Here is a 144,179-nt window from a genome sequence, read left to right as displayed (position 1 = left end):
AGCACCTGTCTGAACATTTCATGGCAAAACATATTTAAAATTCGTGTCCTCGCTGCAGTACTTGGTCGTCTCTAGACTGCGAATGGAATCTGAAGTGGCCAAAGTGTGTTATTTTGTAATTCAAATGTGTGTTCAGGACGACATTCCCATACCGGAAAGTGGTTTCTGCAGTGCATCCTTGAAACGGATAATCTACCAGGACATCAAACATTTAGAATATTCCACCATGTACAAATTAATTTTGATGAATTTAGCAGTGCTCTCAAAACTTTCAGCAAAATAATGTTCCTCCAAGGCTAACTAAGCGATCTCACCGAAACTATTAAGCACAGGTTTGGCATTTTTGTTGCTCAATGATGCTTTTACAAAGAGCCTTTAAATTAAGTTTGTTGGCAGATTTTATTATCTGTGGATGCACTCCATCGTGTACCTTTTTAACAGCAGGGAACTTGGTCACAAGCAATTGTATACTTTCTGAAATTGTTTCAAACTGTGGGTACTTTATTTTCTCATCAGTATCTTTCTTACTGATTCAGTTGTTTGTGACGCATTTTAATATGTGAACAGAACATAAAACACAAAGAGGGGTTTTGTGTCATCACAGGGGTGTTTGTAAAAATTTGACAGTTGAGGAGGGGAATGATGTGGCACATGTGTTAATTGAAATCTTATCACTAACAACACAGGCTAATTAAAACAAATTATGCCTATGAAATATTTTCTTAAGTAGAGTGTTCATCAACTGGAGGTATAAAAACCTGAGTACTAGTCGCCACAATTTTAGAACTGAATCCAGTCTCCAAAATGTTACCTCCTGTGTACTCCAAATAAAGTTTCAAGTGCGTTTTGTCAACCATTAGTGAAACAACATAATCTGATTCACAAAGGAACTGTATCTTCTGTTTTGTACAACAGAAAATTGCCACCTAGCTACTCACCTGTTTGGTGTGTTTCAAAATATGGACTAATCTTATGCAGTGTATTAGGACAGGGTAGCACAAGACACTCGTGATACTGAAAATAAAATACTACAAAATATAATAAAATCTAGCTAATATCTGTAATGTTTCTTTTGTTCACCCATTACATTCACTTCCTCACATAAGAAATTAATGTTTCTACTTTCAGTTTCTTCAAAAAAATTTTCCGTATTTTCAAATATGGCTATGAATAGTGAGTGAGTGGTCTGTTGTGAACAATCATCATTGTTTCTGGTGAAATTTCCCAAGTTATCAATACAGTCAATCAAGTCCTTTAAATGGTTTACAGTTACTGGGAAACTCCTTGTACCAAGTTTTGTGGTTTCACTTTTACCAACTGCATATCCTGGTCAGTATTTATTATAATAAAGATCTCACTAATTTAAGTGATTAATATTGAAATAAGAGCTAATTTTGTTAATATTAAATTTTAGATTAATGTACTTACTTCTCCAGTAGTCTATCTATTGAAGGTATCGGTTTTCCTGACTGTATTTCGTTCTAAAAGGAAGTAATTGGTAAAGGCTGATAGTCGCTAGTTTGTTTACGTTTTTTAGCCGTAAATATGGCATGAGTGTAGATTTTCGTTTCTGACTAGAGTTATTCCTTCAAATCCTAACTAATTCGTTTCCCTCATACAGTGTTTGTGTAGATAAAACTTTCGGAAATAAGTTTAAAAGTTTGTATACATTAGTGTTTATTTACGGATTAGTACAGGTCTTGTGCCAACTTATTGTCTGCTATTGTGTTAAGTTTGTCTATCAATCCATATGTGAGAAATGTGCTGTTTGCATAGGAATTTGAAAGAGGGGGTGCGCTGTGTGGACTGTAAGTTATGGTTTCGTGGAGGGAAGAAAATGAGGCTCTTCGATGGCAGTGTAGGTTATGTAGAAAGGACAGAAAAAATCGATGAACATGAGGCAAAAAGTTGTGCCCTTAAGGCTGAACTAGAAAACGCAGACTAGGAATTATGTAATTTAAGGAGGGAAAAAGAGACTGAGAACTTGGAAAAAGTAGAAAGCAAAGGGTGAAAAAGGGAAACACTTGAAAAGACTCCAGAAATTCAAATACTAAATCAGTTTGGGTTGCTATCTGAAGTGGAGGAAGGGCGTCATCCAGATGTAGTTGAAAGTAGGTTGAAGCAGAATATTAGCTTAAAGAAGAAAGACAGGTCAGGATCAAACTGGAATAGGAAAAGAAGAAGTCTGCTTATAGGGAGCTGTCATGGGAGGAGTGCGAGAAATTAGGTTCGGGGTACCAGGAAACAAGTTTTGTGAAACAAAGTGCTAGCCTTAGGCAGGTGACAGAAAAATCAGCTATGCAATGACTTTGAGAAGGAAGATCAGGTAATTATAGTTGTGGGAGCAGGAAACACCCTGGCTATGAATCTAAGATGTGACCTGGATGAAACAGGAGCAGAAACTGGGCACACAAATGTGGCGTCTGTGGAGGTAAACACTGCTTTAAGGCATGTTAACAGTGAGTTGAATGTGCTGCTCCAGACACCGACAAAATCTCACGTAAGTGTTGTTCAAGTTAATGCTATTGGTACGTTGGGATACACAACATACAGCCTGCACCTGATTAGGAAGGGGAAAAATAAATTGGCTTCTCTATTAGCACAAATCGTAAGGAGGGAGGGGGGGGGGGGGGGGCGGACAGTCACACAAGAGGTGATACCCGTGGTGAATGGGTCCGGGCAGACAGGTTTTTTAGCTTAAAGTCAAAGTCCAGACAGACAACAATCAAAATAAATATAATAAAAGAAACTTCATGTACAGTAAATAGGGGCAAAGCTAAGGGCAGTATCAACTTACTTCATCAAAATTTCAGGGGAATAAAAAATAAAGTAGATGAGCTATTAGCATGTTTAGATGGTCTCAGAAATAAGAATGTGGTTGATATACTCTGTCTGTCTGAACACCATGTAACTGTAGGGATGGATAGTGTCATTATAAATGGGTATAATTTAGCATTTTAGACTTGTAGATGTAGGATGGATAAAGGAGGAGTTGCCATTTTTATAAAACAAGGGTATAAATACAAAATGCTGGCCGGAGTGGCCAAGATGTTCTACCCATTATAGTCTGGAACCGCGCGACCGCTACAGTTGCAGGTACAAATCCTGCCTTGGCATGGATGTGTATGATGTCCTTATGTTAGTTAGATTTAAGTAGTTCTCAGAGCTAAGGGACACATGACCTCAGAAGTTAAGTCCCATAGTGCTCAGAGCCATTTGAAACATTAAATACAAAACTATAGAAGTAAGCAAATTCTGTGTTGATCAGCACTTTGAGATTTCTGCATGTGAACTTCACCTAGATAATGTAGTACTGATATTAGCAACAGTGTACAGGTCCCCATTAGGAGACTGGGAGCTATTCATTATAAAGTTTGACTCACTATTTTGCTGTCAAAAAGGAGAATTTATTAATATGTGGTGATTTCAGTCCAAACTTTCTGAGTAATTCTGATAGGAAAACTGAACTAGAAGTGTTATTAACAACATATAACTTAGAATCAGTGGTCAATTTCCCTACACGTATAGCACTCTAATACATAATGTATTTGTACAGAAAGAAGATGTAAAACAAACACATGCTTTCCCTGTGGTAAATGGATTGTCAGACCATGACGCACAATTGATTAACTTACAAAACCTAACAGCGTGTCCAGTTGAGAAGCCATTAAGTAAAAGTGTTAGGTTGCTCAACATGGTATCTATAGATCACTACAGAGAAAGTTTAAGAAATGTTAATTGTGGAGATGTATATAATGAACCAAATGGTAATGATTAATGCAACATATTTCTTGATAAATTTTATCCATTTTTGAACATTGTTTCACAAAGAAAATTACTAAATGTAACATCACAAACTTTTCAAAGAACTTTGGATTATTACAGGTATTACAATGTCTTCAGAAAGAAAAAGAAAACCGTATGAGACAGCAAGAACTAGTAAATATTCAGGAGTAGTTTTACACTATAACAATTATTGTAATACTCTGAGAAAAGTTGTAAGGAAATCAAGAAATATGTATGTTAGAGAAGAAATTAACAACTCTGGCAATAAAATCAAATCAATGTGGAATATTGTTAGAAGGGAGACAGGAAAAGTAACCACTGGGGGAAGTAATATTACTATTAAAGTACATAGAAGAGTCAGTTTTGAAAAATTTTAGTCAGATTGAGTTTCACCTAACAACCTCTTGTGAAATGAGTAAAGTTATTAAATCTTTCACAAATAACTGTTCTGTTGGAGTAAATGACATCTCAAATAAGATATTAAAACAATGTGGAGCAATTATAACTGATGTCCTGAGTCGCATATGTAATGCATTACTAACTCAAGGTATTTTCCCAGACAGGTGAAAATATATACTTTTCAGGCCTCTCTGCAGAAAGGGGGACACCACAGATGTCAATAATTATTGGCCAGTATCCTTGCTTACAGCATTTTCAAAAATCTAAGAAGAAGTAATGTACTCAAGAGTGGTTAACCATCTCAACAGTAATGAGATACGAGTAAATCACAGTTCGGATTTCGAAAATGCTGTTCCACCGAGACAGCAATATACAAATTCACTGTCCACATAATAGAGTCTTTAAATAGTAAAATGTCACCAGTAGGAATTTCTGTGACTTGTCCAAAGCATCTTATTGTGTGAACCATGACATTATGTTACAGAAAGTACAATACTATGGTGTAAATGGAATAGCATAAGAGTGGTTTAAGTGATACCTACAGAACAGCAAACAAAAAGTTTCTTTGTATGGGTCAAGTGATTTATGGAAGTTTCCCACTTCATCTAACTGGGGTAAAATTACATTAGGTGTTCCACTGGGTTCAATCATGGGGCACCTTTTGTTCTGATATATGTGAACGACCTTCTTTCTTATCTGAAACAAGAAGCTGAACAGACACTCTTTGTTGATGATACAAGCACCATTATTACTCCGGTAAAAGAATATACATTTCAAAATGATAGAAATAAAGTCTCTGGAAAAGACATTAATTGGTTTCCTTCAAATGGGCTTACTTTAAACTTTGAAAAAACCCAGTACACCTAGTTTTCTTCTGTAAAAATTACAGTTACTTCAATACATATAACTCACCAACAGAAGTCAGTAGACAGGGTAGAGCATACTAAATTTCTGGGTGTACGTACAAATCACAATCTTAATTGGAAAGTATTTTAGATCTTCTAAGGCGACTAGGTTCCGCAACTTTTGCAGTCAGAATAATTGCCTATATTGAGGATACAGAAATCGGTAAGCTATTATAGTTTACATACTGTCACTCTCTGATATCATAGGGAGTAGTCATTAGGGGTAAGGTCAGCAATAATTTTAACTGTCAGGGCGGGAACAGTCTCAGTGTTAAGAGACTATACAGGAATTCGATATATTTATGTCTGACTGTGCGGAAAGGGAGTCGCAGACTTCGACAGTAGGATTGCAGTCAGATGTTTCGGCAGAAGCCGATGGAGGTTTCCGTCCTGATTTCGCGTTTTTACTCAGATTTGACGCAGCAGACATACCGTGACCATGAGTGTCCGAAATTCCGTTCCCATTTCTAACAAAATTTTAACCCGGAGTTGTTTTGGGGGCACCCTTTTTTTTGTTACAAGCCATCTTAGTTGTTCCGTTATCCAATCCTGACGAACTGTAAACTAGTGAGCTGGGGTGACATGTAGTGACGATGGCTCCGGACCTCTGGCAGGCTGCTCGGACAGTGGAGCCAACTGCAGTCGATATTGGCTACTTGTGTGTCCCGTCATAGCATGATACTCAAGTGTGTCGGTCCCATACCAGATAGCACCGACAGCAGCTACTGAACGTCTACGGAGAAGGGCAGCACAAATAATCACAGGTGTGGTTGACCCACGTGAGAGTGCCACGCAAGTGTTGAAACAACACAATCGGCAGACACTTGAAGAGGGCGCAAGTTACCCCACGAGAGGCCGCTTACGATATTTCGCAGGCGACTGTTAAGTGAGGAGTCTTCTGTTTTTGTTTTGAACGGCCAGTGTCGGTTGGTCACAGCCAGTGTGCTCCCTGCCGCCGTTGGACAAGCAGCTGCCAGCATAAAGTCGTATACTCCTAGCTCACTCATTTGTTACATAGTTTAATTCTTAATTTCTTTGCGTGTTTTTGGTACTTACGTTGTTTAAATTAATAAATTTCGGGCGTGTTATAGTATTTGAGAGTTGTAGCATCGCGTTTTAGTACCTGAATAGTGTAAAATCACGTAGTCTCAATCCGCCGCCAAGCAGTGAGTCAGCAGTGCGCAAGTAGCAGCATTACTGCATTTACTAGGCAATCTTGTATTTTAATAACCGTTTAAATTTTGTATTGATTTGTTTGTGCTCTCTGTAGATTAGTTCAGACGTTCTTTGCATAACAGTTTTTAGCATGGATAGGGACTGCAACTGCTGTGTTCGGATGCAGGCTGAGTTGGCATCCCTTCGCTCCCAGCTTCAGGTAGTGTTGGCTTCGGTCACACAGCTTGAGGCTGTTGCCAATGGGCATCACTGTGGGGGTCTGGATGGGGGTTTGTCGGGGACGGCCAGCTCGTCCCACGCATCCCCCGATCGGACTACGACTGTGGCTGCCCAGGATACTACCCACATCGAGGCTGATCCCTCACCTGTGGTAGAGTGGGAGGTCATCTCGAGGTGTGGCAGGGGGCGAAAGACATTCCGGAGGGCTGAACGGAAGGCCTCTCCAGTTTGTCTGACGAACCGGTTTCAGGCTCTGTCTCCGGCTGATACTGATGTTCGGCCGCAGATGGCTGCTTGTCCTGTTCCAAAGGTTGCCCCTCAGTCTGCAAGATACGGGCAGTCGCAGAGGTTGGGCTTACTGGTAGTTGGGAGCTCCAATGTCAGTCGCGTAATGGGGCCCCTTAGGGATATGGCAGGAAGAGAGGGGAAGAAAACCAATGTGCACTCCATGTGCATACCGGGGGCAGTCATTCCAGATGTGGAAAGGGTCCTTCCGGATGCCATGAAGGGTACAGGGTGCACCCATCTGCAGGTGGTCGCTCATGTCGGCAACAATGATGTGTGTCGCTAAGGATCGGAGGAAGTCCTCTCTGGCTTCCGGCGGCTATCTGATTTGGTGAAGACTGCCAGTCTCGCTAGCGGGATGAAAGCAGAGCTCACCATCTGCAGCGTCGTCGACAGGACTGACTGCAGACCTTTGGTACAGAGCCGAGTGGAGCGTCTGAATCAGAGGCTGATACGGTTCTGCGACCGTGTGGGCTGCAGATTCCTCGACTTGCGCCATAGGGTGGTCGGGTTTCGGGTTCTGCTGGATAGATCAGGAGTCCACTACACGCAGCAAGCCGCTACACGGGTAGCAGGAATTGTGTGGCGTGGACTGGGCCGTTTTTTAGGTTAGATGGCCTCGGGCAAGTACAGAAAGGGCAACAGCCTCAAAGGGCAAAGTCAGGACATGCGGGGACCAAGCAGCAATCGGTATTGTAATTGTAAACTGTCGAAGCTGCATTGGTAAAGTACCGGAAATTCAAGCGCTGATAGAAAGCACCGAAGCTGAAATCGTTATAGGTACAGAAAGCTGGCTGAAGACAGAGATAAATTCAGCCGAAATTTTTACAAAAGCACAGACGGTGTTTAGAAAGGATAGATTGCATGCAACCGGTGGTGGCGTGTTTGTCGCTGTTAGTAGTAGTTTATCCTGTAGTGTAATAGAAGTGGATAGTTCCTGTGAAATATTATGGGTGGAGGTTACACTCAACAACCGAGCTAGGTTAGTAATTGGCTCCTTTTACCGACCTCCCGACTCAGCAGCATTAGTTGCAGAACAACTGAGAGAAAATTTGGAATACATTGCACATAAATTTTCTCAGCATATTATAGTCTTAGGTGGAGATTTCAATTTACCAGATATAGACTGGGACACTCAGATGTTTAGGACGGGTGGTAGGGACAGAGCATCGAGTGACATTATACTGAGTGCACTATCCGAAAATTACCTCGAGCAATTAAACAGAGAACCGACTCGTGGAGATAACATCTTGGACCTGCTGATAACAAACAGACCCGAACTTTTCGACTCTGTAAGTGCAGAACAGGGAATCAGTGATCATAAGGCCATTGCAGCATCCCTGAATATGGAAGTTAATAGGAATATAAAAAAAGGGAGGAAGTTTTATCTGTTTAGCAAGAGTAATAGAAGGCAAATTTCAGACTACCTAACAGATCAAAACGAAAATTTCTGTTCCGACACTGACAATGTTGAGTGTTTATGGAAAAAGTTTAAGACAATTTTAAAATGCGTTTTAGACGGGTACATGCCGAGTAAAACTGTAAGGGACGGTAAAAGCCCATCGTGGTTCAACAACAAAGTTAGGAAACTACTGCGAAAGCAAAGAGAGCTTCACTCCAAGTTTAAACTTAGCCGAAACCTCTCAGACAAACATAACCTAAACGATGTCAAAGTTAGCATAAAGAGGGCTATGCGTGAAGCGTTCAGTGAATTCGAAAGTAAAATTCTACGTACCGACTTAACAGAAAATCCTAGGAAGTTCTGGTCTTACGTTAAATCAGTAAGTGGCTCGAAACAGCATATCCAGAAACTCCGAGATGATGATGGCATTGAAACAGAGCATGACATGCGTAAAGCTGACATACTAAACACCTTTTTCCAAAGCTGTTTCACAGAGGAAGACCGCACTGCACTTCCTTCTCTAAATCCTCGCACAAACCAAAAAATGGCTGACATCGAAATAAGTGTCCAAGGAATAGAAAAGCAACTGGAATCACTCAACAGAGGAAAGTCCACTGGACCTGACGGGATACCAATTCGTTTCTACACAGAGTACGCGAAAGAACTTGCTCCCCTTCTGACAGCCGTGTACCGCAAGTCTCTGGAGGAACGGAAGGTTCCAAATGATTGGAAAAGAGCACAGATAGTCCCAGTCTTCAAGAAGGGTCGTCGAGCAGAGACGCAAAACTATAGACCTATATCTCTGACGTCGATCTGTTGTAGAATTTTAGAACATGTTTTTTGCTCGAGTATCATGTCGTTTTTGGAAACCCAGTATCTACTCTGTAGGAATCAACATGGATTCCGGAAACAGCAATCGTGTGAGACCCAACTCGTTTTATGTGTTCATGAGACCCAGAAAATATTAGATACAGGCTGCCAGGTAGATGCTATTTTCCTTGACTTCCGGAAGGCGTTCGATACAGTTCTGCACTGTCGCCTGTTAAACAAAGTAAGAGCCTACGGAATATCAGACCAGCTGTGTGGCTGGATTGAAGAGTTTTTAGCAAACAGAACACAGCATGTTGTTATCAATGGAGAGACGTCTACAGACGTTAAAGTAGCCTCTGGCGTGCCACAGGGGAGTGTTATGGGACCATTGCTTTTCACAATATATATAAATGATCTAGTAGATAGTGTCGGAAGTTCCATGCGGCTTTTCGCGGATGATGCTGTAGTATACAGAGAAGTTGCAGAATTAGAAAATTGTAGCGAAATGCAGGAAGATCTACAGCGGATAGGCACTTGGTGCAGGGAATGGCAACTGACCCTTAACATAGACAAATGTGATGTATTGCGAATACATAGAAAGAAGGATCCTTTAGTGTATGATTATATGATAGCGGAACAAACACTGGTAGCAGTTACTTCTGTAAAATATCTGGGAGTATGCGTGCGGAACGATTTGTAGTGGAATGATGATATAAAATTAATTGTTGGTAAGGCGGGTACCGGGTTGAGATTCATTGGGAGAGTCCTTAAGAAAATGTAGTCCATCAACAAAGGAAGTGGCTTACAAAACACTCATTCGACCTATTCTTGAGTATTGCTCAACAGTGTGGGATCCGTACCAGATTGGGTTGACAGTGGAGATAGAGAAGATCCAAAGAAGATCGGCGCGTTTCGTCACAGGGTTATTTGGTAACCGTGATAGCGTTACGGTGATGTTTAGGAAACTCAAGTGGCAGACTCTGCAAGAGAGGCGCTCTGCATCGTGGTGTAGCTTGCTCGCTAGGTTTCAAGAGGGTGCATTTCTGGAAGAGGTATCGAATATATTGCTTCCCCCTACTTATACCTCCCGAGGAGATCACGAATGTAAAATTAGAGAGATTCGAGCGCGCACGGAGGCTTTCAGACAGTCGTTCTTCCCGCGAACCATACGCGACTGGAACAGAAAAGGGAGGTAATGACAGTGGCACGTAAAGTGCCCTCCGCCACACACCGTTGGGTGGCTTGCGGAGTATAAATGTAGATGTAGATGTAGAGTCCAGAGGCGCTCTCCAGCCACTACGCGTCGCTGCTGTAAAGAGGCTGAAGGCAGAGGCAGGCCAGCCACAACACCGAGTCGTCTCAGCACTCGCCCTTAACGCAATCTGTACGCGAAAGGAACGGGAAAAAATGTCGAAACTTGTTACCATGCCAAGTATTCTGCCATGTACCTCACAGTGGTTTTCAGTGTAGTACGGGAATGTAGATGTGACGGTGAATTTGGTGCTTGTAAATACGTCACGTAAGTGGGCGATTTAATGGCACAATTGTGAACAATCGCGTGAGACATGCAGCCATCAAAGGAAATATACGGCACACTTCCAAAGTTCACTATTACGTCTCCCTATGCGTTTTAGAATCTGGACGACGTTGACGTATTCTTACGATCGGGTGTGATGTAATCGCTTGCCGATTCATAGAGAAAAATGTGAATATTAAGAAACTGAACATATAAATATTTTTGGATGGGGTCCGCATTTAGCAAAACACTATTTTGTTTCATATCCGAAACGTGTTTCACTACAATTGCAGCATCATCAGTGGACTTTTATTTCATGGCTGTTTCATAAAGAATGTTCTTTGCTATTTGCAATATTACGTTTTTTTGAAGAACACATAAAGTTATATATTCATACTTTTTGGTGAGAGATTATTTTTTTATAGTGCCTACTTTCTTTCACAGATATAGATCCCACACTGAAGAGCAGTACTCAAGTATTGGTCAAACGACTGTCTTGTACACTACTGCTTTGTTGATGGATTACATTTCCTGAGGATTCTTCCAATGAATCTCAGTCTGGCATCTGCCTTGTTTCCTTTCTACAAGTAGTTTATCTTTCTAGATCGCTGGAGCAACGAACGGTATGTAGTGTTGGAGAAAAGCACAGGTCATTGCAGTTCCAAGAAGGGTCTTACGAAAGATGCACACAATTATAGACTTATGTTGTTGATGTCAATCTGTTATGGGAGATATTCTGCATGCACGTATTAATATGTTTTTGCGTAACGAAAATATCTTCTGTAAAAATGCACACCGATTCCAAAAACAGGGACTTTGCGAAATTCAGCTCGCTCTGTTCCTCCACTAAACATTAGCGCCCAGGTCCATGCCATGGAGAGAGGGAGGTATACAGCAATAGAGTTGCAGCAACAGGGGTGGGGTGGGGGGGGGAATGGAGAGGAAGGAGATAACCAGGGGGTGGGGGGATCAAGCCTGTGGGCAGTTTAAAGGATGTGAAGATGTTGGGGGAATAAGAAGAGGTGGGGGAAGGTGATGAGGCCATACAGGAGTCTCGTAGGGGAAGGAAGGCAGATACGGAAGGAAAGGCATGGCATTGTAGCATCTGGGGAGCCTTATAGAAGTGGGGGAGAGGGTGGAGATCCAAGCACTACTAGCATGGCAGAGGATAGTATGCATGAGGGATTTGTAGGTGTGGAGGATGGTGTAAGTTTGCAATCCCAATGTCCAACCAGACAGGTGTTTCAGGAGGCAGAGGTGGGAATGGGCTTTCTGCTGGATGGTCAGGAGATGAGGGGTCCAGGTGAGGTGATGGTCGAGGGTGAGGGCAAAGTATCTCAGGGTGGGGGTGATCTGGATGGGATGACCATAAATGGTGAGGTAGAAATGAAAACAGTGTGTTTGGAGAGTGTGCTAGGACCATTAAAGGGTAGGATAGAGAGGCAGGAACGTGGTGACATCAGCGTATTGGAGGAGGTGGACAGGAGGAGGTGATTTGGGCATATTGGCAGTGTGCAGGAGACAGAGGAGTATGTAGAGGATGGAGGTCGGGGGGACGCCAGCAGTGGGATAAAAGAGATAGGATTTGGTGGCTTGGAGAGTGAAATAAGAAGGACAGCATGAGAGGAAGAAACCGGCCAGACAGACAAAATTGATTGGCAGGGCGTAGGCTTGGCGTTTGAAGAGTAGATCGGGACGCTACATGTCGTCGTAGGCATTTTGGAGGACGAGGGAAACAAAAAAGGCCCGGCGATAGGAGTTAAGCTGGAGGGAGAGAAGGTGGACGAGGTTAAGGAGTTGGATGGGAGTTAATTTGGAGGCAGAGAAGGTGGATAAGGTTAAGGAGTTGGTCTTCGGTGGAGAATGAGGGTCGGAAACCTCACTGGGTACGGGGGAGGTGGTGGTGTTGATGGAGGTGGATATGGATACGACAGGAGAGGATGGATTCAAAGACCTTACTGAAAACGGAGTTGCGGCAGATGGGGTGATAGGAAGAGGTGACAGATGGGGGTTTGTTGGGTTTGAGGAATAAAAGGATGTGGGAAGTTGTCGACAGGTTGGGGCAGAAGCCAGCAGAGGTGATGACTTTGTATAGAACCTTTACATATGTTAACTACCTTTTAAATACAGTTCATGTAACTTCTGGCTGAAGTGCGGTTTTAATCTGCTATCAGTGCGCCCACTTTGAGAGGAGTTGAAATCACATTAAAGAAGGAGACTTTTTTTATTTAGGGCTTTATCACAGTCTAACATAACAGCCGCTACACTCACTGGTGTAAAACTTATTACCGTTTGACAAGTGGAGCGACACTAGCACTCAAAGCGGCGAGGAAGCAGAACTTAAGATGCCTCGTAAGCATAATCTTCTTTTGTATCCCTTTGCTATGTGATTTAAGAAATATTTGAATAATTTTTTTTTCCTCCAAGAGTTTGTGTAACATCAGAAGACATATATGTTTCTAAAAATGATCAGTGGCGTAGCGTGGTTGTAAAGGTTGGGGAGACTCTACAGTTATAGGGAGACAAAAGAGTACAATAAACAATAATTTAAGCAAATGAAACAAAAGGCATCAAATTAAACAACAACTACTACTACTAGTACTACTACTATTACCACTACCACTACCACCACTACCACTACTACCGCCAGTAATAATAATAGCAGTAATAATAATAATAATAATAATAATAATAATAATAATAACACATTTACTATACATGGATGATCTAAAACTACTGGCAGCAACAAATCAACAACTCAACCAATTACTAAAGATAACAGAAGTTTTCAGCAATGATATAAATATGGCTTTTGGAACAGACAAATGTAAGAAAAATAGCATAGTCAAGGGCAAACACACTAAACAAGAAGATTACATATTGGATAACCACAGCGACTGCATAGAAGCGATGGAAAAAGCGGATGCCTATAAATATCTAGGATACAGACAAAAAATAGGAATAGATAATAAAAATATTAAAGAAGAACTAAAAGAAAAATATAGACAAAGACTAACAAAAATACTGAAAACAGAATTGACAGCAAGAAACAAGACAAAAGCTATAAATACTTATGCCATACCAATATTGACCTACTCATTTGGAGTAGTGAAATGGAGTGACACAGACCTAGAAGCACTCAATACACTTACACGATCACAATGCCACAAATATAGAATACATCACATACATTCAGCAACAGAAAGATTCACATTAAGCAGAAAGGAAGGTGGAAGGGGATTTATACATATAAAAAACCTACATTATGGACAGGTAGACAAATTAATCACTCATATAAATACATCAGCTACACCATTGCAATTTCATAACCACTTCTACAACCCTTTAGATCACATAACATCAACAGATACAAAGAAAGTAAATTGGAAAAAGAAAACACTACACGGCAAGCACCTGTATCATCTAACACAGCCACACATAGATCAAGACGCATCCAACACATGGCTAAGAAACGGCAATATATACAGTGAGACGGAAGGATTCATGATCGCAATACAGGATCAAACAATAAACACCAGATATTACAGCAAGCATATTATTAAAGATCCCAATACCACAACAGATAAATGCAGACTTTGCAAACAACAAATAGAAACAGTAGATCACATCACAAGCGGATGTACAATACTAGCAAATACAGAATACCCCAGAAGACATGACAATGTAGCAAAAATAATACATCAACAACTTGCCATAAAACATAAACTAATAAAACAACACGTTCCCACATACAAGTACACACCACAAAATGTACTGGAGAATGATGAATACAAATTATACTGGAACAGAACGATTATAACAGATAAAACAACACCACATAACAAGCCTGACATCATACTCACCAATAAAAAGAAGAAATTAACACAACTAATTGAAATATCCATACCCAACACAACAAATATACAGAAGAAAACAGGAGAAAAAATTGAAAAATACATCCAACTGGCTGAGGAAGTCAAGGACATGTGGCATCAGGATAAAGTCGACATTATCCCAATTATACTATCAACTACAGGAGTCATACCTCACAATATCCACCAGTACATCAATGCAATACAGCTACATCCAAACATATATATACAACTACAAAAATCTGTAATTATTGATACATGTTCAATTACCCGAAAGTTCCTAAATGCAATATAACATATACCATACAGTTACAAGGAAGTCACGCTTGACCGAGGTCCGCGTCACGTTCCATTTTTAACCAGACTTAAGTCTGAGAAAAAAAAAGATAATAATAATAATAATAACTTGTTGAAGAAACGATGACAAACTCCAAGTAGTGTCTTTTCTATTGCTAACGTGCTCAAACACGAGAGCCGGGTGTTGGACATTGAATTCCTTAAATAATTCTTCACTCGTTTAAGAGTATTTATGCTTCGTTCACCTGCTTGCTGTCGTTGCCCGTAGGGTCAAAACCAAACGCAGAAACTTCGTTGTTTCTTCATAAACAGAGTCTAAATCATTGTTGACAATGTACTTTAAAAGGATTCTTGTAGATAAGTGTTTTTCACATCAGCGTATATATTACTCAATTCATTTTCGAGTTTTTCTTGTTTGAAAAAAGGGCACTGTTCTAATAACTGAAGCAGTATCAACTTTGAGAATTCTTTTTGATAGGTCTGGAAACACTTTTCGTTCAAAAATTCAACAACTGAATTTGGGGAATGTCTTGAAATCTTCTTTACATCTGAACAATTTGCAAATTCAGTATCTCGTAAGCTAGTGCCCTGAGAGATGTCTTTTGACTATCACAGAATGATAAGTTGCCATTCAAAAACAAGCTGCATTTAATGCATTCATCAACGAATGCTTCCCTGTTTAGCTGTCGGAAGTTTCTCAAAACAGTTCTTATTTCGTCGTGGCAAGCAGTTATACTCACAGATTTTTACTGAAGAACATTAAAGAGATGATCAACATAAACAAAGCACCCTTGGTAGAAGCAAAGCAAGTAGACAAACGTAGTATCATCCATCCGTTGTTTCATTCCCACAGCGCAACTGAAAGATTCTGGGTCCCACTGAGAGTCTGCATCATCAATTATATAATTAAAAACACTATATAGCTCTGAGAAATTACTAGATATTGTTGAAACTGCCTTGAAACGAAAGTTCCAGCGAGTGTTGCTTGCATATGGCAGTTTAAATCCTTTCTCAGTTAGCAATACAGTTCTTTTCGATGATTTGCTGAAAAACGAATGGATTGCAGTAAGATCACTTACAAACATGTGTACTTGTCGTATGATTTAGGAGACATGTAACAGTACCAAATTCAGATGGTGTGCGTAACAATGAATAAACAGCGCATAGGGCCAGAACTGCTTCGATGATTTGCTGAAAAACGAATGGATTGCAGTAAGATCACTTACAAACATGTGTACTTGTCGTATGATTTAGGAGACATGTAACAGTACCAAATTCAGATGGTGTGCGTAACAATGAATAAACAGCGCATAGGGCCAGAACTGCTTCACCAATTGTTGTAGTCCTCTTTCTCTGCCCATCATTACTGAAGCGTCATCATATGTTTGACTAACCACTTTTCCTTCCACATTCCATTCTTTGGATACTGCATGAATAATGCTTGACAAACCTTTAGCGCTTTTATCTCCAGCAACATCGTAAAATCCTTCGAATCTTTCCTCAATTTTGTCTGCAATACAGTACCTGAATATTATACTCATTCGACTCTTGCATAACACATCTAATGTTTCATCAGCCTGAATCGAACTGAAATTGCAGTTCTGAATTTTAGATTTTACTTTCTCATTAACTGCCAGAGTTATCATTTCTATTGCATCATTCTGTATATCTGGAGAAGTTCCTTTAAAGGTTGAAGATGATGATAGATGGTCTCGGATTAACTGCTCTCCCTGAGCTAGTAAACCCAACAATGCCAGGTAGCTTCCTTTGTTGCTGGAGGATTCGTCTTCTCGATGGCCGCGAAAGGCTAGTTCTCGTTTACAGAGAAATACAATTGCCTGACTAAGACGAGCCAAAACTCTCCTGTTGGATGCAACTTGTTCGTTGTATTTTATTGCTCAGAGGAGCGGTTTCAGAAAGGGCGTGCTCAATTCTACTTTTGCCCAATAACTGAAATGATTCTTTGTTCTGCAGGTGACGTTTTGATATCTGATGCTTTTGTGCTTTCCTGTCAAAGTTCTTTATTATACAAATGCCCTCATTGCACCATTCCTTTCACCACCAAACAGAGGACATATATAAAATATAATCTGTTATTAACTGCATTCGCAGTCAGTCAAGTATACTTTTCGTACCAGGCTGTCTGAAAAGTGCGTTTTTGTATGGCTTCACTTAAAACTAAACTGACTATAGGAGTAGGTCGTCGCACTTTTTTTCGTACGTTAATGTAGAAAAAGGCGTCTTTAATAAAAAATTCTATAAGGTATTCAGTTGCTGGCTCACTCATTTGGCGACACAACGAAAATATGCACGAAAATCGCACAGGACTGTCTATGAATACAAACAGCGCGACTGTTCACTTCCGTGTTAAAAGCCAACATAGAAGCAGCAGAGACTAGTCTCGATACCTGCTAGCAAGTGTAGCGCACCGGACTTCGGGGAAGAGGGGAACTGGAGGGGAGCCGAGAATGCCACTAACACAGCCAGGTAAGGGAAGGGAGGCAGAGACTGAGAGCAGTCGAGTCTCAAGCTGGCAAATACACCAATACTCAGGGTGCGGCGCGGGGTACAAAACTGTTGTCTTCACACATTTAGAGCTCTTAGTAGAAAGTGGTTTATATTTTTGTTATAAATTAATATTGCATCTTTTTTAAGCACGAATACAGGGGACACTAAGTCTCAAAGTCTCCCCTCACTCTACGCCACTGAAAATGATTCTAAAACAAGTGCAAGTAGGGATAAAACTCATGAATCCAGTGGCAAGCTACAGCACACTCTTGAAGAAACGCTTTTGACCTTGCATAGAACTGCAGCTTACCGCCTTTATATTCACGGAATATAAACACATAGATTCACACTTACGAAGCACAGACGCGTACCTCTACATGCAAAAGGGACCGACGCCCAATTTGTCATTCCGTAGGTCTACTGTGTCTTAGTCATTGTCGTCTGTTGCCACTAGTACGAACTTCATCTTTATATTATTCTAAGTGGGGCAATTAACTGCCAAATAGTGTAAACTCCAAGCCCTGAAAGCCAAAAACACTGTCAGAAGTGCTACCATACATTAAATTTGCCTTTAAAGACTTTTCATCCAATGACATACGCACTAGTTTATCAGTGTCGGAGAAATGCTGTACCTTCTGCTTTAAAAGGTGGAACATATTGTCACTTATCCCACATTTTATTTGTGTGCCTTTCATATACCTCTGTAATGTGCACACTGATGGAAACATAAAACATTCTGACAAAGCCTGTATGCCTGAGTGCTGTAATATAATAAATTTAGAGCGAACAGCTTAGTTTTGTCTTTCCATGTTGCACATGGCATGCTAATCTGGTTTTACAACAAGCCAATGGCATCTAGTTTTAAACATTGGGATTCTACAGCCTTCAAAATTGGTTTCCCCCTTCACTTGATCCTTTTTATACAGTTTCTGTGACTGTCTGCACTTAATATGATAGGCACTGTCCTTGTACCATAAAAGTTTTTCGCCAAGTCTAGCTATCTGTACAATCTCATTCTCCAAACACATTTTATAAACACGAATAACTGCACTTAATTTCACCATTTCATCGTCAACGCAGATCTGTGTTGTTGATTCAGATGAATCTGGCACTGTCATATGGAGAGTTGAACCGATTGCTCTTGTGCCATAGGAGAATTTCACAGCTTTAGACGGATTGTCGAACATTTGTGGCAGTCTCCTCTTCATAATCAGTTGAGATGGCGTATTTGGAATGTCAAACAGTGTGGTTAACTGCATTCCACAAGAGTTTTTTATTCATGAATTTGTTTTTTTCCACTTGCAGTGGACAAAACTCAACATTATTATAAATGTAATTACGGTCTTTCTTCATAGGCACTTCTTGTCTGCTATTCACTAGCCATTTACTACTCCTAAAACTAAACTTGTTTTTTCTTTATTGTCACTTCGCTCCCCAGAATGGGGCAGGCTGACAGCGGCACAATATGCCTCTCTTCAGCCAAGAGAGTTACAGAAAAAACATAGTCAAATGAGAAAATAACACATAACATAGAATGGTATAAAGTGATGAATAAACATGAACAAAAATAGATGAGTATAAACGGTAGATTTAGAAACAAAATAGATGAGAGCCACACACACATACAGAGAATCAACACTGTGTCAACACAAAAACAAAGAAACACCATACTGTGGGAACACAAATGAATGATGCTGGCGACACTGTTGGTGCTGGTGGGGCATAGCACTGCACACGGCACTGGAGTAACACTGACACCACAACGAAAATGTTAAAAATCATGGTACTGAAGGGGACCTACCACTGGGTGAAGGGAGGATGGGGGAAGAAAAGGGGGAGAGACGCTAGGGGGGTAGGAGGCGGGTAGGAGGGGCAGTGGAGGGGAGAAGGAAAGGAGCTGGAAGCCTGGGGGGGGGGTGAAAAGGAAAAAGAAGGTGTTTGGCTGGGGAAAAGGAGAAAGAAGGGACGGGGGAGAGGGAGGGAGAGAGGGAGCCCTGAGTGGGGGGAATAAGGAGGGTTTAGATCTGGTAGGAGGGATAGATGGAAGGCACAAGGACATCATTTGGGAGGGGGAGTTGGTGGAAGCCACCTTGGGCGAGGGTATGGAGCATGTGGAGATGGAGACCAGGCAAGACACTGTGGTACAGGCAGGGCAGTGGGCTAGGGTGGGAGAGGATGTGTGAAACCAAAGGTTGGGGGAATCCAGTTTGCAGGAGACATATAGGATATGTATTTGTTCTAGGAACAGGAGGTGATGGGGGAAGGGAATCAGATCATAAAGTATCCATGTGGGGGCAGGAGACAGATGCAGTAAGTGAGGTGCAGAGCACAGTGCTCAAGGACTTGGAGGGATTTCCAGTAGATTGGGGGGGGGGGCAGAGATCCAAGTTGGGTGGGCATAGCATAGGATGGGGCAGATGAGGGACTTATAGGTATGTGGGATAGTGGAAGGGTCTAATTCGCATGTTCGACCAGGGAGGAGTTTGAGGAGACAAAGGCGGTTACATGCCTTAGCCTGGACTGTGAGGAGATGGGGGGTCCAGGAAAGGCAGCGGTCGAGGATGATGCCAAGGTACTTGAGGGTGGGAGTGAGGGCAATGGAGCAGCCATAGATGGTAAGGTAGAAATACAGAAGGCGGAAGGAGGGGGTGGTATGGCCTATGATGATTGCCTCAGTCTTTGAGGGATTAATCTTAAGGAGCCATTGGTTGCACAAGGTGGTGAAAAGGTCAAGGTGTGACTGGAGGAGGCGCTGGGAATGTAGGAGGGAGGGCGCAAGAACAAGGAAGGTGGTGTCACTGGCATATTGCAGAGGATGGTGGTGGGGACTGCAGCATGTCTGCCTCGTATAAGAGGTAGAGGAGAGGGGAAAGGACAGAGCCTTGGGTCACACCTGCCGAGGGGTAGAAGGTAAAAGTGGTGGAGTTGTAGATGCTAACGTAGGAGGGGCAGTGAGAGGGGAAGGACGCTACGTTCAAGGGACACAAAGATGGCGGAGCAACAGGAATTGAGGTCAGTGGGAAGGAAGTGTGTCAGGTGGAGGAGGAGATCATCGGCAGAGAAGGAAGGTCAAAAGCCACATGGGGTCAATGGAAGGAGACAGTGCTGGTGGAGGGGTGGTGGATGCGGCGGGTAAGGATGGATTCCAGGACTTTGCTGAAGACTGATGTGAAACTCATAGAGTGGTAGGACGAGGTGTTGGAAGGGGGTTTGGCAGGTTTGGGAAACATAAGGATCTCGGAAGTCTTCCACAGGTCGGGGTAGAAGTTGGTGGAGAGGACAACATTAAAGACGGTGGCTAGTACTGTATCGAAGGAGAGGGGGATTCTTTGAGGTTGTGGTATGTAATACGATCGTGACCGGGAGCTGTGTTACATTTGGTGTGTAATGTGGTGACGATTGGGGTATTGAGATCGGTTGGTGGTGTGGCCCGCAAGTACTGGAAGCTAGGAGCAAGTGGGGGGAGAAAAGTGTCAGTGTGGTCCTGGATGTCATGGAAGAGGGAATAATCAAATCACGGATCATCAGGGTTGGAAAGGTCGTCAGACAGGTAGGATGCAAAATGATTGGCCTTACTGGTATTGTCCAGGAAGAAGGTTTTGTGTCAGTAGGGCGGTGGACGGTTGACTAGTACTTCGAGGAATTAATATGCAGTGAAGCATTAAGACTGGTGCATGTCTGTCACCAGGCCTGGCGTTTTTTGGCCATGAGCATGTTTCTAATATGGTGTTGGAGTTGCCAGAGGTGGAGGAGTGTGTCCCAGTTCCAGGTATGGAAGAAGGAGCGGTAAAAGCGATGGGATTCGTGGAGGAGGAGTATGGCCTGTGGTGGTAAGGTAGGACGGTGAGGGTGGTTAGTTTTGGTGGGGATGTGCACCTTAATGGCCTCTGACAAAGTCCAGTGGAGAAAGGAAGCGGCATGGATGATGTCATCAGGGTGCTGGTAGGTGAGAGGGTGGCGTCCGAACTGGGTATTTAAGGTATCCCAGTAGGCATCCCAGTCAGCACGGGAGTCATCATGGACGAGACTCGGGGGCGGGTCTGGGTCGTGGGCTGAGTAAGGGCGAGGTCTGCCTGGTAGAGTGAGCAGTATCGGAAGGTGATTGCTACCTATAGGGTCAAGGATGTCTGTAGTAATTCCCCCAAGGAGGTTTCGAGGGGCACAGACTACATCGGGAGTGGTATTGGATTCTGGGCAAGTATGTTGAAGGAGACGGGGGAGGTCACCTTGGAGGGTGGCAATGAACCAATGCCACCGCCATAACTGTGTGCATGTGCGGCTGTGGATGTTGAGGTCGGCGGCAATCATGTAGGAGGAGAAGCTGCGGTCTATGTGGGCGAGGAAATCATATGGGATCGGGGTATTAGGGCGGATATAAATGGTGGCACAGGTGACGGTAAGGCCAGGGAAGAAGAGACAGAGAATCAGGTGTACAGTAGGGTCATTAAAGAGAGGTTCAGGTCGAACAGGGAGATGGCAGAGGTGGCCAATGACAACTACACCACGCAGAACAGGAAGGGGATTGTTGGTGCGGTGAAAGGTATACAGAGAGGTGTTAATTGTGTGAGTAGGCTGAAGAAATGTTTCATTGAGGATGAAGGCATCCACGTGGTGGTGGGGGAGGGTGTGGAGTAGGAGATGTTTGTTGGTGGGGAGGGAGCGGATATTGTTGAACAGAATACGGTGCTGCCGTCGCACCTTAGCAGGGAGCCTAGACTACGTAAGACTAATTTTTTTTTCTTTATTGTTATTTTAACACCTTACATAAAAAGGTGGGCCAGCAGTGGCAATAATACGCCGCTCTTCGGCCACAGACAGTACAAACAGAATCAAGGAAGATATAGAAACATAAAACATAATGGTGGACAAAAACAGTAGACACAGGAGCAAAAAAAAACACGAAGCTGTTCACAGGTGTAGAAAAATAAAAAACTGTCAGCACTGATGGTTGAGATGACCTACGTGAATGATGGAGCGTGGGCGGTAAAAACACTGAAGCACTAACACATGATGGCACACACACAGAACTGATGGCGATGATCCCCAGTGCACGAATGTTCACTTGACGTGTGCGAGTCTGGGGACTTGCCAAAAGGGGAAGGTGGAGGAGCAGGGAGAGGGGAGAGTGTAGATGGCATGGGCAGAAGAGAAGGGGGGGAAGAAAGATGCTACAGGGGTCTACGTGAAGCCTGGGAGTAGGAGGGGGAGGAAGGGAGGAGGGAGAGAATGGAGAGAGGGTGCCCTAGGGAAAAAACACAGGAAGTGGAAGAGGAGGATCAAAGTTGATAGGAGGGGGAGATGGAGAGGATGAGAGCATCATCAGGGAGGGGAAGCTGGTGCAAGCCACCTACGGAGAGGGTATGGAGAGTGGAGAGATGGAGAGCAGATGGGACGTGGGAATACAGGTGCGGCAGTGGACAGGGGTGGGAGAGGATGGGAGAGACAAGCGGGTGAGGGGGATCAAGTTAAAGGGTGGTGTAGAGGATCCATATCCGTTTGAGGAAAAGGAGAAGGTGTGGGAACAGAATAAGGTCATTGAGGATCTACGTGGGGGAGGGGAGACGGATGCAATAGGTGAGTTGGAGAGCATGTTGTTCTTGGATTTGAACGGATTTGTGAAAGGTAGGAGGGGCGGAGCTCCAGGCAGAGTGGGCATAGCAGAGGATAGTGTGGATGACGGATTTATAGGTATGGAGGATGGTGGCGGGATCCAGACCTCATGTGCGGCCAGAAAGGAGCTTGAGGAGACGTAGTTGAGAGCGTTCTTTGGCTTGGATTGTCCAGAGATGGAGGGTCCAGGAGAGGCGAAAGTCAAGTGTGACGCCAAGGTACTTGAGGGTGCGGGTGAGGGCGATAGGACGGCCATAAATGGTGAGACATAAATCAAGGAGATGGAAGGAAGGGGTGGTTTTGCCTACAATGATCGCCTGGGTTTCACAAGGATTGACCTTGAGCAACCACTGGTTACACCAAGTGATGAAGCGGTCGAGATGGGATTGGAGAAAGTGTTGGGAGCGTTGCAGGGTGGGGGCGAGGGCGAGGAAGGTTGTGTCATCGGTGTACTGGAGAAGGTGGACAGGGGGTGTAGGCAGTGGCGTGTCTTGTACAGAAGGTAGAGAAGTAGGGAGAGGACGGAGCTTTGGGGCACACCAGCAGAGGGGTAGAATATGTAGGAATCCATGTTACGAATGGTGCAAAAGTAAACATAAATGGTCAATATAAATGTAATTTGCAAGCAAATCCTGAAGACGCAGTTTTGTAACATGATGGTATATACCTCTCAGGGTCCTTAGGAAACCTAAAAAAAGGCAGATGTGTTATCTTCTTCTTGTTGTTGCTGCAATTTACGCTACCGCTCCCATTTGTAAAAACTATTGTACAAACTAAAATAAACAACTACTGTTCGCTCTCGCTTTCTCCGTCGCGCTGAACTCAACCGTTAACTTACTGGCCCTTGGCGCGCTTCTGGCGTAGTAGGCGACAAAACCGAGGCAAAGTGTCGCATCTGTTATGTTAGACTGTGGCTTTATGCCGAATAGCTCGGACCTGCTCTCTGTCGGTGTCAGTCCGTACTACGTGGTGCCGGCTGCGAGCATCTGCCACCAGCTGCTATTCTCTGACGTCAGTATCTTGCACCACGTGGAGCCGCCCTTGTGCAGACTCCCCGCCTTTACACGACCTGCAGTCTTTTGCTGCCCTGTTCCTTCACAGCTGAACGCTATGGTCAGACAGACTGCAACCTTTTTTTCTCGTTTATGATCATTACACTACTGGATCGAAGAAAGACTGATCCCGAATCAGTTGGTACGAAAATAGGAGTTCGTAGCCGATACCATAGCAAGTTTCATTGGATAAGACGCAACATGTCAAATAATTCTGTGTGTAGCAGCTCTCTTTGACGGTATGGTGCTGTTTGCGGCTGGTGCACGGAAAACACCGGAAATTTGGGTAACAACCTAAGATATTACTATTCTTGAAATTCAATTACAAGACTATGAAAAAAGTATGCACAGGCAAATAATTGATAAAATTCGTAGAAACTAAGCGTGAGTTTTTATCTCCACGGCAGGGGTTCCCAACAAAATTATCTCGAGGACCCCCTCATCGAGAATGATTGGTACCTTGTCATATCACAGTATCAAGTACCTAAAAAGCCAAATTAAGAGTCTTTTTATATGTTTCCTATTTTTGTAACTTAGAAAAAACACTGACATATTCATTATTGAAATAATATTGAGCTTAAAACTTTTTCAATTTAACCATCATTGCTATTGTTAAATTTTTGATTATTGCTCAAAATCTTTGTCTTCAGATCTTGGTGTTTAGTATAACAAACTCCTTAAAAAATAAAAAATTGAGTATGAACTGAAAATGTCAGGAAAAATTTAAAACTGAATGTATTGGTCTTTCAAGTGTACTACTCTTGACATTGCATTGAGGAGACATGTGTGAAAAATAAGGAAACACTAATTTCATACAAGGTATTATTTATGTGAAAAAAAACGGTTGCAACAGAGTACTCCATCCGTAAACAGCTAGTTTTAATTTTCAGTTCTTAGTGAGATCAGTTCAATCTGACCTTTGGGTCCATTATTTCTGAAATATTAGGTTCCAGACTTGAAACTTTCACTCTGAGATCCGACCACATGTCGAACCAATTCCTATATGTGTTTTTCATGAAACACATGGGGGAAAATGCTTACCTTTACCGATACGTGGTTGCAAATGGATGGTTCTTTTTCACTCCTTATCTTCAAGTTTCTTGTGGTCCTTGCGTGCTGATGCCCAGAAGTCTGTAATTCAACACCGATGAAAATGTTTATTATTGTACCACAGCTGGCCAAATCCACAAGCCTCGGATTTTGTTTAATTCTTCACAGCTGAAGGGATTTCGAATCCATCTGTCGTCAGGGTCAGGTTCAGGGAAATACTCTTTAAAAGCGGTGGCTAGGCTGCGTAGATTCTCGGATACATTGATCTTGATCTGGTCAGGCAAACTCTCCTGTGATGACTCCAAGAATTGTTTTAAAGTAGAAAAGTTAGGAAGTGACTCGTTTTCTCTCCTTGACGCCCAGATCTGACACTCTTTGACCATAGCACTAACCTTATCCTCAACTTTGATCATATCTACATTTTTTCCTTGTGAAGTTTAACATATTCAAGTGTTCAAACGCTTCAGCTAAGGACGCAACTGAGCAAAGCCAAGAGAAGTTAATGAGAAAATCCGCGTACTTTGTGTCAAGAAGGAAGACACGAAACTTCGTCTCTAAGTTAAAAAAATCTTGACGAGATCCTACCTAGAGAAAGCCGTCTTACTTCCGTATGAATAAGAAATTGCTCATGCTCACTGCCGATCTTTTTACACAACAAAGAAAATAATCTGGATTGCAGATGTCGAGTTTTAATGTAGTTGATAACTTGAAGTACTTCATTAAATATCTTTTGCAATCTTTTTCCTACTAAGGCTTCACGATGAATACAGCAGTCAGTCCATTTCACCTCAGGGGCTACTGCTTTGATACGAGCTAGAAGTCCTGTTTTTTTGCCAGCCATTGACTTTGCTCCATCTGTCGACATGCCCACACATTTTTTGCAGGTGACATCGTGTTCATTGAGATAAGTATTCAATACAGTAAAAATATCGTCTGCTCTTGTACGCAGTTGTTCGCATGAAAAAAGAAAAGTTTCAAACACTTGGTCCTCCCAGAAGAATCGTGCGAAAACGAACATTATAACTTTTTTTTAATGTGTCTGTGCTTTCATCCAATTGTAGAGCGTACATGTCACTCATGCAAAGTCTAGCCAGCAATGTTTCTTCGATATTAACTGCCATATCAGTAATTCGTCATCGAACAGTATTATTTGAGAGCGGGACAGTTCCTATTACCTTAGCAGCTGCATCACCTAACATTCTTTTGCAAAGTATTATTGCTTATGGCAGTATAAGTTCCTCAGCAATTGTTTGGTTTTTCCCACATTTAGCAACAAGCTGAGCCACCTCATAAGACGCAAGGGTTGCATTTTCAATTTGCACCAGTGTTTGGCAATTGTTTTACGCGATGTTTTCAACTCTCCTAATTTATTTGTCAAAAAATTTAATGACTTACATTTATACTGCGGGTGAGTTTTTTAAAATGGCGCCGGAGTTTTGCTGGTTTCATATATTTCTTAGAAAGGCTTTCACAGCAAATTATACATTGAGGTTCAAGCTGTAGCTCGGTCCAGTAAACGTAAAATCGATTTCCAAGTAATCAGAGTTGTATTTTCTAATTTTTCCAATAAGCTTAACACTGATCTTGGAAGGGTTAGGTTCAAGGGACGCCGACGATTTAGGTTCAATGGACACTGACAACTTCGGTTCGAGAGTCACTGACTTACTTGCTTCAACATCAAATGCATTATCTTCCTCTTCATGTTTTAATGAAACACTTTTTAACCAACGGTCGATTTTTAACTGTAGCTTCCGCGAAAACATCGCTTTACAAACACAATTGTTTTAATACAGATTATTGAATATATAAGCAACATGGTCTGTGAAAGCACTGGCAATAAATTTATCAATGGGCTATTGTCGTCTGAAAAGCGAGTTTCTGTGCAGAGTGACTGGCAGTTGTCAGCTGCAAAGAGGCAGCACGCGCAGTCAATCGGCACACAGAAGAACTATATGCCTCTATCTAATTCTAGTTTTGCGCTAGAGTGTGCTAGTGTCAGTTGGCTCTAGGGAGACGCCAGAAGTAGAAGTTAGCGTTCGCTAAAACTCTGCTCATGCAGGAAGCGGTCAAAACAAAAACTCTGTTATCATACGAAATATATTTAATATATCTTTTATCCTAATAGCATCTTGCAGACCCCCTCTGGCATAGCTCGCGGACCCCTGGGGGTCTGCGGACCACCTGTTGTGAACCACTGGTCCACGGTAACTGAAGATGATGATGAATAGATGGGCAGGGAAAGGAGTAAACTCTTATGACCTCGAAAACTAAGTGTCTCATTTGTTCAAAAGGGGATGTTTAGAAATACTTCAAGTAGCAATTTTGTTGGTTTTTAACAAAGAGATATGATGATGGACATTAAACACAAGTATTTATCAAAGAGCTGAGTGTTGTAGTGAGAGCAATGTGAAGATGCATGATGGCAGGGGGAGAAAGGAAACCACAGAAATGGGCCAGAAACCACACAACTGGGCCAGAAACCACATTGCTGAAGTTGACGAAAATGCAGCTAAGAAGGAAATAATGAATTAGAAAAAAAATGGCGTTTGCAGCGACGCGAATTCGTGATAGGAACAGGTTCCTCACTGCCTTTCTACCAACCCGAAATAAAGATATACATAAACACGCAAATTGGTGACGTGTACAGACACGAACACTTGTACCATTCTTACAATACATTCTTTGGCGCGAATCTAGTGATTCACACCGCTTCAAATATTCGTTACAGAACAGTAGCGGTCAGTTGCCTATTGTCTCAAGATCTTTTTGTTTTTCCTTTATTGTATTTCAATGCCCCCATCTGGGGCAGGCTGGCAGCAGCATATGCGCTGCACTTCAGCCGAAAGACAAGAATTATTCAAAAGAAGACACTTAAAATAATAGAAAGGAGAAAATATGGTGTACATAGATATAAAAAAGGGGGAAAAGTACGGAAGAGAAGAGACAAGAAGGGGGCAACTGTAAAAATGAGATAAAAACCGTAATAAAAGTAGCGCACACAAAACAAAATCACACACAGGATTATAAGAGTAACGACGTAATACATAACAATCACTGACAGTAACGCTATGTATAAGTCCAGCACACAATTAAAATCACAGCTCTTGACACACAGGAGAACAGCACCAAACACAACACTGACGTAGCACACTGATGACGATGAGCAAACAGCGGATCTGCCAGGGGCATGGAGATGAGGGACAAGGGAAGATGGGAATGAGGGGTGGAGAGGGGAGGAGATGGGCGGGGGCGTGCCGAAGAGGGCTGGGGAGGAAAGAAGTGGGAGGTTCAATATGGCTCTGAGCACTATGCGACTTAACATCTGAGGTCATCAGTCGCCTAGAACTTAGAACTAATTAAACCTAACTAACCTAAGGACATCACACACATCCATCCCCGAGGCAGGATTCGAACCTACGACCATAGCGGTCGCTCGGTTCCAGACTGTAGTGCCTAGAACCGCACGGCCACTCCGGCCGGCAGACGTGGGAGGGAAACAGTCGAGGAGGGGGTGCAGGGACTCAGGGGGGAAGGAGAAAAATCCATTCTGGGAGGAGGAGGGGAGAGGAATAGGGGGCCTGGGGAGTGGGGGGAACAAGGCCAGCCTACAGTTGCAAGGAACGGTAGATGTCATGCCGCAGTTCAATGTCAATGAGGGGTGTTGCTGGAAATTGGCCTTATAAACGAAATGGGGGGTGTGGAGGTGGAGAGAGGGAGGAATACAGCAATATAGGCACAGCAACAGGCAGGGGGTGGAAAGGAAGGAGGAAACCAGGAGGTGGGGTGGATCAGCCTGCAGTGTAAGGGATGTGGAGATGTTGGAGGAAAAGGAAGAGGTGGGGGAAGGGGGTGAGGTCATATAGGAGACACATGGGGGAAGGGAGGCAGATATAGAAGGCAAGTTGGAGGAGATGGCGTTCTAGGATTTCAGGACCTTATAGAAGTGGAAGGGAGCGGAGGATAGGACCAATGAGGGATTTCTAGGTGTGGAGGATGGTGGAAGGATGCAATCCCCATGTCCAGCCAGACAGGAGTTTCAGGAGACAGAGGTGGAAATGGGCTTTCTGCTGGTCATGAGATGAGGAATCCAGGTGAGTTGATGGTCGACAGTGAGGTCAATGTATCTGAGGGTGGTGGTAAGGTTGATGGGGCAACCATAAATGGTGAGGTGGAAATTGTGGAGACAGAAAGAGTGGGTGGTGTGGCCTATGATGATTGTTTGGGTTTTACAGGGTGTACATGAAGGAACCACACATTACACCAAGTGGTGAACTGGTCAAGGTGCGTTTGGAGGGCGCATTGGGATCGTTGAAAGGTAGGATAGAGAGCTAGAAATGTGATGTCATCAGCGTATTGGAAGGTGGCTGGGCATATTAGTGGTGTACAGGAGATAGAGGAGAGGGGAGAGGTGAGAACCCTGGGGGATGCCAGTAGTGGGATAAAAGATATGGGATTTGGTATCATGGAGGGTGACATAGGAAGGATGGCGTGAGGGGAAGGATGTGACCAGCTGGACAGAATTGATAGGCAGGGTGGAGGTTTGGCATTTAAAGAGGAGACTGAGATAGCATACATGGTCGTAGGCGTTTTGGAGGTTCAAATGGTACAAATGGCTCAGAGCACCATGGGACTTAACATCTGAGGTCATCAGTCCCCTAGAACTTAGAGCTACAAAACCTAACTGCCGGCCGAAGGGGCCGTGCGGTTCTAGGCGCTGCAGTCTGGAACTGCGAGGCCGCTGCGGTCGCAGGTTCGAATCCTGCCTCGGGCATGGATGTGTGTGATGTCCTTAGGTTAGTTAGGTTTAACTAGTTCTAAGTTCTATGGGACTGATGACCTCAGAAGTTGAGTCCCATAGTGCTCAGAGCCATTTGAACCATTTGAAACCTAACTAACCTAAGGACATCACACACATCCATGCCTGTAGCAGGATTCGAACCTGCGATTGTAGCGGTCGTGCGGTTCCAGACTGAAATGCCTAGAACCGCTTGGCCACTCCAGCCAGCTTTTGGGAGGTCGACGGAAATGAAAACAGCAGAGTGACGGGAGTTAAGCTGGAGGGAGAGAAGGTGGACGAGGTTAAGGAGTTGGCCTTTGGCAGAGAAGGTGGGTCAGAAACCACACTGGGTAAGGGGGAGGAGTTGGTGTTGATTAAGGTGCTGATGGATGTGATGGGAGAGGATGGATTTGAAGACCTTACTGAAGATGGAGGTCAGGCAGATGGAAGAGGTGACGGAAGGTGGTTTATTGAGTTTGAGGAGTAAGAGGATGCAGGAGGACGGTGGAGAGGATGACATTGTATAAATTGGCAAGGAGAGTCAGAAAGGAGAAGGGGTGTTCTGTAAGGTGGTGGTAGGTGACACAGTGTTGACAGGGCCCATGTTACGTTTGGACTGGAGGATAAGTTTAATTTCGTTTGCTGTGATTGGAGTGTTGACATTGGAGAGGGGAAAGTGCCACAAGTACTGGAGACTTGGAGCAAGTGGAACGAACGAGGTATCTGTGTGGGGAAAAGACAATAATCAAAGTGTGGATCATGAGGGATGGAGAAGACGTCAGAAAGGTGGGAAGCGAAGTGGTTGGCCTTACTGAGATTATTGGGAAGGAGTGGTCGTTATAGAGAAGGAAGTAGTGGGGTGCATAATGGGAGCCAGTGAGATGGACCAGTACTTTGAGGAGTTGGTAGGGAGGGTGTTATTGAGTGGCCTGTCCTGGCGTTTTTTTGCTGCAATAAGGTTCTGTAGGTGTCACTGTATTTGTTGGTGCTTTTGGAGTGTATCCCTGTCACGAGTGTGCATGAAGGAGCAATAGATGCGGCTGGATTCACAGAGGAGGAGGACAGCCTGTGGAGGGAGAGTGTGATGGTCTGAGCGGATGGTTTTCGTTGGAAAATGGGCCTCCATGGCATCAGTAATGGCCTTCTGAAGGAAGGACGTGGTGTGGATGATGTCGTTAGGATTGTGATAGGTAAGATGGTGGTCTTCAACATGGGTGGCGATGGATTCCCAGGAGGCATCCCAGTTGGCGCAATGGTAGTCATGAACTACCTTGAGAGGGGGTGATGGGCAATGAGGCAGAGGGGAGTGGTGAGTAGATGTTATGGTGAGAAGGATGGAGAGGTGGTCACTACCTGTGGGGTCAAGGATGTCGATGGCGACACGCTAAAGGAGGTTGGCAGAGGCAATGACAACGTTGGAGGGTCGTGTTGCTTTCGGGCAGGTGTGCCAGAGAAAGGTAAAAACGTCTCCTTGGATCTTGAGGAAGAACTGATGCCACCACCAAAGTGCGGCAGGGGAGCAGCTATGGATGTTGATACTGGTGGCAGTCATATAGGTGGAGAACATGGGGTCAATGTGTGAGATAAAGTCATAGGGAATAGGAGCAGTGGGGAGAACATAGGTGGTGGTGCAGCTAATGGTGCAGGAGGGAAGGAGACGTTGCGGATAAGGTGTTTGGTGGGCTCATTGGGGAGGGACTGTAACCAGACGAGGAAGTGCAGATAGTATGGGGGGGCTGGAGAAAGGTTTCATTCAGGAGGAAGGTGTCGATCCAGTATTGAAAGAGGGTGTTCATCAGTAAGTATTTGTTGGTGTTTAAGAAGTGGATTTTCTGGAATAGGGTGCGACACTCGTGCCATGCCATGATGGGAAGATACGGGGGTGAGGAGAGAGGAGGTAAGAGGCTTAAACTAGGGTGTCAAGGCGAGTGAAGGTGAAGTGGGCTTGGTTGTGGGAGTAAGTGGCGAAGGTGTTCAGGTGAAAGAAGGAGCAGACAGTGAGGGAGATATGTTGGTGGGTGTGGGGGCGTTAGAAAGGGAGAATATTTTGGAGGACTATGGTGAGGAACTGGATGATGTCTTCAGCAGTGGGGGGTGGACAAAGGGAATTGTTGAGGTGGATCAGAGGGATCAATGGGATGGACAAGGACAGTAAACTTGGGGATGGCAGGAGGCAGTTTAGTTTTACACTTGTGGGAGTAGGTGGTATGGTGGCCATTGCATCTGTTATAGAAAGGAGTGGTGGCAGGGTTGGGGCTGTTTTTAAGAAAGTAGGAGACCCTGCAATGCGGACAGGTGGGATGGGTGGTTTGCATTTGGGGATCAGGTGATCACTGTGCATGAGGCTGTACTAGCAGTTGTAGGATTGGGGAAGGGATTTTGAGGATTCAGCAGGGTGGCAGCGATGGAAAATCAGCACACCCTGGGTGAAGAGGTGGTCAGTGGAGGGGGCGGACTGCAAAAAGACAAGCATGAGATAAGTGGGACCAGAAGCATTTTGGATATGGCGGCCAGAGCGAATTTCTAGATCCCGGTGTGAGTTCAGTTCTGCCAATCCCTTATCCTCCATGAACACCAGGTTGTCTTGGTGGAGGAGGGGTGGTGTCCATGGAGATGATGGCAGGAGTGGGAGGAAGCAGTGACTTTTTGTGTGAAGTGGGGGTGAATCGGCAATGTTGCACTGATGGTTTTTTTTGGTGATTGTAGGCCAGGAGAAGAAGAGAGGGCTGGGGAAGAGAGGGAGGTGGCAGGTGGCAGATCCTGTAGTCATGGTAGAGGTGCCAGGAGATGCAGCTGGTTCAATTGTGGTGATTGTAGTGCAGCGTGATACAATGCATGTGGGGGCACAGATGATGAAGTGATGGGGGTGAGAGAGGTGAAGCCAACCACCTGAAGGGTGGCAGGAGAGGGGGCAGTGGAGGTGTAATTGAGGGCAGGGGCAGGAGTGGGAGCTGTCGTGGTTGTGGAGGCAGGGGGAAGGGTGAAGATGTTAGGGTAAACAGCAGGGGAGGAGATGGAGGAATGGGTGAGTGGGGGGAGGGGAGGCGAAGTATAAAGAGGGAGGCTGGGTGCCACACTCCATGACGTGACAGTGGAAGAGGGAGAGGGGGAGGTTTAGATGACAGTTGAGGCAGGAAGGCTCATGACAGATGGATGGCGAGATGGATGGCGGTGAATGGATGGATAGACAGTGACAATAGGTGGCAATGGATGGATGGACAGTGACTGACCGACAGCAGGCAGGCAGATGATGGACGGTGGTGGGTGGACAGCAGGCGGTATGACGATGAACGGTGGTGGGCGGACAGATGGATCGCAACAGACAGACAGCATGCGGAGGTGAGCACCAGGCAGCGGTGAGCCCTGGACGGCAGCTAACAGGCAGGCAGGCAGCCATTCAGACAGAAATACGGCTACAGCAACAGCAACACGTGCTTCGAAACTGCAGATTACCCCTGAGGGTAGTCCAGGCTGTGTAATCCAGAGACTTCAAAGGACGTTTCTGAGGTTTTTTTTCCTTTATTGTAATTTTAATACCTGTACGTCAGGTAGGCTGGCAGCAGCATTCTACGCTGCTCTTCAGCCTTCTAGTCCACAAAGATAATACAGAAAGAAGACACATAATAGACATATTGACGGGCAAAAAACAGTAGACATAGAACACAAAAACACGGAGCCATTCACACTCGACGAAAAATGCAATGAAACACGTTGGCACAGCGCACAAACACCGATGATTTCGACGGCACAGGTGAACGTTGTGAGCGTGATGGCGAACAGAAAACACAAACACGATGGCACACACACGAGAAATGGATGGCAATGATCTCCAGAGCGCGAATGTCCATGTAACATGCGAGTCCAGGGACCTGCCTAGTGGGGAAGAAGGGGGAGGGTTAGGGAGAGGGGAGAGCAAAGACGTCAATGGCAGAGGAGATGGGAGGAGGAATGGAGGGATGGGGTTAGGGGAAGCCCGGGGGAGGAGTGGGGAGAAAGGGAGGAGGGAGGGAAGGGGGAGAGAATTGGAGAGGGGGAGCCCAAAGGAGCAAACACAGGAAGAGGGAGGATCAAAGTTGGTAGGAGGGGTAGATGGAGGGGAGGAGGGAATCATCAGGGAGGGGGACCTGGCAGAAGCCTCCTTGGGAGAGGGTGTAGAGAGTGGAGAGATGGCGAGCAGATGGGACGTGGAAATACAGGTGCGACAGCGGGCGGGGGTGGGAGAGGATGGGCGAGACAAGCGGGTGAGGAGGAGGATCGAGTTTACAGGAGGTGTAGAGGATCCGTATCCATTTGAGGAAAAGGAAGAGGTGGGGGAAGGGAATAAGATTGTACAGGATCCGTGTGGGGGAGGGGAGACGGATGCAATATGCGAGGCGAAAAGCATGGTGTTCTAGCATCTGAAGGGATTTGTAAAAGGTAGAGGGAGTGGAGATCCAGGCAGGGTAGGTGTAGCAAAGGATAGGGTGAATGAGGGATTTATAGGTATGGAGGATGGAGGAGGGGTCCAGACCCCATGTATGGCCGGAAAGGAGCTTGAGGAGACAGAGTTGGGAGCATGCCTTGGCTTGGATCGCCCAGAGGTGGGGGGTCCAGGCAGGTGACGGTCGATGGTGACACAAAGGTACTGAAGGGTGGGGGTGAGGGCGATAGGACAGCCATAGATGGTGATGTAAAAATCGAGGAGACGGAAGGAAGGAGTGGTTTTGCCTACAATAATCGACTGGGTTTTGGAAGGATTGACCTTAAGCAACCACTGGTTAGACCAAGCGGTGAACCAGTCAAGATGGGATGGAGAAGGTGTTGGGAGTGCTGCAGGGTGGGGGCAAGGGCAAGGAAGGCGGTGTCATCAGCGTACTGGAAAAGATGGATGGGGGTGAAGGCAGTAGCATGTCCGCCATATACAAGAGGTACAGAAGAGGGGAGGGGACGGAACCCTGGGGCACACCGGCGGAGGGGAAAAAGGTGTAGGAATCCATGTTGTGTATGGTGACGTAGGAAGGACGTTGGGAAAGAAAGGACATAGTTAATAGGAAGGGCAAAGGTTTGGAACTTGAATAGGAGACTGGAATGCCACACGCGGTCATAGGCTCGTTTAAAGACAAGGGAGAGGTAGATACCGGAGCGACGGGAATTAAGTGAGGTGCAGGTGACGGGTATTAAGTGAGGTGAAGGTGAAGGTCATCAGAAGAGAAGGACGGATTGAAAGCCACACTGGGTAACGGGAAGGAGGCGGTGCTGGTGGAGATGTTGGTGGATGCGTCAGGTGAGGATGGGTTCCAGGACCTTGCTGAAGACCAAAGTAAGGCTGATGGGACGGTAGGAGGAGACAGCGGATGGCTGTTTACCGAGTTTAAGGAACATCAGGATACGGGAGGTTTTCCACAGGTCAAGATAGTAGCCGGTGGACAGGACTACATTGTAGAGCCTGGCCAGGGTGGAGACGAAAGGGACAGGAGCTTCACGGTGGTGGCGGTAGGTGACACGATCGTTACCAGGAGCGGTGTTGTGTTTTGTGCGGAGTGTAGCAATGAGGTCCTGTGTAGTGATAGGGGCATTGAGTTCTGTGTGTGCCATGTTGTCCAAGTACTGGAAACCAGGTGCGACGGGGGGGGACAGAGGTGTCAGTTCGATCGCGGACATCCGGGAAAAGGGAGTAATCGAACTGGGGATCGTCAGCGATGGTAAAGACATCAGAGAGGTAGGAGGCAAAGTGATTGGCCTTACTAATGTTGTCGGGGAAGGGTTGGTTGTCGTGAAGGAGATGATGGTAGGGGGGGGTGTTAGATCTGGTAAGGAGGCGGAATGCTGACCAGTACTTGGACGAGTTGATACGAAGGGTAACGTTTAAACGGGTGCATGTCTGTCGCCAGTTTCTGCGTTTGTTAGCTGCGAGCAAGTTACGGAAGTGCCTCTGCAGTTGCCGGTGGTGTCGTAGTGTGTCTGGGTCACACATGTCGAGGAAGGCACAGTAGAGACGGCGAGATTCACGGAGGAGGAGGACAGCCTGTGTGGGTAAGGTAGGATGGTGGGGGACGATGGCGACAGAAGGGACGTGGGCCTCCACGGCCTCAGATAAGTTCTGCTGGAGAAAGGAGGCGACATGGGTAATATCATCAGGGTGGCGGTAGGTGAAGGGGTGACCATCGACCTGGGTGGATAGGGTATGCTGGTAGGCATTCCAGTCGGCACAGGAATAATCATGGATGTACTGCAAGGGGGATTCACGTTGAGGGTTGGGGTGGGGGCGACGACTGAAACAGTGTGGAGGACAGGCAGATGGTCACTACCAATGGGGTCCAGGACATCCACCATTATGCGGCCAAGGAGGTTAAGAGAGGAGAGGACGACATCAGGAGTGGAGTTGAATTCAGGGCAGGTGTGCTGGGGTTTGGGGATGAGGTTGCCTTGAAGGGAGGAGGGGAGCCGTACCACCGCCGTAACTGGGTGGCGGAACGACTATGGATGTTGAGGTCGGCGGCGATCACGTAGGAGGAGAAGGTACGGTCTATGTGGTAGAGGAAGTCAAAAGGAATACGGGCGTTAGGGCGGACATGGTGGCGCTGATGATGGTAAGGCCAGGGAAGAAGAGAATAAGGATCAGGTGTTCTGAGGGGTCGGGAAGGAGGTGTTGGAGCCGAATTGGGGTCTGGCTGTGGTAACCAATGGCGACTCCGCCACGCACTATCAGGAAGGGGTCATCAGAGTGGTGAAGGAGGTAGGGCGAGGTATGAATGGTGTGGTGGGGCCGAAGAAAGGTTTAATTGAGGAGGAAGGCATCCACGCGGTGGGTGGCGAGGGTGTGCATGAAGAGGTTCTTGTTGGCGGGAAGGGAACGGGTGTTGTTGAACAGGATACGGTGCTGTCTCGCCATGACAGGGATTTAGACGAGGGAGTCGAGACGGGAGAAGGTGAAATAGGCCTGGTTGTGGGAGTAGGTGGCACACAGTTTTAGGTGGAAGATGGAATGGGCGGCAAGGGATATCTGCTGGACGGTGTGAGGGCGCTGGAAAAGCTGGACATTCTGTAGAACAATGGTGAGGAACCTGATGATGTCCTCAGCGGTGGGGGGACGAAGTGAATTATCAGGAGGGGTGGGGGTGTCCAGAGGGCAGACAGGGACGGTGAGTTCAGGAGTCGTTGGAGGGGTCGGGCTTTACATGTTTGGGAGTATGTGGGATATGGGAGATTACAGGTATTACAGGAGGGAGGGGACTGAAGGTTAGGGCACTGCTGGAGGGGTGAGTGGTGACATGCGGAACAGGAGCAACTGCGAGGTGGCAGGAAGTGGCAGGTCCCGGCGTGGACGCAGGAGCCAGCGCTGGGGATGGTGATGATGAGGGCGAAGGCGACGGCGACGGCGATGATGGAGATGACGGTGACGGCGAAGGCGAGGGGGACAGCTGGGCATGAGCAATGGCCTGTCAGGCCACCACCCTAGTTGGAGCTGCAGTGACAGGCTGGGGGAGTTGGGGGAATGGATCAGAGGTGGAGGTGCAGGAGGAAGAAGATGGGGAGGGGGTGACGAAGAGCGCGAGCAAAGAGAGAGTGAGAAGAGGAGGGATGGAAAGAGGGGTGGGCGACTGAGCACACCATGTAATGGTGGTTGTGGCGGCGGAGGGGCAAGTATAAACTATTGCGGTGGTGGTGGTAGTGGTAGTAGTGGTGGTGGTGGGGGGAGGCTGACATGATGACAGGTAGGAACTAAGACAGTACAGGACGAAAACAATCGAGGAAATCCGGGGACGGACGAAGACGGACGAATACGGACGACAACTGGGGCAAAAGTCCCACGCTGCTGGCGCTGGCGACTGCTGGCAGCAACGCTGGCTGGTAGGAATGCCGCAGCTGGTGCTGCCGCGGACGCTGCTGCTGCTGCTGGATGGCTGGCTGGCACCTGCAAACCTAACACTTCGATTAGTGACAGAAATCACGAATCGCAGGGCGGTACTCGTTACAAGGTACCACTGGACAGGTTTCTGTTTTTTTTTTTTCTTTATTGTTATTTTGAAACCTGTAGTACAGGCAGGCCTGCAGCAGCATACGACGCCGCTCATTGGCCGCAGAGAAACACAAATATACAAATGAAGACAATTAGAGAAAAAACATGGTGGACATATAAACGGAGACAAACACTTTTTAAAATACAAGGTGCCGTTCACGGGCGTAGAGTCCAAGATAAAATTGTTCAGACACTTGGACACAGACAGAGACGAAAATTGGCACACATGAACGTAGGTGCACAAAACGAATAACACTGAATCACTTAAGCACAACAACGGCACACACAGAACACGAGGCGTTGATCTCCTGCGCGTGAATGTTCACTAACCGTGTACGAGTCCGGGGACCTGCCAAGAGAGGAGGAGGGGGGGCGGGAGAGGGAGAGGGGAGAGCAGATGCCATGGGCAGGGGAGATAGGGGGAAAGGAGGAAGGGGGAGGGGAAGCCCGGGTGAGGGAAGGAGGGTGGGGATGGGGGAAAAGGAAAGAGAAGGGAGGGGGGTGCCTAAAGGAAAGGACACAGGAAGTGGGGGGGAGGATCAAAGTTGATAGGAGCGATAGATGGAGGGGAGGAGGACATCATCAGGGAGGGGGAGCTGACAGAAACCACCTTGGGTGAAGGTGAGGAGGGTGGAGAGATGGAGACCGGGTGGGACGTGGGAATACAGGCGCAGCAGCGGGCGGGTGGAAGAGGATGGGTGAGACAAGCGGATGAGGAGGATCGAGATTGGGGGAGGTGTACAGGATCCGTAGCCTTTCAAGGAAAGGAGGAGGTGGGGGAAGGCGATGAGATCATACAGGATCCGCGTGGGGGAAGGGAGACGGATGCGATAGGCAAGGCAGAGAGCATGGCGTTCAAGGATTTGTAGGGATTTATAATAGGCAGGGGGGGGTGGAGATCCAGGCTGGATGGGCGTAACAAAGGATAGGGCGGTTGAGGGATTTATAGATGTGGAGGATGGTGGAGGGGTCCAGACCCCACGTACGGTCGGAAAGGAACTTGAGGAGACAGAGTCGGGAGTGTGCCTTGGCTTGGATTGTCCGGAGATGGGGAGTCCAGGAGAGGTGATGGTCGAGGGTGACGCCAAGGTACTTAAGGGTGGGGGTGAGGGCGATAGGACGGCCATAGATGGTGAGGAGGCGGAAGGAAGGGATGGTTTTGCCTACAATGATCGCCTGGGTTTTGGAGGGATTGACCTTGAGCAACCACTGGTTGCATCAAGCAGTGAACCGGTCAAGATGGGATCGGAGAAGGTGTTCGGAGCACTGCAGGGTGGGGGCAAGGGCAAGGAAAGTGGTGCCATCGGCAAACTGGAGGAGGTGGACGGGGGTGACGGCGGCGGCATGTCCGCCGTATACAAAAGATACAGAAGGGGGGAGAGGACGGAGCATTGGCGCACACCGGCGGAGGGGATAAAGATGTAGGAGTCGATGTTCTGGATGGTGATGTAGGAAGGACGGTGGGAGAGACAGGAGCCGATCAGACGGACGTAGTTAATGGGAAGGGCGAAAGTTTGGAGCTTGAAGAGGAGACCGGAAGGCCATACGCGGTCATAAGCTCGTTCGAGGTTCAGGGAGAGAAAGAGTGCGGAGCGATGGGAATTAAGCTGGTTGGAAAGGAGATGAGTGAGGTGAAGGAGAAGATCGTCGGAGGAGAAGGACGGCCGAAAGCCACACTGGGTAATGGGAAGGAGGCGGTGGTGGCGGAGATGCTGGTGGATGCATCGGGTGAGGATAGATTCCAGGACTTTACTGAAGACCGAGGTAAGGCTGATGGGACGGTAGGAGGAGACAGCAGACAGCGGTATGCCAGGCTAAAGGAACATCAGGATACGGAAGGTTTTCCACAGGTTGGGGTAGTAACCGGTGGACAGGACTACATTGTAGAGCCTGGCCAGTGTGGAGAGGAAAGAGACAGGAGCTTCACGAAGGTGGCGGTAGGTGACACGATCATGACCAGGAGTGGTGTTGTTTTTAGTGCGGAGTGTGGCAATGAGATCCTGTGTAGTGATAGGGGCATTGAGTTCCGTGTGTGCAATGTTGTCCAAGTACTGGAAACCAGGTGCGAGGGAAGGGACAGAGGTGTCTGTTCGATCGCGGACATCTGGGAAGAGGGAGTAATCGAACAGGGGATCATCGGGGTTGGAAAAGACATCGGAGAGGTAAGAGGCAAAGTGATTGGCCTTACTAAGGGTGTCAGGGAAGGGGTGATTAGCATGGAGAAGAGGATAGTAGGGGGAGGGTTTAGTTCCGGTAAGGCGATGGAAGGCTGACCAGAACTTGGACGAGTTTATAGGTAGGGTAGCATTTAAACTGGTGCATGTCTGTCGCCAGTCCCGGCGTTTCTTAGCCGCGAGCAAATTTCGAACGTGTCGCTGGAGTTGCCGGTGGCATCGTAGTGTGTCCAGGTCACACGTGTGGAGGAAGGCACGGTAGAGACGGCGGGATTCATGGAGGAGGAGGAATGCCTGTGGGGGTAAGGTAGGATGGTGGGGATGGATGGCGACAGTAGGGACGTGGGCCTCCATGGCCTCAGACAAGGTGTGCTGGAGAAAGGAGGTGGCATGGGTAACATCGTTAGGGTGGTGGTAGGTGAAGGGGTGGCTATCGAACTGTGTGGAGAGGGTATCCCGGTAGGCATTCCAGTTGGCACGGGAATAGTCATGGACGTACTTTGGGGGAGGGTCATTACGAGGGTCAGGGCGGGGCCGACGACCGTCTGAAATGGTGAGGAGGACAGGGAGATGGTCGCTACCAACAAGCTCCAGGACATCCACCATTATGTGGCCAAGGAGGTTAGGGGAGGAAAGGAAAACATCGGCAGGGGAGTTGGATTCGGGACGGGTGTGCTGGGGAATGGAGATGAGATCGCTTTGAAGGGAGGAGAGGAACCGATGCCACTGCCATAACTGGGCGGCGGAACGACTATGGATGTTAAGGTTGGTGGCGATCACGTAGGAGGAGAAGGTATGGTTAATGTGGGAGAGGAAGTCGATGGGAATAGGGGCGTTTATGCGGACATAGATGGTGGTGCAGGTGACACTAAGGCCGGGGAAGAAGAGACTAAGGATCAGGTGTTAGGTGGTGTTGGGAAGGAGAGGTTGGTGCCGAACTGGGATCTGGCGGTGGTGACCTATGGCAGGGGGGGTCGGGCATTACATTTCTGGGAGTAAGTAGGATGAGGGAGGTTACAGGTATTACAGGAGGGAGGACTGGAGGTTGGGACACTGCTGTAAGAAGCGGGCTTGCTTACAGTTCGGGCAGGTGGGGTCCTCGCAGTACTCAGATTTCGGGTGTGCATTATACTGCAAGCACCTCTGGCAGCGGAGGGATTGAGGAGGGGAACGGGAAGGGTCAACTTGGTAGCGTTGGTGAAAGAGAAGGGCACCCTCCTTCAGGAGACGGTCTATGGAAGGGGCGTGTTCAGTAAAGACCCGCATAAGGCGGGTGGGGCCAGCGGAGTTGTGTATACGGTGAACTGCGTGCACCTCCAGATGGGGATGCGCCTTGAGCTCCACCAACACCTCCTCCTCCGTGATCGTCGGACTAAGCCGAGTGATCACGGCGGTGAGGGTTGGCAGGCGATGCGGGGGTTGGGGTTGGCAGGAGGGTGGTGGGGAAGGGGCAGGTTTGAGGGAGTCATTAGGGCCAAAGCGGGTGGCAGGGATGCGGGAAAGGAGATCTGTGTGAATGGTAGGTCTGGTGGAGGAGATGAGGACCGAATCACGGCGAGGAGTGAGGAGGGAGATGGGGGCACCAGGAAGATGCTGGCAAATGAAGAGGGCAAGGTTCCGGGCCTCAAGAAGGGAGGGATCAGGACGGGAGAGAAGGTACGGTAGGAGGAGGTGGAGGAGGAGGGGAAGGGGCAGGGACGGGTGGGGAGACATCCATAGCATCATGGGCTGGGGAAGGGGGACGAGGTGGAGAATTTTTAGGAGTAGAGGAGGCAGGGGTGCCACTGGGGCGTTTGACGGCGGCGGAGGAGGTGTGGGGGATGGGAGCGACTGGAATGTGGCAGGGAGTGGCAGATCCCGGTGCTAGAGTCGGCGCCGGAGATGGTGAGGGCGATGGCGAAGGCGATGGTGAAGATGAAGGCGAAGGGGAGAGTTGAGCATGAGCCGTGGCCCTCCAGGCGACCACCCTAGCGGGGGCTGCGGAAACGGAAGGAGCAGAGGGAGGGAGTGGAGGGAAGGGATCAGAGGATGCGAGGGAGGGGGGAGCCGGGGATGGGGTGGCAAATAGTGAGGGAAATAGGAGAGTGAGGAGTGGGGGGATGGCCACATTGGTCAACCATTACTGATTGTATACAGCATTCGTCAGAGAATGCATCAACGATTGTGATATATTCTTGTCATAAATCGCTCAAGCGCAAGATGATTCATAGGAAGGTAATCAAATAATTAAAAATATATACCTATTGGCCTGAGCTTTAATTCAACTATTCTCCCTTGAAACGTTAAACTGCGGAAAAAACTCGACTGCCACAATAGGCTATTATCGAACGGTGGAACGGCCACGGCACTTTTGCTTGGCGCCACCAACAGATGGCAGCGCGGTAGCTGCTCTTGCAGTTACTCCAGTGTTTGTTCGTGGGAGTGAAGTTTTTAACGTTAGTTTAAAAGGAAAAAAAAGCGAGCTGAATGTGTGAATTAGGGTCTTCAACGTGTCCGATAGGTAAAGATGACAGACTAGCGTCGTATGTATTAAGGCCAGTTCCCAGCAACGACAGCGGCAACCATTTTTTGTGGTGACGCGTCTTCTGGAGCAATTGCATTCCCACCTGGAAGTGGCAGACGCTAGCGGCAGCCAATGGCTACTTTGCTTGTGACATATCCTTCCATGTGTTTCATGATTCATGTTCACTTGTTTCACCGTACAGAGACTGGATGAAATATAGCTCATGATTGGTCCCTGTTTCATTATGTAGTCGATAACATTTAGAAAACTAATGGCCACTTGCTGTGACTCCTATAACAACTTTTAGTATTGACAGATGCAGTACCTAAATACAATTTACGAGAATTATAATGCTTTATGCAGCAGACATTTACCACACATTCGAGGGTTGCATCCCCTCAAAAGCCACCCACTTGCCCCGACCTTTCCCCAGACGAACTACACGACGAATACGATGTCCTGATAGCTGTTGCCGCTTTCCGCAACCATCCACCTCTGTCTGCCCCCTGACGCCCATGGCAGCGGATCCTACGACGGAAATGTGGCCGGTGAGCCCCTGTATTGGACGGAATTTTCAATGAACATCATTGCCGCCTTCCGCATACACCTCTCATCTTGTTCACGAAGATTTTAAATGGTTGTCTCACGTCTGGCTTTTCCCCCTTCAGTGGAAGCATGCCCAGCTGATTGCGATACCCAAGTGGTTCAAGGACCCTGTTGTCCTCACTAACAAAAGGCCCGTCAGCCTCTTAAATACCAGGGCGAAGGTCCATCAATCTGTGATCCCCCATCGACTTTCCCAATCCCTGGCGGTGTTTGGGACGATTCGACCTGAACAGTTCGAATTTACTTCGCACCTCTCTGCCGAACTTCAGGTCCTACGAATCACTGAACAAGTCACCAAAGGTTTCAACACCATCAAGTCGACAGCTGCCATTTTTATCGACATGAAGAACTCCTACAACAAGTTCTGGCATGACAATTTTCGTTGATTTGGGGGAAGAGACCAAGCAGTGAGGTCATCGGTCTCGTCGGATTAGGGAAGGATGGGGAAGGAAGTTGGCCTTACCCTGTGAAAGGAACCATCCCAGCATTTGCCTGAAGCGATTTAGGGAAATCACAGAAAACCTGAATCTGGATGGCAGGACGTGGGAATCAACTGTCATCCTCCCAAATGAGAGTCCAGTGTGCTAACCCCTGCGCCACCTCGCTCAATGGTATGACAACCTAGTGCACAAGATGCTGATGCAGACCCCTACACCGGATATCTATGTCAAGATTGTAGATGACTTCCTCTGCAGTAGGTCTTCCCTAGTGGCTCAACAGGGAATGTGTTCCAGCATTCACCAATTGTCGGTAGGCACTCCACAAGGATGAGTGCTGTCTCCCATTCTTTCTAATATCCATGTGAATAATATGCCAGTCACCCTTGAGTGCCACCTGGCACAATATGCTCACGACATAGCACCATATGCCACTGGCCATATCATTGATGCCATCATCGCCCGCCTCCAGTGACAGATAGATGCCACCATCATCTGGTGCCGGAAAAACAGAATAGATCTTAATGTCGCCAAAACTATGGCTGTCTATTACATGAAACACCGCCCAGTCCTCCACTTCAATCTTTTGGTTGCAGGCGGGCAGGTGAACTGGTCCCTATCTAGGGGTCTGGATAGACCAAAAGTTACTATTCCGCTGACATGTGGTGTATGTAACCAACAAGGGGCAAAATTTGACCAGGGCTTTGTACCCCGTCTTTCGCATTAGGGAACTTAACTTGCATACCAAACTCCGCATCTACTGAGCAGTTATCCTGCCTGCCCACACGTATGGCTCCGCTGTATAGGCCACAGTTAGTGTCACTAGGGTGCGGGCGTTGCAACACTTGTAGAACAAGGTTCTCAGGTGCAGCCTGCATGCCCCACCACTCAAGAGAATAGTGACTCTCCATGAGGAAGCAGATATTGTCCCTCTCAAGACAACCACATGCAACAATGCACAGTGACTCTATGAGAAAGTGAATGCCCTGCAGTACGCTGTCCATGGGCTACGCCATGTTCGGACCACACTTATACACCGCTGGCATCGATATCTCGTTCCTCTAACCATCCTTGAGGAATCGGATACTGATCTTGGTTAATGATAGACCTGGCACACCCCATCCATCCATCCTCATTCCTTTGGTGGTACAAGCCCCAATTCTAAACCCAATGCTTTCCCACCCTACCCACCAATGTCGGGCTATGTTTTTCTGCCTGACTGATGTAGTACTGTCACCATTGGAGGGTGGTACAGTAAGTCCCACCATCACACCTCCAAAGTGTATTGCAGTGATGCAGCATCACTGCCGTGTGGATAAATTTACTGCCTCACAAACACAGTTAGACCTCGAAAGACCAATGATGCAGTATCACATATGAAAAAACATCCTCTACTGGATATGAGGGTTGGATACCCTCAGTTGCAAAGAGTAGAATTACGCTGTTTGGGCTACAGTCAGGGCCTAATCGTCGCTTTGGAAGAGCCCCTGCCATTGCCGTCTGTCTGCTGGCCACTGCCATCTGTCGGTTTGCTCACCATCGCTGCTACCCATCACCTGCCACCTGACGCTTGCCGCCGCTCTGTGCTCGCCACCATTGGCCCCTGTATTAGTTCTTTTCCCACTTTGGCGACTCCTGTCGCCAGTGGACACTGCCTTCAATCATGGACACCCCCACTACCGTCATAATCTACACCTCCCCTTCGCCTGTACCCACTGTAACCTTGTGGGCCAAACCCTTCTACTCCAGCTCCCCTCTTCAGTCTCCTCCCCTTCTATGTCCCCCTCATTCCTATAAAACCATCAGTATGTTGCTCCTGCTCCTGCTCCTGCTCCTGCCCCCCCCCCCTCCCACTGCTATCGCCAACCGAAATGACTCCCCCCCCCACCTGCCCTGCTACAACTACTCATGCTTCCCCTACCTGAGTCACCACCTGCGGCACCACAGTCGCCACCACATAGTGCCCCACCTCCATTCCCAGTGCTGTCACCTCACAAGAGGGGCCTGCCTCCCACCACCCCATCCATCCAGTCCCTCACCTCACCTTCCAGGCCACACCTGGCAAAAAACCTCCCAAGCACCCAAGTAGTGACCTCATCTCCTCCCCTCCTCCAAAAAACCACTGCCCGCCCCACTTTCCTCTGATCCCTTCATGGATTCCACCCCTCCTCCTGCCTCCCGAGCCTCCACCCTGTATACCTTCATCCTTGCCAACTGAGATCTGAAATCCATAGATGCCCGCAGCCCCACCCTTGAAATCTGAAAATACATCCCCAGTGCCCCTATTACTCAACTTATCCCACACGGAGACTCTGTTCTCATCCAATCCTCCTCTTTGTCTTTCCATACTGATCTCCTCTGGCACCTTCCCCGTATCACCTTTGCCCCCATACATCCCTCACCCCCTTCCTTATATCCTCCTCTCCTCAGCACCCCCAACCCCCTTGTCATCTGCCAACCCTCACCACTGTGATCACAAAACTCAGTCCTGTGATCACCGAGGTGGAGGTGTTGGCAGAACTGAAGACCCATCTCACCCTGGAAATCCGCTCAGCCTGTCGTATTAACAACTTCTCTGACACTACCTTCCATAGGCATATCTGTACTGAGTCCGTCTCCTCCATCAACCACCTCCTCACACTGGGAGCCCTGAATTTCATCACTACTACCCCATTGACCTGTCCCGTTTCCCTCCTCAATCCTACCACTGCCAATGCTGTCTCCTGTACAATGACCACCTCACCAAAAACTGCAAGAACCCCCACCCCCACCTGTCCCCATTGTAAGGCCTGCCACTTCCTTAAACAGTATCCCAGCCTCGCCTCTCCTCCTTATTGCAACACCTGTGAGCTGCAGTAAAATTTGCTGCTTTGAAGAGCACGCCACAGCGCGTAGTGTGAAGCAGTTGTCCTCCATTTCTGGCGGTGGCGCCGCTGTGGCAATTGCAGCTTTGGTGTCTCCCTCTGGTGCGAAAGGTTGCCTGTTCACGTGCATTTAAGGGGTCCTATGAGCTCAGCAGTCGGTCAGTCTGTCAGTCTCAGGAGTCTGGAGTTGGTCAGCTGGGTCAGTGTGGGGCAGTCAGTGTCTGTCTGCCGTCAGAGTGCTAGTATGACTGTAGTTTGGATCAAACTTTAAAGCCAGAAAATGAGAGTCTTGACACTCCGTCAGTAACAGAACTCAGCTAGGGGTCACCCGGTCGGGGCTGCGTTCCTGCATCTGAGTCTGCGTGTTAGGCCGCCAGTCTGCTAGAGTTGCTTGGGGAACAGTTATTGGTGGTTGGATCAGTCGATTGGTTGGTCACACACTGAGACACAAGATGACTAGTCCGCCTTGAGTGCCGGTGCATGTGAGGTCCCCACGTGAGTCCAGTGGGCCGCGCCATATAGAAAGGGGTAGTGGCTTCGTGGTCGACACGAGAGCAACAAGACTCAAACCATGACATGGGGATGGCTGGGGCGAGCTGCAACGCCATGAGACGGGAGATCAGTGCGCCTTCCTGCGTCCGTTGAAGCGGCTGGCAGCGGACGATTCGGGAGAGTGTTGGGGGTGCTGCGCCAGGTCTTCGACAGAAATCACAGTTTATTAGAAGTTAAGTGAGTGGAGATATGTTGTTTCATTTTCTTGTTAAATTCTTCCTGTTTTCTCGGTGAGCTCACCAGCCGCTTTGTTTTGGGGTTGTCCCACCATTCTTCTCCCTTTGCCCACCTGCAGGAAGGTGGTTATTTATGAATTTGGTGGTCCGTTTTCCCTTGCGGAGTTGCGGCAGGTTAGAACAAGCTGCAGTTCGGGTTGTTCAGTAATCCCCCTGTCAATCTGCCATACGTTAATAGCTGCCTCTGTCATGTTTGTCAGATTCGATGTTAACGAATTTATAGAATTAAAATGTAAAGGCAAAATTCCTGAAATATGTTTTTATCTTGCCTATCATCTTGTGAGGTGGTATATGTGTAATGTAGAGCATGTTGGTACATTTTATGTAAAACTGCATTTCATTGATTTTATTTAAGTGGTCATTTTAGTATATAAAGTTGCCACCCTTCCACCGTAAGAGTTCTTTTAAAAACAAGTTGCACTTTCGGTGGCAAATAATTTTTATTAGTGTTTTGTACCATTTCCATCCCTCTTATGTGTTTGTGTGAGTTGTTAAAATTTTTTGTTTAAAGTAATCTGGTGTGTTGCAGATTTGCACCAGTGTAGTCTCAAAGGTTGTTGTGAGCGGTCGTGACTACAGCTGTGTTAAAAGGGAGCGGCAAGGTTCTCAGCCCAGAAGCTCATACTATAAAAAAAAATGTTATTTCTGCCTCTGAATAAATTGTAACTTGATATTTACAGGGTGCTTTCTGATTATAATTTTAAATCTGTTTGAAAAAAAAAAAAAGGCTTTTAGGAATAAAATTTCCATTGATTAAAAAAAAAAAAATTGTGTCTTCAGTTACCATTGGCAACTACTTCCACACTCACATAGTGTGTTAATGTTCTTGATGAATCGCTAGTAAATAAAGTAAATTCTTAAGAAAAGGTTTTGAAAGTAAATTCACGGTTCAACCTGCAATGAACTCCCACCCCACCTACTCCACCAAATGGAAAGCCAAACCCACTACCACCAACCCTGAGCTCACTATCCCCGTTTGCCCCATTGACCAGCCCACCCTCCCCAACAATTCCGAACGCCCTCCCCCTATGCCTGAAGACATAATCCAGTTCCTGACCATCATCCTGCAGAGCATCCACCACTTCCAATGCCCCCACACCCTTCCGCAGATTTCCCTTTCCGTCTGTTCTGTCTTCCATCTGAATACCTACGCCACCTACTCCCACAACCGGGCCCGCTTTACCTTCAATTGCCTAGACACCCTCGTTTAAGTCCCTCTCTCCTCCCCCCTCCCACATCCTGTTGCATCAACACTATCATCTCCTCTATGTCAAAATTCGCTCCCTCCCTGTCAACAAATACCTCTATCCCAGCACCAGGTCGACTCCTTCATCATTAATGAAACCTTCCCCCAACCTCACAATGTTGTCTGCACCTCTTCCTATCCTCTTCACCACACTGACAATTCTCACCTGAGGTAGAGTTACTGTTGGCCACCTTAAGCATCTCCCTGTCCAGCCAGCCACAACCCCCACTCAGTGACCCAACTGAAAACCTTCTTCCCCAGCATCTTTCTTCCCTCCCTCCCCATCACCTGTGCCACCATCTATATCCGGAGCGCCCCCCCCCTCCCTTACGACTTCATTTCCCAGATTGATTATACCTTCTCCAACTATGTGATTGCTGCCAACGTCAACATCCACAGCTGTGACCATGCCACCCTTTGGCAGTGGCATCAGTTCCTTGGCACTCTCCATGGTGACCTTGCTCCATCCATACAACACACCTGTCCTGAAAGTAACTCCACCCCAGATGTTCTCGACCCCATTGGTAGTGACCACCTCCCTGTCCTTCTCACTGTCTCCTCTGCCCATGATCCCCCCTCACAGCCCACTGCTAAGTTGCCCCTCCAGAGTCCATCCACAAGTACAGCCACACTGCCTGGGATGCCTACTGCGAATCCATTGCCTCACTGGTTGACAGCAACCCCTTCACCTTTCCCCATCCTGCTGATATCATACACGCCTCTTTCTTCCTTCCGAAGACCATCACTGATGCTGTGGAGGCCCACGTTCCTACCAAACTCGTCCACCCTCACCGTCCTGCACTTCCTCCACAAGCTGTCCTCCTTCTTCATGAATCCTGCAGGCTCTACTGCTCCTTCCTCCACACTGATGACCAGGATACACTTATCTACCACCGGCAATTACAGCGACACATCTGGAATCTCCTTACAGCAAAGAATCGCCAGGACTGGCGCCAGACATGCACGTACCTCCATCCTCCCTGTCATGTCCTCAAGAACTGGTCAGCCTTCCACCACCTTACTGGTAGCCATCCCACCCTACATTACCCTATTCTCCATGATAATCACCCCTACCCTGACAACCTCAGTAAGACTAACCATTTTGATTCCCACCTATCTGAGGTCTTCCCACTGTCCTTGACACAACTGATATCTCTCTCCCACCACTTGCCCCTAGTTTCAAGTACTTCATTTACTTAATGGAGCAGAAACTTTAAATTTAAATAGAAAGAGGGATATTGACGAAATTCAAAAGAAAGAAAGAAAGATAGATAGATTAATAGGAAAATATTAGGCCCACAGTTACTGATGGAGAAACTTATAGGCTGAGAAGTAATAAGGAAATACATGACTATACGAGAAAACAAAGACTTAAATTTTATGGGCACATTAAAAGAATAGTACACACTAGGTTGACAAAAAACAAATTGCAGAATTCTATGAAAACAGAAGTAAGGCCAAATCTGAGCCAATTAAATGGATCACAGTAATTAAGGATCTTAAAGAAGCCGGTATAATTCAGGCAGATGTTAAAGATAGAAAAACATTCAGACAAAAGATATTTGATTGGAAAGCTGGTCCGAGGGAAATTAGAAAACAGACTGGAACACCATGGTCTGATGAAAGAAAGCGACATCACTCTGAAAGGATCAAACGAATTTAGACATAAAGGAAGGCCAACCATAAAAAGTGCCAGAGATGGATTGTACCTCACATAGTCTTATTGGGCCTGTATGTGAATAATAATAATAATAATAATAATTAAGCGTGGAATATACCAAGGAGACTCATTAAGTCCTTTCTGGTTCTGCCTTGCTCTGAACCCAGTATCCAACATGCTAAATAATACAAATTATGGATACAATATTACTGGAACATACCCACACAAAATCACACATTTGCTATACATGGATGATCTAAAACTACTGGCAGCAACAAATCAACAACTCAACCAATTACTAAAGATAACAGAAGTATTCAGCAATGATATAAATATGGCTTTTGGAACAGACAAATGTAAGAAAAATAGCATAGTCAAGGGAAAACACACTAAACAGGAAGATTACATATTGAATAACCACAGCAACTGCATAGAAGCGATGGAAAAAACGGATGCCTATAAATATCTAGGATACAGACAAAAAATAGGAATAGATAATACAAATATTAAAGAGCAACTAAAAGAAAAACATAGACAAAGACTAACAAAAATACTGATAACAGAATTGACTTTAAGAAACAAGACAAAAGCTATAAATACTTATGCTATACCAATATTTACCTATTAATTTGGAGTAGTGAAATGGAGTAACACAGATCTAGAAGTACTCAATACACTTACACAATCACAATGCCACAAATATAGAATACATCACATACATTCAGCAACTGAAAGATTCACATTAAGCAGAAAGGAAGGAGGAAGGGGATTTATCGACACAAAAAACCTACATTATGGACACGTAGACAATTTAAGAAAATTCTTTCTAGAATGAGCAGGAACTAGCAAAATACACAAAGCAATCACTCACGTAAATACACTCCTGGAAATGGAAAAAAGAACACATTGACACCGGTGTGTCAGACCAACCATACTTGCTCCGGACACTGCAAGAGGGCAGTACAAGCAATGATCACACGCACGGCACAGCGGACACACCAGGAACCGCGGTGTTGGCTGTCGAATGGCGCTAGCTGCGCAGCATTTGTGCACCGCCGCCGTCAGTGTCAGCCAGTTTGCCGTGGCATACGGAGCTCCATCGCAGTCTTTAACACTGGTAGCATGCCGCGACAGCGTGGACGTGAACCGTATGTGCAGTTGACGGACTTTGAGCGAGGGCGTATAGTGGGCATGCGGGAGGCCGGGTGGACGTACCGCCGAATTGCTCAACACGTGGGGCGTGAGGTCTCCACAGTACATCGATGTTGTCATCAGTGGTCGGCGGAAGGTGCACGTGCCCGTCGACCTGGGACCGGACCGCAGCGACGCACGGATGCACGCCAAGACCCTAGGATCCTATGCAGTGCCGTAGGGGACCGCACCGCCACTTCCCAGCAAATTAGGGACACTGTTGCTCCTGGGGTATCGGCAAGGACCATTCGCAACCGTCTCCATGAAGCTGGGCTACGGTCCCGCACACCGTTAGGCCGTCTTCCGCTCACGCCCCAACATTGTGCAGCCCGCCTCCAGTGGTGTCGCGACAGGCGTGAATGGAGGGACGGATGGAGACGTGTCGTCTTCAGCGATGAGAGTCGCTTCTGCCATGGTGCCAATGATGGTCGTATGCGTGTTTGGCGCCGTGCAGGTGAGTGCCACAATCAGGACTGCATACGACCGAGGCACACAGGGCCAACACCCGGCATCATGGTGTGGGGGAGCGATCTCCTACACTGGCCGTACACCACTGGTGATCGTCGAGGGGGACACTGAATAGTGCACGGTACATCCAAACCGTCATCGAACCCATCGTTCTACCATTCCTAGACCGGCAAGGGAACTTGCTGTTCCAACAGGACAATGCACGTCCGCATGTATCCCGTGCCACCCAACGTGTTCTAGAAGGTGTAAGTCAACTACCCTGGCCAGCAAGATCTCCGGATCTGTCCCCCATTGAGCATGTTTGGGACTGGATGAAGCGTTGTCTCACGCGGTCTGCACGTCCAGCACGAACGCTGGTCCAACTGAGGTGCGAGGTGGAAATGGCATGGCAAGCCATTCCACAGGACTACATCCAGCATCTCTACGATCGTCTCCATGGGAGAATAGCAGCCTGCATTGCTGCGAAATGTGGATATACACTGTACTAGTGCCGACATTGTGCATGTTCTGTTGCCTGTGTCTATGTGCCTGTGGTTCTGTCAGTGTGATCATGTGATGTATCTGACCCCAGGAATGTGTCAATAAAGTTTCCCCTTCCTGGGACAATGAATTCACGGTGTTCTTATTTCAATTTCCAGGAGTGTACATCGGCTACACCACTGCAATTTCATGACCACTTCTACAACCCTTTAGATCACATAACATCAACAGATACGAAGAAAGTAAATTGGAAAAAGAAAACACTACTTGGCAAGCACCCGTATCATCTAACACAGCCACACATCGATCAAGACGCATCCAACACATGGCTAAGAAAAGGCAATATATACAGTGAGATGGAAGGATTCATAATTGCAATACAGCATCAAACAATAAACACCAGATATTGCAGTAAGCATATTATTAAAGATCCCAATACCACAACAGATAAATGCAGTCTTTGCAAACAACAAATAGAAACAGTAGGTCACATCACAAGCGGATGTACAAAACTAGCAAATACAGAATACCCCAGAAGACATGACAATGTAGTAAAAACAATATATCAACAGCTTGCCTTACAACATAAACTCATAAAACAACACGTTCCCACATAGAAATATGCACCACAAAATGTACTGGAGAATGATGAATACAAATTATACTGGAACAGAACCATTATAACAGATAAAACAACACCACATAACAAACCTGACATCATACTCACCAATAAAAAGAAGAAATTAACACAACTAATCGAAATATCCATATCCAATACAACAAATATACAAAAGAAAACAGGAGAAAAAATTGAAAAATACATCCAACTGGCTGAGGAAGTCAAGGACATGTGGCATCAGGATAAAGTTGACATTATACCAATTATACTATCAACTACAGGAGTCATACCACACAATATCCACCAGTACATCAATGCAATACAGCTACATCAAAACTTATATATACAACTACAGAAATCCGTAATTATTGATAACATGTTCAATTACCTGAAAGTTCCTAAATGCAATATAACATATACCGTACAGTTAAAAGGAAGTCACGCACGATCAAGGTCCGCATCACTTTCCATTTTTGACCAGACATAACGTCTGAGAAAAGAAAGAAATAATAATAATAATAAATAATAATAACAATAATACAGTAAGTATAAAATTCATTGCTTGTTCTGCATGTTTGGCATAAATTTGGGGTGATAACTGTTTGTTGGCTGAATTATATGCCTGAAATTGATAACAGTGTTTGAAACAATTTTGTATGTATGTCCAAATAACTTGATGTGATAATTTTTAATTTTAATATCTAAAGTCTGTACTGTTAACAATGGAGTAATTGTTCAAAAGCAACTGTGAGAGTGTGAGTTAGTTCACTAGACAGCACTGTTAATCAGAGGATCTGTAACAGACTACCTGTGCCACTTTGAGCAATGAAAATGTAATGAAAAGCATAAAGGGACATCTGTAACTTAATCCAAATAGCACACTAAACGAACTTTAGAGCTGAATCCAGTTCTTGTGAAGAATTCCAGGATAATGAGTAAGAAAACAAGATAAGTATCCTAGTTACATCTGCCATACAGGCTGTTCACATTTCATCAAGTTTAAAATTGCAGCAAGCTCATATCTTTTTTTTTTGTCAAGATGAAAATACATTTAGTTCAGAGAAAGAAAGAAGTTACTGCACTGAACCATGAAAATGCTGCTATGCCCCTTGCACTAGCTCCAGGCCATAAACAAACAAGTATGCCCGTTGCATGTCTTCATATCCTAATCTCAGTATGCCTGGAAAAACTGTGTCAGCACCCCCGATGATGAAAGAGAAGTTGAGTTCAGGAGAGTGAGAACATATTACTATCAAGCACTGTAGATCTTGGCACATGATTTTCTTGCAAAAACATTATATTGTGATCATACTTTTAGATTAAAGAAGACCACTCACCAAAAAGCAGAAGCGCTTAGTTGGGTTGGATTAGGTTGTTTGGGGGGAAGAGACCAAACAGTGATGTCCCTTTCAGAGGAACCATCCTGGCATTTGCCTGGAGTGATTTAGCGAAATCACAGAAAAAATAAATCAGGATGGCTGGACGTGGAATTGAACCATTGTCCTCCCAAATGCGAGTTCAGTGTGCTAACCACTGCGCCACCTCGCCCAGTACAGCCACACACATAAAGAAAGGAAATGTGGTACAGTAAAAACACACAGACACACACACACACACACACACACACACACACAAACACACCACACACACACACGTGTGTGTGTACTTTGTGTTACATATGAAGAATGTTTATACTGTCTTTTAAACAGATATATTTTAGTAACATTTTTTAAATTTATTTCATTATGAGCAATACTGTTTTGCGTTTGTTTCTCCATGTGAATATAAGTCCAAAGTGGCACTTCCTCCATGATTATGAATAGAAGTGTCGGTGAGATACTGAGAAAAGTTTTCTCTGATTTACACAACACATTGGTAGATTTACTCCTTGGTGAAGTAAGGATACCAACTTTGTTACTTAGTTCCATACAGTGAGGTTGGATTATCTGTTTTTTTTGATAATCCTGATGGCCTATGGTCTCACCTAGTCTAAATAACTGACGTCTCACTGTAACTATGCTTTACTGGTTCATGAATCTGTACAGGAGGTAGAGTTAGGTAAAGAAAATATTGTCATTAATAGATTATGAGAGATGGAACAATGATTGCTGGTCTAACATGAAGTGAGGCCACTACCTGTACCATCCCACATTACATGGTTGCATAGAAAATGGAACTATAATACTATGAAACTGGTACGCAGAACAAATGCATTTGGTAGATGAACAATAAAGATGGGAAGGACTGAACAGAAACTTCCAAGAAAGTAATGGTTCAGTCCAGTGAAACTGGAAGGAAGAGGTGTAGAAAGAAGCAAGTCTGCATTTAATTCTTTACACTACAAGCCACCTTGCAGTGGTGTGTGGCAGAGGGTACTTCTGGGACCACTGTCAATTGTCCCTCCACCTGTTCCATTTGCAAATAGTCAAAGGAAGGATGGCTCTCAATAAACTTCTGTAGGAGCTCTCGTTTCTCTAAGTTTCTCATTGTGGTCATTTCACAACATGCATGTGGGAGTAAGTAATTCAATGCTTGGCCGTTCTTGGAATATACACTCTCACAATTTCAACAGTAAACACCTCCACGATCCACAACAGCTTTATTCTAGACCCCCCCCTGTGCTTTATTCTAGACCCCCCCCCTGTCGTCTCTCTCTTTCTCTCTCTTCTCTCTCTCATTTTGAGGTAGAAACCACCAATGCTATTGCAAGATGGAGACATCGGTAGAAACCACCATTGCTATTGCAAGATGGAGAAATCTAATGGTATATCTGAGGTACTTCTACAAATATATTGCATTATCACTCTGTGTTTATTAACCAAAGTGGCAATTCTTCTGGAACCCCTGGAAATTCTTAGGGAAAAATTTGAGTCATCTCATGGAATTTTGTAAAATGTTGGGGATTCTTTTTTTTCGTTTTTTTATGCAGTACTGAATTTTTAATTTTATTGAGTTTTATGAAACACAAATTTTAAAATACTTAGTTGTTTCTAAATGTGTTAATTATATGAATATTATGTCCATCTAAATTATCGATGTTTAAAAACTGCAATTGAACAACAGATAATATATTTTAGCTGAGAAGAAAGGAACATCATTATTGTGTCCCCCCCCTTCCCTCCGTCCTGCTCACCATTGATTTATCACGAACTTCTTATGGCACCGTCTTTCCCCCATACCTGGAATTCTCAGGGATTTTTTTTCCCAAGTATGAGTAGGCACTGTGTTAATAAAACTTGCTGTTCATTATGTTTGGCAACTACTTTCAAAACAACTTTTTCAATCTCAAGCCTGACCTACTGAGGCTACACCTAAAGTTCCTGATCTTCATAAGACACATCCGAGTCGCAGTACGTGCTTTACAAAGTGATCGCAGGTGACTGTCCCACTCAACATGCCCCTACTTAGCATGTCAAAGTGATCGCAGATGACTGTCACACTCAACATGCCCCTACTTAGCATGTCAGAGTCAAACTTACAGGCGATGTTTGTTGTGAAGATCAGGCACTTTCAGTGCAGTCTCAGTAGGTCAGGCTTGAGTATGAACCATCTGGTTTAAAACTAGTTGTCAAACTATGTTACTGCAACTGTGACTGATCTGTTAATAAACACTTAATGAAATACCGAAAAAAAACATTGCTCGTCATGTATTAACAAAAATGTTGAAACTGAAAATTGTGCATTATACAGAATTTAAAGCACCAGTCAGCACAAATGCAACTCACACACACGACTGCAGTCTCTGGCAACTGAAGCCACACTGTCATATGTGAGAGAGTTGTGTGTATGTGTGTGTGTGTGTGTGTGTGTGTGTGTTGTGTGTGTGTGTGTGTGTGGGTGGGTGGGTGGGGTGGGTGGGTGGGTGTGGGTGGGTGCGTGGGTGGTCTATTTTTCAATGAAGCCCTTGCTGGCCGAAAGCTTATTTGTGACAGTGTTTTTGTTGTGCCTATCTGCGACTTTGACCCGCATCTCCGCCATGTGGTGAGTAGCAACTTTCCTCCCATATTGTTGTACTGTAAATTTAATTTTATGCTACTGCTTTCATGAGTGGTTTCACAAAATGAATTTATTACATTTTATGCCTAATTTTATTGTTATTTTGGACTATAGTTTGTTTTAGGCATTATGAGATCATGGGAGTTTTGGAATGTCAGATCGTGTCTAGGAAAAATGTGATATTGCTTTCAATATATCACTTAAAATAATGGGTGATTAAAACCGTATGTCCCATTGGTTCCAAAGTGAAACCACCTGCTTAAAACAATTGACTTTTTACTTTTTACCCATTTCTTCTTATACTCATTGCTTCCTATGATAATAGAGATTAATTATATGAAAAATGTTTAAAAATTATATTCCAAAGTCAAACCACCTCCTGAAAACAATTCATTGTTTGCATTTGCCGATTTCTTGTCATATTTGTTGCTCATGACAACGATAAAGGTTAATTTTGTGAAAAAAAATTGAAATAGTTTTTTCTTATTGTTGGGACTGATGAGAAAATAGTCCGGAATTGCTCATACAAATGTTCTGTAAGCCACTCCTTTCATGTATCATTCAAATATCCTTACTATTTTTTGAATGAATTTCAGCCTGTCATCAGGCTTTCCTACATTTAATTTTATATGGTCAATCCAGTTTAGGTCATTGTGAATGTTTGGTCTGTGGTATGTCAAGTTTGTTGATTTATCCGGTGGTTTGTCAACAGTAGTGTAATTGGACAGTAGTGAATCTCTCTAGCTATTTACACACAGCATGTTGTTATTTGCATTCTGGGCCAACTGCAAGTCTGTACACCAATAACGGATTCATCGCAAGACTTCTTGCACTTTACTACAGCTTTCTGGCATTTCGACCTTCTTACAGAGAACAGCATCATCTGAAAACAGCCTCACAGAGCAACTGGCATTATACGGTAGATCTTGATTGTATACTGTAAATAGTAAACATCCTTGGAGTTTGAGCAGCTGCTTATGGCAGGTGCTCTGTCACATATTGGTGTGGATCCAATTGATTCTGTTAGCAGATGGGATTATACTAGGTACAGCCTTCGCCTCAGATAGAAACTCAATGGTAAACTGGCTGGGCTAGTAGCAGGGGACTTGAATGGGGGGGGTCACTCTCATGAGTGGCAAAACATCAGTGCTTACTGGTGTCACAGCAGCACATTTTTTTAGGACAGGAAAGTCAGAAAGAAATAGTTTTAAGAGAAGTTAGGATGGAAATAGACCTTCAGTTTAAGAAAGACACTGCATCCGCACAAACAGCTGTTGGTAAAAAATTTTCAGCAATCAGCAGAAATTTTTATTTTCAACCACTTACAAAGGGCTGACAGATAAAAACTGAACGCCCATCACAATGGGACCATGCAATGGTTCCATTCAAAAGTAATCACCTCACAAATCAAGACATCTATATATATACTAAGATGGTATCTGTTCTTTCAGACATGTCCGAAAGAACAGATACCATCGGTGACCATGCAGCTCGTTAGAATAAAATTATAATGAAATGAACACCCTTAGCTGCTTACAGGCGTTGACATACGTCAACGGGAACAGATGAAAATGTGTGCCCCGACCGGGACTCAGACCCAGGATCTCCTGCTTACATGGCAGACGCTCTGTCCATCTGAGCCACTGAGGACACAGAGGATAGTGTGACTATAGGGATTTATCTCTGGCACGTCTCCTGCGAAACCCACATTCTCAAAGTATTGTCCCACACTACATTTGTAGTGCCCCCACCCATTATACTCATTTCTCGCGGTGCATTGCCTATTCCTGTAAGAGTTCGGCCACTGTTTGTGCATTTGCACAGAAGAAGAAGATGGTCAAGTGGCCGGTGAGCCTTAACTTCTTCTGTGCTAATGCACAAACAGTGCCAGAACTCTTACGGGAATCGGCAGTGCGTCGCGAGTAATGAGTATAATGGGCGGGGGCACTACGAATGTAGTGCGGGACAATATGTTGAGAACGTGGGTTTCGTGGGAGGTGTGCCAGAGATAAATCCCTGTAGTCACACTATCCTCTGTGTCCTCGGTGGCTCAGATGGATAGAGCGTCTGCCATGTAAGCAGGAGGTCCCAGGTTTGAGTCCCGGTCGGGGCACACATTTTCATCTGTCCCCGTTGACGTATGTTGATGCCTGTAAGTAGCTAAGGGTGTTCATTTCATTGTAATTTCAAGACATCTATCACATTGGCACAAAAGATCATCAATTCACGTTTCACAGAACACAGTCGGCTGCTGACATATCCACAACCTCACCCTCTTGCACTTCCTAGTCTGACTGAAACTGATGTCCACACGTATTTCTTCAGGCCATCAAAGATGTGAAAATCACAGAGTCAATTCAGAGAACCATAGCCTTCATCTGATTGGAGGTGTGGGGGGTGGGTGTTATCGTGCAATAGGATGATTCGATCAGACAGCATTCCTCGATATTTTGATGTTATAGCACGTCACAGTTTTGCCAGAGTGTCTTTCTGGCATTGCACATTGATTGTGGTTCCACACTTGAGGAACTCGACAAGCAGAGGAGCAGAGGAGTTGAAGGAGGAGGTTATCGTGACCTTACTGGAAATTGTGTGAACAGCTTTGGATTTCTTAGGCAAGGGAGACGTGGGATCTTTCCGCTGTCTGTTTTACAATTTGCCCTCTGGCTGGAATCAACCTGTTGCACAATTATGCCTGCCGCCACACCACCAATCGGACCAAAGCTGTGCCTCAACAATTTGGTTGGGAAATACTGCAACATCCTGAATACAGTCTGAACCTTTTGCCGTAAGATTTTTACATCTTTGGCAATGCCTTAACAAGTTTGGTGATTACTTTTGAATGGAACCATTCCACGCGTTCAGTTTTCGGATCCCTTATATATTTAAGTCATCATATATTTGAGTACTAACAACTAAAATTAATGAACTACAGTACTTATCTGCCTTGGTGAATAAAAGACATCAAATCATCTGACATAATTTACCTCTATGAACATTATATGCCCACTGATACATAAGTGATAAGTATAACAGGATTTAGATTAGTCTCTTGCTTCTGTAGAGCAGAAATGGAAACAGAAGGAGCTGCTGCATTCATCAGGAATTGTCATCTGCCTAAAGCAGCTTGTGGAAGCATGCAGGACAGAACTAGAATTTCATAATAAATCATTTATAATGGTAAGGTTGTACTGAACGCCACTGGGTAATTTTAATCTGTTCATAGATCACATTGATGTTATATAGGCCTATGTAACAGCAATAAAAAAAGATAAATAGTGATTCTGATAACTTTAATGTAGATTATCTTAAAGACTTGTCCAGTACGGATTTATCAGTTAGTAACACTATCATTCACGTAATCCACACTGTCAACTTCCAAAATAGGGTAGCTAATTGCTCAAACACAGCTATTGATAACAATGCACTATTAATATTATCTGCAGGGTCATTTATATACAACAGGAACAGCAAGGTCCCAACACGATTTCCGCACATCTGAAGATACTTCTACATCTGACAATAAAATTCTATGACTTCTCTACCAAAAAGTCCTCAATCCAGTCATAAATTGCACTCGACACCCCATAAGATCGTAGTTTTGATAATAAGCATAGGTGAGTTACTGAGTCAAATGCTTTTCAGAAATGAAGCAACACAGCATCTTCCTGACACCCTTGATCCAAAGCTTTCAGTAGGTCGTGGGAGTAAAGAGTGAGTTGGGTTTCACATGACTCATGTTTTCGGAATACATGGTGGTTGGCAGTGAGGAGATCATTCTGTTCAAGATGCCTCATTATGTTAGCGTTCAGACTATGTTCTAATATTCTACAACAGATCAGTGTGTGGGATATCGGACAGTAGTTTTGTGGTACACTTCTACTACCCTTCCCGTATACATGTGTGACCTGTGCTTTTTTCCAAGAACTGAGCGAGGATTTTTGTTCGAGGGATCTGCGATATATGAAAGTTAGACGAGAGGCCAACTCGGATGCGAGTGCAGTCAGACCTGCAGCGAGAAAGGGAGGAGACGAGGATGAAGGGAAAGATGTCAGAGAGAGTAGCTCAGGGATAAAGTACACTGCCAGCTTCAGTGCAGAAATGACACTGGCACAGTTAAAAGTAAAGATAGATTAGAAGGAAGAGGAATGAATAGTACAATTAGGAACTATGACAGTATAAGGGGTGGACAGAAAGAGGGCAGGTAGGTAAGAGAGTGAAGGTGGACAATAAAAGGAGAGAAAAGCTTAGTGAAACAAAATGAGGAGGAGGGATGTGTTAATGAAGATTAAGATCAGGATAGGATGGTGTCGAAATGTGAGGATGTCACAGATGGGCAGCTCCAAACTATGGAGTCCAGGAAAACAGGTGGGAACTGGAGGGGGGAGAGGGGGGGGGGAGGGAGATCCAAATGGCCTGTGTTGTGTAGCACCCTTGAATCATGTGGTGGAGTATATTGAGCAACTGGGTACTGGATGTCCCAAAGGCAGAAAGTTCTTCCATGCACATTTGTATGCTCCACCAGTTTAGTGATGGTCAGGTATGTATATAACACAGTGCAGTGGACACAAGTTAATTGATAAACAACATGCACGGTTTTGCAAGTTGATCTGCCTTTGATATTGTAGGATTTACTAATGGTGAAACTGGAGTAGGTGGTGGTCGGTTGGTGCACGGAGAAGGATTTACACTATGACAATCCCAATGGCAGGAACACTGGAGTGTGGGTAATGGTTTGGGAATGTCATATAGTCTGACTAGGATGGTACGGAGATTAGGAGGGTGTTAGAAGGTGACACTGGTTGGTGCGAGAAAGATATAAGGGAGAGAGGATCCCATTTCAGGGCTCAACTTGAAAAAGTTGTAGCTGTGGCCTCATAAAGTAATACCCGATATTTGAGGCTGACTGCTGAATGAATCCACTGCTCCCAAAGTACATTTTCCACAAGGTCCATGACGATAAGATGTGAGATATTAGGACTTGTATTGACATTTTTAGGCAGTTGTTTTTTCCTCACTCTTTTTTGCTAGTGGATTAGTACAGGAAATTACTAGTATGGTAGAAGTTACCCTCCGTCGTGCTCTGTGCAGTGATGTAGATGTAGAAAATATAGAATCATTTGAGGCCCGGGTGGTCCTGGGCACAAAGAGGGGTCCGTCAGCACTCTTTTGTGATTGAGAACTGCATTAACGAGAGGGAGAGAGTATGAAATTGGCCAGAAGATTTGTTTGTGAATAAAATCTGTGAGGTAGCTGTAGTTGAGGACAGTCAGAGAGAGACTGTCAGTGTCAGTGTATGTGTTGAGGGATTTTGTGTTGTTGTTGTTGTTGTTGTGGTCTTCAGTCCTGAGACTGGTTTGATGCAGCTCCTCATGCTACTCTATCCTGTGCAAGCTTCTTCATCTCCCAGTACCTACTGCAGCCTACATCCTTCTGAATCTGCTTAGTGTATTCATCTCTTGGTCTCCCTCTACGATTTTTACCCTCCACGCTGCCCTCCAGTACTAAATTGGTGATCCCTCGATGTTTCAGAACATGTCCTACCAACCGATCCCTTCTTCTAGTCAAGTTGTGCCACATGCTCCTCATCTCCCCAATTCTATTCAGTACCTCCTCATTAGCTATGTGATCTACCCATCCAATTTTCAACATTCTTCTGTAGCACCACATTTAGAAAGCTTCTATTCTGTTCTTGTCTAAACTATTTATCGTCCACGTTTCACTTCCATACATGGCTACACTCCACACAAATACTTTAAGAAATGACTTCCTGACATTTAAATCTATACTCAATGTTAACAAATTTTTCTTCTTCAGGATCGGTTTCCTTGCCATTGCCAGTCTACATTCTATATCCTCTCTACTTCGACCTTCATCAGTTATTTTGCTCCCCAAATAGCAAAACTCCCTTAGTACTTTAAGTGTCTCATTTGCTAATCTAATTCCCTCAGCATCACCCTACTTAATTCAATTACATTCCATTATCCTCGTTTTGCTTTTGTTGGTGTTCATCTTATACCCTCCTTTCAAGACACTGCCCATTCCGTTCACCTGCTCTTCCAAGTCCCTTTCTGTCTCTGACAGAATTACAATGTCATCAGCGAACCTCGAAGTTTTTATTTCTTCTCCTTGGATTTTGATACCTACTCCAAACTTTTCTTTTGTTTCCTTTACTGCTTGCTCAATATACAGATTGAATAACATCGGGGATAGGCTACAACCCTGTCTCACTCCCTTCTCAACCACTGCATCCCTTTCATACCCCTCGACTCTTATAACTGCCATCTGTTTTCTGTACAAATTGTAAATAGCCTTTTGCTCCCTGTATTTTACCCCTGCCACCTTCAGAATTTGAAAGAAAGTATTCCAATCAACATTGTCAAAAGTTCCTCTAAGTCTGCAAAAGCTAGAAACGTAGGTTTGCATTTCCTTAATCTTTCTTCTAATATAAGTCATAGGGTCAGTATTGCCTCACGTGTTCAAACATTTCTACGGAATCCAATTTTGTGGTGGAGCAGATATTTTTGCTGCAGATGTGAGTGTTTATCAGAGATGAGAGTATTGCCACCAGTGCCCCAGGGAAGTGTAATCAGACTGCTGTTGTTTTCTATATACATAAATGATGTGGCGGACAGGAGGGGCATCAATCTGCTGTTGTCTGCTGATGATGCTGCAGTGTATAGTAAAGTGTAAAAGCTGAATGACTGCATGAAGCTTCAAGATGACTTAGACGAAATTTCAATTTGGTGTGATGAATGGCGGCTAGCTCTAAATGTGGAAACATGTAGGTTAATGAGGATGAGTAGGAAGAACAAACCTGTAATGGTCAGATACAGTATTACTAGTGACCTGCTTGATACACTCCAGTCAGTTAAATATCTGGTCATAATGTTGCAAAGCAATATGAAATGGAATGGGCATATAAGGTTTGTGGTAGGGAAGGCGAATGGTCAACTTCAGATTATTGGGAAAATTTTAGGAAAGAGTGATTCACCTGTGAAGGAAATCACATACAGGATGCTGGTGTGACCTATTCTTGAGTATTATTCAAGTGTTTGGGACCTGTACTAGGTCAGATTGAAGGAAGACATTGAAGAAATTCAGAGATGGTCTTCTGGATTTGTTACTGGTAGGTTGGAACAACACGTAAGTGCTACGGTGATGCTTTGGGAACTCAAATGGGAATCCCTGGAGGGAAGGCAGCATTCTTTTCGAGAAATACTATTGTGAAAATTTAGAGAACTTGCATTTGAGACTGAGTGCCGAATGGTTCTACTGCCAGCAACATACATTGCGTGTTAGGACCAAAGATATAAGATATGAGAAATTAGGGCTCCTACAAAGGCGTACAGACAGTCATTTTTCCCTTGCTCTATTTGTGAGTGAAACAGGAAACAAAATGATTAGCAGTGGTACAGTGTACCCACCACCACACACCATATGGTGGCTTGTGGAGTATCTCTCTAGATGTAGATGCAGATGCCTGGGTTGTAGGGAAGGAAGCATTTGATGTAGACGGGGTGGTAGCTTTCATAAAGTGTGGGTATTGTTGGTTTTATATGGACTGAGGTTTGGATGTGAGCTTCAGTGAGGCAGAAGTCAGCATGAAAGGAATTTGCTTTGGGTTTGAAAAAAGACCAGGTGAATTTGATTTGGGAAAATTAGTTAAGTTTTTGCAGGAAGAGGAGGAGAAATTGTTCTTCACCACGAGTCCAGACCACAAAGATGTTGTCGGTGAATCTGTATCAAACCGGGGGGGGGGGGGGGGGGGGAAGCTTATAGGTCTTGGGGAATGCATCTTTCATGCACCCATGAAATGGTTGTCGTAGGAATGGGGTGCCCTGGTCCCCATGGCTTTGCCTCTGGTTTGTTTGCAGGTCTGGTCCTCAAACGTGAAGTAGTTATGGGTAGGGCCGGAGCTGGCTTGTGTGACAATAAAGGAAGTTTTAGAAAGACTTTCAGGCAACTGTTGGAAGAGGTGGCATTCTAGGACAGAGAGACCATGTGTATGTGGGTATTAGTGTAAAGCAAAGTTGTGTTGATGGTACATAACAAGGATAGCACACTGTGGGAGAGCATTGGAAATAATTTGGACACATTCCAGGTGGTGATTGGTGTAGGAGTTGGACACAACTATTGAGGTATTTGAGCAATTAGAAACACAGATTCTTAAGATGGTGAGAGGTTTTGTTCAAGTTTATGGCTGGCTTCAAGGAGAACCACACTGAGTGTGTTAGCACATTAAGGGGCTGAGAGGTAGGGTTTTCAAGAGAGAAAGCAGCTGTCGGGAATGGCAGTTTGGGAGGCAGTTTATTTGTCAAGGGCAAGGTGGGTAAGGAGTACAGATTTTTCAGTCTGGAATATAAGGAGGGAATGGTAGAATAAAGGGCCACATCCAAAGATGGGTCTTGGCCTTTGGGAACAGAAACAAAGGTTAAGCATGTTGGGAATGTGCGTTTCGCGGGGAGCATGCAAGGGATAAGTGCCTGCAGGTGCACTATTCTCTGTGCCCTCGGTGGCTCAGATGCATAGAGCGTCTGCCGTGTAAGCAGGAGATCCCGGGTTCGAGTCCCAGTTGGGGCACACATTTTCAACATGTCCCCAATGAAGTATATCAACGCCTGGTTACAGCTAGGGTGTCCATTTAATTATCATTTCGTTCTAGCAAAGCTGCATGGTCATCTACGGTAACTGTTCTTTCGGGAACAGATACTACCGTCATATATAGTTAAAAAATATGGCTTCCCGGCCATTGACCTTCTTGTGTGAACGCACACACTATGCCCGAACTTGTACGGGACTTGGTAGATTAATCTGCCACGAGTAATGAGAATGATGGGCGAACATCTATTAGGCGCACTACGAATGTAGTGGTGTGGACATGTTGGGAATGTGCATCTCACAGGGAGCATGCAAGGGATAAGTGCCTGCAGGTGCACTATACTCTGTGCCCTCGGTGGCTCAGATGCATAGAGCATCTGCCATGTAAGGAGGAGGTCCCGGGTTCGAGTCCCAGTCAACGCACACATTTTCAACATGTCCCCAATGAAGTATACCAACGTCTGGTTGCAGCTAGGGTTTCCATTTAATTATCACTTGATTGTGGAATTAATCAAGCCTTAAAAAGGAGTAATTTTGCTGTAGTGTTTCTAGAACAGTTTTGACATCTTGTGCTGAGTTTGAGAGCGTTATCTTTATGAACAATCAGTAAATCACTCAGAGCATATTTCCTGACGGACTTAAATACGCTGTCACACCAATCTAGAAACTGGACAAACACAGAAAATCACTTTTAATTACAGAACTATATCACTCCTTTCAGGCTTTTCAAAAGTGATTGAGAAAGTGGCATGTGATAGAATACGGACTCAATTAACTGAAGAGAATTTGTTAACTGCCTCCCAGTTTGGCGTTTATAAAGGATTATCCACACACAAAGCAATACAAGGCCTCTGAAATAAAGTCTTAGCTAGCGGAGCTAAACAAGAAAAAAATCTTATTGTCATATTCTGTGAGCCAACCAAACCCTTTGATTGTGTGGAACGCAAAGTTATACTTTGCAAAATAAAGCATTACAGCATTAATGGTGTCTCTCTTGCATGGATGGGACCTTACCTTCATGACAGGAACAGACTGTATCTCAGGCTTGAAAATAACTTCAGAATGGAGGAACATAACACATGGAGTGCCACAATGATTGGTACTAGGCCTGCTCTTGTTTCTAACCTACAAACACTGATCAGCCAGACCATTATGACCACCTGCCGAATGGCTGGTTGGTACCACATCTGCACACACAAGTCACCTAATTCCTGTAAGGGGGGTGATGAGCTCTGATGCCAGTTTCAGTCACATCCCAGATGGGTTTGGTCGGGTTCACATCTCGAGAGTTGGGGGGCCAGCACATCAATTGGGACTCGCCACTGTATTCCTTGAAACACTCGATCACACTCTTTTCATTGTGACATGGTGCATTATCTTGCTGAAAAATGCCACTGCCATCAGGAAACATGAACATCATGAACTATGTGGTCTGCAACGAGTGTACAATACTCCTTGGCCCTCATGGTGCCTTCCACAAGCTCCAATGGACCCATGGATGTTTACATGAAAGTTCCCCAGAGCACAATGTAGTTGCCACCAGCTTGTATCTATCCTGAAGTATGGGTGTCAAGGAGCTGTTCCCTAAAAGACTGGGACTCATCACACTGTGCAATGCTCTTCCACTACCCCAACGTCCAGTGCTGATGGTCACGAGTCCATTTCAGTCGTAGTTACCGACATTATAATGTTAACATTGGCACTTGCCAGGGTCTTCAGCTGCAGAGGCCCTTCGTTAGGAGTGTTCCGTCTTCTGTGTGTTCAGACACACTTGTACTCTACTCAGATTAATGTCCGATGGCACAAGTTGCTACCTGTCCTGTTTTACGAGTCTACTCAGCCTACAATGTCCAACATCTGTAGTGAGCGGTGGCTACCCAACCCTCTGACATCTAGACTTGGTTCCACCTCGGTTTCGCCATGTGTTGAAGACACTAATCACAGCACTCCTTGAACACCTGACAAGTTGTGCTGTTTCCGAAATGCTCGTGCCAGGCCTCCGGGCCGTTACAGTCTGCCCTCGCCCAATCTCAGATAGATCATGTACCTTCCCCATTGTACACACAGACAGCATGCTCACCGATACAACATATACCGTGCATGTGCTGGACTATGTTATTCCTCGGCAGGTGACACTGCTATCACCTTGACGGATTTATATTTATAGTAGGTCGATGGTTTAGTTCTGTATCATTTTTTTATGGTACAATCTACATCCCCCAAAATATTGTTCAAGCTTTTAGTAAGGGTTCGAAGTTTTTTTAATAACCCAATAGTCCAAAATACTTTGAGTTGCTTTCATGCTATGCCCCCAACCACGGCCGCCTGTATTAGAGGCCGGAGGACTGAAATGTGTCAACGTTACGTTAAGGTCTACCGCATGGCTGTGACTATAAGGTACCGAACGGAAGCAGTTGTTTACATACTTTAAAGGTGTCTGTTTTATCCGAAATTACAGTGTAATTACGCTATACTGGACTTATAGCAAGTAGTCGTGACTACAGTTGAAGATATAACACAATGTAAGTATACAATTCTGTGAAGTTTGCAGTGTTTTTACATGTATATGTGCAAGTGTGCTACGTGAACAACTTTCGTCTACACAATTGCAAGAAAAGTTCTACTATATTCTAGATACAATTTGAAAATAAAGTTTTGAATTCATAAGTTTAGTATCAGAATCTTCTCCTAAGTGATTTTGTGTTAATAGTATGAATATTTCTACACATTTGATTCTGTTTGTAGACTTCTGTTTCGTGATATCCAAGCAGTAGAAAAAAACCAGTCCACTCAAATTCTCATTTGCTATTTTTACATAATAGTATTTTGATTTAAGATGTTAGCAATTAATGCATCATTCTATTTGCAGATGCCAGAAAAATGTTGTGTTCCTGGTTGCAACAGCAACTACAAATCCAGCAAGGAAGAGGGTTACATCTCAGTGTTCAGATTCCCTACTGAAGAGGAAAACAGAAAACGGTGGACAAGAAATATCCCCAGAAAGGACTGGACTCCATCAAATAGAAGTGTCGTTTGCATTAAACATTTTGAAGAATGTGATGTATCAAGAGTGGAGATTTACAAGGACTCTGATGGGAACTGTCACGAGTTTCCTCATCAAAGGCCATTGCTTTTACCAGAAGCTGTGCCAAAAATATTCCCTGGGTTACCATCGTATTTAAATAAGGTGCAGCCTCCAAGAAGGTGTGACCCAGAAATAAGAAGGAAGCGTCCACGCCATGAAGAGGAGGAGAAGAATGAAGCCATGCTAAATGAGGACATTATTGCAAATTTTCAATGTTTGTGTGCTGAGTACCAGGATAGAATAAACAGTGTAGGAAAGTGGAGTGTTAGTGTTAAAGAGAATAAGATATTCTTTTATACTATAGATTTTTCTGAAGACATTCCTCAGGTCAGAGCGAGTATGGAAATTAATGACAAACTCATTTCAAGTGTGTGTGTGAATGGTTTCATTCTGTCACATGAGCAGCTCAGCTGGATTTTACCTTCCTCACTTAGAGTAACCAGATGGTCACAAATTGAAAATATTTTGAGTAGAGTTATCAACTGTGATAGCTACACACCCACCTTTAGTTCTCTTTTAAATGAATTAAAGAATATTGTAAAGAAACTTACTCTGCATTGAGAAGCTAATCCAAATTGCTGTGCCACACTCTTGTTTCTGTTGGAACAGATAGATTTGTTGGCAATGAATAAGCGGACATATTCGGTTGATATGATGATGCATGCATTTATCATCCACAACCAATCTCCAGCATGCTATGCAGCACTCCGGTCAAGTGGATTGCTTACCTTACCACATGTGAAACACATTCAGCAGCTTTCATCTTCACTGAAGATTTGTCCAACCAATAAATCACAAAATGCCCATTTTCTTAAAATTGTTGTGGATAAATTAGATGAGAGAGAAAAATTTGTAATTCTGCAAGTGGATGAAATTTATGTTAAGCCATGTATTCAGTTTAAAGGGGGGAAACTCCATGGATATGCAGAAAATAATGCCCCATCTGAGGCAAGAACTGTACTTGCCTTTCTCACATCATCTTTATATGGCAGTTTCAAAGAAGTTGTTCATTTGGTTCCTGTCAAACAGTTGTCAGGCTCAGATCTCCATAAATTAACACTTAATGTGTTGCAGTTTCTTTCCTCATGTGGTCTGACTGTTGTTGTTATTATATCTGATAACAACAGAATTAATAGGAATATGTTTTCACTATTGGTAAAAAATTCCAGCAGTCCATATTCCTTTCTGTCATGTGGTTCCCCTGTATTTGTAATGTTTGACACAGTTCATTTGTTAAAAAGTATTAGGAACAACTGGTTGAACCAGAGGGACAGTGACAGAACATTTAAATTTCCCCATTTTGACTCAACAGCCAATGATCTGCTAATGCTCGACCAGCTTTTGAAATTAGCTCCTCGGTTGACTCACAAGTCAGTGTATCCCAGTAGCTTAGAAAGACAAAATGTCAGTCTTGTCTGCAATATTTTTAATGAGACAACACTTGCAGGCTTAAAAGCTGAATATGGTGAAATTTCAGGAACTGTACACTTTGTTGAAATCATTCTCCGTTGGTGGAATATTATTAATGTTAAGAACTGTACAAAGGGAATTCACAAACAAAATGAATTGTGTCTGCCTTTCACTAGTGCTTCTGATGACAGGCTTGAATTTCTTGACAAATTTTTAGCTTGGTTAGAGAGATGGAGGGCTTTGGACACTACCAGTTGTCTGACCACAGACACTCATCAGGCACTGTATCAGAGTACTTCTGTTATTTCAGAAGTTGTTGAATATTCTTTCAGTGGTGTAGGTGTGCAATATCTTCTCACGGGAAAACGACAAACTGATAATTTGGAATCAAGGTTTAGTAGGTATCGTCAATTATCGGGTGGAAACTATAACGTTTCTGTAACCCAGGTATTTGAATCTGAAAAGAAGTTGCGTATAATGAGTGTTTTGGGAATAAAGTCTGCAAAATATGGCCCAGTAAAATTTTCTCCAGAAATAATGAATGACAAGCATCTCAGATGTAATGTCTACACATGTTGACGTGAATCCGTTTGTTAGTGTTTTGAACTACATAGGCAATGAAACCGTTGATGCACACCAATCTGTGCTTCTGTATGTTTGTGGTTATGCAGCACACAAAACAACACAATTGCTCAGTTGTACAACATGCACTGATTTTGTTTTAGGCACACATACCACAGATAAATATTTTGATAACCTTGTCCGAAGTGGATTGACTGTGCCATCAGATATTGTTGTGGAACTTGGCACTTTTGTATATACAATTATGCAGCTTTTAATATCTGAAGAGTATGAAACAAAATTCTTCACTTGTCAAAATCAAAAGCAGTTACTACTCAATCTGGTTGGCCAAGGAGTTAAATCACATGTTTCTCTGCAAATATTTGTAACAGATTCATGTCTCTGTGGAAGGCCACTTACTGATATCTACAAAAAGCTGGTTTCCATTATGTGTAACATATTGTTAAATAATTATACCAAACTCCAAAATGATCATTTAATATGTTCCAAGAAGGAGGGAGTTAATAGAAAATTAAAAACATTACATAACTTTTGACACAAAATTATGAAATTTCTTTCTTACCCATAACCTCAGTCCTTAAATGCTTCGATTAGTACTGGTAAGGAGGAGGTGGCCACTATGAAATAAACTTTAATGCACTGATAAATTTCAGTCATGCTTCTTATGCAAATCCTACAGCAAGGTCCCCAGTTCATTCTGACTCAGAAAGATGTGTGAAAGTATTTAAATAGATTGTGTATCACCTATGATTTTAAAAGAAATCTAACATACCAATGAACAATACACAAAAAACGTTCGTTAAAAATTATTATTATTATGCCACCCTCATATATAAAGGTGTGAAAGATATGTTGCAGCTGCCAGAAACTTTTATATTAGTTTGTCATTTATATAGGAAGGAACATGACAATACATTTCAAATAACAGACTGAAATAATTGCAAGTCTGCAAATAATGTTACTAGGCACCTCACAAAATTGTTTGCTGAACTTGTATCTCCAAATCTCGGGTAAGAAACGTCATAGTATACTGCTATGAAGCACATGTGAGTTATTTAAAAGTTCATCGTTGCAAGGAAACGAGAATAAAATGCGTAATTCCGACATAAAGTCGGCGTAATACTGCGAGAAATTAGCTTTTCCAGGGTACTGTGTTATTTATAGGGCCCAAATCTACAAAAAAAGAAAGTGATTGCGTATTTATATCTGACACGTCGTCTGCAATCGGCGAAATCTAAACTTCAGTCTGACATGCGTAACCGAAACAGATTTTCGGGATTAGCAATGACTGATGCAGCAAATGGGCGATCGAAATAATTTGAAAAAAGCAGTCTCGATATAAAAAAATTCTCACTTCCATGTCAGTGAGAGAGTGATTTTCGATTAAGTAAAATGAAGATACAACAGGTTCACGTAATTTAAACGCCTTTAGAAATAGAATTAATGTTTGAAACAACTTAAAAAAAATAAATTTGTGATATTGAGGAGCGTGTAGTGATACTTTCGCGATTTTGATCTGCCTGCAGCTGTTGGGTAAAAAGCAATAATTTGGTTTTTGTCGCCAAAGCTACGTAGTACGTTGGTAGCTTTGGTCTCTGTTCTTTTGTTTTAGTTATTCCGTAATAATATATGGAGCAATATGTTTGTTATTGGTTACAAACAAAAACAAATGAATAATAGTGTGGTAACGGGATTACTGTGTTCAGTCATGCCCGATTTGAATTCAAAAAACGTTACCGAAGATCTGCAGTTTTTGTACATTTTAATACATGGCTGTAAGTGGTTGTACGTCACTAGTGTACCGCTTTTGCTGTTAATCAAGGCCTGTGAACAAATAGTACAGTAACTTGAAGAATGAGCATGTAATGTGATGCAAGTATTTATCATCCTTGTTATTCGTTTATTTTTGAAACTATGTTAGGTACGTCACGTTACATTGAAAAATGCGTAAGCGTTGGCAGACAGACAGATGGTTTCAGTTTTGCCGTAATTGAAGCTCATAATATACATTTGAACTTCATCTCACTCATACCACTACTCTAACACTTCTTCCACTGCCTTAATTTTGTACCCAGCGTAGTCTATACTAGATCAGACAAATTTGATAAAGTTTTGGACCTTGATGTCCCAGTTGTCTCAGATTTTTTGAACATCTGGCCATACCCAGGTAGTTAACAAACACCGCGAATTCCAACAGCGTTTCCCTATGCTAGACTATTTTCTTCGAAATCGTGATAAACTGCGTGAATTCCCAAACCTTTTGAGAAATATTTCTGCATATAGCTCTATAACTATTGAAGCTAGATAGTTAACACTTGTCAGTTGAAAGCATGTGAACTATACGTTAATTACTGTCAGATTAAATTTTCCTTGCAAAAATTGAAGAAAAAATCTATTTGAAAATCTCAAAAACACACTTTTTATTTTTCTAAGAAAAATGTGTTGCTGCCGTATTTCTGTTTGCCTTTGATAAAATTTTAAGGTGAGGAGAGGATGAGTAGAAAGGGGAATTGATTTTTAAATGTACAAGTCTACTGCACTACATTGATTTTTCTTAAGTTACAAGGGATCATCAATAATGAGGAGTGGAAGTTTTGGTGTAGCTTCTATTCTACTTTTAGATGATAATTACGCTGTTATGTTATTGGAGAGATTTTTTTAGAAATTTGTGGTAAGGTCTTATGAGACCAAACTGCTGAGGTCATCGGTCCCTAATGTTATTAAGGGGCAATCAGTTTTCTTATGATACAAGATGACTCGCAAGTTCTCATAACCTATAATTTTGCTGAAAATTACTCATTTGTGCTTTGATGTATGAAATTCAGTCTTACCGGTGGACCGTCGGCCAATCCACAATGCATCCTTCGGTTGCATACTGCAATGAGGATAATACTGAATTCGGATACATGTATTACACATAGACATTTTAGAATGCGTAAAATGCAGCACAGTGATATTTAATGTTTTCCATTCAACAGCCTATCTTAAAATGGCAGCATTCACAAGACTTCAACAATAATGAAGGAGAATTCACTGTCTTCTCATAACAAATTGTAAAAGTGCTTATAGCATATTTATGGGCCAGTGACAACAGACTTTCTGCTAATGCGATGTCGATTTGAAAATGAAATTATGACACACAAACAGCTGTGCAATAATAGCTCAAGAAACCATTGTCGGAATCTGTTTTGAACAAAGGAATACCGTCAGAACCAAGCGATTCAGAAATCATCCGAGGGACTTCCCTCTCTCATTCCAATGTGTGAATTTTAGGTTGCAATTCAGCCATATGCTGTGAATGATAAATCAGGTGCACAGACCATAGACCATTCCTAAACAGAAGACTTCTACAGAAAATGTGTCATTGGACCTCGATTGATTGCATCTGCTTGAACCAAGAGTAGCCTACCATTTTTCAAAGTTGATGGTATGTTGCTTGCCAACATTCAAAGAAATTAAAAGTTAGTGTTCTGTGCCCAAAAGGATCAACTGCTTCATTGTTTTTCCTTATCTATATCTTGAAATATCTTACACATCTTAACTGGTTGTACTCTAGGATAAGCTGAGCCCAGTACGGCCACTGGGGAGTCTGTACTTTGATTTTTTATAAACTATCATAATAACCACTTTGTTTGTTCTTGTTTACAATTTGTTGTAAAATCCAAACAAAAGGCATCTTACAAATGAGACTTCAGGTAACATAGCTCAAGTGACTGCTTTGTGTAATCTTATTTTATTCATTTTTATTCTCTTGTGGGAGAAAGGGATTGCTTAAACCTTTCCAAACAAAATGCAAATGATTTTCATTAAAGTCATTGTTAGCCTTTGTTTCTATGGTGGGTAACTTTTATTACTTAAATATATCATCATATTCATACTATATATAGGATTGATAAACATGTAGTTCAGTTCTTAGTAAGACTAATACCATAGCTTTGCTTCTGGAGGAAAGTTGTTGGTAGGTCGATTTGGGAGAGGGGACCAAACAGTGAGGTTATCAGTCCTGAAGAAAAGTCATCATTTCGCAGCTTGTTACTTAAACAACTTAAAATGTACATAATAGAATGGTCTTAACATTGTATCTCAAATACCTTGCTTTCTTTATCTTGAAATTTAACCCATTGTACGAGGGCCGTTCAGAAAGTAACCTCCGGTTGATTTAAAAAAATACACCAAGTTAAATAAAAATATTTTAATATATACATCTTACAACTACATCTTTGCACTATTTTTCTACATAGTCTCCATAGCGATTGAGGCACTTATCGTATCTCTTCACAAGCTTTGAAATTCCTTCTGCATAAAAATCACCCGCTTGTGCCTGGAGCCAGCCTGTGACCGCACCTTTGAGCTCTTCGTCGTCATCAAACCGCTGTGACCCGTGTTCTTTTGTCTCAGGTTTCACGTACTTAATCCAGGTTTCGTCACCGGTCACGATTCTGTTTAACAATGGTTCTCCTCCGTCCTCATAACGTGACAGAAAGTCTATGCAGAGGCCATTCTTTGAGTTTTGTGGTGGTCGGTAAGAATTTTGGGCACCCATCGTGCACAGAACTTACGGTAACCCAATCTTGCTGTCACTATATCGTACAAGAGAGTCTTAGAAATCTGTGGAAAACCAGTAGACAACTCCGACATTGAGAAACGTCGATTTTCACGAACTTTTGCATCAACTGTCTGAACGAGTTCGTCAGTCACCAATGATGGTCTACCACTCCTCTCTTCATCATGAACGTTTTCTCGTCCACTTTTAAATAAACGTACCCATTCACGGACAACTCCTTCACTCATAACTCTTGGTCCGTACACGGCACAAAGCTCACGATGAATAGCTGCTGCAGAATATCCTTTGGCTGTAAAAAACCTTATGACAGCACGCACTTCACATTTGGCGGGGTTTTCTATTGCAGCACACATTTAAACTGCCACAAAAACTAAACTAGCGCAGGTACGACGTTCACTCGACCACGGCTTGATGCCGACTGACCTGTTGAGTGCGTGAACGCACAGATGGCGTCGCTACTCCCCCCACAACCCGCACTGTGACCAATCGGAGGTTACTTTCTGAACCGCCCTCGTATGTAAACAAAAGGACTGTTTTTGACACATACCAAACTTTTTTTAATTTTTTTTTATTTTTATTTTTTTTTTTCATTTATTTAAATTGAGCATCACTTTAGATTTCTAATCAAAGCTCAAACCAAGACATTTACATTATTTATGTTGCTGGTGATTGACAACTGTTTGAAATTAATTCGCTAAATAGGAATAACTTGGTACCATTGTATTAGGTACAGATGCTGTACCTTCTGGTGTTATATGAAAATATGTGCCAGACTGGGACTCGAACCCGGATTTCCCGCTTGTCGCAAGGACTCCTCTTACCATTAGGCTATCTGTTCACACCTCCTGGACCGATCCAAACACTGCGTTCCTATACTGTAGTCTTACTTTCATCACTGAATGCCTGCAGCTTAATTCTGTATGCCTGCATTAGTGGGAATAAGACTGCATAGCTATTCATTATAATCTAGGGGCTGCACCAGTATGGAGTATTACGTTAATAATGATTAACAGCCGCTTGAATTCAGATCAAAATAAATTAACTGAATGTGAATTACCTGGTGTCAGCTATTTTAGGTACTAATGTTTTACCTGTTGGTGACATTTGAAAATTTGCACCGGACTGGGACTAGAACCCAGATACCTTGCTTATCGTGAGTGGTTGCCTTAGAATGAAGCTATCTGTGCACACCTCTTGGATCGACACAAACTGCTATACGTTACGTTGTCCTCATCCCGACACCATAGATGCTGGTCGGTCTGGGAGGCAAGTACAGACAGCCTAATCTTGAGGCGAGCACATGTGATAAGTGGGAAAACTGGGTTCGAGTCTCCATCCGGCACAAATTATCACGTGACCATCTGGTAGGACATCCGTATTGTAACAACTGATGTCAAGTTACTTGGATTCGGTGAATTTATTTCGATCTAAGTCATTTATGTTAACATCAGTTTCAGATTTCTAGCAACAGTAGTTTTGAAGTTTCATGGCAATCTCAAAAAATGCTTCTCTTGTTATTTGAAAAACAAATAACCTGTGCTTCAACAGAATATTACATTTGTTAGGCCTACTTTTTGTTTAGTCTGTGGGTATATACTGTAAATAAAAAATAATAAATACCTGACACTTTGATGTCAAAATCTTTTGGCGATTTGTTATAAACTAGCCCACAGGTACCAGAAGCACGGGTGATAATTTCTACATTATCCATATTGGTATCATATATCACGTTTAATAATGATGACGATAAGATATGTAATAGTAGTCCTAAGCCTCGACAGTACTAAGAAGAGGAATTGACATTTTGTATTAAATAGTCACAAGGGGACAAGATCACAATAAAGCAATGGACAGCACTAGATCTGCTGTTCCAAAAAGCTGACAAAACAGAATGGGGAAAAATAGCACTGCATTGCACCACATGATCAAATAGTGTTCACTCTGTGACAAACCCCATTGCAGTGTCCTTGCTAATCAGTGAAATTACCTTTTCACCTGTCAGCCCCAAACACACACACACACAAACACACACACACACACACACACACACACACACACACACACACACACACACACACACACACATTGATTACATTTTGTGTAATGTAGAATGGAGTATATGGGAAGCGGCCTGTTCTTTTCAGTAATCACAAAGTTTTTCATGCTCAAATTGTAAACATTCTTAGTGTGGTATCCACATTTTTAGTGTCTCCCAACTTATCTTCAACCACGTTGTTGCCATTTGACCTGACTTATATCCCTAGCCGTATTGCTTAGCAATCTCCCACCGCAACCAAGATTTCAGGTGAGAAACAGTGCCTTAGTGTTGGCAGTAATAACTAACATTTAGAAGGGTGCATAAACATTTTCAGGAAGCTGTTTCTAGGAGTTCTATGTGACACGGTGGGGGTGGGTGGGACTAGTGAATACAAAAGGGGGGGACCCCAAAATCACTGGAATTTCTTTGTAGAAAGCATTTACTTTATTGTTTTTCAAACACAACCTTGACCTCCTCCTAGGTACACTCCATTAGCATCAATGCACTTGTCCAAATGTTTATTCCAATGTTGGCAATACCTTCTAAATTCATCCTCTTTGTGAAGTGCTAATACCTTCGTGACACTGCGTCTTACATCTTTGATATCGGCAGAAAAGTTCCCTTTAGAGTCTCTTTTTATCCTCAGGAACAGGAAGAAGTCAGAGGGTGGTAAATCTGACGAATAAGGCACAGGGTCAAGGTAGTCGTCTTTGCTGAGGACAAAAACTGGTGAACACTGAGAGCTGTGTGTGTGTGTGTTAGTGTTGACAAGATGCAGGGACCAATTACTGGAATCCCACAAAGTTGGACGTTTTCACACCAAACTCCTGTGCAGACTTTTCATAACTTCCATATAGAGTTGGTGTTCACTGTATGGTCTTGAGGGACAAATTATGAGTGTGCAATCCGTTTGATGCAAAAAAAAAAAAAAAAAAAAAAAAAAAAAAAAAATTTGACAGTGTCTTCACGTTCGATTTCACTTGCCGAGCTTTTTCTGGACAATGTGGGCCAGTTAACTTCCATAGAATTGACTATTGCGTACTATCTGGATCATACTGATAGCACTGTTTCTCATCACCTGTGATGATTTTGTTGAAAAAGTTTAGATCGTCTTTGAATGTATCCTTCAGTTTGTGACAGGCTCAAACGTGATGATCCTTTTGATCTGTGGTGATAATTTTCAGCACAAACTTTGCTGCCTCTTTACACCTCCCCAAATCAACAGTCAAAATGCTCTGAATTGAGCTCCAGGACAACCCTGGCATGTCCTCAAATTGGTCAGTTGCCTGCATAGATCTTTGTTAATCAGATCACGCATTTTGCTGACATTGTCCTCGCTCCGAGCAGTCGAAGGGCGATTGGAATGAGGCAGATCTTCAGTGGCCATTTCTCTGATTTTGAACTGAGAAAATTGTTTGTACACTTGAGTTTTGCTGAGAGCATGTTGTTTGTGCGTTGTTTTAATCATCACATCTGTTTCCGTTACTTGTCAAGAACATAGCGGAAACAGCTATGATGATGCAAACAGCTCACAAACAACATGCTCTCCGTAAGACTCAAGTGGTTATGTGAATTTTGAAAATAAAATGAAAATGATAGTAATGATGAGGAAAATAATAAGAAATGGTAATAGCAAGAAAAAAAAGCATATGTTTACCTTATGTATCAGGAACGTGTGCCTTTTAAAAAGCAGACATAATTAACATGAAAGTTTAAGTAAAAGGAATTGAAGAAAATATGTTTAAGGTCAGAAACTGGTTATTTTCCTTGACTTCAGTAAGTGTGGTAAAACTGTAATAAGCCTGATCATAAACTATTTGTACTGACATTGTTTCACTACTTCTGTGGACTACACTGCAAAGAGAGCCAATTAGCTGTTAGCATGTCTTGCTTAATCATTAATCTTTTAGTTAAACCAGGTTAAGCAATTAATGTAACTACGTGAAGTAAGTTAAATTAACCTTCCCTGAAAATCCATACCAATTAATATTACTGCACCCAGTATAAAACAGTGTAATCCCAGTTTTGTCATGTAGCAGATGAAATATACAAAACCCATTTTAACTTATACAACATAAGAACTTCTTATGTAATTTGTTGTTGGAGAGACCTAATCATTTATTCACAAAAAACCTTAATCTACACTTGTTAAGGCACCAACATCAGTAAATAATAACTTACCTCTCATAGAAGACTTAGAGGATGTTCCTTTTCTTCAAGCATTTTGATTACTGTTAGCATTACCATTTCTGGAGGACTCTCCCTTCTGAGCAATTCCAGCCAAAAACTAGCCAGTGTCTGTAGCAGGGGAAAAAGGAAAAGAATTGTGTCTCTGCAGAGAAAAAAGGGTTTAATTACTATTAGATACATGGGTAAATCAATTGTTATCCACAATTTAGTTATATTTTTGTTTATTTTGGTAGTACTGTCATTTTACGTTGATGACGCATACTTTGTTCATTGGCTGCTCTGCTGTCTATTTGCACCAAAGAAGAGCAATGTTCAGTGATGCTTTTATTGTGGTCAGAAGGCGTATCGGGCCGAAATTCATCGAAGACTTTCAGTACAGTACGGGAATAGTGTTTTGCCACAACGGAGTGTCTAGGAATGGATTGAAAAAATTCTGAAATGGTCGCACAAGTGTTACACACGATGAAGGAGCCGAACAACCGTTTACCGCCACAAATGAAGAAACCACTGAGCATTCATGTGAAATGATTCTCTTAGATAGACGATTAACTATCGATGAAGTGGCACATCGTCTGCAAATCAGTCACAGTTCTGCCTATGTAATCATCCACAACAGACTTGCGTTTCATAAAGTTTGTGCAAGATGGGTCCCAAATTAACTCACACAGTTGCCTAAACGAATGCGGTTGGACACCTGCAAAAAATATTTGGATTGCTATGGTAATGAAGGGAACAACTTCTTAGACAAGATCATTATTGGTGACGAAACATGGAGCCATCATTACAAGCCGGAAAGTAAACAGCAGGGTGTGGAATGGAAACAACCAAATTCGCCATGCAAGAAAAAGTTCAAGAGACAACCGTCTGCAGGAAAACTGATGCTTACTGTTTTTTTCGACGCACAAGACCCAATACTGGAACATTATGGGGAAAGGGGCACAACAATAAACAATGTACATTATAGTGAGATGTTTACTGCCAGGCTAAAGCCTGCAGTTCGAAGCAAATGCCCAAATGCTGAGGATTGCTGTCAAAAGGTGTTGTGTTGTTGCACGACAAAACCCTTCTGAATACTGCTGCCCACACTGCTGAAACGCCCCAGAAACTCAAATTTGAAGTACTGGATCATCCTCCATATAATCCTGATCTTGCCCGTTCTGACTATCACTTGTTTGGTCCAATCTAACAGGCATTAAGGGGCCGTCGATTTGCCTTGGATGAAGCAGTGAAAGAAGCGGTGCATTCCTGGTTCACAGCTCAACTGAGAACCTTCTTTTATGAGGGAATCAGGAGGCTTATACAACGATGGACCAAGTGTGTTGAAACGCAAGGAGGCTATGTCGAAAAATGATGTTCTTGTTAAGTTTCCTGTTTGATTACAATAAAATTTTATAACTACTTTGTGTATAATAATTGACTTACCCTCGTAGGTTCTTCCTTGTAGCAAGGGGAGAAAGATTTCGCACTACATTAATCTACACCGTGTAGGTGCTCACCCCCCTCCCTCTTTTTTTAATGAAAAGAAGGAAGAAGAAACATTACTTGACCTCAATACTAATTTTAACATTCGCTATGAATTTTTACATCATTTGGTTCATCATAATAGACCCTAACAAATGGTACCTCCTAATCAGGGCACAAAGTCCTTAGGCCACCATCCAGTCACACTTATACAGGGTATAAATGATAGAAGCTGCCATAATTATACAGCAGGTACATGTCATTGTGCTTGACAAAAAAAATCTATTGAGATATCACTGTATCACATTCTTTATTTTGGTACTCCTAAAAGGCAGATATTTGTGGGTTTGATAGTTGATGCACTTCTGTTTACATTGTCATCTGACGGCATACAGCGTTTCTTGTCTATTACAGACATTGACACAGTGGTCAGAGAAAGGTAATGGATGAAGCAGAGCAATGTAAGCATTGGACGTGTACAAGAATGCTGCGTGGTGTCTAGATATTAAAATACTACCGAAACAAGCAGTTTAAACAGTCACTGGGTGGTTGACAACATATAATCCATTTTACATAACCAATGAATTAAGTATAACCAGATGTTTTCTCTTTTACAACATTACCATAAAGGAGGCCATGGTAGTAAAGAAAAGCTACATAAAATAAAATGTGTTTCCCGTAGTACAAAATGAACCAATTATAATTTGTTGTGCATTAATTACAATCAACTGTTTTCTCTTTTTACAATAAAACTGCAATGAAAATTAAATTCAGGTTGTTTCCCTTTGCTACAAAAGTACTGTAATGAAACCCACATTACATTGTTTAGTGTTACACCAGTGTTCAAAATGCCCGCCATTCATTTCAACACGTGCTTCATGATGGCGAACCCAGTCTTGTCACACTCATTCACACGTGTGCTCATATGCCTTCACGGTATTGGCAGCATCGAATATCCTCTGTGTAAGTTCATCCACACTATTTACTTTCTGGACATAAGTAATTCCCTTCATAGGGCCCGAAAAGTAAAAAAAATCCAGTGGATTTAAATCAGGACTGCATGCTGGCCATCAATGTGCACAAAAACATCCTATCCATTGTCCTAGAAATCGTCCATTCAAAACCTCCATACTGTGTGACCAGTGTGGGGTGGAGCACCACCATGGAGGAACCATGTATTGTGACATATGGCTAATGGAACATTTTCCAATGAAGTTGTTAGCAATGTCTCCTCTAGATAGTTTCGGTAATTGTTAGGAATCCATCATGCAGGTAAAACGTAAGGCCCAATAATTAAATCATCGATTATACCTGCCCGTACATTTACAGAAAAGTGGTACTGAAAATGTGTTGCTACTACTTGGCATGGATTGTGTTCATTCCTCGTGTGCACGTTATGAAAATTAGTTATTCTGTCGTGAATCAAACACGGTTCAATCTGTGATGAGTATTTAGTTTACCATGCGATCTGTTGTTGCCTACCTGTTTCCGATTCACTCTCGCTATATCTTTATGCGCAGGGGCAGGGGTGATCCTAGAAGTCGGTCTAGGGGGGTTTTGGGGGAATGGAATATCGCTTAACTAAACGAGTGTTGGGGTCCTCCACCGACAAATTGTTAAAATTTGGTGTTGCTTAAAGTAGTTTTTGGTAACATGTCTACAGAATGTGTGTGCTCGTGAAAATAATACGATTTGTCCCAGATGTCTGGCAATTTCGAATTTTTTTGTCTGGGGTCAGCAGTTTGTGTTGGTAGGCATACCCAGCATAGGCCTATTTAGCTTCCTTGATTGTTGTAGGTGGTATTCGTACGTTAATAATCATCCAGTGTATATTAATAAATAATAAGATGCCCTTTTTAAGTTAATAATCATCTAGTGTATATTAATAAATAATAAGATGCCGTGTTTAAGTTAAATGATATTTATTGGTTTAGATAGTAAGCAATTTGCTGCTCTTATTCTTTTGTTGAAATGTGTTTGAAATACATAGCCCCATAGCTAACTCCTTGCCACCGCCCCTGCACAGCAGTAAATAATGCGAACCGATCGCTTACATAAGCGTACCTGTGTTGGAGGACGTGTGGGACAGGCTACCTTAGTTTTTCATTCTCTTTAATGGATTCTTCCAGTCTACTATGCATAATGTTTCCACAAGTCACATCTAATCCGTGTGCGCTGTCCAGTGTCAACTTTTCCAAAAACATTGTCCTGAGCCGAACTTTTTTTTTTTCCCTGGAACATTTGTAGGAAATGGACAAACATTTTACTAGATGTTTTAAATCATTTGGTTGTGATTTACTAACATGATTTTTTTTTTTTGGCAGCTTATACCAATTACATCTTGTATGTCGGTTCGTATATGCCTAAAATACTTCTCCTTAACTTTCTGCCAGTTACTCGTCTTGTTCGCATTGTGATAATCTAACTACTTCTCATCTTGTAGCAGACTCTTACAGTTAATGAGACAAATGTATTGTCATCTATGAAACTTCCAAAATAAATATAATCTTAAATCATTGCAGTGCCAAATGTTTTATCTGCCAAGTGCCTAAACCTAGTCTGAAGAGCCAGTAGTTACTCAGATACCCTGAATTTTGAAAATACGTGTTGGTCAGTTGATAAGACTGTCAGGTTTTCCATGATAATAGCTTACCCTTGCTCTTTGTAGGAAGGTGCTCCCACAAACAGTGATGTTATTTTATTCCTTATTTGTCTTCCGCATGTACACTACTGGCCATTAAATTTGCTACACCTAGAAGAAATGGAGATGATAAATGGGTATTCATTGGATAAATATATTATACTACAGCTGACGTGATTACATTTTCATGCAATTTGGGTGCATAGATCCTGAGAAATCAGTACCCAGAACAACCACCTCTGGTCGTAATAACGGCCTTGATACGCCTGGGCATTGAGTCAAACAGAGCTTGGATGGCGTGTACAGGTACAGCTGCCCATGCAGCTTCAACACGATACCACAATTCATTAAGAGTAGTGACTGGCGTATTGTGACGAACCAGTTGCTCGGCCACCATTGACCAGACGTTTTCAATTGGTGGGAGATATGGAGAATGTGCTGGCCAGGGCAGCAGTCGAACATTTTCTGTATTACATTTTGCCATTCGTGCACCCAGGTTCGTCATTGAGTACACCATTGCAGGCGCTCCTGCTTGTGATGCAGCATCAAGGGTAACCGGAGCCGTGGTCTCTGAGCTGATAGTCCATGCTGCTGCGTCGTCGAACTGTTTGTGCAGATCGTTTTTGTCTTGCAAACATCACCATCTGTTGACTCGGGGATCGAGACGTGGCTGCACGATCCGCTACAGTCATGCGGATAAGATGCCTGTCATGTCGACTGCTAGTGATACGAGGCTGTTGGGATCCAGTACGGTGTTCCGTATTACCCTCCTGAACCAACCGATTCCATATTCTGCTAACAGTCATTGGATCTCGACCAACGTGAGCAGCAATGTCGTGATACGATAAACCGCAATTGCGGTAGGCTACAATCCGACCTTTATCAAAATCGGAAACATGATGGTACGTAATTCTCCTCCTTACACGAGGCATCACAACAATGTTTTACCAGGCAACGCCGGTCAACTGCTGTTTGTGTATGAGAAATCGGTTGGCAACTTTCCTCATGTCAGCACGTCGTAGGTGTCGCCACCGTCGTCAACCTTATGTGAATGCTCTGAATAGCTAATCATTTGCGTATCACAGCATCTTCTTCCGGTCGATTAAATTTTGCGCCTGTAGCACGTCATCTTCGTGATGTAGCAATTTTAATAGCCAGTGGTGTAATAAAATAATCTTCAGTCTTGATAAATTTGCTACACGATCAAAGTCCAAACAGAAAAGGGTAATAAATTCCTGTAGTAATTTCTTGATGCAAATACTTAGTCTCCTCATGTATTATAAGTTTCAGTACAGTCCAGATATCTAAATCCAAGGCATGAGATGACAAAAATATAGTAAATTTTGATTACAAATATGTGTAGCAAGGTGTTAGTAATTATTTTCTATTTTAACTGTCAAACCAAATTTCTTCCATTCCAGATTCATGTTACACTCCAGGACTGCCATGTGAGAGAGTCTGCTGTATGTAAAATCCATTAAAATTTTGTTACTCTTAAAGTGTTTTCCTTTTCACTATATTCTTTACTATTATTTATCATTATTATTTACTCCTTCATACTGGGAAATAGTTATCGACAGAATTAGATAACAGAGTACCTTGTTATATGCTACCTCTGTATATACATCAGAGCAACTTTTAGTACTCACTGTCAGCTTTTCTGTACAAGTTTTTACAGAAGCATTTTTGCGTGTAGCTTTCATTGACGACATGCTCCCTGCCCTTTTACTAGATGACTCTGCCATGGTGGACTTAGTTTTGCGTTTTATTCGGGCAGGGGTTTTTTATAGTTTAAACTGAGTGTTTTTTTTTTTTTTTAGCGTTGATTCTGGCTTTTAGCCTCTGATTTTAAACTGAGTTTTTAATGTGTTCTTGGTGGTTGGCTTTTCCTCTTTTTTTTCTCTATGGTCGGCCAACCACCGTCACACTCTGTGTGTTTTACTTTGTTTTGTCTGATCTCTGTCGGAGTCTTTCTCATCCTGTGTCGTCTGACGTCTTTCCTGCTGTTTGTTTTTTTTATTCTCTTTGGGCGGTTTTAATTTTTTTTGGAAAAAGGGACCGATGACCACGCAGTCTGGTCCCTTTAATCCCACAAACCAACCAAGCTTTCATTGACAGTGTTAGATATCTCTTACTCTGAGGCGCTCCTTAAGACATCCATGTAGAGTTGGAAGCTCTGTCATGTACTTGGTGTGACATAAAGGCATTTGCTGACAAAATTCTAATGCCACACGTCTCCCAAGGAATACCTCAAATAAACAATAATACAACACAAACAAAATATGTGTACTAATATGTAACAATACATGCAAAATGTGGGCCTATGTGCCTTACATTATTAATAAACTGCACAATTCCTCATTTCTAGAGTTCCGTATCTCAGCTGATAAGAATGGAACCCATACAGGATCACTATGTTATTCGTCCGTCTGTCTGCCTACCCGTGCGACCATTTTTATTTTATTTATTTACACGTCAAGTTCTGTAAAACCAAATTGAGGAGCAAATCTCCAAGGTCCTGTAACGTGTCAGTACATGACATTACAACATAAAAGTAATAACAGATAAAAATAAAATGTGTATGAGCCTGAAAAACGTCAAGCCATAAGTTTCAGTAAACCCAGTCAGCAATATAACGTAAGAATCAGCTTAATTTTTAAGGAACTCCTCAACAGAATAGGAGGAGTGACCCATGAGGAAACTCTTTAGTTTAGATTTGAAAGCGCATGGATTACTGCTAGATTTTTGAATTCTAGTGGTAACTTCTTGGAAATGGTTGCAGCAGTATACTGCACGCCTTTCCGCACAAGAGTTAAGGGAGTCCAATCCAAATGCGGGTTTGATTTCTGCCGAGTATTAACTGAGTGAAAGCTGATTATTCTTGGAAATAAGCTAATATTGTTAACAAGAAATGACAGTAAGGAATATATATATTGAGAGGCCAATGTCGAAATACTCAGACCTGTGAACGGGGGTCTACAAGAGGTTCGTTAACTTACACGACTTATTGCTCGAACCACCTGTTTCTGGGCCAAAACTATCCTTTTAGAATGGGAATAGTTACCCCAAAAACATAATACCATACAACATAAGTGAATGAAAATAAGCAGAGTAGACTAATTTTCATGTCGGGAGATCACTCAATTCAGATTGCATTCAAATCATAAAAATGGCAGCATTAAGTCTTTGAACAAGATCCTGAGCGTGTGCTTTCCACGACAGTTTACTATCTATCTGAACACCTAGAAATCTGAACTGTTCAGTTTCACTAATCATATGCCCATTCTGTGAAATTAAAATGTCAGGTTTTGTGGAATTGTGTTAGAAACTGTTAAAACTGAGTCTTACTGTGATTTAGCGTTAGTTTATTTTCTACAGGCCATGAACTTATCTCATGAACTGCACTATTTGAAACCGAGCCAATGTTGCACGCAACATCCTTTACTACCAAGCTAGTGTTATCAGGAACAGAAATATTTTAGAGTTATCCATAATTATTTATTTATTTACATAGTTTATGCCCACATTGGAGCACTAAAATCAAACATAATACAACAGAGTCTACAATGATTAAATTTAGGTCTTAGCAGTCAGCAATTTCTTCGTTTTCCAAAACTTCTTCATTCGCAGTGATCTGGCTGCTCGTTCTTCTGCAGGTATGACATATTTCTTCCATTCTGATGGTTTGAATCTCAGCCGTGTGTATTTGTTCTTCAGAAGCAGTTTCTCTTCACTTTGTTGAATTTGGTGTGTGGTGATGTTCAGTTCATCCAGATCACTTTGTACTTCTTTAACCAGATGTTTTTGGTTTTACTGTTCCAGAAGTAGTCAAAAAGTTGCTTCAGGATTCTAGTATTTGGAAGGTGAGATATGTGGCCGAAAAATGCAATCCTTATTTTCTGCATTTTAACAAATATGGATTCACTTTCTTTATACACTACTGAATTTGGCAAAAGTCTCCTCTGCCCATTAACTTGATGTTTCTTACTGATAATTGTTAGGAGTATTCTTATCTCAACTTTCTGCAATTTGTCAGTTGCTTGAGTATTTGGTCGGAATAGTGTTTCGCTTGCATATGTTGCTTCCAGTTTAACGATGGAGGAGTAATGTCGAAATTTAGCATTTACTGAGAGAGATTGTTTTTAGTAGGTGGCCACATTGTTCTCTGCGCTCACTGAAGTTCTAATGTTCTACTATCTACTGATGCTCTTTCATTAACATTCCAGGTAATAATCTCACCAAGATATTGAAACTTTATTTTAATTTTTTGATCATTATGGAGTATGATATGGGATGTGTCAACCGAGAAAGCTGGGCATCATTTCTGTTTTCTCAAACGAAATTTGCAATCCAATCTTTGCAGCTAGTCGTTCTGTTTGTTCTGTCTGAACCTTTTCTTCATTAATATTGTTTGCTAACAGCGGCAAATCATCTGCAAATGCAAGGCAGTTAAGTTGAATCTTTCATCCAGTCTTAACAGGTGGTGGGCATATCTTTTTCCATTTACACATGATTTTCTCCAGCACCCAATAGAACAATAATGGAGACGATCCATTGCCTTGTCATAGGCCAGTATGGATCTCAAAAGGGTTAGAGAATTCATTTCTGAACCTTACTCTAGCTTTAGTATTTTGAAGGGTGACTGCAACGAGGTTGACACGTTTCTGATGTAAACCAAATTCTTTAAGAATTGACAGTAGAGATTCACGAGGGATACTATCGTAGGCCTTTTTAAAATCGACAAACGTGATCATTAGTTTCTTGTCCCTGACCCTTTGATGTTTCATTATCCATATGAGACTAATAATTTGATCAGGACAGCTTCGTCCTGGACGAAAGCCTCCTTGATATTCGCCTAGTTCACAATCAAGCTGTTCATGAATTCTGAAATACAGAACCTTGGAAGAAATTTTATAAGTAATATCCAGCCAGGATGTACCCCTATAATTATTTGGATCCAATCTATCTCCTTTTTTGTGTAGTGGATGGATTATCGCAACATTCCATTCCTCTGGTAACTTCTCAGTATTCCAAATGTCAGTAAGATGTTTAAGTTCAGGATAATTTGTACATTTGCATATTTCCAAAGTTCTGCCACTAGTTGGTTCTCACCTGCTGCTTTATAATTCTGAAGTGAGTTAATCGCTGCTTGTACTTCATCTGGAAGTGGTGGTATAAGTCTTTCTAAATGTGTTTTGTTTCTTGGATACGGGTCAGATTCAGAATGATGTTCAGGTTCCACACTATTTAGTAACTGTTTGAAATATTTAGCCAATATCATTGAATTGTCATAATTGTTGTGTGCTACCTTTCCGTTTGTATCCTTCAGCATAAGAGTAGGTGGAGTGTATTTCGACTGGTACTGTTTGAATGTCTGTTAGTAATGTCTGGTTTTGTGGTGATTAAAAGCATCCTCAATAGATTTTTAGCGATTCCTTATGAAATTGCCTTTTGAACCAACTGATTTCTTTGGCAGTTGATCATCTAGCATTTATTAATTCCTCCCTGGAGCTTTCAGTTCTCTTTTGTTGGTAATTTAACCAGGTCTTATGTTTACATTGAATCACTACATCGCATTCCTCATTCCACCAAGCATGTTTCTTGCGTTTCCATACAGGAGCCACTTCTTCAGCTAAGGCTTTTAATCAATTGACAGTGGCTTCTAGATTGTCACTTAAAGGTATTCTTGATCTCTCGTAATATATTTGATTATTAATATTATAACTAGGATCATATGTTCTTTTTGTATCTAACTTTTGAGGTTTGCTTTTTCTTTTAGGTGTCAGTTAGATTTTAATTTTAGAAATGTGGTGGTCTGAATAAACATCAACGCCATGCAGCACTTAAAATAGACTTCCTTATGGTATTTCTGATCCATCACCACATCTATCTGGAACTCTACTAGCTTGACGTTAGGACATTTCCATGTCATTAACTTATGTGATCTTCTCTTAAACCTTGTTGTCTTAAACACCAATCCATTTGTAGCATAAAATTTAATTAATCATTCCTCATTCCTGTTCATAAGTTTATGAGCTGGCCATCGCCCCACCACACCTTCGAAATTCCTTCTCTCGTCTTGTCTTCGCATTACAGTCTCCAAGCATCCAAGCAGAATTTTAATGTTAGTTTCTAGTATGGTCCTTACTAGTTGATCAAGTTCATCCTAGAATTTTTCTGTTCCATCCTTGTCAGTTCTATTTTTAACATTAGTTGGAGCATGAATATTTATCAGTGTGTATCTTTTGTTTTCCACCTTAATAATGCCATTTTGAGGAATTGGACGAAAGATCGTCAATGGAATCAAATATTCTATTGTGTACCAAGAAACCCGCACCAAATTGGGAAAGATTTTCTATTACCCTTTCTCCTGGTGGTCCCTTACAAATTCGATATCCCCCTGATTCGATAGTGTCCTGGTTAACTCTTGAAGGGCTGTGATAACTATGTTCTGTTGATCTAAGACATCTGTTAAATGTTTCAATTTACCAACTTTCCTTAAAGAATTAATTTTAGCACCTTCTTATGTGGAATATGTTGCTTGTTTGTTCATTCAGTGCATCGCTAGGTGCTCAGACTCGCCTTTGTACTCTACGTGACACCCCACCGTATTCGAATGGTGTCTTCGCCTGGATAATCTCTACGTGACTGTCCAAACCGGTGGATTCTTTTAATAGAAGACTCCTCATATTTGTTTGATTATCTGATCAATGATTAAGTGTCTGACCAAGGTCAGGGTTTACAATTCCAGTTACCCGTAATACTAGAGGGCATATCATTTATATAAATAAGGAACAGGAGTGGCCCCAACATTGATCCATTTGTTGAGACTCCTTTTTTCTGGGAATGGGTACAGGTATCAAGTGTGCCAAGTTGAAATTTTTTGTCAGCTACTATGGTTCCTTGGCAATGTAAAATATTTAAGCTTCTCCAAGTCAGTGCAGTATGGCCACTTATTTCACATATTTGACACCCATAAACCCACTCGCGAAATCCTATAGCGTGCTTTACATTGGCTTACAATAGTAAAATTTGGCAAGAAGCACGGTTTCACAGTACAAGTAAAGGAATAAAATCCAGAAACTGTTGAGTTCTTACTATGTCACATAAAGCAATATTTTTTTGCTATTTATTGGCCCCAGTATGCTGTTCGCCTGCCTGTCAAGACACCTTTTCCTCAGGAGCAGGTATAGGTATGACAATGAAAGTTATGTCAAGTACTAAGCTCTATGGTTCCTTGACTGTGTAAATAATTTAAGTTTCTAATTAATTGCAATCAAAAGATATCACCATATATGTCACATTTTATATATATATATATATATTTGCAATCTGTAGGTGAACTATCCAAGCACATGTTGGACCTGGTGGTTTAATGGTAAAGTGCATGCCTAAAAACCGAGAGGTGTGGGATGGAATCTCAGTTGAATAATGGCTTTTTCAGTCTTCATTTTAAAATAGCCTTCACCTCCCAACAATGTGAGAAGTCTCCAGAAAGCCCCATATCTAACTACAGTCGGGAATAAATCCGAGATTCAACAGTGGGACTGGATTGTGTACGTAGCATACACTTATGACACCAACTCCAGCTGGTTCATACCAACTTGTGTCAAAAATATACACAAAGACAAAAATGGTGAACAGTTTAGAGTCAGAAAGAAAAAAGTTGCAGAAAAATACCACACTCAGGTTCCATGAAAACAGTTGGAATTTATGGATCTGCTATGTGATATAAGGCATGCGCATATGTAGTGTATGTGTGTTCGCAAAATGACTGGACAGAATTCACACCTACACACAGAAATACACCTCCTATTGTTGTAGTCTTTCCAGGATTGGAAGGTAACTGTTGATGGTGAATACTTTGGAACACCAGCTCCACCCCAGAGAGCACTAGCCTCCTCCTCCAAACCCTACAAATGCTATCGGCCGACTCCTCGATTTCAAGAATTCCGAACTGCTTTCACCCGATCGATTTAAGCAACAGAATTCAGGCATTTCCATTGCCTTTTATTGACACCCACTAACAACACGTACTGCTCAGTAATTCGTGGGACATATATCGAAGAGACATTGATAAGAATATTTTCTCGATTGAGTTTTAATTAGAGTGTGATGGAGAAGTTGTCTGGTCCTGTATAAGGACAGTTTTAGAGTCATTCGAAGATAGTTTGACCACTGCACAGACCCTCATATGGAAGATACAATAACAGATACACTACTGCTAATTAATTTCAGTACACCCAATGAATGACATCTAGATTCTGTAGATAAGGTCTAATACCGTGGGTACGGTTGACGAAGCAAAGGAATAGTACAACAGTTGTACACATGTCATGATTTTTGTTTGTGGTCATAGAGATACAACAGTATCCAACAAACAATGTTGTATACATAAATATTATGTACCTATCTGATACGTTTGTTTACCTATTTGGCGACAGATGCCGCATTAATGGACCTGCATTTTCCCTGTAGTGATGTGATGTCCGCAGCGAATGACAAGCGTTGCTAAGATACGTAACGTGTGGTTCCTGCATTTCAGTTCCTTCGTGACATTGAAGTGTGCACACTGCTAGTATGGCTTCACGAGTGGAGATGTCCATAGAAAAACTGGCTGGTATTGTAGCACTTAGACAAGCAGGTTTCTCTATTTGCCAAATTGTGAAACAGTGTAGTGTGTCTGTAGGGGGAGTGCAACACACCTTTCACTGCCAGGAGACAATAGGTAGCAATAAGGACATACCATGACCAGGACGACCTCGTAAAACAACCAAAAGTGAGATAAATATATCAGAATTACCAGTAAGAGAAACAGATTTAAAACAGTGCCCCAAATTCATGCAGAATTGGTAGAAGTGAACACGACAACAATATCTGTTGCAATAGTAAAAAGGAGACTGACTGAAATCGGGTTGAAAGGATATGTCATAGTAAGGAAACCCCTTCTAAGGCCCATAGATAAACAGAAGAGATTTGAATGGACTAGAAAACACCGTAGTTGGACACTGGAAGAGTGGCTGAAGGTGTTATTCACCGATGAATCAGAGTTAGAGATTTTTGGAACCAGAAGGATAATATTTGTTCGCCGATTTGTAGGGCAAACGGTAGTCCAGAAGTGTGTTCTACCTACAGTTAAACACAGTGGAGGTTCTATTATGGTTTGGGGATGTTTTACTGGGGATAGAGTTGGTGACATAGTGAAAATAGAGGGGTGTATGGATCAGAAGCAGTACCACTGCATACTTCAGTATCGGGCAATACGAAGTGGATTGTACTTAATAGGGAAAGGGTTCACCTTAAGACAGGATAATGACCCAAAACATTGGTCAGCATACTGTAGAACTACATTGCATCAAAGGAAGATCAGAAAGTACTGAATGATATGGTATGGCTGTCTCAAAGCCCTGATTGTAATCCCATTGAAATAGTCTGGGATGAAGTGTACAGATATATCATGGAAGTTAATATATCCAGCAAGGAATATCTCTGGAGTATTGTTAAGGATGTGTGGAATCATATAGATCCACAATACCTACAAAAACTGATTGACCGCATGCTTCGACTTTGTGAGACATTCATTAAATCCAAAGGAGGGTACTGTAATGAAAGTGAAATATAATGATTGCGATTGTATTATATATGTGGAAGTTAATATAATAATATTTTGTGAGAAATAATGTTCGATTTGTGTTGTAAATCTGAAATAGCAGGGTGTGTCGAAAATAATGAGCGGTAGTGTACCTCTGGCATAGAGAAACAAGGGAAACAGCTGAAAACAAGTGTCACCAGGTTGGTTTCAAAGAGTACTCTATGGCATTGGTTCTGTACTTAGCTTGCATTTATCTTGAATCTCCTGCCCAACTCAAAGTCCAAAGTGAGTGGAAAAAAGCGTAAAGGTCTCCTGTATGTAAGAAAGTTTGAAGAACCGATCCACAAAATTACAGACTAATATCTTTAACATTGATTTGCTACAGAGTTCCTGAATGTATTTTCAATTCAAATGTAATAAATTTCCTGAATACTGAAATGCTTCTGTCCTTCAGTCAGCACAGTTTTAGAAAGCATCACTCATGTGTCATGTGAAACTTGGCTTTTCCTTTTCCCATATGATATCCTTTGAACTGTGGATGAAGGGCAGGGTGTAGATTCCATATTCTTAGATTTCTAAAAAAACATTCGACACAGTGCCTCACTACAGACTGTTAACGGAGATACGAGCATATGGAATAGGTTCTCATGAGTGGCTCATAAGTAACAGAACACAGTATGTTGTTCTCAATGATGAGCGTGTCATCAGGAGTGACCCAGGGAAGTGTAATAGGAGCTATGTTATTTTCTGTATACAAAAATGATCTGGCAGATAGGGTGAGCAGCAATCTGTGGCTGTTAGCAGATGATGCTGTAGTGTATCGGATAGTATCATCACTGAGTGACTGTAGGAGGATACAGTATGACTTAGACTATATTTCTAGTTGGTGTGATGAAAAGCAGCTACCTCTAAAAGTAGAAATATATGAGTTAATGTAAATGAGCAAGAAAAACAAACCTGTAATGTTTGATTATAGAATTAGTAGTGCATTGCTTGACAGTCATGTTGTTTAAATATTGAGGTGTAACATTGCAAAGTGATCTGAAATAGAATGAGCATGTAAGGATTGTAGTAGGAAAGGCAGATGCTTGACTCGAGTCTATAGAGAGAATTTTGGGGAAGTGTGGTTCATCTGTAAAGGCGACAGCATATAGGGTGCTAGTGCGACCTGTTCTTGAGTAACCTATTCTAGAGTGCCAGGGATGTGCACCAGGGAGAATTAAATGAATACATTGGAGCAATGCAGGTGTGGGCTGCTAGATTTGTTACTAGTAGGTTCGATCAGCCTGCAAGTATTATGGAGATGTTTCGGGAACTTGAACTCAAATGGGAATCCCTGGAGGGAAGAGTTAGAGATTTTTGGAACCCAGTTTTCGAGGAACACTGTTGAGAATATTTAGAGGACCGGCATCTGAAGCTGACTGCAGATTGATCCTACTGCCACAAATGTACATTTCATGTAAGGACCACGAAGATAAGAGAAATTAGGACCCTTAAGGAGGCATGTGGACAGTCATTTTTCCCTCGCTCTGCTTGTACTTGTAGAAGGGTTATGGATATCTCAGCCCTCTCCCTGGGGAACAGTAGCCCCCGTCGCCAGAATGCCAGAAACCTAGTGTAGCACCCACAATGGCGAACACGACAAAGACACGTATGTGGCCAGGAAATGATACACAACGAGGCTTTTTGCTACTGTGTGTTTCTTAAATATGAATAAGTTTTTGGAATACTGATACCAGTCACAAAATTTGTTGACTACTGAAATTATTTAATTAGCAACATACTTTGAAGTTAGGCATCATCATTGAGCTGCAGTGGCAGTAGAAAAATATTTAGCGCAAGGGTGCGTAGATGTTAAAGTTTATGTGTGTAGTCTTGGCAGCTGCTGTGGGCATCCTGCAGAGAAACAGAAGGATAGCTTAATAAGAGGCGATGCCTCTTTGTTTGTTGGTCTGCTGTTCACACGGAAAAATTTTAAATAACAACTCACTTTGTTCATCTGAAGTGGCTGTCTTCTTACGATGTGTTCAGCAACCTCCATTTCTATGAATTTGTTAGCCATCATTAACAAATTCCTGAAGGTAACTCGAAACACGATATCGCAAAAGAACTTGACTGTGGAGCAAAGCAACATGGCAGTCAGAACAGACTGTGTTTTGATCTACCTATCAGTATGTCTACCTGGCTGTTGGAAGTCACTTGCGATGCATTCTCCATATTATACTGTCACATCACTGATATTGCTCTACAACATATATTACAGAATGGGAGACTGTGACAATTTTATTGTAGAAATGACACTATAAAATTTTATTTTAAAGAATTTCAATGGTGTTGCTCGGACCTAGGTTTGTATATGATCTTAATGTGTATATGTTTTCTATTGAATTGAAGTTGGTCAAGAAATGTGAGTTCTTAAACTCCACTGTTTCATTTATGATCTTGTTTTTCAACTTTTAATGTGGATGACTCGTCCATTTCCCCCGAGATGGCCATTTTGCAGCTCTTTTTGAAATTATGCTGTTGCAACACTGTGGCCTGTTTTGTCCATGTGTTTTGCTGTGGCTGACTTCTTAGGTTCATCAAGTCTGAAACGGTCAACAAGTTCTTTAAAATGGGTTTTAAAATTTCTGTCCATTTGATCATTGTAGTATTACAGTAGTTGCAATGACTGCATATAGCTCTGTAAGTTTGTAATTTGCTCAGTTCTTCTGTTGATTGTGAGATGTCATGAACCAGTTAAGTTGTTGTTGGCAGAAATGATCCTGATACCTCTGCTTTCGAACAGGTTGGCTGTTTTGTATAAAATGGCTCTGAATTGCGGTATAGTTACACAGTTGGGTTTTTGTATGTTGGCTGATGGCCCTGTCAGTTTGTTTGCTTTTGTTTTCTGGTATGTGTTGTGATAGCGCACCTAGTTCATATTCATCATAGCCATTGTTTTGTGAAATCTATTTGATTGTGTGTGTTTGTGGGTCATTGTCGCCAGCACAAATTGGGAATTTCTGTATTCTGTTTAAGAAAGCAGTGAATGCAAATTGTTTTGCATGTGTTGGTGTGTGTGTGTGTGTGTGTGTGTGTGTGTGTGTGTGTGTGTGTGGTGGGGGGATTTGCAGTGACAGTGACTGTTTGTGTTGGTTTCTGTGCACATTGATGTTCAGGGTCTGCTTTGTATTTGTTATTGTCATGTGAAAGAAGTTTATATTGTTATCTTTCTGGTGTTCTCTCTGTGTGAAATGGCTGTTGTTATGAAAGCTGTTGAATCTACATAACAACATCTCTATTTGCTCTTCAATTTGATTATATGTTATGAATGTGCCATCTACATATCTGCTGATTTTGTTACTGTTAAGTCAGGTATATGTACAATGCTTAAGTTGCAACATAAGCAGTAGTAGCATGCACTAATAAGTATCCCATGTGCATACCAAAGGAACCAACTTTACTTCCCCACCAAAGGGGTGACTGAACAACCTAATGAGTAGCAGACAGTTCATCTACGGAGGGGAGCGGTTGTCCACCATTGCAGTTATGTCCTTAAGTGCACATTTTAATTTTAAACAAGTAGCCAATGAAATACAGTCAGTGAATTTTTTAAAAATACATTGAGTGATATATTTAAACAACTGGAATCAGGGCATTTCTGATGAATGTAAACAAGACTTTTGAAACACTTGATTTATTCACAATATTTCAGATTTCGAGCTCTAACACCTCGACACAGGATTCGTTGACACCAAATATAAAATGAAAGATGAGATCTTATGATATCGAGATGCTGGAACTTGTTCAATATTATAACAAGAACAAATGAAATAGGCCAAATGACTTACAGTCTTTGGATAAACTATGTATGTGAATCTAAAAAAATAGTTAAGTCGTGCACAAAAGGATGCCATCTACTGATACCTCAGAACCACTGAACGAAACACTGATATGTTTCAGTTTAAACATTAAAACATTAACTTCCAAAATTCTTTACTCAACACTGATGCACGAGTAGCATTTTGCTGCCTAAACAACATTACCAGATTGGCGTCCACTGACAAAAGACCCCAAAACACCTCACATGCTCTCGGCTCAGCAAGTCACCTGAGCAAACTGCCCTAGTCAGAAGTCCACTGTGGTCAACCACATTTGGTTGCAAAAAGTAGTTTATGCTTAACATTTAAATTATAGACTATTGAAACTTATTAATTACAAATATTGAAACATCCTTTCATTTCATGCATAATTGTTATAAAACTCTCTTATTTTTTTATATCATTACATCACTGGAATACACACAGTAGACAAAACTTTTACTTTAAAAATGAATTAAAAACAGTTTCGACTGCAATAAAACATTTGTTTACAATGTTTATCAGTTTCGGTTGCAATGTGACCATCTTCAAAAGATTTATACCACGATGCTAGGTAGTGGCAGTGAATGGAGCTGGTGTTATTACTCCATGAATGTCAAAAACTCACTTTGTGGAGTTATAACACCTGTCCCGTTCAGCACTGTGCCACCGCCTACCGTCATCAAATAAATGGTCTGAAGATGGTCACATTCTGACTGAAACCGGTAACACTTTTAAATAAATGTTTTATTGTGGTTGAGACAGGTTTTTATCCATTCTTGAAGTACTGTTAGCCAGTCTGATGTTTCTACATGAGAATTGTTCGCAAAAATTTTTAGAAGTCTTTACTAAGTTTACTCCTACCATTTCCAAACTGTGTTATTCAAATATTATCTTTATCTTTATCATACCAATTTCCAAATTTTTGTTCAATAAACATACAGTCAAATCTTGTCAGGATTAATGCAGAACCGTAACTGTTTCTTGGTGGATGACTTGTCTCGGCACTTAAATTTCGAAATCAGTTTCCTCTTCTCTTCTCGGAAAATTCTCAGTAAAATTCACACACATTACACAGGGTCAGTGGACAGCAGTGCCACAACTATGATAGCTTTGCTATTTTGTTACACTTACAGAGTCACTTTCTAAAAACAGCTATTGAATTAAATTAAAACTTAGTTTCTGTAGGGAGTAATTCATCTCTTAGAAAATGACTTTCCATGACTGCTACACGAATTACAGCTCTGTGGTACTGACAACGAGGAGATCGAGTCACTAATTAAATTGCCGAAGACTAAGGATTCCCGTGGATTATAATGGGATGTGTAGCAGAATATCTAAATGCTGTGGCACATACAGGGTGTTTCAAAAATGACCGGTATATTTGAAACGGCAATAAAAACTAAACGAGCAGCGATAGAAATACACCGTTTGTTGCAATATGCGTGGGACAACAGTACATTCTCAGGCAGACAAACTTTCGAAATTACAGTAGTTACAATTGTCAACAACAGATGGCGCTGCGGTCTGGGAAACTCTATAGTACGATATTTTCCACATATCCACCATGCGTAGCAATAATATGGCGTAGTCTCTGAATGAAATTACCCGAAACCTTTGACAACGTGTCTGGCGGAATGGCTTCACATGCAGATGAGATGTACTGCTTTAGCTGTTCAATTGTTTCTGGATTCTGGCGGTACACCTGGTCTTTCAAGTGTCCCCACAGAAAGAAGTCACAGGGGTTCATGTCTGGCGAATAGGGAGGCCAATCCACGCCGCCTCCTGTATGTTTCGGATAGCCCAAAGCAATCACACGATCATCGAAATATTCATTCAGGAAATTAAAGACGTCGGCCGTGCAATGTGGCTGGGCACCATCTTGCATAAACCACGAGGTGTTCGCAGTGTCGTCTAAGGCAGTTTGTACCGCCAAAAATTCACGAAGAATGTCCAGATAGCGTGATGCAGTAATCGTTTCGGATCTGAAAAATGGGCCAATGATTCCTTTGGAAGAAATGGCGGCCCAGACCAGTACTTTTTGAGAATGCAGGGACGATGGGACTGCAACATGGGGCTTTTCGGTTCCCCATATGCGCCAGTTCTGTTTATTGACGAAGCCGTCCTGGTAAAAATAAGCTTCGTCAGTAAACCAAATGCTGCCCACATGCATATCGCCGTCATCAATCCTGTGCACTATATCGTTAGCGAATGTCTCTTGTGCAGCAATGGTAGCGGTGCTGAGGGGTTGCCGCGTTTGAATTTTGTATGGATAGAGGTGTAAACTCTGGCGCATGAGACGATACGTGGATGTTGGCGTCATTTGGACTGCAGCTGCAACACGGCGAATGGAAACCCGAGGCCGCTGTTGGATCACCTGCTGCACTAGCTGCGCGTTGCCCTCTGTGGTTGCCGTACGTGGTCGCCCTACCTTTCCAGCACATTCATCCGTCACGTTCCCAGTCCGTTGAAATTTTTCAAACAGATCCTTTATTGTATCGCTTTTCGGTCCTTTGGTTACATTAAACCTCCGTTGAAAACTTCGTCTTGTTGCAACAACACTGTGTTCTAGGCGGTGGAATTCCAACACCAGAAAAATCCTCTGTTCTAAGGAATAAACCATGTTGTCCACAGCACACTTGCACGTTGTGAACAGCACACGCTTACAGCAGAAAGACGACGTACAGAATGGCGCACCCACAGACTGCGTTGTCGTCAATATCTTTCACATCACTTGCAGCGCCATCTGTTGTTGAAAATTGTAACTACTGAAATTTCGAAAGTTTGTCCGCCTGAAAATGTACTGTTGTCCCAAACATATTGCAACAAACGGTGTATTTCTATCTCTGCTCGTTTAGTTTTTATTGCCGTTTCAAATATACCGGTCATTTTTGAAACACCCTGTATGTTAGCCCAGTAATTAGCCACATTTGTAATTTTTGCTTTGGGAATGGTCAGTTGTATGAACTGCTCTATGAGAAAAGGATAATGTAGGGAATTTTAGACCCATTCCTATGCTATCTGTGTTCTCTGAAGTTTTTAAAAAGGATGTGACAAACAGCACTCGATTTTCAGTGAGCCTTAAGAGTACAGAGGGAACTCACAGGCTGTGAGTTTGTGAATGGGTGTAGAGGCTACTATGATCATCACTAGGAGAATCGTAAATGGGGGGCTGGGTAAACATCATTGAAAATTCTGATATTATCAGGGTTGACACAGATTATGGAAATCAGGGAATATCAGGGAATTTCAAACACATGAGGTAAATCTGAAAAAAAACACTGGAAATATTTGGTTTTTGTCTCAGAAAATGGAATGGTTTGTTTACTGAGGTGTCGTGCATCATCGCGGCTGGGTGCAGCCGAGTGTGTGCGCCGCTTCCTTACTTCCTCATTCCCACTGCTTCTTCCCTTCCTACCACTCCCCTCAGCTTGCAGTCAGTGCTGCCACCACTTCTTGCCCCTAGCCTAGCAGCTGCCAACGAGAGCCAAGGAGCAAGAGTAGTAGTTTATTTGGATCTGATTCTCAGAAACTGCAGATGCCGTGGCCGGAGACAGAGGTTATGTGTGACTGAGTTGTGTCTGAGTGGAGAGAGAGGGAGAGAGAGAGAGAGTGAGTGAGTGAGTGAGTGAGTGTGTGTGTGTGTGTGTGTGTGTGTGTGTGCACGCGCGCGCTCTCATTTTGTGACAAATACTTAGGATGAACATTTGGTTGTGAGAGTGTGATTGTTTTTTCTACATGTCTGTCTGAGCCTCAGCAATCATCTTTATGGTGAGTTACCGTACTACCTATCCTCATTATTATTGATTGTCAGAGTATTTGAGCAAGTTACCTGTTGCACGGATTGATCACCATGGTATCATTTCTTCAACTAGCTGTCTGTTGCTCGTGAAGAGCTGGCTGTGTGCGGGATTTCCGAGGTGGGCCAAAAGTGCAGGCTGCTCCTGTGGGTATCTGTAACGGATCGGGCCTGCCGACCTAAAGCCATTTGGTTCACACTGAGGTGCAGGCCCTGCCTGTCGGATCTAGTCTCACCGACCTGCCCGCAGGCTGGGTCTGTTTGTGTGTGATGTAATGCAGCAGATTTTCACGGATTATCCGTGGGCCTAGGACTGTGGTGTTCGCCGGCAGGCCAGAGGCCGTGGGCGATGAACTTCAGGAATTACAACTGTCTCGTCATAAGTATGTTGTACAGTGTGGCATTTTATAGACATTTTATTTGTTATAGTTCATTTTGGCGCTTAAAAGTACTGTACATGTTATAAAGCATGGAAAATAAGAAGAAAAAGATTATGCCAGTTGCTGGCGGTTTGTGCTTATATATTTCTTGAAAGATAAATCCCTGAATACCTGTAAAATAATAGATGTAGCACAGTGGGTAATAACCGACAATAACAAACATTGTAGGATGGATATTTCATTGGGGGTCCCCTGCAGTGCTGCTTTACGCAATTCTTTCCCACCTTGTACACTTCTTTCAAGGGGCCAGCTTTTTCCTGAGGTTATTTCTGAAATCAGTGAAGGTATTTTAAATCTGTCTTGCAACTCCAAGGAAATATCCATTTTTATCACAATGTGTGTTTCGTTTTATTGAAGTAAAATAATATCATTGGTCTGAAGGAAACACACATACCATTTGGCTTGGTTTCTCCATCTAAACGCAGTTCATTACAAAAGAGTTTGATGTTAGTACTTAAGATTTTTGCTCACATCAGGAAACCCCATCTGATTGCTAGCTTTTTAAAATATTTCCTCATTTGCACTATTGTACCATAGCTGCAAAGACAGATTGTCAACTTATGTCTTAACTTACCTTTGAGATCTCTAAATTTGTCATGGAAAAGTGCTAAAACTTGTCCGGAAATCAGGGAAATATCTTGGAAATTTGTGGCAACCCTGATTATTGTCTGTTAGTATTTGGGGGCTGATGTATTGCACTTTTAGTTACAGTTATGGAGAATGTTCTAGAAGTGTTGAAATGTAGAAGCTTTTTTCTTTCTTTCTTTTTTCTATTGTGGTATTTTCTGAGAAATTGTTCATCTTCCTAAACACAAAGAGGCACAGGTAAACCTACATTTATACTGCATCTAGTTGATACAGGGTCTCTGTTAAACAAGAAACTATAATCAAGTGGGGAAGTTGGTTTATTTGAAAAACTATATGGTGTGTCCTCAGATGGAAAACCCGTCGTAAGCAAAGAAGGGAAAGCTGAAAGGTGGAGGAGTATGTATAAGGTCTCTACAAGAGAGGTGAACTTGAAGGCAATATTATAGAAATAGAAAATGAAGTAGATCAGATGAGATGGGAGAAACTATACTACGAGAAGAATTCGACAGAGCACTGAAAGACCTAATTCGAAACAAGGTCCTGGGAGTAGATGAGATCCAACTACTGGTAGCCTTGGGGGAGCCACACCTGACAAAACTCTATCTGGAGTGCAAGATGTATGCAACAGGCGAAATAACCTCATACTCCAAGTAGAATGTAATAATTGTAGTTCCAAAGAATGTAGCTACTGACAGGAGCGAAAATTATCAAAATATCATTTAATAAGTAATAGTTGTAAAATACTAACAGGAATTATTTGCAGTAGAATGGGGAAACTGGTAGAAGCCAACGTCGGGGAGGATCAGTTTGGATTTCGGAGAAATGTAGGCGCACACGAGGCAATACTGTCCCTATAACTTATCTTAGACGATAGGTTAAGGAAAGTCAGACATACATTTATAGCATTTGTAGACTTAGACAGTGTTGACTGGAATACTCCCTTTGAAATTCTGAAGGTAGTGGTGATAAAATACAGGGAGCAAAGGGCTATTTACAACTTATACAGAAAACCAGAGAGCAATTATAAAAGTCTAGGGGCATCAAAGGGAAGGAGTTGTTGGGAAGGGAGTGAGATAATGTTGTAGCCTACCCTTGATGTTATTTAGTCCGTACATTGAACAAGCAGTAAAGAAAACCATAGAAAAATTGGGAGTAGGAATTAAAGTCCAAGGAGAAGAAGAAGTAAAGACCTTGAACTTTGTCAATGAGATTGCAATTATGTCAGAAACAGGAAAGTACTTGGAAGAGGAGTTTAACAAAATGAGTGGAATATACAATGAACAGCAGCAAAATCAAAACAAGGATAGTGGAATATTATCAAATTAAATCAGGCAATTGTGAGGAAATTAAATGTAGTCAAATTAAATCAGGTGATGGTGAGAAAATTAGATTAGGAAACAGGACACTGAAAGTAGTAGATAAGTTTTGCTATTTGGGCAGAAAAATGACTGAAGACTGTCATAGTAGAGGGGATATAAAATGTTGGCTGGCAATGGCAAGAAAAGCTTTTCTGAAGAAGATTATGAAAAGGAAAGTTGCTACTCACCACAAAGTGGAAATGCTGAGTCACAAATAGGCACAAAAAAAAGACTGTCACAAGTAAATAAAGCATATCTAATATATGGTGAGTAACAACTTTGCTTTTCACAATACTGTTACATTCCATCCTGGATTTTCCATTGTTGCATTTTCTGAAAAAGAGAAATTTGTTAACATCGAATACAGATTTAAGTGTTAGGAAATCTTTTCTGGAAATATTTGTCTCGAGTGTAGCCATGTAGAGCAGTGAAAAATGAACTGTAAACAGTTTAGACAAGAATACAACCTTTTGCAATGTGGTGCTACACATGAATGCTTAAGATTAGATGCGTAAATGATGTAACTAATGAGTAGGTGCTGGACAGAGTTGGGGAGAAAAGAAGTTTGTGGCACAACTTGACTGAAAGGCACAATTTGACAGAAAGAAGGGATCAGTTGAGGGGACTCATTCTGAGACATCAAGGGATCACTAAAGTGTGGTGGGTAAAAATCGTAGAGGGAGACCAAGAGAGGAATACAGTAAGGAGGTTCAGAAAGATGTAGGCTGCAGTAGTTAGTATGAGATGAAGAGGCTTGCACAGGATAAAGTAGCATGGAGATGTCCATCAGACCAGTGTCGAGATTGATGACCCTGACAGCAACGTGTTGCTTCTGTAAAATTAAATTTGCCCAAAAATTTATGTATTCTTCTCCCAGAGAGGAAGCTAAAAATATTATTCATAGTCAAGTTTTATGTTACAGTGCATTGAGTGTGTAAAATATGTTGCTTTATAATTGGTAGACAGTACTTGTACTTTTAAAAATTTGTTTAATAGAGGACTTGCATAAATAAATAACTGTGCAGTGGTGAGTAATCAGCTGGCTTGTTATGAGAATGATAAGCCTTGCCTTAGATATGTCAGTGTCTTTATCAGAGCAACTAAAATATTCAGTCCTGTAAGTTCAGGTTTTTTAGTGTTAAATGAGATGGAAGAAACCTATGCAATATAAGAAGAATATTTCAACAATTAAATGCTGCCAATCAGACTACTGGGGGTCGTACTTGTCATCAACATCTACACTCCGCCTACCACTGTGAGGTGCATGACAGAGGGCATGTCCCATTGTATCAGTTACTAGGGTTTCTTCCTGTTCCATTCACATAAGTAGTATGGGAAGAATTCCTGTTTGAATGCCTCTGTGCATGCAGTAATTATTCTAATCTTATCCTCATGATCCCTGTGTGAGCAATACATAGCGGGTTGTAGTATATCCCTAGAGTTATCATTTAAAGCTGGTTCCTGAAGCATTCTTATTAGATTTTCTTGGGATAGTTTATGTATATCCTCAAGAGTCTGCCATTTCAGCTCCTTGTGTATCTCTGTGACACACTCCCGTGGATTAAACAAATCTGTGACCATTTGTGCTGCCCTTCTCTGTACACGTTCATTATCCCTCGTTAGTCCTTTCTGGTACGGACCCCACACACTTGATCAATATTCTAGAACCAGTTGCACGAGTGATTTGCAAGCAATCTCCTTTGTAGACTGATTAACTTCCCCAGGATACTGCCATCTGCTTTACCCGTGACTGAACCTTTGTGATTATTCCATTTCATATCCGCACAAAGTGTTGCACCCAAGTATTTGTATGAGCTGGCTGATTCCCAACAGTGACTCACTGATGTTATAGTCATAGGATTCTACATTTTTTTCATTTTGTGAAGTGCAAAATTTTACACTTCTGAACCTTTAAAGCAAGTTTCCAATCTTTGCACCTCTTTGAAATCTCGTCAAGATCTCACTGAATATTTATGCAGCTTCTTTCAGACAGTACTCCAACATAGGTAACTGCAGCATCTGCAAAAAGTCTGATGTTACTATTAATATTGCCTACTCACCAAGCGGCGGCAGGGGAACACACACACAAAAGGATTTGACTTTTGCAAGCTTTCAGAGCCAGTGGCATTACATTGTATTATCAATAATTGATTATTTCCATTGTTATATTAATATTGTCTAAAAGGTCATTAATGTACAACACATATAGCAAGGGTCCCTACAAACTTCCCTGGGGCATACCCGAAGTTACTTTACATCTGATGATGACTCTCCATCCGAGATCATACGCTATGTTCTCCCTACCAAAAAGTCCTCAATCCAGTCTCAAGTTTCACTTTATACACCATATGATCATACTTTTGACAATAACAACAGTCATTCTTGTCCACTGTACCTATTGAACACTGTGTAAGAGAATTTGTAACTTCATATCTAAATGCCCTTATAATATTGTGTAATGTTGATTTTTTTTTTAAAGAAAGAGAAAAAAAAAGAACAACAAAACCATTTGTAAGATGGCTAAGCGAATAAAACTAATTTAAAGGAAAAAAAAGAGGAAATAAAGAAAAGAGGACATATAATTGAGTGCCTTTTTTTTCTGCTTTCAGATACCTGGCCAATGAGATGAAGTTGTACCACTTCCATCAGTCCCGACATTTGTCAAAGAAGTGCAGTTTGTAAGTATTCTGAAACGTTGACTGTCGAGTACCCACTGCAGTTATGTGAATATTGACTGAATTCTGTCATGTTGAGAACTTGGATGACACAGTCTGTGTTTCGTGAGGGAGAAAAAGGTTTCATTAGCAAAGATCACAGAAGTTAGTCTGTATTGTTAACAGTCGGTTTCAACAGTTGGAGCTGTCGTTTTCTGGTCTTAAGAAATTTCTGTGATGAAACACGTGCCATTGTGAATTTGTAGCTTATGGATAAAACCCAACACATTATACATAGGTTTTTCAAAAACACAACCATTTACAGTTAAAAAAGCAGCTTGTGCACACGAGCATGTTCACATACATAGCACTCGCAGAGGCTCGTTAAGTCTTAAAATGTACAGTATACATTAAACTGTAGTTGCACCGTATACTTCGGCTGAGGTGTGGATCCACAATGTGTGGAACATTCCTGCAAACATAAACAGATGTGCATTTTGCTGTATATCATGTGCTTCAAGAATTAACAAGCCTCTGTGAGCACTACTTATGCAAACGTGCTCGTATGTACGAGGTGCTTTTTAACTGTAAATGGTTTTATTTTTGGACAATATTATGTATAATATCCTGCATTTTAAGCAGTGTGGTATAAGGTACAAGCTCACAGTGGAACATGTTTCATAACAAACTTTTTTTGAAGACCAGAGGATGACAGAACTGTCAAAACCGGTTGTCCACAATAAAGACTAATTTATGCAATATTGGGTATTGAAAGTTTTGCTCAAGGAATAAATATTACTTCTGTTCCTTATAGCTATCGCAGAGAAGCTGTATGGATGCAGTTTCATATCATATCTGCTACAGTGAAAGACTGAAGTTGAAACAAGGCTGCTGGATAGACACAGGGTGTATATACCCCAGGCTACTGGGAAATCTTGGGAGAACACAGGAATCTTTAGGATTTCTGATAATTTTTCGTTGTTTTAGTTTCCAGTTAAATTTTTGTAATTTTGACGAGTAAGAACTGATATTCGTAACAAAAATTTTACTTTGGCCCATTACAGCAGGATAATATTGCAGAAAGAAAACATAAATGAGAGAATAACGCTAAAATAAAATTTTAGTTGCAAAGAAAGTGCGCCATTTACTACAAAACAAACTGCACACACAAGTGTCTGCCAACAGCAAAATGGGTTGAAGGCTTTAGGATGAAGACTGTGTTATATTTTGTAACAACAAACTGCTTTCAATGAGTATGATGTCACAACAGTTTACTTTTATAACAGGTCATGGGAAAATATTGAGGATGGTGGTTTGAGAAGCATTATTTACGAAGTAAATTTCCTATTATGCAAGATGACTTACGTCGCATGTGAGAATCTGTGATTAATTTCTTAAATCACAGAGCATTTGACTGTCACTCAAAACTTAACACTTTGAGGGACAGCCGTCTAGAAAAATTTTGAATCTAGAAGACCAGCCATTTATGCCATTATTTAAATATTTCCAGAATATTAGACTGAGTAACACCTTACAGTGGTTAGCACACTGGTCTCCCATTCGGCAGGACGACAGTTCAGGCCTGCTTCTGGCCATTGTGATTTAGGTTTTCCATAAAAAAAAAACTCTCCGAACAGGCCTCGGAAGGCTCAACGGTACCGAACGGCCGCCGTGCCATCCTCAGCCCACAGGCATGACTGGATGTGGATATGGAGGGGCACGTGGTCAGCACACCGCTCTCCCGGCCGTATGTCAGTTTACGAGACGGAAGCCAGTACTTCTCAATCAAGTAGCTCCTCAGTTTGCCTCACAAGGGCTGAGTGCACCTCGCTTGCCCACAGGGCTTGGCAGACCAGATGGTCACCCATCCGAGTACTAGCCAAGCCCTAAAGGGCTTAACTTCGGTGACCTGACGGGAACCGGTGTTAATGACAGCAGCAAGGCCATTGGCTAGGTTTCCCATGATTTCCCTAAATCGCTTCAGGCAGACGCTGGGATGGTTCCTTATAAAAGGGCATGACCGACTTCCCCACCCTTCACCTATCCGATGGGACTGATGATCTCGCTGTTTGGTCCCTTCCCCCTAATCAACCAACCAATCAGCGTATTTGTGTTCGATATATCTTGAAAGGTAACACACTAAAAAAGGACAAGCTTAGTTTTTCATATCTGTTTTATTTCTGTCATAGATTACAAATTATGCAATAACGGTGGCAAAAAGTAAAATTATCCTTCAAAAGCAGTTCGAGGTGAAATCTTGAGCAATTTTCCATGTAACTGGCTTTTCTATGGAAAAGTTGGAGTGCTTGTCAAAGGATCCATCGTATCCTTAAAAAAAAAAAGGCAAAAAGCTTTCGATGACTGGTATATTGTAGGTGATAGCTTATCTTTTCATGTAGCTATACTGAATGTATGTTAATTTAAACCATTAACTTTTCCTATTTGCATATTCGCTCTACTTAACAGTGATGTTGCTATTGGCCGACTACAACACAAGTCCTGTGCTCTGAATATCTGCTGTCATTGGCTGGGGAGTACTGTAACTTGAGCTATGATTGGTGGCAATGGCTCATCGCAATCTCGTTTTCGGTGCTTCGAAAGATACCGTGCTTTAATTGGTGGAATTCGTATTTATACTTTTGTAATTTGAAAATATGCGCTGTACATGATGCTGCGCATCAAATATTTTGCAAAACAAGTTATTTTTTGCTGAAGTACCGGGAAGTTCTACACTTGTATACAATACCTTTACAATTCAAAAGATTTGTCAGTTCGGCAGTACCAAGGAAAAGTATATTGTCAGTTAACACAGGGAAAGTTTTTTTTAACTGGGAAATTTGGGAAAAAATCCATCGCCCCCCCCCCCTTCCTTATCAGCGTATATACCCTGAGACAACATTTGCCCAGTATTACTGATATTTTTGAGAGCGCCAACCATTATATAATTATTACATGGTTAATAATACTCATACTGAGCAATCACCAGTTTGGTAATGGGAAAGTAACTGGGGGGGGGTTAATAATTGGAGATAATGACCAAGGTTTGGCTACTGCTAGCAGGTTCTAATGGATGTAGGTTGCAGTATCGTGCATAGATGAAGCGGCTTGCTTAGCATGGACTAGCATGGAGATTTGCATCAAACCAACCTTTGGACTGAAGGCTGCATCATCAACAACAACACACTTAATATTGAGGAAATTTAGAAACCACACATTATAATAACAGCAGAGTCTTCTTTTTATTTTTGTTTCACCCGACTTTGCGATATGTTAAATTAATCACTTTTTAATGTTTTGTGCCTTTCTGTTAGCATCTCAGTATTGTTTCATTCTTTTGACCTTGCTTTCCTATCTTCATCAGAGATGTGGATGTTCGTTTGAATATGATTTTGGAACCTACCCCCCCCCCCCAACCTCTCCTTCCCTCCCTCCCTCCCACTGTGTTCTTTTCCTCCTCTCTCTTTTTCTCCGTTTTATTTTTGAACATAGCTCTTGTGATTTGGAGTTATCTGAAGTCCTTCTCCATTTCAGTAATCCATTTTTTTCCTGCAGAAGTAGTCATAATTTATTCAGTTGATCTATTTTGGTTCAGAATGAAGATGTATCCATAAAAATGAATTCTTTTTGTCCTAATTGTGTCTGAGAGTTTTTCGGTAGTTTGGCAAGGGTTTCATTTTTTGGTGCGGATTAATTGTTGTGAAATCTGGGGTCAAGAAATGTTTCTAATATCTTTGTTTCTTCTATCTCCAGTCTTTCAACTAGGCCATGGTTGGTGATAGTGTTTCAGCTGCATACAGGGCTTCTGGTTTGACTACTACACTGTTACAATGCTTATTTTTGCATTCTGTGAGATGGACCTTTTGTTGTATGTGTTTTTTGCGGGATAGACCAGATCAACTTCACTTCTAATTTCCATTGCCTTTTTCTCGAGCCCATTCCAGCCGATGGATTCTCCAAGGTATTTGAGTTCTTTGATTATCTCTACTTTTTGTTGTCCCACTTTAAAATGTTGTGGTGGGTTTTTTATGTTTGTTGTTACATTGGTCTTTTTAAGGGTTTTGAGACCTGTTTTTTCTGTTCAAGGGTCTGTTCTTTAGCTGTTTCCCAGGTCTCAGCTAGTAGGGTTATATCATCTGCAAAGGCTAGATAGTTGGCTTTGAAGCCTTTTGCTTTGTGCTCCTAGGCAGATTCCAGTATCTCTGTGTTCAAGTCTCCAACAAGTTTTTCTTGGGAGCACTTAACTAGCAGTGGGGGATTCCATCTCCTTAGCTTATACCAGTTTTTATTTCAAAAGGGTTAGTGTTCTCCCATGAATTTGGCTTTGGAATATGTGGTGATAAGGGTCTCTGTGATTGGTTTTATATTTTTTGTTATCTAGGGTTAATTCTTTTAGTATATATAAGGGATTCCTGGTGTATTGAGTTGCACGATTTTAAAAACTCAATGACAGTCATAACATATCATTTTGCTCTTCATTTTTAGTATGTCATGAAGTTTTTGAGGTTTAGGGTTTGTTTTGGGCAGGCTCTTCCTTTCCTGAAGCCAATTTCATATACTTCAAGTTAATTGTCTAACTGGGATTTTGCTCTGTTTAGTAAGACTGTGGAGAGTATCTTGTATGTTATGTCTAGGGGGAGATTCCTCCATAGTTGTGATCTGCTTGGGACACTTTCTTATGGAGTGGGTGGACGAGGGCCGTCTTCGATTCATCAGGGGTTTTTCATGTATTCATATTTCTTCAAAAAAGTTGTGGTGAGCGTCTGTGACATTTTTTCCTCAAAGTTCAGCTTGATTTGGTCTCTCTGAGACCTTGTGGTTTTTGAGATTTGAAATGACTGTAATTCCTCAGTGATGGATGATTCAGAGTTAGGGCTGGTTGTCGAGCTCTTCGAGACCACTTTTCTGTGTTCTTCGTAGTTGAGATGGTTTTGGAAATATTGGAAATTGTTTGCACGTATTTCCATTTCTGTCTTAAGTTTCCAAGTTCAGTGGGCTGTATTTGGTTATTTTTCGTTTAAAATTCGTATAAAAGTTCCTTGTGTGTTTTTTTTTTTTATGAAGATCATTGACTAATTTGTTTTCCACCTGCAGGTAAATGACCAAGTGGATGAAGCACCCACACTCTCACCGGTCCAGATATTCCTCAAAGAAGAGGAAGGTGTAAGTATTCATGAAATACTGACTGTCAGTTACACACTGAAGTAATGAGATAACTGTTAATTGTATTTCATTTACCAGTAGTAGAAAACGCATATACATATAATTTCTTACATACTATAGTTGAAAGTCAAACTGGAGAATACGCATTATAATAAGCCACAATTGTACTGTGTATACACACACAGATTAGGTAGGTATTTCTAAGGGACTCATTGCAAATGATACAGTTGTGTACAGTGATTTCACATAACTAGAAAATTATTGTAAAATGCTGGAGGACTTGATGATGATGTGCATGTAGTTAAGGGACAGGCAAGTGAAGTACTGTAGATGTGTAAACAGATGAAAAGACTGTCATTGCTCAGTTACTGGAAAAGGACACAACCAGCAATAGCTGCAGTTTCAGGAGAAATCAGATGGCAGAAAATTCGTGCTGGACTGGAACTCAAACCCGGATCTCTGGAACTCGAACCCGGATCTCTGGGACTCGAACCCGGATCTCTGGGACTCGAACCCGGATCTCTGGGACTCGAACCCGGATCTCTGGGACTCGAACCCGGATCTCTGGGACTCGAACCCGGATCTCTGGGACTCGAACCCGGATCTCTGGGACTCGAACCCGGATCTCTGGGACTCGAACCCGGATCTCTGGGACTCGAACCCGGATCTCTGGGACTCGAACCCGGATCTCTGGGACTCAAACCCGGATCTCCCGGTTTATGTGTTAGGTCGCCATAACCACTTTGGCTATCCGTACAGGAGTCATGACAAGAAACACTTCCATATGTCGTCATCTGTGCGTCACAATCTGCATTCTTGCACTTAATTTATAGGGATTGGAAAAATTTACGTTTCTGCTTCAAAATGCAAAATTACGTTTTAGATGCTATTTTGTAGTAAACTGTATCCAGATGAACTATTTTATCAGAGATAATTTGAAATATCTTGATTCCTGCATAAAAATATTGAAAATGTAACCAGTTTTTGGTTAATGGTATTGTGCATCTTCTGGTGAAGGCCAATTTGTAAAGGTAATGTGCATAAGAACCTTTCTGCAAAATGAAAGTGTACAAATGCAACGACATATCAGTGCACTAAATGATCTGATGCCAGGCCAGTTGTGGGCAGTTGAATGGTCTATTTAAGATACGTGCTGTGTAATACAATGTAGTACTCAGCTGTGGGACCTAGTATTTTATAACAAAGAAATGTGTACATTTGTTTGTTAAAAAAGCCCAAAATATGGTTTAATGTGGACATTTCTAAAGTGGCAAATTAGGTGGAGTATGTTTTGAGCAGTGGTTGTATCGAATACTGCTAGATATCAGGCCTGCACTGAGTCGTTAACAATAGTCCGCTAACATCAGCGAGCAGTTGAGCTGTAGCTTTCCCCCAAATATTTTGTGTCACGTGTTGCTTATCATTTTCTGATTTTGAAATAAGTGAAGCTACTAATCCTGATCTGTTACGGATTTTGATTACGAACCTTACAACGTTAGAAGAGATGGGTGATCCCTTTGACAATACTGTTGGCTGTTGCCATGTGAAAGGGAGGCGGGGTTTGTTTCTGCACACCACTCTTCTTCCCTCTGGCAGTCAAAATTCTAGTTTGTTTATGCTTGTGGTCATCTGTCACTACAGCCTGTAGTGTCTGTACTATGTGCCAAAATTCTTCTCCTAATGTTAGCATAGCATTATGATATGTTCAGTTCTGCTTCTATGCTAACTGCCTTGTCTGTTCTGTCTGTTGCATTGTAAAGCATGGGTCGCACACCTACGAATGCCCACAAAAGATAGAAATTAATAGTTTGTAGATTTTGTTATCATCGAATTGTGCAGAAAAGAGAGATAATGTCCAGAAACACCTTAAATTAGAGACGCATTCAGCTCACTGTCAGGAAAAAGCTGTGGCTTTTCAACAGAACAATCATTTTTAAATTCTTAAATATAGCCAAATGAAGAAAACAAAGGCTAGTTTGGAAGAAAAAGGTTTTGGAAGTTTTTGCAAAAGCAAACATTACTGTCACAAAGTTCTCAATCAGCACCTTTCTGTAGCAGTCAGTTTCAAAGAAATAAGGCTTTGTTTATTTTCACTCACGTGACAACCTTTGAGGTATATGCATCTAATCATTAAAAGAAATATGAATCTCAACAAAAATAGATGAGAATTTTGCCAAAAAGACAGAGAGAGAGAGAGAGAGAGAGAGAGAGAGAGAGAGAAATAGAAAGAAATTCCAGTACGTGGGGTACATATAGAAGTTTGGGCCTGGCCAAGAGTTGTGCACAGATAGCCAAAACAGTTAAGGTGACCGCTCGTGTAAAGCAGGAAACCTAGGTTCGAGTTCCAGTATGGCACAAATTTTAGTTGTTTTCATTCCATTATACAGCTGATGGTTGTCCGTATTTGCAACTGCAAATATGTTTTGTGTATTCCATGTGGGCTGTCGTCAGCACAGAGCTTGTTCTTGTGGGCATGCATGTATGTCCAAAGGAACATTGCATCATACTTTTAACAACACAGGCCCTGCAATATCATAAAATGCTGTGTTTATACAGTGTCTGCATCGTCACAATATAATGCTCTTCAGACACGCATGCCTAAAAGCTGTGGATTAACATTATGAAATAAATCTACTTATTTCATATCTGCATTGATGTCAGCATTTTGTGACACACGAAAGTTTGTGCCGGACCGAGACTCGAACTCAAATTTTCCACTCGTTACGAGCATTCACCTTAACTGCTTCGGCGATCTGAATGTTCCCCCAGGGCTGATCCAGACTTCTATATATCGTGTAGTCACATCCCGTATGCCCACACAATTTGCGATCCTCGTGCAGGGAGAGAAGAGTGTTATATTGTCATTTTAGCCTCTCATTGGTGCATATTTGTAATATGCGACCTTTTTCACAACATTACATTACTGTATATAAATTAGTTGTCAGTTGACAGCTCCCACCAGCAATACACAAATGGGACCTGTGCTGGTTTTGCAGGCTCCAACCCTGTTGGCAGTTCCACTGTGCAAATCATTGTTCTTGCTGGTACTCAAGCAGCAAATGTATTTTAATGCGAAAATGTTGTCTAAATGAAGAAAAAATGTAACCCTGGCCCTAATGACAATTAACAGCACTACGGAGGTCTAGATCGAAGTCAGCTTAGAGAATTTTTATGTACTTTTTGTAGGAAGTACAGACATCAAACTTAATACTTGTTACGAGTTAAATGTTGAGAAAATTTCAAAACGATGTCATCCTCGAGCATTATGCACGAGTCTCTATAGACCGTATGCTGAAGCTGTGGCGCGATCCCAACCGAGGGATGTTTGGTGAAGACTAGGGACTGTATTATACGCATTTGCATGCTGCATACGCATTTGCATATTTCGCCCCTTTTGACCAGTTATTGCATTTTTTAATAAAAACTGGTGACAATACATATTTCACTCTGTTTACAATATTTTAAAAATTGAGACGGGTAGTCTCTAGCTCTATCTAGTTTTTATGTCTCACACATTCACCGCACCTAAAACTGCATGTAATAGCTAACTGAAAGCCCACTGCATGGCGAAATCATTACAGAATAGGAACAGGAAGAGGCGTACAGAGCCAGTGCTCCTGCGCCTGTGCCCCCCGGTTAATCTCCCCCACTGTCCCGCCGTATGCGTTCGCAACAAATAAATTAAATTACGCGAGCTTTTAGTCGCACATCCGTTGTTTCAGTTTAGCTTTCTGCTTACTTGTACACAGTTGAACGTGTTAATGATGTGCAGTGTATAACGTGTCGTGTGCCATACCACCCGTAAAAAGAATGGTCGTTTCGTGGATAGCTGACCGTCCCGGAACATTTACATATGACGGAATTATTTTATGTTGTCAAGTCTGTGAAAAAAATGTTTTGTGCAAAAAAAAAAAGTTTCAAGTAGATCAGCATGCCGAGACAAATCTTCCTATCACAGGAATGCAGAAGAAAAGGTGATGACAAAAATTTCTGATAACAGCAAGTTGCAGTAGCAGGGACTTGTCCAGAGGTAACCAAAAAAGTCTGTTTAACATGGATCTGTGCAGAGCATTCATTGCAAGCAATATTCCTCCTCACAAACTTATAAACTCTATCCTCTAAGGCTTCCTGCAGAAATATTGCTTAAATCAAAATATACCAGATGAATCGACATTGTGTAAAAATTACATACCGACAATGTGCGTAAATGTTCTGGAAGAAATACGCAATGAACTCGAGGGCAACATGATCTGGATTTCAGTTGACGAAACTGCAGACAGTTGTGGCCTGTACTTTGCAAATTTAATTGTTGGTATTTTAAAAGAAGAGCCTTCTTCTTCCTATTTAGTGTTCTGCAAAGAACTTGAAAAAGTAAATCATTCTACGATCACTAGATTTGTGATTGAGGGTATTAGAAAAATATATCCAGAATCTTCTGTAGATGCAAGTGTGTTTGTGTTTATTTGAGATGCTGCTCCCTATATGATCAAAGCAGGAAAAGCCCTCAGAGTATTTTATCGTAATTTGATTCGTGTGATGTGCTTTGTTCACTGAGCACATCGCCTTGCTGAATGTAAGTAAACTGATTTCAGCCACAGAGAAAGTGTTTCTAAAGGCTCCTGCTCACATCAAGACCTACAAAGAAAAACTACCAAATGTGCAATGATTATAAAGAGTCCGCCTCAATTGCAAATAGAAACCGGATGTTCGCCTAGGTTTCGGTGCAGATAACCATGCCTTCTTTGGAACGCACTAAAACTACAAACTGCCTAAATAGGCATCGCCCAGCATTAATACAGTTTGTAGTTTTAGAGTGTTCCGAAGAAGGCACGGTTATCCGCGCCGAAACCTAGGTCAACATCCGGTTTCTATTTGCAATTGAGGCGGATTCTTTATAATCATTAAATTATTCCAGTCGTAACTCATTGGGGTGCGTAGGTTGAAGCTGTGTCATTTTACAATGAAAATTTCAAGGTCATTAGAGGGGTAGTAAATGACTTTAATAGTGCAGAGGCTTTGGCAGTTTGCCTATCCAAGGAAGCTTTTAATGATTCAGGTATTAAAAAAGACATTGCTGTGATTAGCACTACTTTTCCCATATGCCTGCAAGTATTAAAAAGCTTGAAACTCAAGGTTTGGCATTGAATGAATCTATTCAGTTAATGAATGAAATTATTCTAGTGAACTGTTCATTGCCGGAGGTATTCCTGAGAAACCTTATAGAAAAGTTTGAAAACACTTTATACAGTAACCCAGGCTTTGAACCCTTGTACCATATTGATAGTTTTATTAATGGGACGGGTGAACTTTTACCAGAAACGGTAAGTGCCAACATAGCACCCAAATTCAAATACTGCCCAGTCACCTCAGTTGATGTAGAACGGTCCTTTTCTACTTATAAAAATGTTTTGAGTGATTGAAGACACAATCTTACCACCAAACTTTTGGAACAGTACTTGTTTGTATGTATTTACAATAGTAGAAAAATGTAAAATAAATTGTAAATGATGCTTTGCTCCAATAGTATTAATTAAAAGTTAATGTTGTTAAAAAAATTCATGATTGTGTGTTGTTTTTTAAATAAAATATTACTGGGTTTTTGAGTGTGCCACCCCTGCGTGCAGTATATCTCGAACTTGGTCCTGTATGCATTGTTTTGCCGTGACTCAACTCACATTGCGTCTGTTTGTTACCGACAACAATAGTGAAGAAGGAACAACTCTTGAAAATAATCCCAGAAAGCCTCCCCCCCCCCTTTCTAACCTCTACCAGAAATTATTCAGAAAGTGATACCAACATTCTAAATGTACCGATGTTTGGCATGGCTGGCACTCTTCCTTGTAATTGATATGCACAGGTTCGACTTTGAGATGTAATGCACGCAGTAACTCCTATGTTTTTTTATTATTTGATCTTGCAGATTTCTGCACTTTGTGCATTTTTAAGCATTTTTCATGCATATTTTAAGATTTTTATGATGCATATAATCCAGTGATGACACACCCACAAGAATAGCATTTTAGAGCAGTTTTGAAAAAATTGTAAGCTTTCGTCAACCTGAAGGTGGTTTTGAGCAGCACAGTGCTCTACTAGGGACAGTCCTACTCAAGGCCATACACCATTGCCCTCCTCTGACCTTTGAACTCATTCATCTACAGTTTGTCAACTCCAAACTGTGGTGCAACTTGCCGTTTTTCACAATAACAGATCCATCAGGAGGTTAAGGAAGTGATTAACGACAAATAAAAACGTGTAGCTACCTCAGCTCGTACACCACTCCTCACCTGTCTGTCAGCGATGTCGCGAACGACCGACGGTGGAAAGATGGTGTGCTCCAGCAGTCAGTACCTCGCTACCTGCCATGGCGCGAGCATCAGTGTGTGTGTGCAGATAATGGATGTGTGTTACTTAAAGTAGCAAGCGGGATTATGATATTACGTGTGTTATCAGTTGCTTGTCTTATTACTGTGCTGACTAATAAAACATTATTATCTCAAAGTGTAGTGTTTGATTAGCTGCAAAGGTGTTACTCATACTGGCACACTGCCAGCTTCATACTGTATTTACTTGAATGTAAGATGCCCCTGAATATAAAATGGCCCAATTTTTAAAAATTATTTATTTATTCATTTTTTTAATGAAAGGCTCCTTGAGAGAAATTTATTTTTAACAGATTCTGATTAACTAGAATTACAAACTGTTTTATTGACATAAAGTATCTGCCAAAAAGGTAACCTTATAACTATTGTAAACTTTTGCCATTTATTGATTGTCTAAATTTTGATAACACTTGGTGAAATAAAATAAACACCAAGAAATTGTTCACATGAATTTTTGGACTGTTTTCTTTTCTGCCTTTTATGCTTACAATCCCTGTAGTGTGTGCTACCACTATCTTGGGTCATCACCATCATCAACCTAATGGCACAGCCGTGAAATTTATACCTTCATTGTCACAAACATATGGCTGTTTCTTCAGAATATGGGGCTATTTCTGAGGTGGTTGTTATGTTGGAATTTGAGAACACAGCTATTTTTTCCTGTATACATACCAGATTTCACCTCTATCCTGAAATGTGTATGTTATAATCTCACTTCCAAACATGTCACCTCCCCCCACTCTGTGTAGAACCACCTGATATACCCCCTTTCATTCTTGTCATACGTCACGGAGAGTGTTGACAACATTGTAGCAAGAAACACAGAAGTACTTCACTTGCCTAGATCTAGGCTTTTATTGTCTCATGCAGAAATGAATACTATTGTTGAGTATTTATCCAATTTTAAAGTCAGTTCAATTCCGACTACAAATGCATTCGGGCAAACTGCAGTTTAAACACAGTAGATGTTCATACACTGAAGTGCTGAAGAAACTGGTATAAGCAGGTTTATTATAACACAGAGATTTGTAAACAGGCAGAATACGGCGCTGCGGTCGGCATTGCGTTTACAAAACAACTAATGTCTGGGGCAGTTCTTAGATCAGTTACTGCTGCTACAATGGTAGGTTCCCAAGATTTAAATGAGTTTGAACGTGGTGTTACAGCCAGTGCATGAGTGATGGGACACAGCATCCCTGAGCTAGCAATGAAATGCAGATTTTCCTGTACGACCATTTCATGAGTGTACTGTGTACTGTGACTATCGGGGATCTGGTAAAACAGCAAATCTCAGACATCACAATGGCTGGAAAACAGTCCTACGAGAACGGGAGTGACGACAACTGAAGACAATTGTTCAATGTGACAGAACTACAACCCTTATGCAAATTGCTGCAGATTTCAATACTGGGTTATCAACAAGTGTCAGCGTGTGAACCATTCAACGAAAAATCATCGATACGGTATTTCGGAACCGAAAACCCACTCGTGTACCCTTGATGACAGCATGACACAAAGCTTTAGGCCTTGCCTGGGCCCGGTCAACACTAACATTGGACTTATGATCACTGGAAACATGTTGCCTGGTCGGACGAGTTTTGTTTCAAATTATATACGGTTATGGAGACAACCTCATGAATCCATGGACCCTGCATGCCAGCAGTTGACTGTTCAAGCTGGTGGAGACTCTTAATGGTGTGGGCCATGTGCAGTTTGAGTGATATGGGACCCCTGATAAGTCTAGATATGACTCTGACTGGTGACACATACGTAAGCATGCTGTCTGATCACCTGCATCCATTCATGTTCGTTGTGCATTCCGACAGACTTGGGCAATTCCAGTAGGACAATACGGGGCAATTACAGCAGGACAATGCGACAACCCACACACCCAGAATTGCTACAGAGTGCCTCCAGGAGCACTATTCTGAGTTTAAACACTTTTGCTGGCCATCAAACTCCCGATCATTATTGAACATATCTGGGATGCCTTGCAACGTGCTATTCTCAAGAGTTCCATCTCCTCACACTCTTAGGGATTTGTGGACAGGCCTTCAGGATTCCTGTTGTCAGTTCCCTCCAGCATTACTTCAGGCATTAGTAGAGTCCATGCCACGTCGTGTTGCGGCACTTCTGCGTGCTCGCAGGGGCCCTACGTAATATTCAGCAGGTGTACCAGTTTCTTTGGCTCTTCAGTGTAGAAAGCAAAAGTAGATGGTATAGATTACCACGCATAACAACATGATGAAATTTGCTGCGGGCTCAGTGCTTCCCTCCATGCAATCATCATAACTTTCAGCCAAGCTGGTATCACTGTTCTCCTTCCAAGCTTGAGTAACTGTCAAAAACAGACTGCAATATCTGCTAGTATGCAGGTCATATGTAACAACACCAACTAATATGTAAATGAAAGATTGCATTTAAGATTCTGTTCCACTCTCGAAGTTTCGCTCATCCCGCGATCTACTGACGTCTGTCGGTACTATCTCCACAACGGGTCTTGCGACTGTAATTTATTTTTGTTTGACAATTACAGTCTGTTTAATATGATCTACTTCCTTTGTTAGCCACATCATTCTATATTAATTTTCCTTCTTGTTTCAACTGAATTTCACCAACGTGGTATACAGCTGAGTAAAATCAGGTAATGTTTTTACATGGTATTGTAATACATGAACAGTGGTCAAATTTCTCATTTGCAATCTACCTAGTAAATCATTACAGTGTCTCATAACCAAATAAAATTTTGATCTGGTTTCTGAATCAACTAATGTTCTTTGAAGGACAAAAAATTCTATATTTGAATGTTACCTTTACTTAAAAAATTGCACTAGTGTTTGTATAGAATATTTATACATATATGAGAATGTTTATTGGAAACCTGTTAAAATACAACAAAAGCTTGTAAGTTGATAGACTTTAATTCCATTTCCTCCTGTGTTTCACAAAACTGTCAAATGTCAATTAGTGCAATAGACTGTTGTGGCTAGTTCATTATTTCTTGTGTATCTCTTGCACTAGTCAGTGTCATGTGATCGTTCGAGTTACGTCGATACTGTACCGAGCACTTCGGTGTATTGGGAACTCTCGAACTTGTTGGAACGTATCATTTGCCAAGCCCTGCCCTACAGAGTTATTTAAAATAAAATTGCACAAAGCTTCATCTTCATGATGACCACTGTAAATGTAATACTACTACTGTGCACATTACTAAACAATGTGATAATGGTGATCTCAGAAAAGTAGTTCAATCAGCCAATTTAAGACAACCCTCTAGCTTTTGAATGACACATTTGGAAAGAAACCTCGTCTTATAATTATGTAAGTACTCTAAATGATGCAGGGTTTTCAATATGTTATCTGCTGATACATATTTCACCATGAGTGATATGAAGATGATTGTGTGGTCAACTGAAATTAGTCTTCACATTTTAATGTTTTATAGTGCACGGGATCTAGACAGTAAAAAAGTTTTTACTGACTTGAGCTATTAATACCTGCTGGGTCGAAATGGAAACGCAGTTTCCTTCTGTAATGTGTTTCTGTTGTTTTAGGGGAGGACACCAGACAGCAAGGTCATCGGTCTCATCGGATTAGGGAAGGACGGGGAAGGAAGTCGGCCGTGCCCTTTCAGAGGAACCATCCTGGCATTTGCCTGGAACGACTTAGAGAAATCACAAAAACCTAAACCGGGACGGCCGGACGTGGGATTGAACCATCGTCCTCCCGAATGCCAGTCCAGTGTCCTAACCACTGCGCCACCTCACTCGGTGTGTGTGCTTCTGTCGTGGCCGGATGACGGTGGGTCGAGTGGTGCCGCTAAATGACTGCCGCATCTGGGAGTGTGGTGGCTCATCAGTTTGCATGAGGGCCGCATTGTTTTGGAAGACTTGCAGTGTTGAGGGCTGCAATGTGGCGACATCTCTGTGTCTAGTGGTAGCCTGCATTGAGGTAGGCTGGCTTGCACCAGGCCGTGGACAGTGCTGTGTCTACCCCTTTAATGTGGAGAGTGAGTGTGCTAGTATTGTGTCCTGTGAATGGATTTGAGCCTCAGAAGGGCGGTTCTAGTGCTCCACGCAGTGGACCGTGTCAGAGGAAAATGTGGTACGTCATTGCCAGATCTCTGAGAACAGAAGTAGCCTGTTTTCAGTGCCGTGTTGTTCCACTCGGTAAGTAAGTGTGGAGGGTAAGAATTGTAGAGGGAAACCTAGGTGTAACTACGGGAAGCAGGTCCGAAAAGATATAGATTGTGGTAGTTGTGCGTGAAGAAGAGGTCTGATCGGGATACACCGATGTGGGAAGCTGCTTATCTGATGCAAAGCCATTGTACAGCAGGCATGTGAATCGGTACTGAGGATGTTATGCCACCAGTTGTCAGACGTGTGATACTTTTACCGCAACATGTTTGGGACTATGTTACCTCATTATTGAGTGCTATAAAATATGGAAACCAGTTAAGAAATCACAATGCTACACATACTGACCCATATAAAAATATTTATATCTCCCTTTAATGTAACATACCATAAAGCTTCTGTCCCATTAGGCATCATCAGCAGTAAAATCCAGCAGCAAATGTGCATTGTCATACATAAAATTCTTCTCAGAACATCTCATATTGGCACGTTACACTCTCGAGGCACAGTTTGCGTGTTAAATTGGACGACATTAGTGTCACTTTAGCGATATCTCCTCAGGGAACAGCAACAGATTTATTCGAATTAGCGGCATTAGGTTTAATGTTTTCAGTTGCCTTCCATATGGATGCACACAATGAAACACAGGTGTAGTAATTGTTTTTAGAATTTTTAGAACTTTCGTTTTTCATAAATTTTACAGTAGGAGTAACATTGTTGAGGGCTCTGACATATGCTTTGCAGTCGAGTGCTATTTTTGGTAGGTGACAGCGGCAGCTTTAGTTTAACAACTGTGCCTTGAGAGTATAACATACTTACATGAGATGTTCGAGGAAGAGTTTTATGTTTGACAGTGCATGTTTGCTGTTGCCTTTTGCTATTGATGATGATGCCTAATGACACAAGAGCTTTGAGGTACATTACACTGTGGGCCGACATAAATATTTCAGTATAGGTCAGTAGGTAGAGTGTTGTAATTTTTTGGTGGGTTTCCTTGTTTTATAGCACTTGATAAATGAGTTGTGGTAAAAATACCAGACATTTGACCACTCATGGTGTAACATACTCAGTACCATTGGGGTGCAGCGTAAAACAAAAGTCTTTTGAATGAAGACCACAGCAACATCCAGTTGACATTGATGAAGTTATAATAAGTGACAGATAATTATTATTCACGTATGGGCCCAGTAGGACCACACGAGGTACAATCCATCAATGTCACGTTTGATGGTTGGCCTTTCTTTGTGCCCAAATTTGTTTCATCCTTCCAGAATGAAGTCTCTTTCTTTCATCAGACCACGGTGTTCCAATCTGTTTTCTAATCAGTGGCAGATTATTGACTGATTTTCCCCCACCCCGTTGACTTTCATCTACACTCTGAACTAATGAGATACCTATTAATTGAATGTCCTTTAGCTATAGCAGAGAAGGCCTGTGGATGCAATTTCTTATCTACTACAGTTGATAGTGAGTGAATTGGAAAATACACATTGTATTGAGTCAAAATTCTACTGTGCAACAATCGAGCGAGGTGGTGCAGTGGTTAGACACTGGACTCGCATTCGGGAGGACGACAGTTCAATCCCGTGTCCGGCCATCCTGATTTACGTTTTCCGTGATTTCCCAAAATCACTCCAGGCAAATGCCGGGATGGTTCCTTTCAAAGGGCATGGCCGGCTTCCTTCCCTGTCCTTCCCTAATCCGCTGAGACTGATGACCTCGGTGTCTGGTCTCCTTTCCCAAAACAACCAACCAACCTACTGTGCATAAGTGTACAGGTAGGCTAGTTTGCTAGCTCTGTGAAGCTCTTTGCAAATGTTGCCATTGTGTACAGGGATTTCATATTGTTAGGAAATTATTGTTAAATGTAGTGAGTCTTGAAGATGATTTGCACATCGTTCAAGGACTGGCAATTGATGTAATGTAAATTGTAAATTGCTCGATTACTAGAATCGAACACAACTGTCAATAGGTGCAGATAAGTGTGTGTGTGTGTGTGTGTGTGTGTGTGTGTGTGAGAGAGAGAGAGAGAGAGAGAGAGAGAGAGAGAGAGAGAGAGAGAGGAAATTGGGAGGGACCGGGGGGGGGGGGGTGTTTCACCCTTAGTTATGCGGGATTTGAAGAAGGGAAGAGAGAGAGATAGAACTAAAAGTACTGTCTAATTGAACTTTCCCAAAAATTTTGTAATGCAGGCTACATTCGATATTTGCTTTTTACCAGGATAATGTGTCATACTTATAGGTACAGCCCATATTTGTGTGCTGCCTATTGTGGATAATGAAGTCATAAATATTGTTTGATATCACATACAGTTGTACTGTTGTCCATAAAGCATTGCCATCATACCAACTCAAATGCTTTTTGAAAGTTTAGAAATAATCTGTTCAGCTGTTTGGCCCAATCTGTGGCTCTCATAATGTCATAAGAGAAGAATGAAAGTTGGGTTCTGCACTGCTGATCCTTCTGGAATCAGAGCTGGTTGACACAGAGAAAGTAATTCTGTTACAGACAGCCGTTGTAATGCTACAAGACATAATGTAGGGTAAGTTCATATGACTCTGTTGTGGACTTGGACTGGTTGCCAAACCACAAATGGGGTCTGCTTAGCAGCACGGTCACGCACTCTCCTGTCAAAATTGTGTACAGTTAGTACCAATTGTTCGTTGGTAGGACTGAGGGTGTTGCTCAATGTGTAGTTGCGTATGTTGCCTAACTTTGCATTTTTTATTTTAGTTGTGATTGAGCTCCCTTTTGTTTGGATTAAAGTTAATGTTAACTAGTCACTTTTAATATCTAGTGTACAGAGATACAGGTTTAATTCTTTTTTCAGGCGTATTGTAAGGCAGAAGAGCCTGTGCTGGTCTCACTTGTCCCAGTGCTTCTCAAAGAAGAACATGTGGTAAGTTTTGTTATTAAGACATTTGCATTCGGTAATGAATTGGCTTAAGTGGAGACAATAATGACCCATGATGTATCTTAGAAGAGGGATTGAAGCATACAGTTTAGATAGATGTGTTAAATCTGACACTGTGGACTGGAATACCCTATTTAATATATCAAAAAAATTAATTAATTTTTGAAAATATAATGTAATTGAATAGGTAAAAAATCTACTCACCAAGTGGCGGCAGGAGGAAACATGTACAAAGATATTGAAATCTGCAAGCTTTCAGAGCCAGTGGCTCATTCTTCTGACAGAAGAGTTGAAAGGGATGGAAAGAGGGGTGAAGGAAAAGGTCTGGTGAGCTTTAGGCACCAGAGAGGAGAAGACACTGATTCCAAAAGCCTGCGGATTTTAATACGTTTATATTTTTCTCCTGCTGCCACTGCTCGGAATGCACTATTTGGAATTCTTAAGTTGTCACGCATAAAATACAGGGAGCGAAAAGAAATGTCTTGTACAGAAACAAGACTGCAGCTGTAAGAGTCAAATTGCTGCACGGACTGCTGGCAGCCGAGTGTCTGCCAGCTGCACAAACCACGGCAGGGCCGAGAAGTTGGCAAGTAGATTGTGTTAAGAGGGCATTGCCAGTGGCCGCACCAAAACGACACTTGCTGCACGCTGTTAGCATTGGCGTTAGGCAATTGAGGCTGTGTTCCGCTTCTGTGACCCAGCCGAGCAGCCAGTCGAAAAGCTGTAGTACTCTGCACACTGAAGATTTAAGTTCGTGCTATGGTAGCAGAAGGCAGTGACATTGCCAGTCCGGAACTGTCGAATTCACCACAGCCACCGCCGTCCAGTTTGCCGTCCACTGCCACTCGCAACTGAGATGTCGCACGCCCTAGGAACGGTCTCCGCCAGCTTGGCGTATCAAATGTGTTGCCACAGTTGCGAGCAAATCGTTTCTGAAAAACAGAAATTTTTAATATTGAATATTAATTTAAATCTTGGTGAGTCTTTTGTGAACGTCTTTATATGAAGTATAGCCTTGTATGGAAGAGAAATTTGGGCGGTCATCATTTCAGGCATGAGGAGAAGAGCTTTTGAAATGTCATACTACAGATGGCTGCTGAAGATAAGTGGTAGTGGATAATTAGTGAAGTAGTTCTGGATCAAATTAGAAAGAAAAGAAATTTATGTCACATCTTGGCTAAATGAGGATGTATGCTGGGGCATCAAGGGATTGTCATTTTGGTGATGGAGGGGATAGGGTTAAAATTGTAGAGGAAAAACAAGGTTTGAATACACTAAGCAAACTGAAGTGGATGCAGGTTGTTGTACTTATACTGTGATCAGGAAAGAGACTTGCCAAAGATAGACTTCACGGAGAGCTGCCTCAAACCAGTCTTTGTGCTGAAGGCCACAGCAGTGTTGAAACCCTAATTTTGTGTGAAAGGTCAAATTGAGTGAGTTCGCCATAATGTTCCAAGCTATAGTGTAATTAGTGGCTGTTTAGAATGTGTGAACTGTTTCAAGAAGCGTTTAGGCCATACGGTATATAGTGCCGCACTTAATGCTGGAAATGGGTACTGCACCCAAACATGGTGGCAACAGAAGTACACATTAATGGTCACACAGTAAAGGTAACACTGTTTGTAGCATCTTCCACTGTGTAAATGTAAAACAAACTGTTGGCTTGTTTTATGAAAATGAAAGTTGCTACTCACCAGATAGCGGAGATGCTGAGTCGCAGATAGGCACAACAAAAAGACTGTCACAAATAAGCTTTTGACCTACAAGGCCTTTGTCAGAAACACACACACACACACACACACACACACACACGACTGCGGACTTTGGCAGCTGAAGCCACACTTATTCGTAATATATCATTCGTTCTGAATTTTACATTGTTTGATGTTGGCTTACCCCCCCCCCCTCCCCCCATAGTGTTCATAAGGAGATGTCCTCTGGGATAAAGCACATAAAATAAATAGCTATGGGCACCCATATGTGGTCATTCTATGCCAAACTATTCATGCGCCATCTAGAGCAATATTTTCTAACTGCCCAGAATCCGGCCCCTCACCATTTCAGATTCATTGGTAACACCATCATGATCTAGTCTGAGGGTGAGGTCACCCTAGCCACATTCCCCCAAAACCTCAACACCTTCCTCAGTGCTGACCTCCACCCCAAGGATAGCTTCATCAGTACCTCTGTCCATACCAAACCTTCCAAACACCGACAGTACCTCCACTTTGACAGCTGCCACCCATTCCACACCGAGAAATTGCTCGCGTACAGACTAACCACCTGTGGTCATCCCATCTGCAGGGACGAGCAGTGCCAGAGCAAATACACCGAGTATCCCACCGAGACCTTCGCAGACCGAAATTACCCTCCCAACCTTTTACAGAAGCAGATCTCGCATACCTTGTCTCTCCAGCCATCTACCACCTCCTACTTACTCACCACCTGGCTACAGAGAAGAATTCATCTCGTGCCTTGGCACCACATACGACTGGAGCAACGGTTTTGACTACCTCTCACTGTGCCCTGAAATAGACCTAGAGGTAAGACCTATCTCGTACATTCTCCCAACCACATACTCCAGTCAGACATCTTCTACCCCATCAGAGGTAGGACTACCTGTGGAAGCAGTTTTTCTGAACTGTGCAGGTGGGAACTCTGCCTGCAATATATCCTATATTACCATAACCCCCCTGGCCTCAGCCTTCATTAGTCCCTGTCCTCCACTTACCCATCCCCTTCCCTGCTCTCACTCCAGCAATACACGGTCTTCTATTCCACTAACACACCCATTAGTCACTAGTCTTTTTCCCCATCTCTTCTTCTCTCCTCCTTTCCCAATCGCCTCCCCTCCCGTCCTCCTCCCCCCCCCCCACTCCCCACACATACAAACCTCCCAACTGCACCTAAATGCCCTACCCTATCCCCACTGCCCCCTTGCAAGCTCCCACAAGCAGCACGACACCTTCCCCCACCCCACTCTTCACCCCATGCCGCCTCCTTACCATCACAACTGGATAGCTGCTCCTGTCGGGCGCATATACGACTGCAGAGAGAGAGAGAGAGAGAGAGAGAGAGAGAGAGAGAGAGAGAGAGAGAGAGAGTCAGTCCGTCCGTCCATCCATCCATCCGTCCTCTAGTCCTCTGTATGGCTTTTCACAATATTGTTAAAATAAATAATGTTTTTATTCAGGAGAAATGAGCAGCAAGAATATTGTGTAAAGTAGATAGATGGTGGTGCCCCTTGCAGAGGCTGCTTTACGGATCTCGAAATTCTTACACTCACTTCCTGGTACATTTATGTCACAACGATTTTTGTTGCTTATAATAAAAATTTCCTTCAACTGAAAAGTGATTTGCACAGGTTCCTTTGGGTCTAGTATTCAGAGTTAAGTTACGTACTCTGATGCAAAGGATTTCAACATATACTACAAACATAAAGGAAAGATATTTGGGCAGGAACATTTGGCAGTTGAAAAGAAAATAGAAAACATTCCTTGTTGGCCATTCCTTCTAAAATTATATGAATCTGTAGATTTAAGAATTGAAAATTCATATTAGCTACATAACAAATAACAATGTTCATAGGAATCTACATCCAGATTCCGCAAGCCACTGTATGGTGCATGTTGGAAGGCATGCTCTACTACTACTACTACTAGTCATTTCCTTTCCTGTTCTAGCTGCAAATAGAGCGAGGGAATAACAACTGTCTATATGCCTCCATGTGACCCCTAATCTCTCTGAGCTTATCTTCGTGGTCGTTACAAGAACTGTACATTGGTGGCAGTAGAATCGCTCTGCAGTCAGCCACAAATGGTGGCTCTCTAAATTTTCTGGATATCGCTCCTCGAAAAGAACGCTGTCTTCCCTCCGGTGATTCCATTTGAGTTCTTGATGCATCTCCATAATGCTTGATTATTGTTGAAACATATTAGTAACAAATCTAGCAGCCTGCTTCTGAATTCCTTCGATGTCTTCGTTTAGTCCGACCTAGTGCGGATCCCAAACATTCGAGCAGAGCTCGAGAAGAGGTTGCACTAGTGTCCTACATGTGGTCTCCTTTACAGATGAACCTCACTTTCCTAAAATTCTCCCAATAAACCAAAGTGGACCATTCGCCTTCCCCACTGCAGTCCTTATATGCTCGTTCAATTTCATATCGCTTTGCATTACGCCTAGATATTTAACTGACTTGAGTGTGTCAAGCATCTCATTATTTGTAAACTGTGGGTTTGTTTTTCCTACTCATCTGCATTAACTTACATTTTTCTACATTTAGAGGTAGCAGCCATTCACCACACCAACTAGAAATTTTGTCTGAGTCATCAACTATCCTCCTACAGTCATTCAACGATGGCACCTTACTGTACACCACAGCAACATTAGCTAACAACCGCAGACTACTGTCCACCAAATCATTTACATATGTGGGAAAACAACAACTTTCCTGTCACACTTTCCCGGGGCATTCCTGTCTCTGATGAACACACACCATCAGGCACAATGTACTGGGTTCTGTTACTCAAGAAGTCTTTGAACCACTCACAAAATCTGGGGACCTATTCCGTGTGCTCGTACCTTCATTAACAGTCGGCAGTGTGGTGCCATGTCAGATGCTTTACAGAAATCTAGGAGTATGGAAAGCTGCATGAAAAACAATTTTGTGTCTTTGAACCACTCACAAAATCTGGGGACCTATTCCGTATGCTCGTACCTTCATTAACAGTCGGCAGTGTGGTGCCATGTCAGTTGCTTTACAGAAATCTAGGAGTATGGAATGCTGCATGACAAACAATTTTGTGTTTAAACAGCACTGTTGTGACCTCTCTGGTTATCTCAGGGTGACTGATCAAAGGTGTACACTCTGGTGTTTAGGTGAGTTGTCATTTCCATCTCGTGCACAATATTTCAATGACTGGATGAGCCTTCTTCTTTAGGTGCTGTGAGTTTTACTGTTTTGTGCAATTGCTGGGTGGACTCCACTCCACACAGTCTGGTTGGAGTCTGGGAAGTGAGTAACAGCAAAACTCATAGCATCCGTGGAAGACGGCTGCGTGAGATGTCGAAATATTGTGCATAAAATGTAACTGACAACTTGGCAGAACGGCCGGTAGCACACAGTTACAGATTTTGTTCTTAGGATCTGCAGCTGTTTTCTTTTAAAACTGACAGTGTAATCAACTAAATGCGCTCACAGAAACAGCAAGTGTCATATCGTGAAGCACCAGTCTGATAGTTGTCAACCTTCACCGTGATGTTTATCATGTAACAGTTATTTTGTGATTAAAATTTCATTCCATTTTGATCTTATTCATCAATAAAAACTTATCTTGTTTTGATGGTGTCCCAGTAGAGTACTGAAGATTTATTCTCATAAAGTAAGCCTGGTATTATTGGAAATATATAATGCATCAACTGAGTCAAGACATTTTTCCAGAGAAACTGAAATACACCATTGTTAAACTCCTCTTTAAGTAAGGTGATAGGAGAGGTCAATAACTGCTGACTTGTTTCATTGTTGACATCATTTTCCAAAATGCAGTTGAATACCAGCAGCTGCCAGTCTTGTGATGGCTTTTGTTACCACTGGAAAGTTGGCATTCGTGATGCCAAGTTTCCAGACAAGGTGTGTGTGTGTGTGTGTGTGTGTGTGTGTGTGTGTGTGTGTGTGTGTGTGTGTGTGTGTGTGTGTGAAGACCTCTTTCACAGTTTTGGTAGCACTTGATTCATAGCTATTGAGCTCACAAGAGATTACCTTTCTTTTAGTGTGGATCATCCAGTAATATTCAGCAGCATTAAGCCAGGAATCCAATCATCTAAGCACAAGGTGGGTGAAGGAGGGGCAGTGAAGGTGCTCGTTCCTTGGATTTCTGCACCTGTAGCGGGACGTTCACATTAATTGTCGTGCCACAAGTAATTAATTTTCCTACATCAGAGCAATTTGATCACACCTCTTCTGCAACTCTGCGTAACGCATGCACGAGTCAAATGACATAAACCATACTGCGGTAGAGAATTTGAAGCCCTCGGCTGCTTTAGCCGTGTGTGAAGCACCATCTGTTGCCAGAAGCAAAACATTTTCTCTGCTCACAACATCTTGTCACAGTAGCTTCACAGAGTTGTGAAACAAAATGGCAACTGTTGAATTTTGTACTCTCTCTCAAGAGCTTCACGTATTAGGAGGAACATTTTTCCAGGCCTGTCAACTTTCAGAACACCCCATAACATCTGCAACATAATGTCCCCCCACATTAGTACCTTTGTATAGGGATGTTGATCTTTAGTTCAGCAACACTAATTCTTTTTTTTTTTTTTTTTTTTTTTTTTTTTTTTTTAGCTACTCTTCTTAGTAGCACACCGATAAATAGTTCTTTCTCAATATAGATTAACCTGGAACAGGATGTTCTGTGTACTTCTCAAGAACTGTCTGAAATGTGGATTCTTCAGCTTCTCAGATGGGATGTTGCAAGACACCATCATTTCACCTGTCTTTAAATGTTTGTAACATTGAAGATGAACCTGTCTTTTCAACTAACAGCATTTGTCTGCTGCCATTTTCAGCATTTCTCTTCACACAGCTGCTGTATTTGGTGGTATTACAGTGCTGTTGCACATTAAAGTGCTTTTCTGCACTAACTTTGACTTCACTTAATTAACAAAATAACATTTCCCCACCAGTGCTGAAGAACTTATCATCAAACTCACGAACGAAACCTTGCAACCCCATGCTGTTGGACCGCTTTTGTGGAACCACTTGAGTTCATATTCTCACTGAATTGTGTGACCACATGTGCGATGTTTATCATGTCGGGAGGTGCCTTTGTTAGTTTTGAGAATGTTTTGTTGGCTCCAACCAACAGTGTCTTACATCAGCAAACTGACTAGTGTGTAATGCTACTTGTCTACTGTTGTTGTGATCTTCGGTACAGAGACTGGTTTGATGCAGCCCTCCATGCTACTCTATCGTGAGCAAGCTTCATCATCTCCAAGTAACTACTGCAACTTACATCCTTCTGAATCTGCTTAGTGTATTCATCTCTTGGTCTCCCTCTACGATTTTTACCCTCCACACTGCCCTCCAATATTAAATTGGTGATCCGTTGATGCCTCAGAACATGTCCTACCAACCGATCCCTTCTTCTTGTCAAGTTGTGCCACAAATTCCTTTTCTCCTCAATTCTACTCAGTACCTCCTCATTAGTTACATGATTTACCCATTTGATCTTCAGCATTCTTCTGTAGCACCACATTTCAAAAGCTTCTATTCTGTTCTTGTCTAAACTAATTATTGTACTTCTTTCACTTCCATACGTGGCTACACTCCATACGAATACTTTCAGAAAAGACTTTCTGACCCTTAAATTTATACTCAATGTTAACAAAGTTCTCTGCTTCAGAAACACTTTCCTTACCATTGCCAGTCTACATTTTATAGCCCCGACCATCATCAGTTATTTTTATCCCCAAATAGTTAAACTCCTTTACTACTTTAAGTGTCTCATTTCCTAATCTAATTCCCTCAGCATCACCTGATTTAATTCGACTACAGTCCATTATCCTCTTGTTTTGCTTTTGTTGATGTTCATCTTACATCCCCCTTTCAAGACACTGTTTATTCAATTCAACTTCTCTTCCAGGTCCTTTGCTGTCTCTGACAGAACTAGTATGTCATCGGTAAACCTCAAAGTTTTTATTTCTTCTCTGTGGATTTTAATTCCTTCTCCAAATTTTTCTTTTGTTTCCTTTACTGCTTGCTCAGTATACAGACTGAATAACATTGAGGATAGGCTACCACCCTGTCTCACTCCCTTTCCAACCACTGCTTCTCTTTCATGTTCCTTGACTCGTATAACTGCCGTCTGGTTTCTGTAAAAATTGTAAATAGCCATTTGGCCCCTGGCACCTTCAGAGTTTGAAAGAGACTATTCCAGTCAACATTGTCAGAAGCCTTCTCTGCTAGAAACACAAGTTTACCTTTCCTTAATCTATGTTAAGATAAGGCGTAAGTCGTAGGTCAGTATGCCAGTATGCCTCACATGTTCCAACATTTGTACAGAATCCAAACTGATTCTCCCCAAGGTCGGCTTCTACCAGTCTACTAAAGTCGTGATAAATAAAGCTTTGTAGTAATTGTTGTGTTTATTTGTGGCATTATAATCTGTAACATTGTCATGTGAGCAACATTTTCATGTTTTTATTCGTGTGTTCATATAAGATACAACAAATATATAAAGTTCTGCAAAAGTTGGCGGAAATATAACCTGTTACTGAAAAAAAAGATGTAAATATGACTTTGGATGCATAATAGACGTACATTTATTTATACTATAACAGCTGAATTTATGCATAAATTGTTGTTAAATTCACCATGAAGTTCAGGAAAAAATATGACTTGTCATAAAAATGTGGGCCCTTGTTATGATTACTTGAAGTGAAAAGTGAAGTGTCAAAAGTATTCAGTAATGTACCATAAGGAAACAGAGAATTAAACCTTTTAAACATAATTTCCATCATGTAAATTTCATACACCACGAAAACATTATAAATCTGACATCTGTTTTAAATTTTTCCAGCTTGATGAGTCAAATGGTTCAAATGGCTCTGAGCACTATGCGACTCAACTGCTGAGGTCATCAGGCGCCTAGAACTTAGAACTAATTAAACCTAACTAACCTAAGGACAGCATACAACACCCAGCCATCACGAGGCAGAGAAAATCCCTGACCCCGCCGGGAATCGAACCCGGGAACCCGGGCGTGGGAAGCGAGAACGCTTGATGAATCGCTGGAGGACTTTGAAGTTGGCAGTCACCCATTGCTAATAAATCTGGTGAGTCACTGAGTTTTATAATATTTCAGTACTTACAACTAGAATACAAGTTGCAATAAGCTCAGTAAGAAGGCCTGACTGCAACTCATTTTCTCAATGAAATTGTGGTTCTGTTGTTTGTCTTCTTCTTCTTCTTAGTTCTTCAATCGTCAGGTTGGTTGTCGGCAGTGCACAAAGCTTTTCTTTCTTGGGCCTTCATCTTGAGAGTGGTATGTGGTGCAGTCGTTACTGTCCATGATCTAGGCAAAGTATTCCAGTCTCGGTCTGCCGCTTGTGTTCTTATCTCATTCTGTACAGCGAAACACTCCAAACAAATGCCTTTGTGAGGTCTTTCCTGAAATGTCTGTCTATGCAGCTGGATGTGAAAAGGTTCCACAGTTTATAAATATTTTAGCATACAGTCACTAATATTAGGAACAAGTCGAGAGCAATGTGTTTCGAGAGTCGAGCTCTCATCATCAGGCTGTCTGAGTTAACCCTACATAAAATGCACTTCAGAAGCACTGGAGGTCAAAATATAAGATTATTCAGACATGGAGACTATCATCTTACTTTAAAACTGGAAGCACCAGATTCCCTGCATCCTTATCTGCATATTCTTCAAAACATTGTTTATGTAAGGCAGTAAACATCAGTCATACCAGCTGCCTCTCAGTGCAGGTCAGAGCTGCACACGTGTTTATAAATAAGTGGTGCCTTAAAAGCAGCACTTCAAAGGATGTGTGTTAACATGGATAAGGAAGCAGGGAATCTGATGCTACCACTTTTCAAGTAAGACAAGGACTTTGTAGCTGAGTAATTTTATTTGTTTTTCTATTTTTACCTTGAGTGTTTTTGAAGTGCATTTTATGTAGGATTAATTTTGAAGCCGGATGATGGCAGCTTGACCCCAAAAACATGTTGCTGTGGATTATGTTCCTAAAATTAGTGGTTGTATGCTAAAATATGTATAAAGGTTGCCTTAAAAATAGCTACCTTTGGTGCTTAAAATGGATAATATTAGAAAGTTTCTTCTCTTGTTAAAATCAGTCTTTGTGTGATAGATTTGGCTTGCAATATTCTTCTTTGATCTTCCATTTGATGTAATTTTACTCCATCAGTAGGTGAAGGATTCGGTGGTTTACAGTTGCTCACTGAGCTTTGAGCAGTGATATTTTGCTTACTCACCACAAAGATCTTTTTTTTAGCTTCATTAATTTCCATGTTATAAGAAAAACTGAGTGTGGTTCCATCTGGGCCAGCATCACTTCTAATTGAAGGGACTGGTGGAAGAAAGTGCTAATTCACAATAGCATAATTTGGGTTGTTACATGTTGTTCGATTAACCCTTTTGTTACAGTAGTCTGCTTCGCTGAGCTGGTGCCACTGATCGGTGTAGCGTGCCGCGAACTGTGTACATTGCACGTCAGTAAGATGATGTGCCAACACACAAACCCACATTACAATTTTTACACTTGTACTTAGATTCTCATTTTCTGTCATTTGCACTTCAAACAACACACCTTCTATTTCGGTTTCTTCCTACTGGTTTGTAAACCGAAGAAAAGTGTCTTTCTGTTAAGCTCAGTGGATGATTATTGCCTGTTCGGTGTTGATATTTTATGCTTCGATGATACTCTTCCAGTATCTCCCTGATTAACTGCAATTGAAGTTTTCCCATAGATACCAGTTCTTTCCTCTTGTGTTTATAAAGACAATAGGCATTCCACACACAAATGTCCAGCAAGTGAAGGAAATGTTTGTGATGCCATTGCAGAGATTTCAATGTTGATTCCACAGTGCTTATAACCGTGTCAGTTTTATCAACTGCACCCATTGAATTATTATAATTCAATACGCATACAGGTTTTTGGATAACTTTTACTGTATCAAATTCATCTGAGTGCATGGTAGAAAGCATATAGACTTCTTTTTTATCCATCCACTTTTTTTAATATTAAATTTTTGCACGATTGACAGGTTTCCTGTCCTCATTTTAATCGTTCACCAGTTTTAGGCATTCCTTTTCTTCTCTTTCTTATGGTCCCGCACACATTTGTGCAATTATTGTGTAGCTTTCTAAATAAAGCTGCACTGAAATACCAATTATCTATGTGAACGGTATGGCCCTTTCCTAAATAGGGCTTTACAAGCGCTTCAACTATCGCTCCCGACTTTCCAGTATCCTTATTTTTGGTATCCACCAGGGCAGATGATCCCATGTAAACAATTAAATCTAGTAGAAATCTTGTCTCACAGTCACAGAGAAAAAAAGATTTTATTCCAAATCTTTTTCTTTTTGACGGGATGTATTGTTTGAAAGACAGCCACCCTTTATAAAAAAAGTAAACTTTGTCTGTGCACAGCTTTTGGAATGGCTGAAATGACTGACAAAATTTTTTTTTATAATAAATCAGTGATGATCTGTATTTTGTATAACAATCATTGGTAGAACCGACATCATGGTTGAAATGCAGCATTCATAGTAATTGGAATAGTGGTCTCTAGCCATTACTTCTCCAAAATATTGCTTTGCAGAAGTTTGTCTTTACTCCAGTACTCTACTAAATATAATTTCTTGTTCCACGTCATTCAAAATGATATGGCAAAAAAACATAGTTTGGCTACTCCAGTTCCTTCTGAATTGTTTGTTACTATTATCTTGCTGAGGCCAACAGTGATTTGTTTCATTTTCAATTCACTCTACGAGATCTTCAGAGGTAATCACATTTCTGTTTTTCCCTTGGTCTTAAGAATGAAACCTCTCTTCAGCTTCTATCTGTTCCTTCCACAGAAAGAACTCCGAAAATAAAATTACACTGCATAAGTAGCGCAAACATAAGTGCAGCATTTATGTGTTATTCTGAGGAAATAATTTAGTTGAAACACATAAGGTAACGTAGTAGGTGAATATGGTTTGGGGCTAAGAAATGAAAGAGGAAGCTGCCTGATAGAATATTGCACAGAGCACAACTTAATCATAGCTAACACGTGGTTCAAGAATCGTAAAAGAAGGTTGTATACATGGAAGAAGCCTGGAGATACTGACAAGTTTCAGATACATTATATAATGGTAATACAGAGATTTAGGAACCAGGTTTTAAATTGTAAGACATTTCCAGGGGCAGATGTGGACTCTGACCACAATCTATTGGTTATGAACCGTAGATTAAAACTGAAACTGCAAAAAAGTGGGAATTTAAGGAGATGGGACCTGGATAAACTGACTAAACCAGAGGTTGTACAGAGTTTCAGGGAGAGCATAAGGGAACAATTGACAGGAATGAGGGAAAGAACTACATTAGAAAAAGAGTGGGTAGCTTTGAGAGATGAAGTAGTGAAGGCAGGAGAGGATCTAGTAGGTAAAAAGAATAGGGCTAGTAGAAATCCTTGGGTAACAGAAGAAATATTGAGTTTAATTGATGAAAGGAGAAAATACAAAAATGCAGTAAATGAAGCAGGCAAAAAGGAATACAAACGTCTCAAAAATGAGATCGACAGGAAGTGCAAAATGGCTAAGCAGGGACGGCTAGAGGTCAAATGTAAGGATGTAGAGGCTTATCTCACTAGGGTTAAGATAGATAGACTGCCTACAGGAAAATTAAAGAGACCTCCGGAGAAAAGAGAACCACTTGCATGAGTATCAAGAGCTCAGATGGAAACCCAGTTCTAAGCAAAGAAAGGAAAGCAGAAAGGTGGAAGTAGTATATAGAGGGTCTATACAAGGGCGATGTACTTGAGGACTATATTATGGAGATGGAAGAGGATGTAGATGAAGATGAAATGGGAGATACGATAATGCGTGATGAGTTTGACAGAGCACTGAAAGACCTGCGTCGAAACAAGGCCCCGGGAGTAGACAACATTCCATTTGAACTACTGACGGCCTTGGGTGAGCCAGTCCTGAAAAAACTCTACCATCTGGTGAGCAAGATGCATGAGACAGGCGAAATACCCTCAGACTTCAAGAAGAACATAATAATTCTAATCCCAAAGAAAGCAGATGTTGACAGATGTGAAAATTACCGAACTTTCAGTTTAATAAGCCACAGCTGCAAAATACTAACGCGAATTATTTACAGACGAATGGAAAAACTAGTAGAAGCCGACCTCGGGGAAGATCAGTTTGGATTCCATAGAAATGTTGGAACACATGAGGCAATACTGACCTTACGACTTAGCTTAGAAGAAAGATTAAGGAAAGGCAAACCTACGTTTCTAGCATTTGTAGACTTAGAGAAAGCTTTTGACAATGTTGACTGGAACACTCTCTTTCAAATTCTAAAGGTGGAAGGGGTAAAATACAGGGAGCGACACGCTATTTACAATTTGTACAGAAACCAGATGGCAGTTACAAGAGTCAAGGTACATGAAAGGGAAGCAGTGGTTGGGAAGGGAATGAGACAGGGTTGTAGCCTCTCCCTGATGTTATTCAATCTGTATATTGAGCAAGCAGTAAAGGAAACAAAAGAAAAATTTGGAGTTGGTATTAAAATCCAGGGAGAAGAAATAAAAACTTTGAGGTTCGCCAATGTCATTGTAATTCTCTCAGAGACAGCAAAGGACTTGGAAGAGCAGTTGAACACAATGGACAGTGTCTTGAAAGGAGGATATAAGATGAACATCAACAAAAGTAAAACGAGGATAATGGAATGTAGTGAAATTAAGTCAGGTGATGCTGAGGGAATTAGATTAAGAAATGAGTCACTTAAAGTAGTAAATAAGTTTTGCTATTTGGGGAGCAAAATAACTGATGATGGTCGAAGTAGAGAGGATATAAAATGTAGACTGGCAATAGCAAGGAAAGCGTTTCTGAAGAAGAGAAATTTGTTAACATCGAGAATAGATTTAAGTGTGAGGAAGTCGTTTCTGGGAGTATTTGTATGGAGTGAAACATGGACAATAAATAGTTTGGACAAGAAGAGAATAGAAGCTTTCGAAATGTGGTGCTACAGAAGAATGTTGAAGATTAGATTGGTAGATCACGTAACTAACGAGGAGGTATTGAATAGGATTGGGGAGAAGAGAAGTTTGTGGCAAAATTTGAATAGAAGATGGAATCGGTTGGTAGGACACGTTCTGAGGCATCAAGGGATCACCAATTTAGTATTGGAGGGCAGCGTGGAGGGTAAAATACATAGAGGGAGACCAAGAGATGAATGCACTAAACTGATTCAGAAGGATATAGGTTGCAGTAGGTACTGGGAGATGAAGCAGCTTGCACAGGAGAGAGTAGCATGGAGAGCTGCATCAAACCAGTCTCAGGACTGAAGACCACAACAACACACGCAAGATAACACTGAGCAAGTATTACCTGCTCTCTAATAATTATTATAAGCAAGGTGCCGGAGAAATTGTGATAATGGAGACAGTCTGCCCCATTCATGTGTTGTATAATCTGAAAATGGTTGTGGTATGTAAATACAATCCATGTCAGAATGCTTTATGCCATACTTCCAACCTAACCTAAGCCTAGGGCTACACCACAGATCAGCCTGTCACCACAACGAAATTTAGAAACATGTTGCATGCTGGGGCAAATCCAGATTAACAATTTAATAAGTCTATCTGACACTGTAGAGTTGTTTAAAGTTATATCCTGAAAATATATTGCCAGTCATGGATTACCCTAAATACTTTCTTATCTGTATTTAGATTAATAATACTCAACATAAACACTAATGATTACTGTTGTTGTTGTTCTTGTTGTTGTTGTGGTCTTCAGTCCTGAGACTGGTTTGATGCAGCCCTCCATTCTAATCTATCCTGTGCAAGCTTCATCATCTCCCAGTACCTACTGCAACCTACATCCTTCTGAATCTGCTTAGTGTATTCATCTCTTGGTCTCCCTCTACGATTTTTACCCTTCACGCTGCCCTCCAATGCTAAATTTGTGATCCCTTGATGCCTCAGGACATGTCCTACCAACCGATCCCTTCTTCTAGTCAAGTTGTGCCACAAACTTCTCTTCTCCCCAATCCTATTCAATACCTCCTCATTAGTTACGTGATCTACCCATCTAATCTTCAACATTCTTCTATAGCACCACATTTCGAAAGCTTCTATTCTCTTCTTGTCCAAACTATTTATCGTCCATGTTTCACTTCCATACATGGCTACACTCCATACAAATACTTTCAGAAACGACCTCCTGACACTTAAATCTATACTCGATGTTAACAAATTTCTCTCCTTCAGAAACGCTTTCCTTGCCATTGCCAGTCTACATTTTATATCCTCTCTACTTCGACCATCATCAGTTATTTTGCTCCCCAAATAGCAAAACTCCTTTACTACTTTAAGTGACTCATTTCCTAATCTAATTACCTCAGCATCACCCGACTTAATTCGACTACATTCCATTATCCTCATTTTACTTTTGTTGATGTTCATCTTATATCCTCCTTTCAAGACACTGTCCATTGTGTTCAACTGCTCTTCCAAGTCCTTTGCTGTCTCTGAGAGAATTACAATGTCATCGGCGAACCTCAAAGTTTTTATTTCTTCTCCCTGGATTTTAATACCTACTCCAAATTTTTCTTTTGTTTCCTTTACTGCTTGCTAAATATACAGATTGAATAACATCGGGGAGAGGCTACAACCCTGTCTCATTCCCTTCCCAACCACTGCTTCCCTTTCATGTACCTCGGCTCTTGTAACTGCCATCTGGTTTCTGCACAAATTATAAATAGCCTGTCGCTCCCTGTATTTTACCCCTTCCACCTTTAGAATTTGAAAGAGAGTAGTCCAGTCAACATTGTCAAAACCTTTCTCTAAGTCTACAAATGCTAGAAACGTAGGTTTGCCTTTCCTTAATCTTTCTTCTAAGATAAGTCGTAAGGTCAGTATTGCCTCACGTGTTCCAACATTTCTACCGATTCCAAACTGATCTTCCCCGAGGTAGGCTTCTACCAGTTTTTCCATTCGTCTGTAAATAATTTGCGTTAGTATTTTGCAGCTGTGGCTTATTAAACTGATAGTTCGGTAATATTCACATCTGTCAACACCTGCTTTCTTTGTGATTAGAATTATTATATTCTTCTTGAAGTGTGAGGGAATTTCGCCTGTCTCATGCATCTTGCTCACCAGATGGTAGAGATTTGTGAGGACTGGCTCTCCCAAGCTGTCAGTAGTTCTAATGGAATGTTGTCTACTCCCGGGGCCTTGTTTTGACTCAGGTCTTTCAGTGCTCTGTCAAACTCTTCACGCAGTATCTTATCTCCCATTTCATCTTCATCCTCTTCAATATCCATAATATTGTCCTCAAATACATCGCCCTTGTATAGACCCTCTATATACTCCTTCCACCTTTCTGCTTTCCTTTCTTTGCTTAGAACTGAGTTTCCATCTGAGCTCTTGATATTCATACAAGAGGCTCTCTTTCCTCCAAAGGTCTCTTTAATTTTCCTGTAGGCAGTATCTATCTTACCCCTAGTGAGATAAGCCTCTACATCCTTACATTTGTTCTCTAGCCATGCCTGCTTAGCCATTTTGCACTTCCTGTCGATCTCATTTTTGAGACGTTTGTATTCCGATTTGCCTGCTTCATTTACTGCATTTTTGTATTTTCTCCTTTCATCAATTAAATTCAATATTTTTTCTGTTACCCAACGAGTTCTACTAGCTCTCATCTTTTTACCTACTTGATCCGCTGCTGCCTTCACTACTTCATCTCTCAAAGCTACCCATTCGTCTTCTACTGTATTTCTTTCCCCCATTCCTGTCACTCGTTCCCTTATGCTGTCCCTGAAACTCTGTACAACTTTTGGTTTAGTCGGTTCATCCAAGTCCCATCTCCTTAAATTCCCACCTTTTTTCAATTTCTTCAGTTTTAATCTACAGTTCATAACCAATAGATTGTGGTCAGAGTCCACATCTGCCCCTGGAAATGTCTTACAATTTAAAACCTGGTTCCTAAATCTCTGTCTTACCTTTATATAATCTATCTGAAACTTGTCAGTATCTCCAGGCTTCTTCCATGTATACAACCTTCTTTTATGATTCTTGAACCAAGTGTTAGCTATGATTAAGTTATGCACTGCACAAAATTCTACCAGCCGGCTTCCTCTTTCATTTTTTAGCCCCAATCCATATTCACCTACTATGTTTCCTTCTCTCCCTTTTCCTACTGTCGAATTCCAGTCACCCATGACTATTAAATTTTCGTCTCCCTTCACTACCTGGATAATTTCTTGTATCTCATCATACATTTCTTCAATTTCTTCGTCATCTGCAGAGCTAGTTGGCATATAAACTTGTACTACTGTAGTAGGCATGGGCTTCGTGTCTATCTTGGCCACTATAATATTTTCACTATGCTGTTTGTAGTAGCTTACCCGCACTCCTATTTTTTTATTCATTATTAAACCTACTCCTGCATTACCCCTGTTTGATTTTGTATTTAGAACCCTGTATTCACCTGAGCAGAAGTCGTGTTCCTCCTGCCACTAAACTTCACTAATTCCCACTATATATAACTTTAACCTATCCATTTCCCTTTTTAAATTTTCTAACCTACCTGCCCGATTAAGGGATCTGACATTCTACGTTCAGATCTGTGGAATGCCAGTTTTCTTTCTCCTGATAACGATCACTACACCATATCATTAACTCATTGGAAAGACCTACACATACAAACAATGTACAACATTAGTTATCTGGCAAATACGTACATACAATGCAGTACACTTTAGTTTCGTCACCTTCTACAGAATTAAAGGTCATTTCTTTGAACTCCATTTTCTGTTGTGAACACTCTCCAAGTGGTATATGAGTTCTTGCCTCTGAGAGCATCAAAACGTATTGCACTCAGTACATGTCATCTAAATAACAAAGAAAATGTGTTTTTGCTTAATATCTTAATATCATACTGTGATGGAAAAAGAACGTGTAAACAGAATTAATGCACTTACTCATCCATCATGTTTAATACTGCCAATTATGAAGCAGAATCTTCAGGGATGTGGAACAACACAGTCAAGGTGCAGTGAGGAACTAGGGCCTACATTACTTAAATATCTAAAATAAGTTATTTGTGCTTCATGAAACTACTTTAAAAATTCAGGGGAAAGGCCGCACCTCCAACTCTTCGGAAACGATCTATCCAGAGGGCCTACATCACAAGTGACACTTTACTTTGCTTAAGTGTACTAGTTAATTGTCAAAGAGTTTTACAGCAGTTCTGGCATTCACCTCCCATGACTTGCCTAGTAATTAACCCTCTCAGCCCTTTCTTTTATAGCCTTAGCTTGGACCCATTTGTGGGCTTTTTGTGATATGTGAACGTTTCTGCTCAGTCTGCAATGCAGAGACGCTACTGCAGACGTTCACACTGGTGATATCTCCATAACATTTTTGCTAATATAGCACACTTGACTATAAACCAGCCATCTGGTTACAGCAGTTGTGTTACATTATTACATTAAGGTTCACGCAGCATTTAAATGGTGACTGAGAGGCAACCAACATTTCTCCTGCCTTTCCAGAAGCAGAACTGTGTCTCTTCATGTGTTTGTTTACGTCTGTCACCAGCTAATCATAAATATGTAACATTTCTTTCCTAGGCTCTACTTGTATATTTTTGCGATGCTTCACCCCCATACGTCACACAAGCCTGCCACACCACCAGTCTGTGCAACATCAGCCATGGTGTAACGTACGGCGAGAAATTAAGAAAAGCACAACACACACACACACACACACACACACACACACACACACACCAAGATAGCTCCTGGGAAAATCATAATAACGAAGTGTTCAAAGATCTACACACCGGTAGCTACAACTAACTGGCTCTTACGGCCAACCAATGAGACATCGGTGCCAGTTGAAATAGCTACGTATAATGCCTTGTGGCTGTAGAAGGTGTAATGACAAGCGGCTCGCAAGCCCTGAGGAATCATGGGGTCAACAGAAGCGTCCGATTCCACCTGTCTGCATTGACGTAAGGGTGTTGTCGTGGGTGATGTCATTACGCCACGGTGTTTAGGAGTTGGTTGTGTTTGTAGATGATGTCTTGTTGTGTTTCATGGTGCCCTCCCGTGTGTGTTTGGTTGGTTGGTTGGTTTTTTAAAAAAAACCTCTTATATTTAGCTTGACCTCTCCCTAAACCCCACAATTTCCCGCAGTTGTCTCGTTAATTTGATGGAAGTTTTGGATGGAGATGTTATTGTCTTATTTATACATATTTTCATGTTTGTTGCCATGTGTATGTAGTAACATGACAGGTGCCATATTGGAGATGCTTAGAATAGCCATTTCTGCCATATTGATGATGTCGTAGGTCAAAGCAGACGGCTGGAATCTGACACTTCTGTAATCCCGGGATCATGACGTCATCTCTCCCGCTAGTCAATATCGCTGGCAGTTTTCAAACCGCTGATTTCTTTGAACCTAGCCATCCTTTGCAGAAGCAGCTCGCAGGCCCTCAGGAATCATGACGTTATATCATGACATGAGGTCATCTCTCACGCTAGCCAGTATCGCTGGTAGTTTTTGAACCCCAGATATTCTTTGAGCCAAGCCATTCTTTGTGATGCCGTGTGGGTGTATGTACAATGCCAGATTTTGTGTTGCATGTGCGATAAAGCATTTCAGTTATGGAAAACTTTGTATCCTTCATTTTCCTTGTGTGTGCATATAGAGCCAAATATGGAAGTTACTGTGAAGTGCCTGCAGGATGACTGCAATTTTTTTTTCAACGTCTTGGCAAATTTGAGAACACATGCTGCAAAAGCACATGCTTGCAGAGGAGAAAGGAAAGTTTATATTCCAGACAATGGATGGTAAGTAACTTCGTATAATAATTTTATGATGTGCAAGAAAAGTAAAGTGTCTGGTAAATCTACAGAATTTCCTTCTTTGTGCCTATAGTATTGTGATGCACTGTGTTACCCTGTAAAGTTTCTTTCAGTACAACTATGAGGATTATTTGTGGTAACAGCATATTATCATAAGAAATGGCTTCGGTATTTAAGTTGCAATCTTTGTAACTTTTGTTGGTCAGAATTTGTGTAGTAACTGTATTCTAATTTCAGTATCGCTCTAATATTTTGTTTCAGTCACATGTTCCTTCACACTTGAAAATTTCTGAATGTTCAAAATGACATCAGTGACCATAGTCAGTATTTTTACAGTAAAATTGCTATGAATTGCAGTGACAGAATCCAGATTTGTGAGTGGTGTTACCTATTTTTGTAATGGATGTTTCAGAGTTTCTGAAGTGAAAGTCCAAAG

The 144,179-nt window shown here is 42.2% G+C and overlaps 1 protein-coding gene and 2 long non-coding RNA genes across 3 annotated transcripts in view; all 3 read left to right on the top strand.

Moving 5' to 3' along the window:
* Nucleotides 1-68,132: 68,132 nt before the first annotated feature.
* Nucleotides 68,133-68,942, top strand: LOC126426484 (uncharacterized). Its single transcript, XM_050088394.1, has one exon. The coding sequence runs from the start codon at nt 68,133-68,135 to the stop codon at nt 68,940-68,942; it is 810 nt and encodes a 269-aa protein (XP_049944351.1).
* A 3,067-nt stretch (nt 68,943-72,009) lies between these two features.
* LOC126427200 (uncharacterized) lies at nt 72,010-124,115 on the top strand. The gene is made up of 4 exons (XR_007576587.1): nt 72,010-72,148; nt 105,496-105,564; nt 110,632-110,700; nt 124,047-124,115. It is a non-coding gene; the product is annotated as an uncharacterized LOC126427200 (long non-coding RNA).
* Nucleotides 124,116-132,904: 8,789 nt separating this feature from the next.
* The window catches only part of LOC126427199 (uncharacterized), an 11,430-nt gene continuing 155 nt past the window's right edge, over nt 132,905-144,179 (top strand). The window contains exons 1-2 of the long non-coding RNA XR_007576586.1: nt 132,905-132,962; nt 143,587-144,179. The exon at nt 143,587-144,179 is cut by the window's right edge and continues 155 nt beyond it. This is a non-coding gene — a long non-coding RNA (uncharacterized LOC126427199). The remainder of the gene's footprint in view (nt 132,963-143,586) is intronic.

This window comes from Schistocerca serialis, chromosome 11, assembly GCF_023864345.2.
Source record: "Schistocerca serialis cubense isolate TAMUIC-IGC-003099 chromosome 11, iqSchSeri2.2, whole genome shotgun sequence".
NCBI classification, from domain to species: domain Eukaryota; kingdom Metazoa; phylum Arthropoda; class Insecta; order Orthoptera; family Acrididae; genus Schistocerca; species Schistocerca serialis.
This window is presented reverse-complemented; position numbering and strand designations above follow the sequence as displayed.

Coding starts and splice junctions, on each gene's coding strand:
- LOC126426484 (XM_050088394.1), top strand. CDS start 68,133: ATGTTAGCAATTAATGCATCATTCTATTTGCAGATGCCAGAAAAATGT.